Genomic DNA, 144,179 nt, shown 5'->3' with positions numbered 1-144,179 from the left:
AACCATCTTCTTTGTAAACAACTGAATGAGCCTTTCAAAAACATTCAGGAAGCCACATACTGACACATATGGTAAAGCAGTTTAGTAATAATGCCAACTGATGTTGGTTTTATTTTAAGGGATTTTTTTCTGAAGGCCCAGAAAAAGCTTTGTGTACTTGAAACCTCTCAGTTTTTTCCAGCAACAAGTATGATAAAATCTCTGTTTGCCAAGTTTGGCTCTTTAAAAACAAGTGGTGGTTGTGGGCTGTTGAAATGAAGTTTGTTCTGTTCTTCTCCCCCTCTGTGCTACCTGGGTGATCTCTGTATTGAGATCACGTTTCATGTCTATATAGGGACTTCTCAAATCTGAGAAAATTGATGGACAAAATAGTCAGAGGTTGCTGAAATGGCAGGGTTTTCATTCAGCATCACTACAAGTACTGATGGCAGGATGGACTTGCCTCCCACATCTCTGTGTATGTTTCTGTTAAGAGGAAAAAGAGTAAGATAAAGGATTGTCACCATCATCATCCATGGAGAACTGTAATTATATTCTTATTGTGGTACAGTCCCCCATGCAACGCTACAGGCTTGGGGAAGAGTGGCTGGAAAGCTGCCCGGAGGAAAAGGACTTGGGGGTGCTGGTTGACAGCTGGCTGAACATGAGCCGGCAGTGTGCCCAGGTGGCCAAGAAGGCCAACAGCATCCTGGTCTGTATCAGAAATAGTGTGGCCAGCAGGAGTAGGGAGGTGATTGTGCCCCTGTACTCGGCACTGGTGAGGCCGCACCTCGAATCCTGTGTTCAGTTTTGGGCCCCTCACTACAAGAAGGACGTGGAGGTGTTGGAGCGTGTCCAGAGGAGGGCAACGAAGGTGGTGAAGGGCCTGGAGCACAAGTCTTATGAGGAGCGGCTGAGGGAACTGGGGTTGTTTAGTCTGGAGAAGAGGAGGCTGAGGGGAGACCTTTTCGCTCTCTACAAGTACCTGAAAGGTTGTAGTGAGGTGGATGTTGGTCTCTTCTCCCAAGTAACTAGCGATAGGACGAGGGGAAATGGCCTCAAGTTGCACGAAGGGAGGTTTAGATTGGATATTAGGAGAAATTTCTTTACCGAAAGAGCGGTCAGGCCTTGGAACAGGCTGCCCAGGGAAGTGGTTGAGTCACCATCCCTGGAAGTATTTAAAAGACGTGTAGATGTGGCGCACAGGGACATGGTTTAGTGGGCATGGTGGTATTGGGTTGATGGTTGGACTCAATGATCTTAGAGGTCTTTTCCAACCTTAATGATTCTATGATTCTATGATTCTATGATAGAGACAGATTTTCGAAAGTGGGCCTGAGAATAGGTGAAAACATTCGTTGGGCTGTAATACTTCACACTTAAAAATGCACGTCAATATTCTCTGAGTTGTTAAGGACCTCTAATGTTTTGCCAAGTATCTGTAACAAAGAACAGTGGAATTAAGTCCTCCTGGCCCTACCTGACCCTGCTTTCTATAAACTACATTTTCTTCAAAAAATGAAAAGTGACTTGAGTACTAGAAGGACATTTGTATTAGATAAGCCTAAATGTAGTCAAGGCAGTTATCCTTCCTCAATTTATCTTGGGGTACTCCTGTTCCTGTCAACATAACAGTTTCTTCAATCCACTCATCACCCTTTTTTCTCTTGTTTGAAGACAAAACTAAATGAAATTCATCTTAACTAACCCTGGCTGTGTAAAAGTTAGGCATGTAGTCTAAGTCATTCAACAGTGACATAAATGTCTTGTGTGCTTAGATTCTTAGTCAGACATTTAACTTCCAGTCTGATTTTAGTCACTTATGCATAATCAAGGGCTTCTGCCATCATTAAATCCTTAAAAATGTATCTTTTCCTTGACACTCCTATTCTTGAATGCCAGAGGTCAAGGCCCATGAAACCAGTCCTGTCCCTCTACACATATCCATATGCACAAATTGGATCAAGTCTTTACTCTCTAATAGTCCAAGTTCACCTTCAAATTCAAGCTGAGCGTGAAAAAAAACCAAGGCTTTGCTTCAAAATCCCGATGCTGAATATTGTCCTGTTCGTGGACAGGATGGAAGATGATGCAGGAAGGAGTCTGACTTTGGCAGGGATGGTCCCATCCTCTGCAATTCTCATCCCAGATTTCCCCCTGACAATAGTGGGGACTATACTCCCAGAGCATTTGGATCACTGTTTTTCCCTAGTTATGCAGTCCCTAGATGGATGCTGGGTGTATAAATCAGTGCCTGTTTGAACATCAGCTTGAGAGCACATTCTGCACTTTCCTGTACGATGTGCAATTCAGACAAAATCTCCTCAGCAACTGAGTGGGATAAGTGGCAAACAGAGAAAGTCTTGGAGGACATTTCACAGGAGAGAGCTCTTTGCTGGAAATTAGAAAGCTGGGGCACAAGTCCATATCAGCTTTTCTCTTTTTATTCTTGCTTACTCAGAACAGTTGTATAAATGTTGAGGGAAACAAAAACATCAGTGTGAGAGTTTCCATAGACTCCATTGGACTCAAGATTTTCAAGTAAACACATATTGCAAAAGTCAGACTTAGAGAGATTATCACTAGTCTGGATGTGTTCATTTTCCTCCAAGGACACCAATCTCTTTCAAGAATCCTAGTTGTTCCTACTCAGAAGCCATTAAAAATTATATATTGTATTATATTGAGAATTCATCTAATTTAAATATGAACATTTTGTAAACATCAGTGTTATATTATGTTCCATTCATTCATTTGATTCTCTAGTACATTAGAGGGGGGAAATATACATGCATTGCATTTTGGAGATTTTATTTTAAGGGCCGCTTTAATGAATTCTTAATTACATTATTCAAAAGATCCATTATTCAGCATTCATCTCACTTCTAAATGAAAGTCTTTACCTGACATGTGAATGAAATGAGTCTAAATGCTTTGCGTGCCACCTAGGGATTCGTAATAGACTTCTTGCTGAATGGCAGCAATGGGTTTTCTTTCTGTTTTAAATATTTGTGGATTGTTTGTAGAGATGGACAGGTATGAAATACTCAGCTGTCCCAAGCATCAGTGTACCTCTAGGTGTGCACAGTCTCATCTGAAGCCACAGTGCTTCAGACAGGTGAAAGAGATAAAGGCTAGAGAGAAAAACATTCATAATATTTCAAAGGTTTTCATATATATTGATTCTACAGTACTCACCAATTTTATTTTGGGTGGAAAAAGCTTGTAGCCCCTTGTTAAAGATTTTCTCTTTTTTGTGGTTCACCATGAAAAAAGGTAGTGAACACTGTAAGAGGAATTGAAATCTGTTTTTCAAAAAGGGTAACTTGATACTTTTTCTCATTCCCCATTCATTTCAATAGGACTAATATCTGGTATTAAATTTGGAAAAGAGCTTAAGAGCTCAAAATACTATAGTGCATTTCAACAGTGTAGTCAGCAACTTGAAATGAGTACACGCGTCGCTGATCAGGACTGTACTGTACTGTCATTACATACATAGGGCCAAATTCCTCCATGACTCAGTCCACTCCTGATCCTGGTCAGCAGCTGGATCATACGCGAGGGCTACTTGCTCCAGATCGAGTCTATATTACAGAGCACTGCCCATCTCCTAGAAGAACTGAGGTGGTTTAAGAGGATAAAGTTCTATGTCTGTATTTAAACCCCTGGGAACATCTTTCTTTAAAAACACATTTATTGGTTTCAGTGAGAGTTTTGCCTACATAAGGACTGCAGAATTTTCATCACAGAAATTACCTGAAAAACATCCTAATTACCTGAAAAATATCCTGTTACTCTTTTGTCAGGAAATTTTAAATATAACATTAATACTAAGGAAGTGTGCACACTGTATGCCTGTAATTGATTATTTGCCTACCTGTTCATTCTAGATATAAAAATATTTCTTTTGGAAAGAACATTATTTAGAGTGTTGAAGTTATCACTGACTAGATACCACAGTATAATCTCAATTCCTTGTGAAAGGATTGAAATATTCATCTCTCATAGATTAAGACTGTTTCATTTGCACTAAAAAGATGACAAACTTTCTCGTTTCAGATTAACATGCCATAGGTAAATTATTATATACATTCTGTTCTTAGCTATCTATGATTTATAGAACCATTTTTGCAAAAGAATGCATATTAAAAGACTTTTGAGTGCTTTTATACTCCTTAGATCAATTTTTTAAAGTACATTTTTTAAACTACATTTTGTTGTTTTTCATACATATAGATGGAGCTTTGCTAGTGTCGAGGCATTGGTGGATATATCATGACCTTTCCCCCTACCTGATTATGAAGATAACTGTGAAATTTAATATGCTGCTTTAATTCCAGACCATTATTTAGTGCTCAGCACTGGAAGGTGCTGAGCACGTCTCATGAAGTGCCCAGCGTTACCAATTCCCGCTGGCTGTCTTGCTTAGCACCGTGCAGGATTGCGTTAATAATACAAAACCCACAGCACTTGTGTGATGCAGTCAGGCATTGGTTAACGAAGCAGCTGCAATACCAAGCAGGCTGAACCACCTACTGATAAAAAAGCAACATTTTAGAATGCCTAAGAAATCTCAGATGAAAAACCACATTATCCACTCTTCTGATGGGCAAAATGTATGAGTGCTGCTCACAGGGACTCCCATTCACCCAGCCTAAAACTCCCCTCTCTAGGAGTGATTGAAGTGTACCCTTGAGGACTCACATCACATTGTGCATCCTGTACAGAAGAGATCCTTCAGCACGGACCGACAACAGACCCAGCCTTCGTAGCTGATTTCTCAATACATAAAGTGCTGGTTTTGTCCTGGTTAAACTGAAAAACACATAAATAAACATGTGGAAAATAATGAAATGGAACAAATATATCCAGTGGCACCTGTGATGCACTAAGGTATATGTATTAAGTCACCACTTCCAGATTTGTTCACCCAGCCAATTTGATTTGTCTTTTTTGTTGTTTCCCCACCCTGCCCCATTTACTCAGCTAGCAACTCAGTTCTGTAGGTTTATTTCTGTGCACATCATTAAGGAAAATGAAATCTCAAATTCTCTTTAAAGGTTCTGGAAGGAGACACATCTAATTATCAAAACATTTAAAATATGAGCAACCTGTCCAGGGTGAAATGTATTCCCCAAAATGCAGGCGCCAAGGAACATACTAAGTTTCAATGCACAACAGGTACACTGGAAAATGAAAAGGTGTCAGTCCTGCAAAGCGTCAGACCAGGCAAAAATCTCCCTAATCTCACTGAATTGTGTCCTCTCTTAGTCCAATGGAAATCAACCAGGGCTATTGCCTACCCATAATACTTAGACTGCAGCCTATTGCATCTCACAATCTTTAATGTATTTATTTCAGCAATGCTTCAGGAAACTATGGGAAACTTGGGAGCAGTGAAAGATTAAGGGGCAAAATCCACAAAAGCACCTTAGGTAGGGAGACAAAGAAGCCAAAAATGCAAGATTCATAGAGCCAGTGAGAGAACAAGCAAAACAGAGCATGACTTCATGAATGGGATTAAATCCAGTTGGTGGCCGGTCACAAGTGGTGTTCCCCAGGCTCAGTATTGGGGCCAGTGCTGTTTAATATCTTTATCAATGATCTGGATGAGGGGATTGAGTGCTCCCTCAGTAAGTTTGCTGACGACACCAAGTTGGGCGGGAGTGTTGATCTGTTCGAGGGTAGGAAGGCTCTGCAGAGGGACCTGGACAGGCTGGATCGATGGGCTGAGGCCAACTGTATGAGATTCAACAAGGCCAAATGCCGCATCCTGCTCTTGGGTCACAACAACCCCAGGCAACGCTACAGGCTTGGGGAAGAGTGGCTGGAAAGCTGCCTGTCAGAAAAGGACCTGGGGGTGCTGGTTGACAGCCAGCTGAACATGAGCCGGCAGTGTGCCCAGGTGGCCAAGAAGGCCAACAGCATCCTGGCTTGTATCAGAAATAGCGTGGCCAGCAGGAGTAGGGAGGTGATTGTGCCCCTGTACTCGGCACTGGTGAGGCCGCACCTCGAATCCTGTGTTCAGTTTTGGGCCCCTCACTACAAGAAGGACGTGGAGGTGTTGGAGCGTGTCCAGAGGAGGGCAACGAAGGTGGTGAAGGGCCTGGAGCACAAGTCTTATGAGGAGTGGCTGAGGGAACAGGGGTTGTTTAGTCTGGAGAAGAGGAGGCTGAGGGGAGACCTTTTCGCTCTCTACAAGTACCTGAAAGGAGTGTCGGTCTCTTCTCCCAAGTAACAAGGAATAGGACAAGAGGAAATGGCCTCAAGTTGCACGAAGGGAGGTTTAGATTGGATATTAGGAAAAATTTCTTCACTGAAAGGGTTGTCAAGCCTTGGAACAGGCTGCCCAGGGAACTGGTTGAGTTGCCATCCCTGGTGGTATTTAAAAGTCGTGTAGATGTGGTGCTTAGGAACATGGTTTAGTGGTGGACTTGGCAGTGCTAGGTTAACGGTTGGACTCGATGATTTCAAAGGTCTTTTCCAACCTAAACAATTTTATGATTCTATGACAATATGAATCACTAAGTCTAATTGCAAGACAATATTTAATATAAATACTTGGAAACATCTTTTATGCAATTACTATCAAAGCTGTTTCAAATATCTAGCTCTGATCACGTTTTTGGAGCCATGGCACAGTCCAAAACAACTTTTTCTAAGCAGGAACATGAAAACTTTTTTCACCTTCCCAGTCTACAAATTGTATAGAAGCTAAAGCGTAGCTTTGAGTGCTTAAAGAAATGCAAGGATGAGTTTCTAATGACATTATGTTCTTTTTAAATTTTATTTGAATTACTGTGTGATCATAGTTCTCAGTCAAATATCTATTAGCTTTTCACTAGCACACGTCAATAAGATAGTCAGTGCCCTGAAAGCTTATGTGTACAAAGCAAACAAAAAAGCAAGATCTTTCCATTCTTTTTGATGGCTAAGACAGGAAAGTTGGTGATATATTCCATCAAATATTTTTAATAGTCTCATTTTTAAAAACACAGTTCCCATTTTTCAGAACTGTTTTTCCTTATTTAATGTATGTGAGATTAAGAAAACTGCTGATGTTGATGAAGCAGGATGCAGTTGTGTCTAAAACATTCCAAGAGAAAATGTTTCCTGTTTTCAGACATTTCTAAAAGTCATCATAGCAGATTTGACTCTTTTCCCACCACTTCAACTTTCCATTTGAGAAATTAAGTCCATTTGTATTATATCTTGCCGGGTAGATAGAAGATACGGGTGGTCCTTCTATCAATCAAAATTGTAATTACCTTTCCCCATTGTCTCTGATATTTTATTCAAAAAGTATTATGACTCCTAGGCATTGCATTAATACAATGATGGTTATTTTTATTGTTAATAATAATATTAATGGGATTTTTGATACAGTGTATGCAATCCTATATGGCCTTTTCTTCATTTCTTCATTCCCTCTCTGGTTTTTTAGAGTTTTTTTAAAAATTATTTTAGGGGTAGTTCATGGGCTAATGCTAATGCTAATATAGGCTATGTAAAACTCACAATAAATTGTCAGCCATTCTTTAAGAATTCACAGCACATGTGTTACCGTGACTTCTTTGCAGAAGATTTGAAGTACAATCATATAATGCAGAAGTAATTCTTTATTAACTGGGCTCTCTGACTGCACTAATAATGGTAAACGTGAGCAAAAAGAACTTAAGAAGAACCACTTGATATGATAAAGGATAGTTCTTTTACTATTATGATGTATAATTTCCTGTCTTCCCCTGTAAAAAGAAGAAATTTATAGCCATTTCCTGCATGTACCTTTTTCATTTTAGTTTGACAATCCTCAGCTTTTTTACTTCAGCAGTACCTTTGTCACTGGAACTGAGCATTTGAAACTTCTTTCTAATTTGATAAAATATACATGTGGCATTAGCATGCTAGAGGTAAAAGGTACTAACATCAAAGTCTGCACAGCTCACATTAGAATGATCTTAAATGGGCATTATATATTTATTTAGCAGGGAAAGAAGGAAGTCTCTTAGAAGCAGTTTAAAGAATCTTAATTTTACTAAATGTTTCAGTAAAGAATTTTAATTAATCTTCTTACTGCTAACTTCACTTCAGTAAAGCAATTTAAAAACAACTGTCATTTATTTAGCAGTTTGGATGCGGTTACAAAACAGGTGCATTGTTGCGCTGCAACCCTTAAGGAGTTAAAGGATGTACGTGCATACGATATCTTTAAACTTTCAACTTAGAATTATTGATGGATGTAAAGCTACTCACTCAAAATCATCTAACCTTCTTAACTGGTTAAAAGAGTATAATCCTCTTAGTTATTAGGAGACCTTTGAAGTGAAACAGTGAAACTCACTCTTTCTGCCTGTTTTGAAAATTCTCATTGACTGTAGACTAAATCACAGGGAAGTTTCGGCTGCAGCACTTTGTCTGCAGTGAGCTGTGGATTACTTAGTTGAACTTTGCTCCAGTCAAGACTTTGTAGTGCTTATAAATCTTGAATCCATCTAAGTTCACCTTAAATTAGCCTTGCAAAAACAATCTCTAAACTTCAGCTGTCTGCTTGGTTGCTTCTGGCTAGGTGCCATGCAGAAGCTGAGACGCTGATTAATTGTCTTCATTTCTTAAAAATACCTCACATTTTATTAAAAATAAAATATCATGGAATACACACTTTTGCTTTTCACTTCATAAAACAACAGTGTCGGCTGGTTCTATGCAGACCATTGGCAGATACATTGCATTTTAAAAATTAAATGGAAGAGAAACTTGAAAGCTTTACACGTCCTGAAAGCCTTATTGCACAATAATGCCACTGCTGCATGAACAACCTGGGACAGGGCCAAACAAGCATGCCAAGATACAACAGATTTTTCAATTTTCCAGCAAATAGAAACAAATTCTGGTTTCAGAAGGTGTACTTGACAAACACGTCTCAATGTGTTTCTGATTTGTGGTAAGAATGTTTTTACTGCTGGTGCCCTGTACTTTTGAGACATTTATTTCCTAAAAGAAAGATTCCTTTCTATAAACCTCAACTGTCTGTTTTTCAAAGCAATTTAAAATCAAACACACAAATAAAATTTTTAACATATGGAAACCTTCATATAGAGACTTACGTATTCCAAGTTAAAATTGTTTTATAAACTGTAATGCTTTGCAGATGAAAACACCAAGAAGATGACTGTTTTTAGCAGTAATGCTTTTTGACAGCGTTAAACCTTGTTTTAGTAATTGACATCAAAATGTTTGGTGGTTTTAAAATGGACCATTAATAAAAATGGCATGTTTTAAGTTTTAAAAATTTTACTTAATACTGTGAAGTTGTATAGAATTACAAATATGATATAGTATTTTTTAAAAGAAAATAATCTTTTACGTCTCTATGTTAAAATCAGTGCAGATGCATCTTTAAAGTATTATGTTAGCTCTTTGTTGTAATAAGTATCCTAGGGTTTGGAGCTTGAGTTTGGGGTTTTTTGTTTCTGTATCACATACATTTTTTCTTTTCTTTATCAGGTATTACTTATCTTCTCCACTGGCTGACTTTTCTCATCAGCTTTTACCTCCTTTGTTTCCTACAGAGTCAAACCTGAAGATTGATGTACATAAAGTAGAGAAATTTATTATTTAAACATTAGCAGACTATTAGCTTGCACACTAAATACTTTTAAGATGTGTACATTGAGAGCTCTAAAGTATTTTTGGAATAGTAAATATTCATTTAGAGGAATGTTGCAGTCTTAAAAAACTGTTCTTAAAGAGTGGATCTTTTAAACTTTTTCTGGTTTAAAGAGGTTGTAGAGCGTTTAATTCCTCCACTTTAAATATAGACAATATTTCTGCAGGAAATTTGGCTTCCTGATCTACTATAGTTCATTAAATTTCGAGGCAAGTTTTGGTATCACATTTTGTATAGACAAGAACTGAAAGAATTAATATTTTGATGCACTAGTGCTGAATAAACAGTGGGCATTAGTGTTTTTCACTAATGTCTTGTTTACAAAGGAGTTAAGTGAATGCTTACTTTTAAGAACATGTTTAAATCTCATTGACTCCTGCTCTGAGAGTCCTGTATATGTTTTCAAGATCTCTACTGCAATGAGTCATTAATTAATTTGCATCTTCCTACAGGCTAACTATGTCTATATGGACAATTAGTCACTTTTAGAAGCCAAAGGAAATAATGAAAATGAACTGATGACATGATGAGCCCATTTACATGGAAGATAGAAGTTGATTTCATCCCCGTGCTCATACGTTACGATGGGGAGAGTGTGCATTCCCTGTGCAACAGCTACCTTAAGCACCAACAGTATGAACGAAAGAAAAGACGGTAAAGAACAACAAAAGCAAATCCCCGACATACGGCAAATAGAGAGCACCAACTGGCTCTTTTTTGGAGGAATTCCAGTGACAATTTTTTATTGCTGCCAGAGTAATGGTACTGCTCAGTCACTGACCATGAGAAAAAACAGAAGCAGAAATGCAGGAAGCAAACAGAGGTGCCAAGTGACTGATCTGCCTCAGTAGGTAAACAGGCAAAAGGAAAGTTTCGAAAGGAAACCATTTAGAGCAGAGGCATGATCAGAGAGCCACCGAGGCTGTGGTTACACATGCGGCAGCAGGGCGGCTTAAGCCTACTTAGACTTGGTTCCTGCTGTCCACCACTCGTTCACTCCCTCCTCCCCTTCCCCGTGCTGGCACCACTGTTTGTACAGCTGCATGGAGAACAGAGTCAGGGACCTGGTCCCAGTGAAAAATGACCCACCAGAAATGGATCGGTTCCCTTTCTGATTTACTTCAGAGCCCCACAACTGGTTGTGCTGGCATAGCAGAGGTTATGACGTGGGAATGAGACTGTGCAGCTGAGGAGAGGAGAAGCTGTTGAAGGAGGCCCTGTCAGCGACACAGGGGGGTCACATCCTGGGGCTCAGAAGGGTGTGCATGACCGTATCTCCAGCACACTGCTCTCTCTCCCTGATAGCGCTGTCTTTGCTACTGGAAGTCTTATTCTTTTTGAGATTAGGACACCTAAACCATCATTCAGTGCCTACAGGTTTCTAGGTTGCCATCATAATCAACAGAGATGTAGGACTTCTTTCTAGTGCCATCTGAAACTGCCTAAGGTAACCTGCCTGGCCTCCACCAGCCAGATCCAGAAGGGTGTAGATCCACCATGTCACATACACCAGCCCTCTCTGGATGTCTCAGGCACCCAAAGGATCCTCAAATAGCACTAGACATCTCTGTTTATGCAATTGAATTAAGGTCCCAAGGTGGCACCAAATTACCTAAATAGAGCTATTTAATGTAGATATCTACAGGTGGAAACTCCCATGAGTCAATAGCACCATTTAATTGCCTAAATATAGGGATCAGCTGCTTTTTGAGGTGTCTTGAGACATTCTTATGCCGCTGGCAAATTCTCCACAGGACCTGGGGAATACCTGTGCCATTTTGAACAGTGGAGGTCAGACAGGAAGTCCTAGGACATCTCAGATGGCATGAGGCCCAAGTCAGTTGGACTCCACTCCCTTTGTCTCTGTTTAATTTTTTGTTGGTAGTAGGTTGGGATCAGTTTGCAGTTACTCCTCCCCCAAATACTGTCAGTTCTTTCAGCATCTCCCTATGGTTACTGCAGATGATCAACCATACAACAGGCATTGTACGGGCTGGCTTATGGGATTTGATTAGATGGCTTCCTCCTGTTCCAACAGTGCATGAGTTTTAATAACCTTCCTCAGTTTTTTATGTGTTTCATCGAAAGAGCACTGAAAAATTCCCATCAGACTTGCTGAACTTTAAGGCATGAGAAAGAAAATGGATATAATGTGTTTCATCAGGTTTCTTACCATTACATTTAGACCATTGTCGCTTTTTTATAATCTGAAAGAGCCCTTAGAGAAGAAAGCAGCATATACCAAGGAGCTGATTTGTCTGATAGTAAAAACAAAATAAAACAAAAAAACACAGTAGTTTTGTCACCTATCTGACTATATTTAGTCACCTTCTCATTACTTTAACAAATAGTTTCATAAACCCATGGATCATGATCTCCTTGTAATGACACCTCTGCTACCAAAAATAACTGCAAAAAAAGGTAATCACATCATGAACCACCGATGTGCCTTTCTGAGGACCCACTTTCTTATACTATGGACTATAAGAAAACCAGCTGCACAATCCTTTTGAAAAGACATGGGAACACTTCCTATAGGTGTCTAATTTAGGTGTCTCAAACATGTTTAACTAGTGACTGTAAAGGGAGTCAGCATTTTCGATGACTACATAATGTCTATTCTGACTCATTTTTTGTTTTACTGAATTTATAAACCACAGTCATCTCTAAAACTAAATTAAATATCCATAGTACACAAGCTAAGCATTGGTCCTAGTATACCGAGCTTTCATCCCACCTAGTTTTCACTCCTCACTCCTTGCAATTAACCTGAATATGGGATTTATTGAAGGATCCAAATTTTACCCTTTTATCTCAAGAAATAATTCTCCCACCACCACCAATGCACACAGAGGAAACAATATGCAGCAGAAAAACAGGAAAATGGATATAATGTAAGATGAAGAATATCAGCTATGGGTAATCAGGGCAAATGAAGATGTTTTCTGCTACAATTCAGGCTGCTTTTAATGAGGGTTTTCTGAAATAGCTCATTCAAAGATCAGCATGGACAAAGCTACTGTAGCTTTCAGCTACTTGCAGGTTGTTCACAGGCACACTGTGTCTTTTCAACCTTTAGTAACAAAATTCAAGTGATCTAAAACTGATTAGTTTAATTCTGCATTTAAATGTAATTTTATTTTATTTGTTTTTATCATTTCTAAAGCACTCTAAGAGGTCCTAAAGAAAAGCGTTGCACAATTGTAAGTGCTGGAGTGATTGACAGCGTATTTTACAACTGGCACTTATTATTCCTTTTATTAAGAATAAAGTGGCTTTTAGACTAAAAACAATAGGGTGAAAAGGGGTCTTTTATGCACTCATTATAAGTAGAAAATTGGAAGGAAAAAGTTGTAATAAAAACTAAATGATTTTGGCACGATGTATGTTTCTTGCATTATATGTTAAGTTGAAATCACTGGACATACAATAGCCCTCTAGATATGGAAGAAAAAATGGAAAGTGTAGATTAAAATTGCCTAAGTAATACATGTAATAACCATCTTTTCTTATATTTATTATGAGTAGAAAGAAGTCTTTATGCAGCAAAAAGGAATAACATTGTTATATTTTCCCTTTGAATTTAAATTCGGGGGAAGTGACAGAGGGCTTGAAGCAGATTGTCTATTACATGCCCTGTTCTAAGATGACTGGTGATTGTTCCCCAAGTTGCTGTAAGGTTTTCTCTTCTGTTTTATTCAGAACAATCCTCTTTTCCCTAAAAATCAGTGTGTGCTAAATGCCTGTGCGGCTTCGGTCATTTTTGTAAATGGGATCCAGATTCACAGAGACAATTTCAAAATTTCATAGCATTACCCAAGACAGCAGGCCCCAGAATGTCCTAGGTAAAACCTGCCCTGGGTGGTGGTGCTTTAATTCTGGATCACACTGTATATTAATAAAAGCAACTGGATTTTTGTTAAGCTCCTGAGCACAACAATAAAGTCACAATCCCTAGACTGCAACTGGCTTATTTACAGCCCTCTACTTTCTCCATAAGAGAGAGTTTCACTGGGGCTTTGTGGCTCTGTGTCAGGTGCAGAATTTCTGTTTAGCTCTTTCTAAAGCCACTGTCCCTGCAACGCTGGAGGGTACTTCACGTTCCAAGTCACAGAGTCCTACGGTCCCTGATTCTGGAGCAATTTGACCAATTCAAGCACTGTCAGGCGCTTTCAAATCAAAAGAGCCAAGCATGGATACACACCCTGGTGAGAACTTAGGCCCTTCTCCTAAGTTGTATGCTGAGGTATGCAGCTCTCACTGAAATCAATGGGCGTCTCAGTGGTTTATGTGTGTGAAGTGAGTATACATATCATGCAAAGGTGAAAAAGGAGCTTTGGTGTTTGATCAAGAGGCGCTGAACATAAGCCAGCTTAAAATAATTCTCCATTTTATCTTGGAAAAGTTATTTGTGATGCCAAAAAAATCATATTAATTAGCCAGACCTCAAAGAGGTCCGACACCAAAGTTGTTCAGACCCAGAGGGCTAAATTTGCTAACTATTCCTTGGCGTTGTGCTGTGTTTAAGGCATAGCATTATGTAAGGCCTTACGGTGCAGAGCTCCTCATGGTGGATCTGGACTCTGCTTTCTCAGCAGCTGATCGGTTTCACCCTCCAACAAAATTCAGGGAGTGATGAGGGAAAGGCTACTAACATATTAAGCATAACCAACAGTAGAGAACTGAGATCAGTGCCCAGCATGATTTACTCTACCTGACCTTGGCAAACTGTTGAATGTGTCCAAGGACCCTATTTTTAGTGAAATAGGGATGATGATTCTTCCACTCTACACTCTGTCCTGTTTTGTCTTTTTAAAGCATAACCTCATGAAAACATAGATCTTGTGGCACATATGCACAATGACCAAGCAAAAAAGACCCAGCATTGTTGTAATATAAATAGTATATCTTGTAAATAGGAAAAGTTCTTAATCAAAAAAAAAAAGATCTTAATCAAAGATCAAAATTCAGTTCTTGTCACCAATTAAGTTTAATATAATAATACAAATTTTCTGAAAATTCAAATGTGCAAATGTTGTACTTAAAGAGAGCAGACTTCTCTTGCATAGTCACATTGGAACCAGAACTGACAAGCTGCCTTATTAAGTGTATATTTGTATATACTTAAAAATCCATACTATGCTACAGAGGTAGACCTCATGGGAGAATAGGAACTTGCATAGTACATAGTTATTGTGCAGTGCTAACCTGACCTAGAAGAAGAATTAGGAGAAAGGAATAACCCAAGTGGATATTCAAAAGCCTATGACGGTTCTGATACTTTAATTAAAAGCATTGGGCAGTATTTTCAAAAGCATCTAAATAATGAGTTGTTTAAGTGCTGTTTTTATAATTTTGGAAATTATGGGCTACTGAAATATTTAGATACTTAAATACCTTTAAAAACCTGGCCTCTCAAAAATGTTATGTCTTAATATAAATGACATCTTACCACACAATTAACTTTAGTTTTTCATGCCAGCAGGACAGCTTAGCAAATGAAAAAGTGAGTGTTAAGTGAAGAAGCAAAGTATTTCTAATATTTAACATGGATCTTGTAAAATATCTCCTCCAAGAACAGTGGAATGGTCTGAAAGGGGAAAAATTACCGGGGGATGAAAAAGGCGCAGGGAGGGAGTAGATTTCACTGTAAATTCTAGGTCTTAAAGCACAGTGAAAAAGGCATTCTCCGAACTTCTTTTGAAATAGTCTGGGTTTTTTTTTAATATTTTGAATTGGGAATATAAGAAGAACTACATTAAACCTCAACTATACTCTCTGCGAAGGAGGAAAGAAGAGAAAGGAAAAAGAGAGCAAAAGAAAGAGCCAGAGAGAAGGAGAGAAAGTGAGAAAGGGAGGGAGGAAAGAGAGGAAGAAAGAGAGAAAGAGTGAAAGAACAAAAGAGTGAGAAGAAAAACAGAGAAAGAAAGGAAGGAAGAAAGAAAGAAAGAGAAGGAAAGAATCAACAGAAGTTAAAAAGTCAAGCCAATCCATCTATCTATCTATCAGGAGTGTCAGGACTCCTAATTCATAGGAAGAAAGAATGGATGATTACTGCGTATATAAGCCCTCTAAGCTTGAAAGAGTAACATTTATATTTGTCTCTTCCAGGAACCTTAATTACCTGAACTGAAACACTCTAAAATTTATCTTGACTGTATGAATCTGAGATGCCTTTCGTCTTCTGACAACAGATCAACAAGCACAGCATATTCATTCAAAAGAATAACAGTAAAAAAAGCCCTCATGATAAAATTTTTTGTTTAAATACTCCAGGGCACTTTTGTTGGACAAGTTGCGTAGGGAAGAAATTACTCTAAAAATAAATAGTACAGAAAGCAAATTATTTTCCCCAAGAGTTTGTCCTTCTTATTCTTCACATCAACAGCTTCATTGTTCTAGACTGACCTTAGTAATATAAATTTCCCTTCTTTGGGTAAGATGTCGTGTCTTAGCAGCATACGCCAGATAGTCCGTATTTCAAAGGCTGTGAATAGCCCAGTAATATCTGCCATATTATTCTCTTCTATCAGTATATTGCATTTATTTCCTAGGTGTTGGCAGACCAAGAGGTTGACACTGTCATTGGCTGAGTTTTCATATCACTTCTCACCACCACTTCAGTTACTTTTGACAATATGTTTCATGATTTAGTCCTAGGTAAATATGAGAGAATGAGAAATGTGCTGAAGAGATAAAGGGCATTCCCTCAATGTAATATGCCACAATAAATATAAATTATTAATAACAACTATATAATTTTAATTTTAAAAAATCTCTTTGTAAGGAAGTTCAGTTTGCCTGCAACATAATGAAACCATCTAAATTATAATAAAAACATTACAAATTCTAAACACTCTCTTAAAATTTGAACAAGTAAAACAAATTGACATTTGATTCTCAAAAGCCTTTGGATAAAGTATCTCATAAGAGTCAGTTAAGAAACTTGATAACAACAAGGTTAGAAATACAGTACTGCCATGGATTAAAAACTGCTTTCAAAATGGGAAGGCAAGAGTAGGAATAAATTTTGAATTCTTAGTGGAATGAGGCTATTCATTAGTGGCACTTCAAACATCAGAACTAGAACCAGCATTGTTCAATACAGCGGTGAATAACCTAGAGGACAAGGTGAATGCTGAGACAACGTCTTGCCTATCACTGTTACCATCTTTTTTTACACAGCAAAACTTTACTTTTTTATTCTGGAAGCCCCATTTCTTCTCTTTTCTCCTCTGCTAATTCTTTCTTTCGTGGGCAGGGGTTACCAGTTACCATTAGTTGTACATCACAACTGGGCTAGCCCTTATCGAGGCCTTTTGGCACAATTCCAATATGCAGTGTTAATAAGCAGTATTAACTCTAGGCCATTAACAAATGCAACTCAGTACCCATCTGAAAGAACAACTTGCAGTACTTGGTAGGAGTAAATCTTCAGATTATTGATAAAAATATGACAGAACCAACTAGTGAAAAGCACAGAGTAGGAAAATATTAAGATACCATTTACAAATTAGTGGTGAAATATATATGACTTATAAAATTACTCTAAGTACTGTGTCAGGTCTAATTTTTTGTGTCAAAAGAGAAAACAGCTACAGTAGAAAAAGATTGCATTAAGGACAATGAAAAAAGAGTCTTAGGTTCGGGGAGGAAAATTTCACCAAACAGATATTCCCTCCTTCCCTGTGAGCTACTGTGAAAGGGCAGTAAAGTTTTAGTAATTAGCCAGATGGAGATTTTCCTAGGTCAGAGTAGACCCAACTATGTTAAAGTTTCTGTGTTCCAGCCAATAGGGAATATTAGAACAACATCTTTGGAAATGGTAATAGAAGAGCTGACTCTGTATTCCGGGTGCACACGAGCAGAACCCAGTAATTCTTCTTATTAGCATGTGTATCTTAACAATACATCTTCACACACTGCTATGACACATTAGGTCTTCCCGAAAGTAAGGAGAAAGGCTTCTAATGGATAAAGCTCGTCAATGTGTCTTGGCATTGTCATATATAACAAAAGCTATTCCTAGATGTCAGCACAGGACTCTAGGAAAAAAAAAAACAACTTGCCCAACTTTGGACATTCCAAAATTCAGATACATCAAATAATAGAAAATATTCACAAATCTTATAACTGAATTTTCTCCCGTTGAACCTGGTCGCAATTTCCAACAGTTTCCTCTCAACAGGATTTTATAGGAAATGTAGTTGGTTTTGAGTTGCTTATGTAGGTGCATGGAATTGAAAACCTTCATTGTTTCATTCATTACGGAGCTTTATGGAAAGGCTCTTTCTATATCTGAGTGTTAACCTGGGCATTCTTAAACTGGGCTGTGCACCCAACAAAGAACTTCACTTACAATAGACAGTGTATCTTCCTTTCTGTGTATTGTGCCACTCACTCCAAATTTCTTATCACCACCAGACTCATACGGCTTTCTTTTACTTGTATGATTTTCTATAAAATTGTTGTATCGTGCTAGCAGGAAGTGTCCATCAGTTTATCTTTGTGTCCACTTTTGTATGAAAAACAGGGCGTTCTGAAGTGAGTATGGTACTGCCATTAGTTGCTGGAGATGTGGTTTGCGTTCAGCTGTGACCAATGAGGGACTTAGAGAGGACTGTATATGTGATGGATGTTTAACAATTAAGAATCTTAAGTTGAATGTGGAGGAGCTGGGAAGAGAAGCAGAAGTCCTTAAGAGGATAAATGAGTGTAAGAGGTTTATCAATGAAACATGGTTAGTTTTTAATGCAGAAAATGAAAAGCAGCAAGGAGGTCAACAGGAGCGAGCTGAGAACAGCCTATAGAGAGGAAGAAGAGGAAGCGGAAAAAGAGATGTGAGATATATAAAGAGACAGAGTTAAAGTGAATGACAAGCAAAAGGAAATGTGCAGCATGAACAAGACTCTTGTGGTAAACCTTGGCTGGCAGAGCACATCAAATCGCAGAACGGTGTGTGGACAACAATGATGGCAGTGAGGAAGAACAGCCCAGCAAATGGAGACACATTGGAAAACACACTGTTTTACATGCACTTTTTCTTATCCTGACTTTTCTGCCAGCCATACAGTTACAGTTAACTGTGACAGAACAGATGCATATATGTAGAATATGTTGAAAGAGAGTATCATGTCTGTTGGTAAGCATCAGTGGCATAAAAGAGGAAAGATTCTTGATTTGCATGATAACCCTGAGACATTCATAATGTCAAGTGTAGGGTGACAAACTAATCATGATTTTGGGGGGAGTGAGAAATTTTGTCAATGTAGCTAGGCTGAGTGTGTGCAACCTGTGGGTAACAGATAATTTGCAGCTAATAAAGAAACTAGATTACTTATTACAGGAAAATAGAAGATGGGACTGCATATAGGAAAGCAGTAATTATTTAAGAGTGTGGTTGATGTAGAAATAGTAACAATATCATTCTACTGTAAAGAGCTGAGTTTCCTGAAAACAGCTTTGTTTTAGTGAATCTCTCCTATTTTTAAGTGAAACAATTCATTTGGGAAATGTTGAGGACTACACAGGGAATTGTTTTGCAAAGCTTTTCACTCTTCTCTGGGGAATTCTCTGGGAGAGTCACCACAACGCTTTCTTCACAGGATTGTATAAAGGAGCCTACAGACCCTGGCCCGGATTCTACTACAGGGCACAGCACCCGTCCTTTTGACTTAGGTAGTTTCTGTACAGGTATATCTAGACAAGGTACGGTTTATTTAGTGGCAAATATCCTCAATGGTTTTATATGACAAATACCTTTCCACGTTCCTGGAGATAAGCTGATTTGCTGTAGCATAAAATCTGGTTTGTTAGATGGTAGGAATGCAAGAACACAACCCTGCAGCTAATAAAAAAGCATCCCATATTTGGGAGTGGCACAAGACATGAATGCCAATACTATTGCTTGTTCAGGCCATTATCTAAAACAATATCTCAGTGAGCCAGTTGAACTGTTAGGACAACAGCAACATACGCAGTTCTACACTGTTAGCTGGTTATTTGTACTGAAATATTTTCCAGGCACCTGAGGAGGACATTTAAAGATCAGTTTTCTTTATCTCCCATAAATATGAAAATAATAAAGAGCTTATGAATGCATAAAATGTTTGAGTGCAGTCCTCTAAGACCATCCAGCCTCTTCAGTGCTCTAAAGATATCTGGATTAATGAAGGGCTTTGAAAAATGAGTATTTTATTTTATATTTTAGAAAATGGTGATTAGCAGAGGTGTTTTAAAAAGCTTTAAACAATTTTAACTTAGGAAAAAAGTGTGAATGAGCATTTTAAAATATACCTCCTACTTTGGGACAGCATTATAGCATGTGTGGTTAGTTAAAGCGAGATCCTTATATTTATATTCAACAAATAAGAAATATGTAAGTGTGCCACTGTGCTATCTAAAAGATTCAGCCTCTGTCACAGGAGACATGTACTCAGCACAGTAAAATAAGGATGGCTGCAAGCAAGTCTAAGCCTCACAGATAAAGAGAGAGAAAAAATGTGCTTACTGGAAAAGGTCTTGCTCTCGCTTACCGAGAGAAAGGAGTTTGAGTTTGTACAGTGACTAAAGCCAGGTTTGAGCACAACTATTTGTCTCTATACCTAAGGTGAAATGCACTGGACAACCAGGATGGCGTACAGACAGTGCCAAGCTCTGGAAGTGTACTCTTTCTGTGGTTTTGTAATTTGGGCGGTTTTTTTCTTTTTTTTTTTTTTTTCCTCTAGAACTACATTTGGGAGTCTGTAACCCCTAGAAGGGTTGGAATGACATATGGGCCCTTAGTGTCATGTGCAATTGAATCATAACTTTTTTGTTGTCTGATTTGGCCCTTCCTTTTCCTTGCTATAACATCTTTATAGCAGCAAAATTTTCATTTTACCTATTATACATACGAAATAATTTTTAATAATTTTTCATTCCATTATGTAGCTGAAATTAAAAATATAGCAAATTGAATTGGAATTTAAATAGTGATGCTAGAGGATTTTCCATCTAAATCAAGAGAATCAGAATTATTCTTATTTAAGAATAATTTTTACTTTTCAGACCCTTACCTTGAGTAATTTATACAGTGCTGGCCACTATATCTTTGTAAAGGTTTAATTGCTCTTCAGGGGAGCAGTGTAGAGCAATTATACAAATGATACCAGATATCAACGATTTAAGTTATGAGGAAAGACTGAGAAAGTTGAGCGTATTCTCAGTGGAAAAGAAAAGACTTCATGTAACCCAATTGAAGTTTTAAAAATTATGAAGAGGACTGATAAAATTGATCCAAGCAAGCTCTTTACACTTGCAAGACCACAGAAGCTAGAAGACATGATCTAAAAATTAGAAAGTTGGGAACAAGAAAAGAAATGCTAAGGCAAAACTATTTTACACAGAAGGATTAGAAGTGTATGGAATAAATTACTATAGAGGGCCCCTGAAGCAAGAAGCATCATTGAATTCAAGAGGGAATAAGATGAATTTCTAAACAAAAGGAGCAGATAGAGGGGTGGCAGAGAAAATAGTCAAATGGAAATAAGGGAGACAATAAGGAACAGGCAAGAAGAGCATGAGAGCCTTTTCCTCTTATTTCTTTGGTTCTTCTTGCTGGTACTGCTCTTTGGATATTGATTTACTATTACTATTACTATAATGCAGCAGCCCCCCCGTAGCACAGGTCAGTCAGTCTTTTTTTCAGAGATGATAACCAACATTTAATAGCAAGTTTACGTAATTAAGAGGTTCCTGGATTTTGGCCCACAGTCATTTTTGATCAAATCTTGAAAATGAACCAGTTAATGATCCTAGCCTAGTTAGTCATATTGGACAACTATATATGAAGGAAACCCCTGCCAAAGAGACATGGTGGTACAAAGCAACCAGAAGGTCTTTTCCCTCCCACAATTCCAGCTACTGTTGACAAGTGCAAGTTTTTGGAATACCCAGCACCCTGGGATATCCGTCTGCTTAGGAGCTGTAGTCTTCAGAGCTGGCTTTTACTAATAGGCACAGGGGATGTAGTTACATGAAGATTTTCTCTAGTGAGAAAGCCAATTTATGAAGTTCCAACTTCCAGCCACAGCTACTCATTCCAGTTCCCACACCATAATTTACTGTATTCCCAAGAAGCAGCACCAGAAATTTGAGGTGATTTTACAGATTCTGACTATATATGTTGTTTTAATTTTCCTATGACTGTGCAAACCAATAAGGAACAGCAAAGACTCTGAAGCTGTGCCTACTCAGTAAGACAAGATCCCATTGATTTACTTTCAGACAGGTGTAATCAGAATGACAGCTTTAATTACAAAGGCATGAATGGCTGAAAAGCCCACACACACCTGAGAAAGCTTCTTGGGTTTCATTGTTGACTGCTACCTATGTCCACTTTTGAAAACCTAATCATTTCTCAACAATATTCAATGTTTAAAACCTAATTATTGCTCAGGTGCTCCATTCTCTTCTAGTCCCCCCCCACACCTGTTGTAGTTTGTATATATCAGGCACATGTTACCATGTCAAAAAACAGCATATGGAAAATAATACATTGAAATCCTAGTCCTTGCCTAATTAATTGCCTTATAGCTTTCAGAAATGCACCAAAAATAACAAAAAGCTTGGTATATATGGTAAATAGTAATAATACCATCCGTTTTGTTTTCTTGGAAAGTGGGGGACATTTGAAAGGATTACGCAGTTTCTTTCAACTTAAAGCTTGATTTTTCTTTCTTGAAGAAAATATTTTTTTGTCTCCACATTTTAAACATTAATTTCCAAGGTATCAACAGCTAATTATTGAGCAGTTACTTTAATGTTTCAGATAGGGAATAAGTAGCCTGGGGGAGAACAGATCATGCTTTTAAAGTAAGTCTAGCTACAGTAAAGGATTATTACTAGAAAACATCCACTGCATATAGTCACTGCTATTTCTTTCTCTGTTCAAAGATGGAAGCAGAGTGGCAAAATTTGATCTCGTTTAAAAAAAAAACCCCAAATCTAGGTGTTACCTAATAACCCTATGTCCATAGTTGGGGCTCTGAAAGATGGGCTCTGGAAGACAGAAGGATTTACTGCTATCTGCTGTGTGCCCCACCTCATGCTGGGCACAGTGGAAAGGGAAATTCATTTGCCCTTTACTACCTATTTTACACTTCAGAGTCTTTCTGTGACCCCACCTTCACTGGTCTTTGGTGAAACCCTGGTCTATGAGCTGGACAACTGGAAGTAGCACAGTTTAGCCTCCTCAGGGAAGACCCTCAAAGCTCATCAGTCTCATCCCTAATGCCAGAGTTCCTCAGCCTTGTCTGCTGCAACTTCTCCAGGGCCAGGAGTACCAGAGTGGATTGCAAGTAAAGAAGAAAACTGAAATGATATCTCAAAGTAAAATTAACACCTTCATGTGGTTATATCTTTGGTGACATCCTTTGGGAACTCCCTCTCACAACAGTAAGCAGACGAGAAGGTCCTGAGCGTAATATGTGCCTGTTGCAAAGCTGTTAAATGAGAAGTAACACGCACTTAAGCTCTGTCCAACAACAATCCTATCTGATTGTTTCCATATGAGAAAAGATATGTCAAGTGAAGAGACAGCAATCCTCACTAGGAACTGGAATAATTTTTCACAACCCTTGTAATGGACAGCTCATGTCCTGTGTCCTCTCCGTGGCTCTGTCAGAAAGAGAAAACAGCATGGAACAGGGCCCAGCCTCAGTTCCAACTGAGGCAAAATCTCTGTTCAGTGCTCTGGTTATTCTAAGCAGAAATCTGTCCAAATTTGGCCAGGAATTTTTAGGTCAGTGCTGGAGCCTGCTTTTTCCTCCTGCTAGAGTTCATGACATGCTGATATCTGAAGGGTTATAGCTTGTAGGGCTGGTGAAGACTGTCTTCATTGGAACAGATTTTGCAGAGGAGTACAGGAGGGTAGCAGGACCTCTGTAACCCTCCTGTGATCCTCAGGCAGCAGAAGCAGCCTCCAAGCGGTCACCAAACTAAGCACAGGTAAGACCAGGAACAAAGGTCTTATACTTGACATCAGGAAACAGGCTAAGACCGCTTTCCTAGCTTCTCCTCAGCCCAACCTGCCCAGAGTTGGGTAGATTCACAGATCTTGCCCTAAAATTTGAATAGAAATACTTTTTTTTAGGTTTTCTTTTCCTATTTTTTCACATCCATTCCCTCTCCCCTTATAATCGCTTATTATATTGTAGATCTCCCCAGATCAACATAATTTAACCAGCAGAGTACAATTCTAGTCTTAAGAGTCGACATAGTGATACATGTTGGTCTATTTCTCTTTAATTACCTGAGAAAGAGGAAAATAATGATACTATAGATATAAAAGATGTTGAATTTTTGGGAGTGGTGGTTCTCCAACCTATTGTTAAGCAGCACATACAAGTGTTTTGTGTATGCTGAGATTAATTTTCAATACGCAGTTTCCCTTGGGATATTTATATTCTTCCAATCAGCATAGAACTGTCCATCAAAAGTAACTTTATAAATATATATATACCCACACACTACACACACACAGTCACTGCCACAAACTTTTTGGGGTTGCTTCTTTAAAGAGCGGGAAATCTGAGTAACAATTTCTCTGCACAATGACCTGTTCAGGTAGGTGGGTGTTCATTTCAACAGACTATTGAAACAAAAGTACTTGTTGGCTTATTTCTTTTTTTTTCTTTTTCCCTTCCATTTTTGCAAACAGTTAAATTAAAAATTCTCTTGTCTGAGAGGTAGAAATTATTTATGCAAAGGGGGAAAAATTGTTTCGTAAGAGATGCTTTGTAGTCCATCCTGTTTTGGTTTTCTTACTCAAACCATTTACTTCTAATTAGATAAGAGAACAAAAAAAAAAATTCCAAAGGGGAAAATACATTTTTTTTCCACAAATTGCTTCCATCATTTCTGAACTCTGCTAAGCATTTTTAATAGATATGTGCCCTTAGCTCATCTTTTGCATGCTAACAATTTAATCTGAATACCAATATAGACACAAAATAAACGATTGTTTCCTGCCAGAGGTATCTGCAGAAGAAATCTTGGAGTAAAACATTGTCTTTGCAGCTCATTGTGTCTCTAATTAGACTGGAAGGAGGCAGAAGCTTGCTGGTGTCAGTCTGTGTTTAGTATGCCCTGGAGCTTCAAGCTCCTGTGGGTATCAAAGTGCACTAATTAAATGAGGGGTCCACAATACCGCACTAAACATCAGAGTGAGAGAAAGAGTCCAGTGTCCTCAGTGCCTTTGAGAATCCATGGCCCACGCTAATTACCCATTGTTGAATTGACTTCCCATTCTACAAGGAATGAATGGTGCCTCTCTCCCCCCCTTCCCCCGGCCTCCTCCCCCCCTTAGATTTTACCATCTTTGCTTTGGCCGCCTAATTAATCTTATGGAAATCTCCCGAAGCCAGATTCCAGCAAGGTTGCCCCGATGTTTATAATTTGATTTGTGATGATAAAAGTGAAGACACCCGGTGATGGAACAGTGTCATTTTCAACACTCTTGAGAATCGAAGAGGCTATCAATCTTTCCCACGTGCATGGCAAACTGATATCCTAGAAAATTAACTTCAATTAATAACAGAAATCCCCAGACGCTCAGGGAAGTAGAGATGCTTTGAAAGAGAACCTTCAAAGATGTCTCTGGATTGTCTTTTATATGCAGACTCTTCTTTTTATATAGAAGAGATTCTCAATAAGGGAATGTGTGGCAATGGGGGGAGTTCCCCCTCTCCCCTTTTAATCCGAGCAAGATGAGGCAACATTTTATATTTAGTTTAGGAAGAAGTTAACCAAAGGTTTGTAGGTTAAATCTGTTTTTATTTCCTCCCCGTAGATAGTCCTACTTAACGGATTATGCTGCGCATTTCACTGAGGAAAAGAAATTTAAAATAAACCCATGTTTTTTACCATAACGCTGCCCTCCCCAAAATGCTGGAAAGTTAAGGGTTGGGCTGCTTGTCATTGCCAGCCTTCTTTGCCTTGACAAGATTTGTGATCTAAAGCTGAATGTTCTATCAGGAAAAAAAGACTTGTTAAGATTTTACATGTTCTAATAACTGCAATGACACAGGTACTAAAGACTCCTGTAAAAGCAAGTCTCGTTCCTGTGAAACCTTGCAACACATGAATTTTACTCTACAAAAAATCTGTCATGTGTATGTTTGTGAGTGGCATTTCTGTGTTGCTATTGTATAGTAGTAGGGTAGCTGGTTAGACAACACAACTTCAGTTTAATACTAGCAGAATAGAAACAGATGTAACATTTCACCACTTGTGATATTGAGAAATTCCTTGTTGAGCAAACAAACAAAATTTAAAAGATCACCCAGTAATAATTTCTGGGTTGGGTTGGGTTGGGTTTTTTTTTTACATGATATACCATAGACAACAAATTCAAAATTATGATTAACAGTTAATTTGAGAGGATCTATAAACAAAACATACTACCTGGTATCTTACTTAAAGTTTAGCTTCCAAGTAATTTTCAAGGTAGCTTGAAACGAAGCAAAGTTACAGTCTTAGCTTAGCAGCAAGAATGGGTTAAGTTTATTGCATTTCAGGTTCTTGTTATAATCGCTGTCACGTGAATGAATTCATGTTGTGCCATTTCTTGCTCTCATTACAACCTTTGTTACGAGAATGAGGTATTAGGATTTTAATGCCTCATATATTCTGTGAATTATGTTAGTGTGCTGTACTACTTTGACCTTTTAAGTATTCTGTAATTTGATTGGCTGGTAATTCTAGTCCTTTTCTTGTTGACAGCCTCAATAACCTTTCAGACAAGGGTGGAATGGCAATCCAATCAAAATACAGAATATTTAAGAGTTCAAAATACATAGTATAAGGGATGGCTATAGCTCATTGGGGGAAAACAAAATTTTAATTCTTCTATTGCTTAAAGATTGGGACATAAATAGAAAACAGAAGAAATAATGCATTCCAAAGATAAAGCTTAGGATAACAAATGAAAGTGACAGGATTTTTTTTTTAAAACTTACTTTGTGATAACTTGTGATATTCTCTTGGCTAACTCTACTTGATAGATACACGATTATAATTTTTTACCATCTTTTTAAATATTACCATATCATATGAAATTTTATTAAATGAAAGTTTGATTTTATGTCTTGAGTATCTAGATCTATTTTTAAACAATTTTATCAAATTGTGAATACTATAAATAAGTATACACTAAGAGGCAGCACCTGAACACTTTTGTGAGGATTATTAGTAGTAACAGTAATCCATGTATCATATGCTGGATGTACAAAGTACCATGAAAACATAAAAAAGTAGATGTCTTATTATTTGGTACTATCATCTTCACATCCACATTTAATGATTGGAGAAGGATGTCTATTTTTCAGAAACTGACATTCGGGTTTGGTTATTTGAACAATACATTTTGTCTAAAAATAACCCTCAGTGACAAACAATATTAATTAGAATGAATACACACGTACTATATTTTCCACTATATGTAGAATAAAAAGCAAACTAATTTTGCAGAACCTAGTAAACTTTAAACTAACTCGGTTCTTTTCTCAAAATGAATTCTTCCTCTGAAATCTCTGCTTATTAAAAATAATGGTTTCTTAAAATTTTCTGTAATCATATTTTTCCTTTTTTTTCCTTTTTTTTTTCTTTTTTTTATCTTTTGTAGAATTCTATATGGAGAACCCATGCAAACAGCAGAAAACCTTCAGGAAGGTTTCTCATTTAATATCCTTTGAAATCTCAGGAAAACCCCTCTTAAGGATGCTGTGCCAAACCCAACTTGAAATAATTTGGGGCTGAATTGCTGTAACTATACCTATAGGTAGGTATACTTTACCCTTTTTTGTTTTATTATTTCAAGTACAAGTTTTCTCTGGTTAGAGGTTGTAGCTGGCCTATAGTTTTGTCTATGGACTCCATATGAGGGTTGAAGTGGCATACAATCTTAAGGCCATTTCAAGGAATTCTTTCTTTTTCAGTGAAGGAAATGAAAGAATGGATTCTTCCTTTTTCATGAGACCACTCACTAGGTATATTCAGAGGAGGAAGAATCCTTTCAGGATTCCTACTTGAATGGGTTATGAATTTCCAGCCAGCTGAATTTTTAGACTCTTCTACTTGGCAAAGAAGAACCTAGGTCAGATCCACAGGCCATAGGTTAAAAATTTTAGGAATCTTGAAGGGGATACCATTGATTCCTACAGCATACTTGTATGAACAGAAAGACTGCACATGTATACCACTTTTAGCATATCCCCTTAATACGATGTGGCAGATTTCACACAGCATAATATGAAGCTAATCAGCATACAGAATAAGACACACACACAAGCTGTTTGACAAAGTTTCGTCCCTAATTTTGCTGAGTTGTTGGGAAGCCTATGTATCATGAGCAGAAATGTCAGTAATAGAAAGTAGATTACAGTAATGTACCATATTCTCAGTCTGTAAATGCTGATGGCTTCTAACAGCCTCTGGAATTTAAAAACCCTGGTCAATATTTTTATGGCATGCTGGTGTGCCTGAGAGGTGGCAGAGAAATCCTATTCTCTCTATTACCACATGATGCAAACATGAGGCCCAAAGTATACTTGGGTCTAGAGTGAGCCTGGAAACCATCTGTAAATGACCAAGTGAAAAGTGTTTTGTGTTTTTCAATTGAAGATGCAATTACTTGAGTGTAATGGTTTCCTGCATAAGTTTATACATCTCTCCCACTGATGTAGGTGTGTCTTTGGTAAGACTTACCACAGTTGCAACCATGCAGGTGTCTACTGCTGTTTAAATGCCCTGAAACATTCAAGGCTGGTAAAAGTCACACTAGAGTTTTTCTCTAGATCACTAGATCAGCAGTTGCTGATGAGAAACAGCTTAACTCCACATTGCTTATAATGATGTGAGACACCCTCTGTTTAGTCAACTGAATTTTAACCCCAGGGTGGGATTCAGTGGGATTCATCTTCCGGATGAAGATACTGAGATTGTGGTCTTCATAGAAATATGATCTTATGTGAGCTTTGTAGATGTCTGCTATTGCAGTCAATGGATTCAAGAGAATGGTTCAGCTCCACAAATGCAGGTTGCAGGGTGGGTAGAGTGTCTAATAGGCTTCACTGATTGTTTTGGCTAGGAACTCAATTCAGGTGCCAAAAAGTAGGTATCACTTACTATTTCAGATACTTAATTTGGGACTGACATTGATAATAGTTTTATATTTGCACCTAGGATCAGGTTTGCGAGAATAGAAGGAGTAATGGAGAGGAGTTTCCACCAGTTTTTCTTATCATCATTGCTTTCCTGTAGTGACTATGCTTTGACTTTCTTTTCTTGAAGAATTAGGTTGTTGCTTACCAGTATACAAATCTCCACACATGTTTATTCTAATCTGAATATGTTCACATTATTACCTAATTTAATATAGAAATTTTAAAGAGAATTCTAAGAAGATGGATGTCTTCCATCACAAAAGACGTGATTTTGTGAAGATACCAACATCTTCAATGACTATATTTTTTAGTATTGTTGGAAGTGGTTCTTTCTTCTAATCTAAAACCTGAATTTTCATGTCTAAATGCAGTGGTTTCACCATTTTGCCCGCAGTAGGTCACCTCCACTGGAATTAAGGCTGTTTAACACACTGAAAATTGAATAAAAAGGAAGAATGTGTTGTAGTAAAAGGCTTTATATCCAATAAGATAATCACTCTGCTTCATGTGCTCCTTCTTAAAGTGCTTGTTCCTGTCCTTTGGAGGTGACCTGCAAGTAGCCTAGCAATAATATTTTAAATTTCATGCTTTGCTCACTTAATAACACATTCAATTTACCTATTTTTCAGTTCTGGTATGTGATAATGCAAATCAATTCCATTAAAGTTGAGGGAGCCTGGCGAGCAAGTCTGGATCAATCTTTCTTCTCAAAGCTGTGACTGTTGAAAGACAGACTTAGAGTGAAGCCAAGCAGTTTAGAAGTTAGTGAAGGCAAGGGCCTCAGAATAGAGAAAGTGGCTAACAAGGCCAGGTGATTCAAATCTGTTTCCTCTAACAGAACTGTTGGCTTCATTCCTTTCTCATTTAAATTAGGAACCAGTCCACTAGAGTCATTAAAGTTATACCAATAAAAAAAAGAAATCAAAATCAGATTTGACCTTTTAATTGGCTTCAAATTGGGCCCTAAATTACAAAATTTATTGGTCCAGGGAAATGATCACCTGTCTTTGCACTGACCCATCTGAAGGATAAGTAATACCTCATTACAGTCCCCATGAGGAAAGAAAACAAAACCAAATACATTCCACATTTAATAGGCATCGGGACCCCAGTTCTACTCTTAGTTTTAGATAATAATATGGAGGTCAGAGGAGATTCAAATGAAAGATGAAGTTCCTAGACATATGAACAAGTTACCAAAAGGTAACAAATTCCTGCATATCCATTAACCTATGGCAGCTACGAAAGTTCAGGCCACTGACTCATTCATGCATCATTACTGCCTTCAAGTCACTTTCTGAAGGTCTGATTTGCTAGCATGTGCGTCATTCGCAACTGTGCGGAGGAACACAAGCAGGATCCAAAATGTGAAGAGTCAGGAAAAGCTGGTTCAGTGAGCTTGTGTGCTTTCTCAAGGTATTTTCCTTAATGTACAGAAAGCACTTTTGTATTTTAAAAGGAGACATATTCAGAGAAGATAAACAGCAGCTCAGTACATAACACATCCTTCCCTGCCTTTCAGCAGGGAGTGGAAAACCTGGGACTATGATATTGGGAACACTTGCCCCAGCCTCTTCCATTGCTCTCCTCTGAAGAAGACTATCCCTGCACACAGGAACTTCTCTTATGGGAACAGCTGTGTTTCACCATATCGTGGGACTATGGACGACTCAAAACCACTCGGTGAGATTTTTCGGCTGTCCCTGCATTCAGGATGCAGGAGGAAAGTGGCTTATCAAAAGTTAACAGCTAAACCTCAGTAAAGGTGGTTAAATTTCTCTTCCATCTACCCACTCATAAAAGCGCAAAAGTGCCACAATGTCAGAAGTCACACACCATTTTAAAAATAATGGAGTACGTGAGTCATGACAGCTGTGACAGACATTTTCACTTGCACTGATGAAGAATTAAAAAACTGAAAATGTGGGGTTTTGAGTGTTTAATTCACATCCAATTTTTTTTTCTGCTTTTCAGACTATTTAATGCTCTAGCAAAAGCATCGCTCAGAGAGTGTTCAAACTGGAGTACACAGCATCAACAGATGCCCCAAAAATAACTGCATTCTTGACAGGATCCATAAAGAAATTCTCAGAATTAATGCCTGTGGCAGGAGAAATAAACAGAATTTTGTCAAAGAAACAATCAGTCATTTTGGTTAGAAGTTCTGATGCCAATCCTTGAAGTATCACTTTCAAGAAGAATATTCCAAAATCAAAGATCACAGCAGCTACAAGTTCAAGTGCTTCTCATGGTCTCAAGGCATATTCATTCCTGCTCTCATCTCAGTATCTATGACCCTCAAGCTCCAGTGCATACAGACAAATAAAATTGTTTTCAGAATCAGATAATTCAGTAACCTCATTTTGATTGATCATTACTTTTGTAGACTCCTGTATTTGAAACAGCTTGACATTTTTTATTGCTGACCTGATTTCTACTTCTCCATTGCAGACCCAAATGAATCATATTGAAGGGAAGTGTTCACTTTTTCTTCTTTCAGGAAAATATCTCATCTGATTGCAGCTGTAAATCAGATCAGATCTGGCAAAACTAAATCAGTTCACAAGACCATTTTCCCTGTTAAGATTAAAAAAAAAGAAAAAAAAATCAAATTAACTAATCCGTACTATAAGGTCATCTCTAAGATTTGTTGGATACTATACAGAGACTATAGAGGGATCATGCTGGGCCGGCTGTATATTGCACCTTACATTCAGAACGCCAAGATAATAGGGTTAAAACAATCTGCTTTATGCTGATTCAGGCTGGACTTTAGAAAGTGATGAACTAGCACTTTTATCGTCAAGCAATTCTTGATAAGACCTTTATTGCATAAGCAAACAAAGCAGTTAAAAAGTCTCAGAAGAGCAGTAGCCGTACATGCTGGCAGGAAGAACAATGATACGTGTTTTATTCCCTTCCTTATGTAGAGTACTAAAAAGTTCCACTTTTGTGGAAAATCTGATGTTTTAATTGGGGTAGAATAAAATACTTAACAAAAGACAGTGACTTTGCTTCAAGATATTCTGCAGACGCAAAAGGGCAAATAAGGATTTTCTTCTATCAAAAACAGTTTCACTGCAACAACTATTCTTTGGATTTTTTTTCCATTGTGGCCACGTTATAAGTTCAACCGGTTTGCTGTACTATCTCACAGTAGGTCCTTGTGACCCAGCAACTTTTCAAGTATTATCCTCCAGGTGAATATCTGTTTCATATTATCTTTGTCTCATAATATATTATTTTGCATTTTTCTGCTTTGATTCTCACCTATGTGAACTTATTTTCGCTGCATATTACCAACATCTGCGGCCCCCGTATTATTTTTCTATCCTCATAGTTACTTGCAACATCTCTTAATTTTGTATAACTTCCAAATGTGAAATCTTGTTAATGTCTTTTAGAAGAATAAAAGAATTAAACAGAATTAAATAGCCTGTATCTAAAATAAAGCTCAAATGACTCCATACTTATGCTAATGAGATTGAAGAACAGAATGAAACCTCCTGAGTCCCAAATCCAACATATAGGAGGTGACAGGTCCAGAACATGCAAAGCAAATTCAGAACCAGGAGCATTTTGACTTAAGCAATGAACTTGGAATATCCACCATTACTACTTCTTCAACACATCCCGGTGAAACACAGTCATTTCACTGCCCAAGCATCAACCAGCAAAGATTTTTACCTCCTGCCCAGCCAAGCTGAAAGAGCAGTGAGGCTTCCAAAGACAAGTGGGCAACTTCAGAGAGCTGGTTGTGCACAGATGCAGCGGTCAGCTTCCATCCATGTCCTAAACAAAGCAGCCCACAACTGAAGAAAGAACTAAACATGTGACTGGTTTTGAGCTTAGTTACATTAATAGCACATTATCACACTAGTAATTGTCGGCATATGCTTTTCAGAAAACAAGGTTATTACAAATGGCTTTACAAAGAATTGAAAAGAGAAAGAAGGATGTTTCATTCTGAGACTGTACATTGATTGCAAAATATTCAGCCAATAATCAGTCTTTATATACTCTGGTTGTTTTATTAACATACTGTGATAATAAATATCTTTAGCTCAACTTGATACAAATATGTCTTTCCCTTTGGAAACAAAAAATAACAAAGCAAATGAAAACTATCCCACAGAAGCACGGTAACATTTGAACATCAATTTGACAGGTACTATAATTTCCCTAGTAAGGGGAACTGACTATCATACAGGAGTATACTGCTAGAACACTATAAGAATTCTTCACAGAAGTAATCTCAAAAAAGAAAAGTTTTAGTATAAGTCAGAGAAAATATTAGAACATGAACTCAGGCTGATGAATTTCACTGATGCTCCAAAACCATGACCTTGACTTATTTCCATTTAACAAACATCTATTATCACTAAACCAGTAACAAGTAGAACTGAAATCAGTATGAGACAGGAGAGTTATCTCTGTAACAGATTTACTCTAAGCAGTGCTATGTCATCCACATACATTTGTATGCGAGTGACAAGAATCGAAGCATGTTCAGTTCTAATCTATGCCTTCCTTACTATTTTATGTCTAGGGAAAAGATGACAGAGGTGTGCACTACAGTCTTTCCAGTCCCTCTGTAATAGAAACCATGAATGCGAAAGATGACACACATTTTATTAATCTTCTTTCAACACCTTCTTTTATAATGTATTCAGAGCTTTGCTTTTCCTTATTTAAATAGGAAAAAAATGGTTTGGACAGTGAAGAAAAGGGAGGGAGAAAGCTGTTCATTCTTTACACAGAGATTTTTTCTTTTTGCTGTGCCTGATAGTGTTACTAAAAGAGAAACTCATAGAAAGGCACAAGCATTTGCTTCTTCTGTGGCGTATCTCACTACTGAGGAATATGCCTTTGACTTAGTTAATCATCCTCAGAATACTCACAACAGATGACTATTGAGATTTTTACAATATTATATATATACATGCATCCCATTTATTATTACCAGAAATTTGAACCTCATGGTAAACCTTGTGTTTGAACCTGCCATAGAAGGGGGCACACAATAACTCCATAGGCTTTGCTATTCTAACCCTTAAGAGCCAGGCAGAAAATGACAGGATCTCTCTATGAAGAGTCTCTTGCTGCAGAAGGCAGCAGCCCATTTTTTGGCAAGGCAGTTCCCTGTGAACACTGGTGATCTTCTTTGCATGCTGGTCCTCTCCATCCTAAGACAAAATTCAAAGAGAAATGCCCATCCTGATAGTCACAGACTCCTCCAGGTATGTGGCAATAGTTATCTGAGAAATTCTGCTTTTCCCTTCGGAAATAAAGCTCTCATCTTACAGAGGCTTGCAAGCCCAGGAAACTGAGCTCTTAAGGGATCATGAAAGTTCCTGTGAACTCATTCACAATAATCATGGAAATAAAGATTTTTTTTAGAACAAAGTGCACATACTTTTTAAATTCAGCTGTCCTTAATGAACCCATTATTTTACACAAGTATGCATCCATACCTGAATAATGCACAGAGACACACACACACAAACTTATCAACAGCTTCAAGACTGAGAAAAAAAGCTGACAGAAACCAGGGGTCTTTACCTCTTTTTAAATAACAAAAAGGGATGCTCCAAGGCATATGAGCCTCGGAGACGTGTAGATGAGGTGCTTAGGGACATGGCTGAGTGGGCATGGTAGTGTTGGGTTGACAGTTGGACTCGCTCCAAGATCTTAGAGGTCTTTTCCAACCTTAATGATTCTATGATTCTATGATTCTATAGGTGCCTAGACAGACCAATAGAAGTTTTACAGAATCTAGGAGAGAGACTTGTTGTCTAGTTAGATAATATCCCTGGTGCTTTCTTTTCTTCTTGCAAGATTGGGACAAAAACACCATTTAAAACAACACCAAACTTTGCTGGGTACAGAATATGATAGCAGTTGCAGCTGATCATGCTTCTAGCTGCTTTTAAAAATATAGGTCTTGGAAAGAAAAGGGAAATGTTGGCTCAGATGAGAAGAAACAGATTGGGGTTTCCCCTGTAAATTGTCTTTCTGAAACTGGCTAAACGTTGCTGAGGATTGAAAGCTTTTAAAAATTTAATTTTTCACATGGCTTGTGGGAATGAGTTACCATTCCCAACCACATTTCTTTATAAAGTAGGCACACAGTAAAATTAATACGATGCAAATTAAATCTGGCAACATTTGGATTACATTTTAAGGGAAACAAAAAGTGAATGGGCACAGAGATCAGCTTCTAGTGTCTCAAGTCCTTGTAAATTAAGACTAAAACATATTTTTGGAAGATTATTTGGGAAGTGTGCTCTTCTGCATGAACTTCACCTAAGATTAAGAGTCACTGCTGAGCACCTTTCAAGGTCCCTAACCATAAAGATGAAGGGGAATATCCCTTTAAGCCACTGAAACACTGTTGAAAGGGAAAAGCATACAACATCTTTGTAGTTGCAATTGTTTTTTGCTTCTGTCATTCATAATGATATGGATTTTTAGACAGACAATCCCAGAAGAGAATCTGCTGAATCTATTCCGTTTTTTCCCAGTAGTTCAGAAAAAGAGCAAAACTATTGTGAAATGTTTTCTTTTTCTTTCCCTCCCTCCCTCCCTCTTTCTCTTCCACCTTCCTTCCCTTCTTTCATCCCTTGCTCCCTTCCTCTCTCCCTTCTTTCCTTCTTTCCTTCTTCACTTCAAATGTACAGAAAGATCTTGTGACCCTGAGATGAAAGACAGTAGGACTCAAGGGAAAATCCTGGCTCCACTTTAAAAGGCACGTTTACATCATTCTGGAGCACTTTGCTCTAGCACCACTTGCATTTCCAAATAAAAGGAGAGTTGGTAGCTCTGAAATGCAGTTTAAAAATACTCCTCTGCATTTGCAAGCATCAGGAAGGACCGGAAGGTAAAGCTGATCGCATATCCTCTAGAAATATGCAATATATGTTTATACTTTTCTTTTTTCTTCTGCACTTTTATTTTAGGACATGAAAGCCAGAGAAGAACTTCCCTGGGGCACCAGGTGTTGAGACAGCTTCTGACTGCACTGTCACTCAGCCACAATGTCTTCCCCAGTAGAAACACCATGCCAAACTTCTTGCAGACAGTTTCCAGATCCTTGACTGGGTAGAGAGAAAAAGAAGGCTTTGCATCCTTTCAGATCAACATTGGGTTTATAAGACTTTTGCTAAAGTAATCGTTTCCCTGGAATAAGAATAAGCCATTACAGAGACATATCCCAATAGAATCATGGAGTTTTTTGGGCCACAAATCATAAGACTTGTATCATATCACATGCATCTAATAACTCACTGTTTAGAAGCAGAACAGAGCAGGACTAATTACCTTATAATACTTAACATAAATGTTATTCCACTACATCAAAGGTGAATTCATACAGCAGTTAAGTATACAAATCACTTCTAATAAAGTGGTAATTTTTCTGTGCTATATAAATGTAATCATATTAAACTCAAATCAGTGAAATGCTAATTCACTTTTTAATGAGCTCCTTTCCAATTTCTGATTTTTTAAGCAACTTTCAACCGAGTTGGTTAAATACAGTTATTAAGATGAAAAGAGTGTTTTTTAATTAACTCAGACAAAATATTCCATTGTATATATGAGACTTCTAAGGCAGTGTGAGGTAAGCTCAGAATTCAGGTTTTACTCTGTTTCATCTCCTTGTGAGCTCTGAACTTTGAACACAGCAACCTGAGGTGTGGAGGAGAGGTATCATATCCCCCTCTCTGAAACTTGTGTTTCTGAGGAAAGCTCTTAGTTTTCCTTTTGAACATGACTGCAGTATTATTGACCAGGACATGTTCTTCATTCTGATCCATGAGAAAACATAATGATTGCAACCCTTAAGCCTGGTTATCCCATAAAATCTAAATAGGTCATTATGAGCTTTTGCATTGACTCTGACATTGTACAAAAGGACAGGAAATTATTTTTGAGGCCTCTTTAAGGCCTGTGTCCTAATTCAGAGATACACTGAATAAAATTGATTTCCCCAAAGCTTAGGAAAAATAACTTATACCCTACTCACCTCCGCCTGTTTGCTGTCTGCAAACCTGACTGAAAGCTGGCCAGAATCAGTGGGAATCTTGAAGCTGATTTCAGTGGAATATGCAATCAGGGTCCTTGAATATGATATGACCATTATCAATCTAGTAATGAAAAAACATGGTCATTAATTCCCATTCCATAGACACAAAAATGCCTTTTCTCATATGCCATTTAGATCAGGTCTCAGAAGGATATTTACTCTTGATTTGCTCTAGCATAATTGAGCTCTGGACCTGGTCCACTATAGAAATTGCATTGCGCAAGAGAGCAGTAGCTCTTTCTTTGATGTTGGCAGGTTACTGCTGTTGCCAACCATCAGAGGGTTCATTAGAGAGAATAAAATTGGGGTATCAGAGAGAGCTGACACTGTGCAGTGTCTTACTATCTTTTACCTAGCACAAGTCAGCTGAAGAATTATTCAAAATAAAATGTAATACATTAGAGCGAAAACTTATTTTTCCATGCACCTGATTTTCTCATGACATTTGTATATTAATATTTAGAATCACTGATTCAATTAAGCTATAACTTTTATTCATATTTTGCAGCTATTGGACCTGAATTTGAAGTCCTCCCCAGTTACCAGTTAGAGAGTTTTAATGATTGGGAGTTTGAATGAAGGTCATTATATCATATCCCACGTTACATGCAGGCAATAAAATTCCTTTCCTGCTTTGATTTTAATTGAATACAATCTTTCAAGTGAAACACGATCTCAGAAAGACTTGCTTTGTCTAGATAGTAAAGTAACCGTGGCCTATTATTTGTCAATTTTATTGTTATTAAATGCTTCTTTGTTACAGAAACCCAACATTGTTTCATTTTCATGCTCTCCAGAAACAGGTCAAAATGTTTTGGAAAATCTTCAAAACTTGGAACAGCTTGCCTGCAAGATGAGAGTCAGGATTCATGATTTCTTTACACAGCAACTTAACTTTGCAAGCCAGGAAACCTCAGTATTTTCACTGAGTCTCAGCTTCCCTCCCTCCTTCAATCCTCATAAAACACTTTGGTTTAAAAACTACCTTTCAGTCCAAAATGTTAGCATTCATTTGTTTTAGATTCCCGCCTAATTCTGAACAGATGGATATCTCACCATACCGGTGGCATAATGACACCACTATTTGTAGAAATCCTAACAATTGTGATGAGAAGCTCTTCAGAAATGGCTCTTCCTGCTGCCGCAGCCAGTTCGCCCCTAGCATCTGTCCCCCAGAAGCACCCTGGCTGAGTGTTTGGGTGGCACTCTTGAGCAGGCAAGCAGGTGGGATAACGTGCTCCCAGAGCATCTGCAAAGTATTTGTCAATCAGATCTTTTGTTACCTAATACTTTTAGCTAAACCTCAAGGATTGACAGCTCTGAACCTAAGCCTACAACTTAGGTAATTCCACGTCCACTTGATGAATAATGATGCAGAGCTCCTTGTTTATTTGCTTATTCTGAAATCAGATCTTGTTTATTCTGTGCCCCTTTCTAGTCCTGATATATAGCTAATTGTTGGCAGATGTGGCAAGTATCTAGGGCCAAGATATATTTGTTTGCACAGTCTGATTTTTGAGTCTTAACCAGTATCAGGCAATTGCAGCTGGTTTTTATCAAGACTCTGTACACTGTAGACAGTCCACCTGGCAAAACAAGATTTGCCCATGTGACCTTCATATAAAAGCTTTAAATACAGGAGTTCTACTCAAACAATATTTAAAAATTCTGAAAATGCCTAATTAAATTAACAAATTGAAGTGAAATGCTAATCAGTGTTTATACATGTAAAAATTGCCCTATGGTTCATATACAATAGCATGACAGTCTTATTTGTTAATTTTGATTTAAAATCTGAACCATATAATAAGGGTGCTAATTCTCTGGGACAATCTTTCCTTTTTGCAAGCTAGCTAGCATCTACATTTAATCATCTTGCTTGAAACAAAGCAGAAAGCTAGTATTTGACTAACGTTTGGAAGCAAAGCAAAAACAACGGCAGCAGAAGCAAAAAACAGCATGAATCCAGTTTAGCTGACTAATATCAACACTTCGTTCTTTTCTGACGAGGATCTCACTCCTTCAATATGCCCAGATGCCAAATTCTTCTTTGTAAGTTGTTTTTATGACCTTCTTCAATTTTTAAAAACAAATAAAGGATTAACATTGGAGCTAACTTGTTTACTTTAAGCTATAAATTCTCTGAGCCACAGTAGTACTTGTGTTTTCAGCTTCTCATGCTTTTCTATCAGTGGGTGAATGTAGTTGACTTGTTTCATCCATCCAAAAATATTTTAGGGGAGTAACACTGTGGAAGATTGTTTATTTGGAGTGGTAGTGAATAATCTGCAAACTCTGTGGCTACATGGTAGTCTTCCCTAACAAAGTAGAAAACCTGTATTCATTTGTTTTCTCTATTTACTCTGTCACTGTCAAAAGCAAATCTGAGAAGAGATACAGGCTGTTTAGGATTATGTCAGCTCACAGAGTGGAAATCCTTCAAGCTAATATGACTGAAAACTATGCAATTTCTCCTGATTTTAATAACACCTCTAATTTCACTGATTATTGCCAAATTCCCAAATTAATTAAAATACCACAGGCAGGGTCCAAAATCACAGGAGCAAATAAAAGTGTGTAATTAATAAAATATTTTCTTTTTTATCTTGTACCTTTCGCTCAGAAAACAGTCAATATTTCTAATTTCACTCTGGAAAGCTTTTCCCTTCCCTTCCCTTCCCTTCCCTTCCCTTCCCTTCCCTTCCCTTCCCTTCCTTTCCCTTCCCTTCCCTTCCCTTCCCTTCCCTTCCCTTCCCTTCCCTTCCCTTCCCTTCCCCTTTTCTATTAGGATGGGAAAAAAATTGAATACTCATGCTAAAATCAGAAAACAGATATTTTGCCAGTATATTCCATACATTTCACAACACCGCAATGTGAAAGAAATGCTATGGAAATTTCACAGGGTGGAGATCAGGTAGAAAAGTAATGAAAAACAGGCTAACAATTTAGACTCTTTTTCAGTTCATCACTCTTCACTGATTACAATACCTGCATTATTTTTCCTCAACATTAAAGCACCACATAAAGATTGTGTTACTTTAGACTTGAGTAACTTCCTACAGATACCACTAGGTAGGTCTGGAGTGCATCAGGAAATTGTGATTTTGGGGGATAAGCTAAGTCCCTGTAGATTAGAACTCACATTACTGCCACGAAAGAAGGAAGAATTACCTTCTGAGTCTAGTAGCATAGCCTAACACATGGGTGTTTGCCATCTGCATAGCAGAAAGGACAACCAAGACAGTCGAAAGGCCACAGTCCCAAAACACTACAGAATTTGCCTTTGGGATGTTTCCATCAGATCATTCCCCAGGTAAAGGAGGTCTCTTCTTCCTCTCACCTTTGCTACAGAGCAAGCAGCAGGTTTTCCCAGTGACCACCCAGAGCCAGCTGGCAGCATGGACCTGTCTGCAAAGATAGGGGATCCTCCATCGTGGCTCAGGGACATCTGCAGCTCCTCCGCTTGGCAAACCCATTTCCTCTGCCTCTGGGTTGCTCTGCGCTTCAGCAGAGCCGCTCTGCACAACGTATACTTTGTCCTTCATGCCCCTTTCCCTTGTAGAACACCTCGTCCTCCCTGAAACTGCAGTACGTGCTGCTGAGCTGTGGACTGAATCTTTCTTCTATTGCACATTTACAGCAAAAAAGCTGATCTGCCATGATCTGCCAATCCACCTCGGTGTCAAGTCCAGAGTAAGGGGAGAAATATTCTGAAATATGTGCTTTCAAGGAAGCATGTTTGTGAATACAATTCCAATATGATATACTTTTTGAATTTGGTGTACTTTTTGAATATGATATACTTTACTCCTAATTTCATACGTCTGAGGAAAAGGGGAGAAGTGAGCTTCTCCTGGAGGCCTGAACACATTTGGGATGTTTATGTGCGTAAGCTGTTCACACCTAGGTGGCTTAGTATGTCTGCCCAGGAGTACTTATTATAAGATGATACACTAGTTTCTGTTTCTAAACCTTTGAGTGTAACACCACAGCATGTATCTTCACTTTTAATGGATATGCCCCATAGGTTTCAGCATGGTTTAGAGAATTTCCTCCTTCTCTGTGACTGAAAAATGAACTTGGTTCACTCTTTTGCTAGAAAAAATAATACAGGACCTCAGTAATTAAGTGTCTGACCTAGTAAATTCCTTTTTCTTTCGTGTTTTATCCACAGTCCATGAAAAATTGATGCTCTCTCAGGTAACATGCTTCTTTTTATCTACATGCAACACATTGATCCCCTTCTAATTTGGAGTTAGCTTGTTCATTCCACTATCATTCCCGAGGTAACAAATGATATTTTCATGGGCATGGTTAGTAATCAATATACACAAGCTACTGTCATTGATCTGAGTAAGACCCTTGATCTAGAAAATCACCAATTATAGCTATTTAAAACAGATTCAGCTGGATTAGGTGGAACCCAGAGAAAAACATTGTCTGGGCATTTTGCATAATGATGTTAAAACTAAGGTGAAATCATTTAATTAGATGGTATTTACAGAGTGAACTTTAGGCTTTTACCATCTTTAAAAAAGAGATCTCTGAAGAGTATGATATGTTTCTTGAATTTTAGTTATATATGTACAATTATTGTAGCCAGATACAGAAACCTACATAGAATGCAGTCTAAATTTGTTACTAACAATTTTAATTTTTACTTAATACAAATAATTTAATTTAAATGTCGATATAATTTGGTATATTACAATCTCCTATACTGGGAAGTGTGAGCTTTTGTTTCGAGCTTGAGCCTCCCACACCATGCTGCGTTCTGTGTATTCCAGCTGCAGCTATCCTGCAAACACACGAGTTCCTTAGACCTGCACAGCTTAGGAAAATAGGACTAGACAACATGTACTTCCATAACCCTATACAGCAACACAAGTGATGATAAATCAGCTGCAAGTATTTAACCATATAATTCACACTCACTTTAAAGACCCTTTGCCCTGCCAAAGATGTTTAAAGGGGCTTTAATATAGCAGTGAATCAAGCCCGGTGACCAGCTGTAGCTTGGTATTTCCAAGCTTTTATCAGTTTTAACCACAGCTTTCATGTTATTTTTAGAAACTGGCTGGAATCAGAACTCTAGCCTGAAGTTGTCTGGGTTTGCAGTGACTGATTTTGGCTCCATTTTCATCATGGTTGCAACTAAATAAATGCCTCTGATTCTGCTCAGGCATACATCCTATCTTTCTTATCTCCGGTGTGCTGCACACATTTTGTACCCACGGACTTGGTTCCAGGAAGGTTAATAGTCCCCATTTCATTCACCATTTACAGAAGCCACTTTCTCCTGTTCAGCCAATAAATGGCTGCAAGTTTGGATGACTCCTCTGTGATCTGTATAGAGTTATACAGCTGGAACATCCACACACAGTATGCCTTACATGTGTTTCAGTACAAAAGAAAGGTGCTTTTAGATTTCAGGGATATAAAAGGACCACACAAAACACACAGCCCCTTGCAAGACAAAGAAGGATCTTTCTGCAAAGAGAGAGAGGGAAGTTGCAGGGGAACAGGCAAGTGGTTTTGCAGACTTAACCACAGGAAAGGAAATGTTTTCTTTTCTCAGCATTGCAACAAAAATTCCTACACAAAGCCCAGCAACGGGGGCTTTTTGCAAGTAGGGGAATTTACATATTCTCTCCCTTGAACATTGTAGTAATTCATTACTAGGGAGTGGCCACTGCTGACCATGAGAGTCGTGGTCTGACTGTGAAGCATGACCAAGGGAACAAGGAGGGTGCAAGAGTCTGAGAACTACTGTTCCCATGAGGCACTCGAAATATGAAGCAGATTGATATTGCCCAAAACAAACATTTGTTTCCGGCTGACAAACTAGAAACAGTATTTCAGATCAAAAATGTCAAAATACTTCAGTCAAAAAGCTGATAATTTAGGCAAATCTCTTTCTGTTGAAATTTTTTTTATATGTTCATTTGAAAGGTTTTTTTTTGAAAGAAAGCAAGTAAAAATAGCAGAAATTATTCTAGATCCTCTGTGTCTTTCAACTATCTTAGATTCTCTAATAACAGATGTTACCTCTGCCATTTACTTTGCCTTTCTTATAGTCTTAAACTATTACAGATATAACAGTCCAACAGAGAAAGTTAAACTCAACTTCTTGACTTAGGCACAGGCACAAAATCTAAACTGGGCTGAGCAAGGCCTACAAGTTTCCATCCCAAAGCACACTATGGGGGCTGAGAGGAAAACAAGATGTATACTTGGACTGTTTGTGGAAACGACATGCACATCATGGACATGATGCTCAATGTTTATGCAGGGCAAAAAGTCTTCCTAGGAAAATCTGCTTGAATGTTATCCCACATATTTTTACTAATTTAGTCTCATCATATCTGAATGAATTAAATGTAACCACCAATTAATTCAAAACTCATGAGTTAACCTACCTCTAGAGATTTTCTGCAGCATGTCAGACTTAATTGTTTAGGGACGTTGCTACCCAAACAGCCCAGTCTCCAAGATGTTGACTTTCGCTATCTTCATTTTGAAGCTGTTGATGGGTGCACTTGTTCTATAAAAATCACCATTATGTGTTTGATCTGCCTATATTACTAGTGAGTTTACTAACATTTCATGTTGTTTCATTGCCACCAATGCACTTCCATTAGCAGTGGGCAGGAGGTGTGAGTGGGCAGCTGGCGGATTGGCCTCCCTCTCTAGCAGGGCTGGATCATGCTGAGGCTATAGCACCAAGCTGAAATACGCTAATGCTCCCAATTGCTGGTTAGGTTGGTTGGGGTTTCACTGGTGTGAGGGGGTAATTAAAAGACATTTTAGAAGGCAATTTTAACAAAAATGCTTGTTCACAAAAGGCTTTGGCCTTTGGCTCTGAAGCAGGGTATTAGCATTACAGATCAAGATCTCCAAAGTTTTACTACATTGCAGTCTGCTTAGGCAGAAGATCTAATCTCTGAGTTTCCTTGACCTTGTGATCTTTTACCTCAAGAGAAAGTCTGTGTTCCATTTTAGAAATGTAAACATTATTAGTGCATATATGAAAGACCACCTCTGCTCTACAATGAAAGATAAATAAATCCAGAAGAAAAGACCAAGGCCTAGGCTGAACCAGCTGCATGTGGTGTGAGCAACCAAGTTACCAGAAAGAAAAAAAAATTGTCTTTATTGAGTTATATGAAAAGAATGGAGAGAGTTAAACTAAAAACATTGAATAGTTCAAAAATGTTTTATAAACTTTAACGTAGATACTGCTTTCAAAAACCTCAACTGCTGACTTCACATGTACTAATTCTACAGTTTTTATACATATATATATATATATATATACATAAAAAATCCTGTGTTTGGCCTGTCCTATATTAATAACTTTACTGATACTTCTCACTACTGCATTGCCCACCAATACATTACCACTAATGTAGGTGGGAAGTACATACCTGTGTATGTGCATCTATTTAGCTATCTAGCTGTCTGTTTACTGTAATGTAAATCTAATGTTTGATCTATTTTTCTAATAGTTTTTATTTCTTTACTCCTAAATGCATAACAGTATAAAAATTCTGCTCAACCGCCCCCCAAAAAAAGAAGAAAAAAACACAAACAAAAAAATTTCTTAAATGAGAATATCTGATCTCCCAAACAAGGGGAAACCACAGTCTCTCAGAGGAGCTGCACCGTCAGGGGACAGGGTCCTCACAGCGGCCACTCACAAAGAGCAGCTCCCCCCAGGACCCTACAGCTGGAAGGAGATGTTCAAGGAGAAAAACAAAGGTGTCTCATCGCCCTTCACTTCCATGCAGGCAGCACGGTTCCATCTGTGCAGTGCAGATGTGTCAGCACTGCGTTGCTGCTTTCTTCTCATCCACATGTATCTCCCATCCCCAGAGGTCTGAAGGAGTTGACGTGAGGCGGTGAAATGGGCCCTTGGCTGGAGAACCTGTTGTGCTCACCGTGCCCCTTCCCATCACGGCGAGGAGCCCTCACTGTGCGCAGCACTGCAGCTCTTACGCTGGGGGTGCCTAAGTCATCGCTCAGCTCAGTTCTGCTGGCCAGACGGGCTAGTCTGGATTTAAGCCGGAAAGAAAGCAGTGATAGAAGTACCCATGATTTTTCACGTGTAACAACTCTTCCTAAGGATTTTTTAATCCTCGTTTTTCTGATACTCATCTCCAGTTGCATTGTACTTACAATACTCATTGACTTGAGTAATGCTGTAATGACTCCCAGCCATTAAGTTAATAAATACCTGCATTTTTATATGATACTTATCACCATAACTGCATAGTAACTGTATCCCAAATCATACTCTATTCCACCAGTTTGGCCAAATATCTCAGGCTAGATTCACGGCACCAGTTTGTAATGGATTTACAAGATCCTTTTTTCAGTTATGCTGGGAAGCACTAGGAAACCTGCAAAATACTGTAAATACTAAGGACACACTGAGGCACCTAAAGTGACTGACCCATTGCAGATAATATATATAGTGTACAGACCTTACTCATTGCCGCTTAATACATTTCTGAATGTATCATTCTGATGTTACCTCAATTTCTGTAAGAATTGTTTAGGTTCAAGTAGCATTTGTATATTTAATTATGTCACATATCCTTGGTGCTTTTAGATTCAAAACTAATTAGACAACATATTTCACCAGGGTATCTTTCCTCCACCATACAAAGCTCTGCTAATAAAAGGCATCAGCTTGGGAACCTGAGAATGGAAAAATTGTTTTGGATTGAGTTTCTAACTTTTTTCACTGGAGAAATGTTAGCAAATTGCCAACTGAAGTATGGATTTGAAGAATAGGAAAACCGACACAGTGGCCATCCTAGCTTATTTATTAGTTTCATTTCTGTTGTGGAGGAGAAAAAGATAGCAATGCTGCTGTGTAAATGCAAAAGATATTGCCAGCCAGGTAAAGACAGTGCATTTCTGTTTCCAAAAAGGTTAATTCCATGAAATGTTTTACTCTTCCAAGTATTCTCTGGTCACTGGCAAGAACCAGAAATGTTGCGTCTCTTGCATGTCATATTAATGAAGCCAAAAGCTTTGTGTATAGAGCAGTGTGTGCTCTGAAATAGTTTGAAAGCTTAGCCCTGATACCCTGTGGTGCCAATTGAAACTGGGGGGAGGAAAGGCAGGCCGCTCTGCAGTTTTAAAACCTGGAAATGTTTTCCGGAAGTAATGTATGGAATAAACTCCTTACTTACAATAAATGACTGTAATACTGCAGGAGTTTTCACTGATAGAGGAAAGTGTGTAAGACACCCTGACATAAAAAATAAATCAGCTTTACCTTCAATTATTAAGTGCTAAAAGTAACATTCTCGGATAGAAAAGGGTGGGCTTCCTGCTTTTTAATGATAAATATGTATGAAAAAGAGAAGTGTCACCATGGAAACCAAAATCTTGCCATAGTTTTTCATACAGGCAAATGTTATAATGGAAACTTGTGTTCATTGCAAAAACAAACAGCTTGAGACCGAGTCAAAGGTAGTATTACAGCATTGTCAACTTCGTCAGCTTGAGCCCCTTTGCAGTTCATTTTCTTTTATCCAAGTCTTCCTGTGTTTCCCATCTGGATTACACTGTCATACTTCAACCTGCTGTCTAAGGTGAAAAGTTTAATATTTTTCCAGTTCAATAAAGGAAAAACTTTAATAAAGATGAAAGGAAGATAAGTACCCAGAAATGCTTCTCTTCACCTGTATTTAATCATAATGACAAAAACTACTTAAATCAATTTTAAATATTAAACAAACAACAAAAAAAGGAAATTAAATTAAAGCACTAATCCTACAGGCACAGTTCTTCATGAGTTTAAACTCATGAATAACTTTACTGTTGTGACTAGTGCCTTTGTAATCAAGGAGGTGTTTGTGTCAGTGTTCATTAGCAAACTGGGGACTCGAAAGTATGAGTATAGAAAATACAGAGAAGAAAAAAACATAATATACCAAGAAGGAGAAAATATGAGCAAATGGGGCTGCTAACATACAAAAAACGCATCCCAAAATGCTGGCAAGGATTCTGACCCCCTGTTTGCTACATTTGTTCGGTAAACAGAGATGATAAACATGTGCTAATTTGGAAACGGTGCACTGGAACAGATGTCTTTTAGCATGTCTCATTTGCCAAAACTATATGCCAATTTACCAAAACACTTTACCACAGCTGGGCAGTGCAATGTTGCTAGATCTCACTTTCTTGGAGCCAAATCAAGAACCCATTGCCCACAGGCAAGAAACACTATGCTCCCAAGGAGTCCCTTAGGTTTTAATAGGACTCATTGTGTGAATGAATAACCACAGAGGAATGTGAGCAAGAGGCTCAAAATCTGGCTGCTGAATTGCCTCTCTGCAAGCCAAGTGGACAGCCTTGGTAAGTAAGGGCCACTGCTGTCCGTGGCATCATTCCCTACCCTGCGAACCCCCATGCTATGGGGTTCTCCAAATATCTTCATGATATCTTGGCTGACTTTCTATTATCAACTGTTCTATTTCTTCTATACAGCATAGGAGTTCTTTGAATTATTATGGGCTATTATTTAAATGCATATTTAAATTCTTGTAGACACGAGATTTTTTAACCCCAATAGACTACAACTGCTCCATTAAATCTGTTTCAGCATTTCATGTCTATTTGGCTGCTGCATATACAGAACAATCTGCGAGCAGTTATGAAATTTATCATTTTTAAAATTAGGTTGTGAGTGTATGTGTGTATGAATGACCAGTTAGAAAAAATATTAGTTATCTGGCATTTTCAAAATAGCCCTCAACACTTCTCTGCCTTTTAAAGACTAATGACCTGCAAAATTTAATTTAAAAATATTTTTTTAAGTTTCATAAGCTAAAAAAGACACCTAATATCCCACCATTCCTATATCTTTCATTTGTGTGACATAATAACAGCTGAAACAATTTGCTTCCATTTTTTTCTTAAGATCAGCTGCATTTGAGCTAAGATCTTATAGTTTCATCCCAGAGAAAACTTCAGCCTTGGACCTACACAATATGGCCAACCTTAATTTTTTGTGCTGGTCGTCCCATTGCAGCTAGCAGGGCTACTGAAACAGAGAAAGTCACAGTACTGCATTTACAGCCACGCTTAATTTCACTACCAGGACTACTCTCAGCAGTCAAGTTAAGCATATGTGTATGTGTTTTTCCAGGACCTGGGTCTAAGTCTTTTTTACAGGACTGGACTCCTAATGGTTTCATCGTAAAAATCTGAATCAAGGAGTTATAAATGAAAAATATGACATAAATGTACCTGGAGTGGCACAAATAGCATCATCATAGTAATCACACTAGAGACTTTCAGGGAGCAAAATAATATAAAATAATTCAAATCTTTCTACTGAGGAAAGAAAAAAAAGAGTTAATTGAATAAAGTACTTCAGAGGATTGTAGCCCACTTATGTTTTCATTTAAATACACATTAAGATTTTTCTAAAAAGGCCAAAGACAGTTTTTGTAACACCACATATGGATGTCGGCAGCATATGTAAAATGGAGAGAGAACAGTTCATTCTTGTTAGGTTTAGTGCCATATTTTTCTAGGTAAGATCAGCTGTAATAGTGGTATTTCATTGTGATTTTGAACCATTAATTTGCTCAATAAAAAGTGCTGGATTTTTAATAAATGGAAACCTCAGAATACATGCATGTTCATGGTCAAGTGCCAAGCATGATTTAAAGAAGGCTATTGTAAGTCTACTTTTATTGTTCTTCATAGACCACCAAGATCAAATAGTGTGTGGCCTACAAAGCGATTAGGCATTTACAAAGGATTCTCTGCTGGAATAGCATGCTCAGAAACAAAAGAAAATCCAATTTGTAAACAGCAAATACTCAAGGCAGGAATCTGTGCTATAATTCTGTGCTCTTTATAGTCCGTAAAAATAGATGAAGATTTATTATATGAAAATGAGAGTGGTTATTGAAATTTTCTTCAGGTCACATAACAGTGGAAATTGTGTACTCGATCATATTACTTTGTATAGTGATGAATGCCTGGTCCTTGTGCCAGCTGATGACAGTGGGAAAGTTTCATCTCCCTTCCTCGCACTTCTTTCCAAACTCCAACACCAGGCAAACCAATCCGAAGCCCAAATGCCGCTTTCCTCCGGTTGACCTGCATGCTGCTTCTCCTAAGCTGAAAAATACATGTGGCTTTAAATTATTTGTTTATATTCCTCTGAATTTAACAGAAAGTAAAAATTTAACAGACAGAATTATAGGTGGTATAAATCTGTACAGCTTCACTGACTGTTCTGATTTATATCAACTGGGGATTTGGCCCACACTTATTGCATCGTCAAGAAAAACATTCTCTGTTTGCTTGATTACCAAAATCAAAGCATTTTTCCCTATTTAACAACAAACTTCCCTTCCCTTCCCTTCCCTTCCCTTCCCTTCCCTTCCCTTCCCTTCCCTTCCCTTCCCTCCCCTCCCCTCCCCTCCCCTCCCCTCCCCTCCCCTCCCCTTCTCTCCCCTTCCCTTCCCTTCCCTTCCCTTCCCTTCCCTTCCCTTCCCTTCCCTTCCCTTCCCTTCCCTTCCCTTCCCTTCCCTTCCCTTCCCTTCCCTTCCCTTCCCTTCCCTTCCCTTCCCTTCCCTTCCCTTCCCTTCCCTTCCCTTCCCTTCCCTTCCCTCTCCTCTCCTCTCCTCTCCTCTCCTCTCCTCTCCTCTCCTCTCCTCTCCTCTCCTCTCCCCTCCTCTCCCCTCCTCTCCTCTCCCCTCCTCTCCCCTCCCCTCCCCTCCTCTCCCCTCCTCTCCCCTCCCCTCCCCTCCCCTCCCCTCCCCTCCCCTCCTCTCCCCTCTTCTCCCCTCCTCTCCCCTCCTCTCCCCTCCTCTCCTCTCCTCTCCTCTCCTCTCCTCTCCTCTCCTCTCCTCTCCTCTCCTCTCCTCTCCTCTCCTCTCCTCTCCTCTCCTCTCCTCTCCTCTCCTCTCCTCTCCTCTCCTCTCCTCTCCTCTCTCTTGCTGAAAATTTCCAGAAACACAAAATGCAACTTGTAAATAATTTTTGGCTTGGCAAGCTCTCCTCTGCACTAACGGTTTACATATTGTTCTGATTAGGCAAGCTAAACATGGTACTAAATATGCAGACGTGTTTCAACTCATGGTGACAGCTTGTGTATGATTTACAGCACTGGCTGCTAAAGGCAATTGTTCTGGTTCAATATTCCTATTTATTTATGCCAGCATTTTGCTGTAAACAAAGCCATTTATGTATCAGATGGCTACTGACAAAGAGTTTTTTGAAAGCTCAGTCCCAACAAATGCGCAGACATATATCCACACTTTAAATAAGTATGCTGGTATACTTTATACTTACTTGTGTGGAAATCAAGCTTAAGAGAGATGTTTCTATGGTAATTCAGAGGTTGTTTTTGTCTGATTCTCTTTCCTCATAAACAGAAATTTAATGCCAACCCAACAGACTGGTAATATCCCAAACACGAAAACAATGCAAGTGTGATGGCTAAGGAGTCTCCATAGAACAATTCATCCAGGGAAAGAAGCCATCTCCAAATATTTCCTTTAAGTCAGAATTAATATTATCATGAGAATTTTGTTTCCTTAGGCTCATAGTGGATCTCAGCTATAATATTATTCTCTTACTACCTATGCAGAGCTATACATAAACTGACTGATGGTTGATATGTCCTGGTGAAGTAGGGTTACAGACAAAGTTCAAAAGCCTTATAATCTGCTGCAGAATATGTAACTAGGTGACCAGAAGGCAATATTTTGGTTTGCATAGGCAGAATGGGGAACTTCCATTAACAATGAATAGCAATGAAAAATCTACCTTAGCGAGAAAATTTGTGATACCTTCAGCAAATGGGATGAAAATAGACTCTCTCTCTCTCTCTCAAACTCTCCATGGGTATTGGATCCTGGACCTTTGGTGGTTACACATGAACTATTACACCTAGCGTTTCCCAGGCAAAGGAGTTACTATACACATAGGCTTTTCCCTTTTCTAAGCTGGCAATTGTAAAGCTTAACCCATATTTCAATAAGAAAGTCACTGATGGATACTTGACCTGATCCTGCCAAACCAGCGGCCAGACCAGTCCGTAGAGTCCGTACAGCAGTGGGTAGGCTACCAGCTTGGATCAGAAAGCACCAAGCTCTACCAAAGAGCAGCATGCACAAACTGAAGCCTCTGGAATTAATTTCTCTGCATCAAAATATAAGGATGTTTTTCCCTAGCCAATATTATTCTCTTTTGAGCTTTTTAATTTGCAAACTTCTCTCTCCTCTTTTATTTTACAAGATGAAAACCTGTCTCCAGAGCACACATATTCTCCACAGCATCTTGGGAGGTGTTCTTGCTCCTACTCTGGGTAAAATGACCTTCTTGTGGTGCATGGTGGCCTTCTCCTCAGAGGCTGTCCTTGGCCACTGGATTTTCTGACAATTGCGACCTTTCCCAGAAATCTCCATCAAAGCCATTGTGGTGTCTAACATGCAGAGAAACATCTTCCCGAAAAAGTAACATAGGATAACAATTTGGCTAGCACTGCTGCTAAAGAACATCACCTATAAACCTCCAACGCTGACCATGTATTTTTTGTCCTACATGAATGTAAAAAAAAAACCCAACCAAAAAAAGACCCTGCAAATCACAGGAGTAGGCTAATTGAAAGCTGTAGCTACTACTGACACCAGGTGAGGGGTCTGCAGAACAAGGACACTTCCAGAGATAATACAATCCTTTCTCATTTTCCTAATTTATAGTAATAGCCAAGCCAGAGTCCAGGAAAAGATGAACTAAAAATATTGGGGTCATGGGTCTATTTAATGCAGCAGTTAGCAGCCATGGATTTACGGGAGAAACTAAGGGGCACATACTCTGGGTCGTGAGCTGAAGAAAATGCTGCTGTCTCTGTATCACCATTACAGCTGTACCCAGCTCCGGCTGAGGATGTGGCAGCCCTTCCCCATCACTTACTGGGCTGGGATGTTTCCCCAAACAGGCGAGGCAAGGGCTCTCAGCCTTAGCTGTCACTTTGCAGTCCCTACTCCAAAGCAGTACTGGGGCTGCTCTGCCCCAGGAGATGGGTAGGAGTTACACAGCTTATTGGACAGACACTTGTACTTAATGCATTTCTTACCCCTGACGCATGCCAAAAGCAGCATAGCCCAGTGGATACACTGCGAATCGGGAAAACTGGGTTCTGCCTATGACCACTCTGTCTCTCTGGATTCATTCCCTCTCCCTTTAGTACAAATGAATAATGAATCTGGTCTTTCTTTCCCCTTCTGTAAGCCCTAGCAGTAATGACAGCCCTCAGGCTACAACGATCCGTGTGGAACTACTTTAAAGGATAGAGAAATTAACTGCATTGAACGTCTACCAGGACTTTGAAACAAAAATGGCCTCCTCATGCAGAAGGAGAGCATGAAGAAGGTTTCTTACCCCCACCTTCCTCCTACATAATGGAAAGACATTTGCAGCCAGTGGGCTCAGAGGACTGTGCAGCCTTCTCAGCCTCCCAGGATTTACACTAGTCAGGGACAGAGGGACTTCCCTCTCCACACTGAGGCAAGAAGATGCTCACTGCTTGCAGGAAAGCTCTGAGTTTAGTGATCTTGCTCTCCTACAGGCTACTGGTTTTACCCTCAGCATTGTCCTCTCTGACTTCAAAACCATACCTTTTTCTTTCCATGAACAACAGAATTTAAACACACAAGTTGGCGGCTGCACTATTGCCATTCCCCTCTGCAGAGGTGAAACAACAGTGTCTCATCAGGTGCCAGCAGCTTCGTTAAAGTAGGCCAATAGTCTCACAATAACTATCAGCCTACCTTAGCATAGTCAGGGTGTCTGTCTCTGAGTAAGCCATGTAGTAGGAGTATCACGGTCCAAAGTTTGGTCTATTAAATATTTAAACACCATAATTATACTAAAAATTACGACTGCATGATTTTCTACTACCTAGCACCTGCATAGCTTTATGTGCTTAGGCAAACTGAGTGCCAGGAGGCAAAATTGGGAAGGTAGCATTCTACACCCACTCTGGAAAGGTGGCAACAGTGAGAGAGACGGAAAATCAGGCCCTTTAAACTCTTTAGGAGAAAGATATTTTTGTTACAGAACAAGTAATTTGGAATCATAAAAGGAATACCGAGAATGTCTTTGCTTTTTAAGATACTGAGTGTGATCTCACAGGACTGTAAATAAGCAGTAACTCCACTGAGCTTTCCAGCTGCACTACAGTGAAAGTAGTGTAAGTGAAATCAGAGTCTGGACATATACTATCGTTTTAACAATCCCAATAAGATATTGTGGGGAGTATGTATTCGCGTTGTAACTCCACTTCACAGTTTGTTAGTAGGAAATAGACTTCAGCTTGAATTCTTTCAGCACAGCCTGAATGGTGTGATTATTGCCCCATATTATTCCCTTACAGTGCCTTCTTGCTCAGTTCACAGCAATTTTTGCTACAGTATCTTTTTCTGTAACTTTCTGGCTTTTTTTCATCTCCTAATTTTGGCCAGGTTGTATCACCCTACTGCTACGAATTCAAACCCCTTTGTTTCCCCCCACTGTTGCACAGTGCTTACCTCTCTGTTTAACAGGGGAATCGCCTCCCTTATTCTGACTTCCTTCAGCATGATACTGGCATTGATTTGCTGCAGTATGTTCTTCTTTACCTCCTACATGCAACTCCCCTTGCTAAGAAGATGCTCTCCACCTTTCTTCCACCGTCGTTCTTGGAAACTGGAAAATTCTTTCTATCCCATGGATATTTGTATAGCCTTCTAGCTGATATCAATGTGCTTTGCTGTACTTTCTTCGCACATGGTTTGCCTTGTTTATGGGGATGGGATTCTGTTTGCATTTCGTTCAATTTTCTTCATGTCCTTTGCTTTTATTAGTCAGAAGAACATAACTTTACGTAAGTTGGATGATGTTGTGTTTCATCTGTGTCGCAAGCATAAGGGAAGCAACATCCTACAAGAATTTAAAACACTAAGAACATGGTAACAAAGAATTTTGATTTTTTTTTCATAATAAGGTTACAAAAAAAGATGATGACTACCACAGTTAATATCCCATATTTTATTAAAATAAAAATGCATGACAAAATGGAAGTAGTTATACACTAGAACTTTACTGACAACTCATATGGGAAAATGTCTTTTTTTTTTTTTTTTCAAAAGAAATAGAAATGAATGTAAAAGGGTTCACATTTGCAATTATGGGATCTAAGTATATGCCAGATCCTAGGTGTCCTCAGGAGAGTTTGAAGTATCATGCTGTCTGTCTCTCAATAGTAAGGCACTTTTTACCATAGCGTATTGTTTTATCTGGTCAAGTTTTCAACCTTTTGGAAGCCAAGGTGAAAGCTCAAACTTCCCTGCTAAAGTATATCCATCGCGTATTAAAATATCCAGGATGATTCATTCAGTCAACCCAACATCTACTCATCAGCAGGAGAACAACCTAAGGAGGCATTATATCTTTCTCTAGCACACCACTTAAAGTGAGGCATTCCAATCTAAAAGGCAGAATTGTTCCTTTGAGTAAAATAATTAACGAGCGCAGGAGCGGGAAAGCTGTAACCAGAGAGACCTCTAGTGGCGGAGCGCCGCCCCCTGCCCGGCCGCGCACGCATTGTCCGCGCCCCGCGCCCCGCCGCGCACCGCACCGCCCCGCGCCGCCCCGCGCCCGCACCGCCCCGCGCTCCGCCGCGCTCCGCCTCGCCTCGCGCCCCGCCCTGCCCCGCCGCGCCCGGCCCTCGCCCCTGGGCAGAGGGCGGGCGGCAGGGCAGGGGCCGCGGAGGAAGGGGGTGCGCTTCTCCGCAGGGACATGCTCGCCGGCACCTTGCTCCTGCCAGGGGATGGTTCGGCTAAACGGGCAAAAACGCCTTTCGCTCAGTCTCGGGCTTTAATTTACCCTGTTATGCGGCAGGGCGCTGGGGGACGTGTTATTAAAAATTAAAATCTTGCTAAAACTCCCCGGTGACTTTTTTTTTTTAAATATAAAATATTTCAAGGTACAGAAAATTGGTTTTGTTTTACTGCGACCGTTTGTTGAGCCCTCTTTTACTTACTTAGTGAGTAATTTGGAAAAACACAGGATTCAGTGATGCAATTTATGTTCTTAGTCACTAACAAGAGCCTAACCTCCACTGTCACACCTTAATAATTTGGTACATTAATGTCCTCTTACTTTACTTGTTTGTGGGAAGGATCTTGTTTAGGGTTTTTTGTTTCTATTTCATCTTAGCAGCCCAAACGGCAACTTTGTGTCTCAAGTCATTTGCAGCTATAACCGCTATTTAAAGCCTCATCTCACAGAGTCGTCTTTCTTCCTGGATGTAATGTTTCTGCAAGTGGTCCCGCTGGTGTCACGGCTGTTAGCACAGAGTCGTGTCCATGGGACAGCTCAACCATCGTGCCCAATGCAAAGAGTTTGCACAATTAGGCCCAAAGTGCGTGAAATCTAGCAAAAAAAAAATAATAATCAGGGCTATTTTTTATTTTAATAAGCAGATTCAAAATATGCAGGGGCAGAGAGAGGGGAGACATGCAGTGTGTATTAAGTGCAGGTTATCAAAAAGAAACTGTCTCTGGATTATGTACAGTTTCACTTGACTGAAGCTTCATGGAAGATTAAGCTTCTTTTGTTCTCTGTGCTGTTTCACATAGATCAGTTGATGATGTGCAGAATAATTTTAAGCACATATTAAACAGCGGTTAATCTAAGATAAGGAGATGAGCAAATATGAATAGTGAATAGTGTTTTTAGTGTTAATGCTAATTAGAGATGGAGCAAAGAGTTCATCAGAAATTTAAACTCTTTGTGCAGGATTCTCAAAAATGTACGTATAAAGAGAAGGCCTGTTTACTATCGCAGTGTTTACCAGCCAGTCTCCTGTGTGGTACACATAATTTATAAAGGAATCAATCACCCCTCTCTGATTTATGGAGAATAATAGCACTGGGGTGACTGACTTCTGGAACTGCTGCAGACATGGGAAATAAAATAGGCAGAAAGTGTTAAAATCCAGGACATTGTGTCAAAGAGTTGCGAGTATTAAGCTAGTTGGGTAGCATTTTTAACAGGAGAGGGAGGTGGAGTTGTGGGGTTCTGCAACATGTAAAAATAACACATTGTGTTCTCCTTAAATTATGGCATTTCCAAAATATTACACTTCAGACTTTTGCTGGCCCCACAGGAGACCTTTTCAGTGCCTTTTCTCTTGTAAAGATTTAATTGATCTCTTTTGAGGCTAGGAGAGATCTAATATTTTGCAGATCTATTTTTATTTTCAGCTTTTGCCTTAATCCCCTTCATACACCTTTAATTTTTTCATTTGAATTAATTAAGCGCTCCTCAGATATATGAAGATGATGAGATTTCTCGACCCCATTCATCACACAGGTTATTCACAGTTCTTTCAGGAATTTTACCAACAGTTCTCAGCAATTTGCTGAGGAAACCTCTTTGTTACTTGTGTGTAAGTATTTCAGCAACCCCATGAAATGGACAACGGGCACTTCGGAATTTGCAGTGAGAGCATTTACCTTTTCCAATAGACTCTAATAGCACAAAATTTGTTCATAAAGCTTGGTTTTCTAGGTGACAAGAGGACATCACTGGAGAAAGGAATAAGTACATAGTAGTTTAAGTAAGAAATGACTGCTGAAAAAGGGAGGAAAAGCTTGATTCCTTCTTTCTGAATTTATCTTTTTTTTCTTTTTTCTTTTTTTTTACTTCTTGTTTTCTTTTTCTTTTTGGAAGACAAAAGACAAGTTGACAGTACAGGTTATATGCTGTATTATCTCCTGTCAGCCACCTGCTTTTGTGCTCCGATTACATTTACTCTTACATGGTGCATCCTCTTTTTTCCTTCCTCATCCTTCAGACATTTATTGCATGAAAACAAGCCTTATCAATAAGTTCCTTGAATATATTGCTGATGGCAGAAGAACTATAGGGTCTACTTTAGTGAATAACTTCATCATCTTTGCCTCTTCATCTCTGATCGGATAGGTGTCTGGGCTACTTTTCCCCTGTAGGTGGACTCCTCTCTAAACATTATTTAGACTATTGCTGGAGGTGGTCTGCTGCAGAAATGTATTTGGCACTGCGATCTTTGTGCATAAAATATGTGCTGATCTTTTCAATATGAAAAGATTCATTGCTAGTCCTGCAAAAAGGTAAAAAAAATGAAGAAGTGTACCGTATTAGGAACGAGTAGGAAGAAAATGGTTAACCAAATGTAATTTACCAATCATTCCTATAAAGACAGACACATGGTTTCAATTTTCTTATTGAAATTGAATTATTGGTTTAGAACAGGTTGGCAGAGTAAAACCATTTCATATGTAGCCATCCAATACTCCTTCCCTTTCCTTTTAATCTCCTGAATATATCTGGCAAGTTCAGAGATTGTTTTCTGGAGGCAAGGGATCCCAAATTACAGAATCTTCTCACTGTGATATTTCTTCTCACTTTTTATTTTTTTTTTCTGATAATACACACCGATAGGACTTTGTAAACTTCAAATGTCAGAGAAGTCTTTTCCCTACTTTTTGAGTATACTTTTCTTAAACATCTGTACAGGCAAACAAACTCTGTCCCTATATCCCTCACAGGAGAGGAATATGTTTAGGAGTATACTTTTTGTTGGGAATTAGGTTAACCACATACACCATCATTACTTGAATTATCAGGGAGAACACCTAGGAAATATTTTTATCCTTTTTATCACTATTACAATCCACCAGACACAAATATGCCGCTGTAAATGTGAAAGAATATCTCAGTAATCATTGAATTTATGTCAGTCTTATTGGGCACCTAAATTTCTCTTTAAACATCTGGGCAACATTTTGTGGCATTCACAGACCACTGCTCATCTGTCCTCAGGTCTGTATGTGCACCATGCTTGCACCATAGATAGTGAGTCGTTTGCTTGCAAGGTATCTGTAGCTGCTCTGTTTCTGAGGCTATTGCTGTGCACCTTCACTACAGCTCCTTCAGAGCTTGACTCAAGTGAATCTGTTTTTTCCTTGTACTGGAGTCCACCATCAAAGGGCTCCGTTATGGAACTTGAAGGATGACAACCAAAGACGGAGTTGTGGTTGCGTCTCACATTGCTGTAGCTGCTTTCCAAACGAGGTTATGTCTACATACACAGTTTCTTTTCATGAACATACACAAAACTACCAAAGTGCTGGAGATCCTCAGTCACTCAGAGCATCAGATCCTGTCAAAACCCATCTAGCAACCTCCATGTATTCCCCCTCCTCCACTTAACCCACCAGTGCCAATTTGGCATACATCTTTAGTGCACATCTAAGCTGCACCAGGTACACTCAGACAAGATGACCGTATGCAGTAATTCAAAGAGCAGTGCTCTGGGGATTCTTATGGGATATCTGAACCCTAATGCCACTTGATCTGAAAGAGGAGCCTGATCTGAGGTCTTTTGTTGTCAAAGAAGCTAGGCTGCTCCTACCACTAGATTATTATCTACAGTTGAGTTTTTTTAATAATCTCTCCTGATTGAAACAATTTTGTGTCCTATTAAAAAAAAACAAAACCAAAACCAAAACCAAACCAAAATGAAAATTAAAAACCCAAAGTCAATGAGAAGAGATCAATCCCTTATTCAAAGTGCTCATCAGTGACACGGATGGAAAAAGTGCTAAGCCTGACATTAGACAAGGCAAAGCAAGTATTTCATAGCCAGCTCTCTTACCCTTAGGTGATTGCCTGAGCCACTCTTTTGCTGAGGAGGGCTTAGTGGTTAAATTTTTTTCTGAATTTTCATCTAAATGCCACTAAAGCCTCATGCCAAGGAAAAATTAAGGACTGCGAGAAGAACATAATAAAGTGCATCACTCAGGCACACAGAAAAAGGTAGAAGTTCTGCCCTTTTTCTGGGAGGTTCCTCTGGTGTTGGTCAGTTGGTCCCCGGTTCCCTGCCCTGAGATGCTTAATTCCCCCTCATCTTGTTATGGTGAGTTTGAGCTGGAGGCCCTGCGCACCTCGTTGCGAAGCCCTGTTGCAAACTTATCACTGCACAGGAGTGCAGTGAGCACCACAGCTCTATTCCCTTACCTTGTTGACTTACCATGACAAATGACATCATGGAGCTGGTGTCTGAGCTCCAGAATACAAAAATAGACTTTTTAATGAAAATAAATAAAATAGAGCTGGGAGGAAAATAAGATTATGGCTCACAAACATTAGATCAAAGTCTGAAGAGCTATTTTTTTCAGATGGGTTTCTTTATTAACGCCATTCCTTAATATCTGCATGAGTAGATTTTTGTTCATAAACCAGGAAGTGACTTTCACTAATTCAATCTGAGAGCAGGAACACCACCATCTTGGCAAACAATCATTGCCATGAAAGAAATGCTGTGCAGGTGAGGTAAAATTTGTGTGAACAATTGGCTGAAATATGTTTTGATAATCCATATAAAACTTGGGAATTACAAATACTTCTGCAGAAACCAGGACTATGAAATAATTCCCAAATGAACAAAAGCTGGGAACACATTTGTGACCAATTAAGCTATGTGATTGGTTCTAATAGATATTATCATTTTCCCAGGCAGCTTTAAAAGTATGAAATGATGAACAAAATGACCGTTTCAAAATAACATACTTCCTTAGCATGATGGATAACATTTATTATTTATTTCGTCAAATACTTCATTAACTCAATGAATGCTTCCAAGTTCCAAAAATAACATTTCCCAGGGTTAAAGTCTTTTAGGCAAAGGATCTGAGAACAAAAGTGAGAGCAGGTACATTGAAAGTAGGAGAGTAAATCAAAGAAGAGAGGGGTGGTGAATACAAGCCTTAACACAGGATGCTCTCCCACAGCAGGTCCTGCAGCTTCTATGAGCCATTGCCGTCACCTTAACGCTTTATCTGCCAGGCATTTCCTGCAGGGATTTCTGAGTGCGAGGGTGCAGATATGCCTTGTGGTGGGCTTCTCTTAATTTTTTTTTAGTATTAGAAAGTATTTTTTGCCTTAGCTAGAAGATTGTATTTCCAGGGAACCCTGTCAATATCTGTTATTTCTTTTGATTTCTATACACTTTTGGAAATATTGAAGAATTCATAGATTGCTTATACAGGTCTATTTAAAAATTCATATTTTTTTCTAAATTATAAAGCATCCCCTGGAGTAGCAGAAAAAAAAATTATTTGTAAATACAAATTATAGTGCATATTTTCAGTGAAACTTAGAAACCTTGATCATATATACTTTCAAAAGCTTGAAGAGGATATTTTCCTTAAATGTGGAAGCAGTATTTTTTATTTTAACCAAAAGTATTTTCTGTAGCACTTTCTAAATTTAGATACACTTTATAATCCATTTGATCTGTGATGAGCGTAAGTCTAAGCAAAAGTTGATCTCATAAACACTTCTGTTTGGTTCATAAACAGTCCTGTTCGTGAAGAGGATGATGCAGACAAATAAAATGCTGTATTTGAAGCATGAGCAATTCAAAATCTGCCTTTCAGATCGACCCACAGAAACAAAGTTCTGCTCTGAGACCCTTAGAGGGAAAATGACCACTTGTCATATTACAATTATGAGTATTTCTTATTTTCCGGCCATTACTGAGAATGTTTTAAGATACTCATGAACTGTTTTGGTGGATACTTATTGATGCATTTTAAGTCTTTTGTTAGCTATAGTCTTTAGTCAGTTTGGTACATCAAGAACTAATCTCCAAGTCTGTCAGTCCCATTTTGCATTACAAATCATTTGTAGTTTTATAACTGTCATTTCCAAGGACATCTGGAAAAGATGGATTTATGAAAGGTTATCGTGCATTCTAAGGAGGCCGGGAATTAGCATGACTTTGTAAAGCTTCTTGTAAATTGAGCAGCAGCCATCACTGGCAATAAGCTGTTTTCTGCTCTAGTCAAGTATCTTTATTTAAATATTAAGGAAGAGGTATGACCTTTGGCCTCAAAGATCACTATGATACAGCAATAGCACAATCTATTAGCTGTCAATGAAGTATTATGGCCCTGGCTCTCTCAAGACACCTATTTGTGGCCAGTGTTATAATAACCCTTCCATTAGGCATCCCCAAGGCAAATAACCTTGGCTTTAACAGAGTCAGTTTAAAATTCCTTGGAGTAACATTAAGAGACTATCTGGTTTGTGTCAGTTTAGGATCAACTACCAGCGTTAGTCCCCTTCTGTAAATTGTAAGTAGCTGTGGATTTATTAGAATTATTTTATACATGCCCACAGGTAAATATTAAATACAAAGGATGTGAAAACTCATATTGCTTTCTACTTCCTACATGGAATAGATATAGATTAATGGACACCTGACAGGTCTGAGCATTTTAAACCAGGATATATTTTCTACCGAATATATTTAATTTCTTTTGTTGATGAAAATTACACAGTGCCACTAGAATTAAATTGCACCAAAAAAAAAGAAAAGAAAGAAAGAAAATAAAACAGTAAACACGATAAAAAGTAGTCTAGATAACATTCCTATGAGTTGGTATGTTGTCCTATATAAATAGTTAGGTACAGCTACAATAAGATTAGGGGACTGTATAAAAAGTCGAGACATTTTCACATTCGGTGTCTTATTTGTCTCCACTGCATTTCCTGCTCTTCAGGTATCAGTATATTTAACACTCAAAGTTAAGTCCAAGACCAAGTATTTTTAAACTTGTGGGATGTTCAGAACAAGTCTTTTTTCAGGTCTCCTCTGTTGTTTAGACAAAATAAATCTGATTATGCTCCCCTAATACCAGCTGAACTGCTTTGAAAACTGCAAGAGTTTCCCTACATACATAAAACCAGCTAAGTTTGGTTTTTGCACCTTCTGCAAGAGAACAGCTCTAAAGCTACCTTTCTTCAGAGGTAATAATCAAGGTCAAACTCCATTTAAATACATTGAAAAATCAGAGGTATCTGCAAGTATTAAATATAAACTACTAAAAATCCTATTAATGTTTCAAATATTTTGGCCAGTATACTGGTCATAGTGTTTCTTCTGAATCCAGCTTTAATGTGTAATACAAATGGCTTTTGTTGCTGAAACGCAGCAAACAATTGAATTGAATGTTGTGAAATCGGAAGAAGTTTAGCTGGTTCTGCAAGTACAGCTTCTATACAACTTTATTTTCTGTTGATTTTTAGCAGTAGTGGATCATTCCTTAGGCAGGAATAAAAGCATTTGTGTGATGGGAAACTACACGAGCAGTCCCCAGCAAGGTTCAGTGCCTCCAAGCCACCTCCCTGTCCCCAGAAGGGCTTTGATGGAGCCAAGGCAGCGATGGATCCCCTCCAGCCACTGCCCCCAGGACTCCTCTGCTCAAGGAAGGTTTACATATTGCTGAGGAAAAAAAGCACCTGAATTAAAATAAATCAGTGCTAAATTGGCCAGTTCTCTCTGCTTAGTTTTGAAGAGTCCCCTTTCCACTTCTACACCACCTGCAGTTCTCGACCTCCTTAGAAGGTTTTATAGGAGGAAGATGAATAAAGAGAAAAAAAGCTGCGGAGGCAATAGTCTACCATGCTGTGATCCACCTCCTAATGGGTGCATTGGGATTTATCCGCTTGCCTAACGAAGGCAGAAGAGACAACTTCTACCTGGGTCACGACTGGAAATATTCAAAGCTCTGGTGCAGATTCATGCTACAGTCAAGAGTATTTGGCTTCTGTACAAATGCCATCACTACCTTGGGCATCGTGGGCTTCAGGACCAATCTTTTCAGCCAGGGAACTCTGCTCTCCCCCAGCAGGTCCTGGTGTGGCAGCCAGCCCCTGACAAGAGAAGGAAGCTCCTGAGTCAGACTGGATGATGCCAAAGCTTTGCAGCAGCTATTTAGCCCTGATGTTCTCAGAATTAGAAGCCGTGGGTCCAAAAAGTACAGCAGAGTGAAAGATGGCCTCACCTTTCTTATGACCCTGACAAGCTTATTTCAAACCAGTGCTAGGAAACTCCACATGGTTTCAAAGCAAACAATTAGGTTGAGGATTACAGCAGTTGTTTTCAAGTGTTCAGTTCTCACATATTGCACACTGTGAAGGCAATATTCGCTGTCAATAAAGGGCACTTGACTTTTGGTTCATTTTCCCTTTAGCACTCCTCTTACAGTGATATTGGATACAAAGACATTTTGTTTCATAGGGCAATACACGGCAGAATCTAGGATGTAATTTAAGGGGCTCTATTGATATCATAAATTACAAGAAGTCTGCTGAAGCAGTTTATGAATGGCAGTAAAAACCTGAAACTGAATTACATCATTAGAATCATGCACCACATACATGTATTATTATTTATAATACAGATCTAAGTATCCCTATATTTTATAGATGAGGAAGACACCATAGGACCTTGTGCTAAACAGGAATAGGACTTCCACAGCCTCTTGCTAGCAGATGTGCTCCAGTAATGGAATAGAAAAGCATTGTTTATGAAGTTACTTCATAAAGAAGGAAAGAAACCCAGGTCTCTAAGCCTGGGAAAGTGCGATATCACTGCAATGCTTGCTAAAATATCAGTTCCTTGTGCCACTCTCTGATAACATCTTTGCTCCACATACCAGAATTGAACTTGAGGAAAACACTGAGGATCTTAATTATTTCAGTACACAGAATCTGTGTCCATATTTCAGAGTACATATATAAATCTGATTTGGGCAATAGCTGTCAATCAGATCACTGTCTTTGTGCTTCTAAATTCTCTGGCTGCTACCATGGTCTAGCACAAGCACTTTAAAAATACAGTTACACAAAGAGAGAAAAAATAATAAGAAAGCTGTAGTCTCACAGAAACAGTCTGTGAACAGTCCCAAATTGCTTGCTTTCAGTTCGCTTAAGAATTTAGTTCCCCAAAACAAAGTAATGCACGGTCCGTATTGAGACTCCAGACATCTGCTTCAGAAAATGGGCTTTGAAGGGGAAAGACCAAATAAGCACATTTTTGCAAATATTTTCATGTGAAATGTACTTAATTCTCTGCCTTGCTACATTGGCAAAATAGGACGTGAGCTGATAGCTGCAGTAATAAACATATTTTTATTGGCCTATCAAAAAGATAATTTTGTAAGCTCAAGCATAAAAACTCTTATTTAGAAGAAAGTCCCCAGTAAAGCCAACAGGCCCTTGATGTAAATTCTGCTCCCACCAGCAAGGTTATCAAGAGCAAGCCATGTGCACCTCCTGGTAACACTGAAAGCGCCTAGAGCCAACAACCATCCAGTTTGGGATTTCAGGGGCCTAAGGAAACCAAACATCTATTTATTAATGGATTTCAATAACGCTGAGCATCAAGACTAAGTTAGTTCCTCTGAAATGGCAAAGCTTAAAGGGCAAATAAGTTTATTCTATTCCCACGCTTGGTAATATCCGGGATATGTAGATCAGGATATGTAGAAAACCATTTCTGGCCTTTTAAATAATCATATAATTACTTGTCACCAACATTGGCATTGTTTCACAGCTACCAACCTGTTAAACCGCTGACTGATCTGCCAGGTTCAGCTGAGGCTGCAGCTGGTGTCTGACAAGCAGGAGGAGCTGATGCTCCTCACACTTGCCTCAGCCTCTGGAGGAGGAAGAACAGTAAGGACGGGAGGGAAGAATATTTGTGTTTTATCCTCCGGAATTTGACACAGTTTGAAAAGGGAGAGAATGATGAGATAGCGGTTGGTGAGGAGAGGTACTCGTAACTTACCCCACTGGAAGCTGCCCAGTACTCCCCTGCCTGCTTTTCAGGCTGACATTTGCCCTTGAGCAGAGATCTTCCTTCGGGTGCACCACATCCCATTTGTAATATTTGGGATTCTTTTATTTTCCATGCTCTTTAACCTCAGTTGTCTCAGGCTTTGCTTTCACTTGCCCAAAGGATGCTCTACCCACTGCAAAAGAGCAAGTCAAATTTAGTGTAATTTAGAGTGTAAATTCCCAAGTGGAGACAACGCCCCTTGAGTGTTTATTGCAGAAGTTGGTTCTCTGGTCCATGCTTACAGTTGACCATGCTTACTTTACTTTGAAGTAAGACTAAATTTGTGTCGTTTGTTTTTATAGCAACCTGGCTGTATATATTAGTTGTTCTGCAGTAGAAACGGTTTTCCGGTGAAAATGATGGAATGGTATTTCTGCAATGACTTTGGGTATTCACTTTACTTTTCTAATGGGTCTGTAGCAATGCAGGATTTTTTCTCGGTGAGGTTCCTCCCCCTAATAATGAGGAAAGGTGCCCATGCCACAGATCAACTAATTGATAAAAAGACATGATATTAAGAATTTTTAATGTTATCATCTTATGTTTTAAAAAAACACATTTCCTTTAACTCAGCCTACTCCTGGGAGAGTATGGAAAATACTTAGCTAACAGATTTTTTCCAAATTCTGTGTATTAAACTTAAATAATTTGGAATCATTTGGTAACTGAAGGCAAGTCCATTACAAGTAAATACAATGTACAAATGCATGTTTATGTAAAATGCTTTAAAAAACCCCCAAAACTCCTGTTAACCACCATTCACAAAATTAATGTTCTCACAGGGTTTGTAGCGGGGAGAGCTCTTGGCCTGCGCCAGGCTTTGGCTACCCTCTTGTTCAAACCCAGCTCAGGCTCAGTGGGAGGAAGCCTGGGAGGTCTGCAGAGGAGCTCAAGCACATTGCCAAATCCTTGCCTGCTATCGTGGGCAACCAGGTTGCGTAACCTCAGTTTTGTACATAGGGATTTTGAACCTGTTAGGTGTTAGTAGGGTTGCATGATGACCCCGCTCTGGATTTGAGGCAGGACGATTAGGAGACCTGTGCCAGCTCCGAGGAAGAAACCCAGGTGGAAAGTGAGGCTGGGGAGAGATGTCCCTCCCTGGAGAGGTGGGAGGACCAGGGTCACCACCAGAGGCTTTGTTTGTTTCACTCTGCTGGCGGTGGGACTGGTTGCAGAAAGGAGCGATTGCCATCACTGCTGTCTGCATTGCACAGATACGCACTCCTGCGACATCCATCAAGGGGTGACTTAGGGTGCATAAATGTTATGTGCTTGAACTCCAGAGGCCTAAAAAAAAAAAAAAGTAAATTTCTAATCCAAGGAGTAAGTTTTTAAAATGCAAAAGCACTTTACGGGAGCCATTACTTTTTGAATGGTTCCTCTTTTGCAAACACAACATCTGTCTAGGAATGTTTGTGTTTTGATTCCAGAAAATTAATAGATATAGTATCACTTGAATCAAGACACTTCACAGAAAACACTGTTTATTGCCTCCTTTCCAGTATTAATGTATCTGCTAGTTGCAGCACTCTGTGATGTAGCTTTCTGGATAACCTAGCACCAAAAAAATTATTTTTTTAATAAGTGAAAATTAACATCTTAAGTCCCAGCTAGAAATCGAAGGGAAAAAGATCTTAAGTCTAGGGTCTAGGTGCTGATGCAAGGATTGCTAGGTTTTCCAAGGAAGTAAGATGATCAGGATAACTGGTCATCCAAATCTTTTGAGATCTACCCTGCTATACCCTGATACACTACTGTAAAATAGGAGAGTAAGAATAAGAGTCTTGAAATTTTCTGAGGAAACTACATGGCAGTTAGGGATGCCAACATACTGAAGTGCATGAATTAAATGAATATATTAGCCACGATCTTAGCACTAAGTACATATACTTAGGTACAGGGATCTTATTAGGGAGAAAAATGCAGTTTGGAAAGTAACTGAGATGGTATATCTCAATGACATTTGAAAAAAAATACTGGTTATTTCTTATGATTTGGGGCATTTCCCCTTCTTATACAAAGTGTTGTCTATCAAACTCATAAGTGTATGAATCTCTTTGACTATACTATTGTTCAGTCTGCCAGTTCATAACTCAGCCTCTTATTCCATTATAATGCTTGAATGATTCACATGCAATGTTTCCAATCCACTTTCCCTATCTTGTGAAACTTTTTAACGAAATGTTAGCATTTGCAGGCACCAGATGTTTTGACATAAGGAGAAGCAATATGTAAATTTTAATCCATGCTAGGAACAATAGCCTGGAGGCACCTTTTTCTTATTACATGAATCATATACTTAACCACAATGTGGTGGATTATATCAAAATCATCACCACCCTGAATATAGAACACTTGTCTTGTGGTTGCCAATTAATGAAACTGATATATATTTAACTTGATGGGTACCAGTGATTTAACCAATAAGCCTTAGCATACTTCACTGCTGCAGCCTCTTTTATAATTAGACTTTTGGTCTGATTGTTATCACAACTTCATACATTTTCCACTAGTCTCCCATTGGTTGTCAGTACAAATGATGCTGACATTAAATCTGCTTGTATGTCAATTGCAAATATCACTACTTCTAATCAAGCAGCATATCACATAGTGCTTTTCTAATCTCTGAAATAGCTTTTGATTTTGTTTTCTGATGCTGTTTATTTAATCCTTGAGCGTCTGAGTCTGCAACAGGCTGAGCACTGCCTTTCTTCAAAGTGAACTGAGAGCTCTCAGTCCCTCACAAAGGAGCTGAGTACCTTCTATGACCAAATCCTAAGTGCATAATAAATATGTAAAAAAGCAAAGCTTCTTTCCATGGCTAATCACTGAACTTTAAATAATATTGATAATAATATTCTGTTTTAATACTGACAGGGGTGTCTTAATAATCTGATGAAATAAAGAGCCTGGAGAACATCTTTATTACAAATAGAATGTTTATCTGATGTACACAAACAATGAGCACTATTTTACATTAAACAATGAACTATTACAAAACTATAGCTAAAATATATATTACTACTCACCAACTTCTGCATCATTTCAGGCACAGAAAGCACCAAATATCTTCTAAAGAAAACAGCACTTCTGATATTAGAAATTCCAAATGCAATCTGAATCCTTACTTAATTCATTAAGTAAGAGTATCTTTTAGTGTCAAATGCTACCTAATTATCAGCTTTAAAAAAATGTTTTACATCTTAAAATACAATATTCTGTTTATCCTAGATTGTCTGGGGAACATCTAGTACATTAAAAGGTTTTTGTAGAGCTTCTTAGTGATTTAACTGATATCATCATGCCTGCTAGCAATTTTGCAACATTCTGAAAACACTTTCCATAAATCAAAGCCTTAGCAGCAGGAATAAGCAGATGGCAGGAGACCATATTAAAGAATGTATCAATTATTTTTATTAATGGGAGGCTACTGGATCATGATGTATCATAATGGACTAAATGTTTAGCAGTTGTGAAGTGTTTTGTCTGTTAGGTATCTCAGATGTTCTTAGTGGATGTTATTATATTGTCTTGTGATGGCATTCTTAGAGGGACTGCATAGTGAAGTTTCACAAGGGACATATAAAGAGATGTTTTAATTTCAGTCCTTTAATTGTATTCATATAATAAACATAAAATACCAGCATGTATAAAACGTAATTTTAAAAAGATTGCATGTACAGTGCGTAATAAAGTACATTCTGTCTGCATACATTGACTTAGAAAACAAGATACTATACGGTTAACAATGAAAAATAGCAATTATTATAAAAATATTCTACAGTCTCATAATAGTAATGTAAATGCCTTTACTTATCTAAGAGACTTAACATAATTTTAAATTACAATAATTTTACATCCTCCATTCATATATACAGCCCTATTAAAGTCAAAAGGTATTATAATAACAATGTTCTTATTAAGATTAAATGACTGAATTATATTTAGTTATTTGACTATATAAAGCAACTGTGTTCCTGTTTGTTAAAACTGTTTGCACTTACTGTAGCTTTTCACACTATCCACGCTATGCGCAACAAAATAATTTAGGTTTCTGTTCTTAGTATAGTATCTATATCCATTTCATGAATTAAACAGTATGTTAATATTTCAACTCCCTTTCCTTTTGTGTAATTATCAGTCCGCTGTTTTGTGTATTCTGTAGGAACATGTCCACCAGCTTTGAACAGCTGCTACTGAAAACAAACAAGAACTCCTCACTTAATACATCTTGACAAAAAAAACCAGTTCCCCTCACCCCCTGCCCTCCTTGAGGTCAAACTCTGTAAGTCTTTAAATTCTTTTCTAGGCCCAGAGCCACAGACATATTATGCATCTCTTTCATGAGATTTCATTAAACAGATCGCTGTAGGAAATAGCTAAAATGTGTATTTTGTTTGCACCATATTTTAGTCCAATAAAACTCACATAGACAGCAAAGAAATTCTGCCTGAGGAAGGACGTCAGGATTTGTCCTTGTAGTCATGAAATCCCTTTCCTCTGTGCAAGCCAGCAGGACCACGCTCTGCTCTGCTCCAATAGTCCTCTCAGCTTCACAGCAGCCTCACCAAAGCTGGGGTGGGAGAGGGAGTGCCTACTCCAGAAAGCCTGGGATATGGTTACCAGCACACACATCTCCTAAATGCCTTCAGTACCACCTACTTACCCCCAGAATGTCCCAGATTACTGTTTCTTGCACCCTGTATCACCACTTAATTTAAAGGGTGATGTTGTAATACAGGTTATAGTTATTAGCTAAAATACTAAATATGATGACTTCCTACTAGAAAAACGTAGCAGCAGAGAAACAACATTGCCGTAATACACACCTACAGGTATGGATACATTTAGTGTTTTGGGCAAGGGGGATGGGGATTTTGTGTGAATGAAGAGAGCTTGAATATTTTTAATGATAGATGCAATACGGTATATTGCAAAAGAAGCATTCACTATCTTCTGTTAAGTTTCTCATGCAGGAAGAGAAAAAAAAAATCTGGTGCTTCAGACTGAAGCAATTGTCAGAAGAATGAAAATCAACTTTAAAAAATTTAATGGATGCACTATAATGTTTTTTTAGAACAGTGCTTATAAAAGTGATGAAATTCAGGATGTTATTTAAAGTCAATATAGTTCAGAAGTATGGTCTAACTCCCATGTAAAAGTTCAATGGGAAAATCATGTAATACATTCATATTTAATTTCTTTTTCTCCATTATGAGCAATCCACACTGGTGTATTTAAAACTAATGTAGTAGAAACTGCAGTACAAGGACAAATGGCATTTGGTATCAACCAAGTATCCCCTCCTTTCATCAGCTGACATGGACAATACGCATCCTACACTAGACATAATGTGGGCATAAATGTTACTTTTAATTCATCATATTTTGTATTCAAATGTCAATATTAGCTAGTCTTTGGCAAAACTATGACAAAGTGGTTCCTCTTCTAATGAGCTTCATTTATAGAAGCACTCCAATTAAAATGCTGATCAGTTCTATGTTCAATTACCTTTGCTTAATACCCATTTGTCTTTCCATTCCTTTCTTCCATGCTAAAAAAAAAAAAAGAAAATGACTAGAAGACTGTTTGTTGTTGTTATTATTTTTAACCATACAGTGGAAGCATATCTTAGCCTCTTCCAAGGGTCAGGTTGTGCTGGGCTGTCTGGGACCCCACACATATGCAACAAGAAGATCACTTCTGCTCTGTTCAGCTTACATCCAAGTAGTTTGCACAAATCCTTGAGTTTCCTAAAAACATATATATTCTTGTGAAATTGGATACTCCATCATCTTTCATAGCCATCTGGATGCAATGTATTATCCCACTGCTAACTTTCCAATTAAGAAACTATCGTGACACTATCTGGGTCGGTCAGGAATGGGCTACAGCCCTGGAGAAACACAAACCTCACAAGGACTGTCAGGAGGACCCAGGTACCAATAACAGAAGAGGCAATAGGAAGAAACAGTTGCTCAGTTCTTGGATAATATGTTTAAATACATTTAAAACTTCAATGCGAACAACAATCCATTTTAATCTCTTCTTATTATTTCCAGTCCTGTGACACTTCTGGAGCGTGATGCAGGCTCAGTAACAGCAAAATTAATACACACTTTTGAAACATATTTTGAATTGTTAGAGAACTCCCTAATGTGATCTTTTGGCTCTGGTTGAGGAAAAGCTATGAAGAACCTGGGCCAGCTTATTTTCCCATGTATTAATATTACAATTAGAATGATTGCATTTAATGTCCTCCAAGAACATACATCACTCGCCAGAATTTCACTATGTATAAATATGATATGCCTTCTACCTGCCCTCTAACTGCCAAGCCTTTACTGAGTCATCAAAACAAGTTTTCTGAGCGTCCCCTCCTAGCAAGCGAGTTATGAGAAGCAGTGCATCACATCAACACTTCTGAATATCCCCTTCAGTTTGAAAAGTTTTCCTTTTCAGCTTTTCTGTAGTGAATCCAAAGCCAAATTTGAAATTAAATTCTTTTTGTTTCAAGTGTATGCAATGGGAATCTCGTGATTTCCCTTTGTTTCCAAATGGATCAAAGGCATGAGTATGGATAAAGAAGAGTCCCTTTGGAAAAACCTTACTGTGCTGCCAAAGGACACTGAAAGCATTGTCCAGAAGCACAGTGTCGTGTCTCTGAATTCTGATCTCTTCCACACAAAAAAGAACACAGTTTGAATATTCTTGGAATAAGCAGCTGACATAGCACTGTTACCAGTAGTGCTTGTTTTAATTTGTGCTATTTGTAACACAGAGTATCTTTGTTGAGTCTTGCACATCCGTACAGTCTTTCTACTGAAATGTCATATCTTTTTCTGTCTGAGTTTGTTTGAGTCTCTGTCATTATGTTAGTTTCCATTTTTCTTCTGTATCACTAAAACATATATTAAAAGTCTGTTCTTTTTCTACAAATGAAATTTTAAAAAAATGGAATTCCATGAAAAGCTTAATGGATTTTCTCCTTTAAAGAGAAGCCTACACAGTTTAAGTTTTATGCTCACTTCAGTTGTGCAAAAGCATTACCATCTGTTTTTTAAAATTTTAAAACCTGTAACTTCTCTATAGTTTCCAGCTTAAATAGTTCCCTGTTGCTTCGTGTTTTGTAGAATTTTTAGTTTTATAAAAAAGAGAAATTAAAAAATTACTAAAACTCATGTTATAGCAGAGAATAGTGAATGCAGATTGAAGAGAGAGTTTGAATACACTTTTGTAACATGGATATTCCTTTTATGGTAACCATTTTAATAGTGCTGTAAAAAGTCGTGAAACGATAGTAAAAGCATCCCAGTGAAGAAAGATTTGTGCAAATGTCAGCTGTGAACAGAGAGTGTGAATTTGAGGCAAAGTGATATGAGTTCACGTCCATCTCATTTTCCTGTGAAGTAAGGGCTGATTTAAACCCTTGTCATGTAATAACTCATCTTCACAGTGGCTCTCCTTATTCGTATTTCAAATAAGCACAAACACTATGCTTACGTTCAACTCAGTCTTTTAGCAAGTGGTTTAGAGAAGTATGAGGCCCTTCCTGCTTTTATAAATCATCTCCATCATCTGTGCTAAAGCTGCTTCTCCTGCTGCTCTCTTTCGATGCGGCTGGGGACGTGGAGGACAAGAGCGGGTCTGTTCCAAATGGCGACACCGTGTCGTCCAGTAAAATTTCCTCTAGTCGTTGCTCTTCTTTTAAAGCTGCGCTGAAGGACAAATCCGTGAAGTGTGAAAGTGGATCAGAAAAGGCTGTAGATCCATCGCAAATGTCAGAATTTGGTCCATGTGCCAGAGGCATTTGTTGAGAGTACTCTACAGAGTTCTCCTCTGGATAAGACTGTTGCTTGATGACCTGTGCAGCTAAATCGACAGCGCTGAGTGAAGACATGACTGGAAGGCCGTGTGCACGTGCCTGGATCTCTAGCTCCTAATATTTTGAACAAAAACAATTAGATAATGACTTTAAAAGACAAAACAGTGTCTTCAGTACTATTGCAATAAGTATACGGATCATACGTGCAAATTAATTATATCTTTTGTCCAGTTGTGAGACTGCATTTTAAAATATGAAATTGTTAATCTGTGAAAATTTGCCACTCGAGTGTTTTTATTTCCTCTCCTGTCGTTAAGCGACTGTCCTATAGCAACATGAGGTAGGACAGCCTCTCTAAAATCATTGTGTATTGAACCCAATAAAGGTGAGAGAAAAACGTCGCAACTTTCTAGTTCGTTATCCACTGCTATCCAGAGAAACAGAAGATACTTTACTTGACGATGCTTATGATATACAGATATATGTGTAAATCACCATATATAAGACAATTGTTTTTATGTCTGTCTGTCTGTCTATCTAACTCATCTTCATATGTATCTATATTAAAATCTTTCATTTCAAGCCATGCAGGGCCATATTCTGCTCCTTCATGTCACAAGCAGATATAACAGGGCACACTATACCCAAGGAAGTGTAACGTGTGAAATGGTTACAAAGGGAAAATGAAAATACCGAAGGGAATTTTGTGTCCAGTATTGATTTTTGGCTGCAGGGATATACTTTTTTGCTTCCTTTTTTGTCTTTCTCTTTCTCTAATACATACATAAGGAAACTGTTTGTACAAATACTTTATTAACTTTCCATGTATTCCTTTATGTAAGGTCTATTTATCAAAGGAATTTCCTAGAAATCTAAAAAATACTCCCTCCCCAATATACATAGCAATAAATAGAGAAAGCCAATTTATTTTTAATAAATGTTATTTGGGGAAAAATTATATAGATTAATAAAATTTGATGAGAGATAAGTACTGAGAAAGCTTTGTAGTTCGTGGTGACACTCTTATACAAACCTGAATTCGGAGCAGAAGTCTTCTGTTAGCATGCTCTAATTTCTTCTGCCTGTGTTCTAATTCTCTGGCTCTCTGTTGTTCTTTTTGTAGCCACTTGATGTACTCCACTGATGCTTTTAAAATAGTTCCTTTGTTCCAGCGCATATCACTGCAGAATGTAGAGATAACCTTTTCACAATTGTGCATGTCAGCAGAATTCATAAGAACTTACAAAATCTTTTACATTAATATGAAATAATGATTTACATGACTATTATTCACTCTTAGATATTATTGCTTCTGAATGGAAATTTTAATAGAATAGTTAAGAAGCCCTTATATAGTAAAATTAATCCCAGAATGAAAATAAGTGTCAAAAGAAAGTAATAAAGTGACTTTTTGTGGGAGAGCTAAATGCAATATCATGATTCTACCATTACAGTTTTTATATTTTTAGTGAAAATTGCTTTTATTATTAACTCTAAGATTAAAATCTATGTGCAGTATTTCTGCATTAATGAACTAGGAAATATACATTACTGAGGACTTAAGCCTAAATTTTTAAAGATCATTTTGAATATACTACTCCTTTTACCTGACTTACTAATGAGGTTGCTTTTATGCTTGTTGAGAAAAAAATGGTCTGTGCTGAATGCCACTCCTCATTGATGATAGACCAGACAAATCACACTTTGGTAACCATAATGGCCATGGAATGATAAAAATCCCATTCAAAAGTCTTGAAACAATATAAACCAAGTTAAAATCCACAGCTACATGCAGACCTCAACTCAAAATAAGAGCCTTGCAAAAAAATAAGATTTGATCTGTCCATCATTCAGGAAATCATGGTTTAACTTCCAGTTTACAAGCAGTCTTACTAACAACAATACATTTGTTCAAACGCATCTAATCAAGGACTTTCATGTACCTCTTTATCAACTTTCCATGTATTCTTTTATGTAAGGTCTTGGATGCCTTGGAACAAGAACAAAATTTCTTGAAAATGTTTAATTTCTAGTAAAGTTCAGTATTTTATGATATAGGATGGGCCCGCTGCATTAAATATACAGACAAAAGGGTTTATCCAAACTGTCCACTGCACTGAAAGGTGGCTTAGACTGAGCAAAAGATTGGCAGAGGTTCTGGTCCTATAAAGCAACCTTTAGAGAAGGAAAAAGCTGTTTAAACCGGTAAGAATCTGAGGTTGGGAGTGATGAGTGACAAGTGTCCATCTTAGTGCATTTTATTTTAGCACCTATTCCAAATACACATATTTATATGCTGGCATTTATAGAGTCAAAAAGAAATATAAATTACACTCCAGTCAATCATCACTTTCCATTATTCCTCAGTTGCTTTAGTTAACGAGACTTGCTCCTACACACATGCTCACCTGTGGTGAGTAAAACTGTGATCTGGAGTGGATTTATTGCAGAAGTGTCTGTGCTTTACATTCAGCCTCTCAGAGTAAATACCTAAGGAACCTTGCACCCTTACCCCACGGCCAACCAGCCTTAAAGACTTCCACTAAGGCTGTTGTCTTTCTACTGAATGTATAGGGCAAAAGCTAGGCAGGTACAGGATTTGGGGACCCAGACCACCTGGCCTTTCCCTGTACTAGGGATAAAGCCTTATGGGGCTGATAGCTTTAAAGATGCTCAGAAGAATATGCAAAATTATTTGTGATAAAGCATCACAAATAGTTTTTAATGTAGTGTTTTAATCTAGTGTTTAATCATATCCTAGAATTTAGATCATTTGCTAGAGATTTGGGAGAACCAGCTTTTTGATCGAAGGGGGCTCGAATTCACATCTCCGTCCTCTCCGGGCAGCTCACAAACCACGGGGTCCCAACACAACAGGACCTCCCCTCGTCTCAGTGATGTGGGCTAGGAATGCACAGCTTTTGGGATTAGAAGGCGAGGAGGTCAGAGAGAAAATAATTCTTGTCTCAGACCCTGCTGTCTACAAAGCCAAAACATCAGAGGCTGCTCACTGAAGTGCTTGTGTATTCTCATTTAGACCATTCCTGGTCAAAAAAACTAAAGCAGAGGTGGGAATGGGAGCCAAGAGCAGAACCTGCCTCCCTCATGACAGCTGAATCATCTCTTGGCAGTCCCTCTGCCTCCTCCTTCCTCTCCCTGTACTCCTTGCCCAGGTGGGAGGATGGAACACTTCCCTGCCAGCAGTCCTGCCACGGACTCCCTCCTAGGAGAGGACTTTCTCCTCACATGTGGGATACCTATGTTCAAACTGCAAAGGTTAAGGAAGTTTTTAGTACACATGATGCTTACTTTCTGGACAAATCTTTGACTGCCATCACCACATTGTAATCTTTTTTTCTTCAGACCTCTTTGGAAAGTTAGGTAAAATACCGAGAGGTCCCTATTTACGCTTGAATTGTGGTGGAGTTTGAAAGGCAGTGAGATGCCAGTCTGTCTACACCAGAGCACTCCTGAATAAATAGGAGCAGCTAAAGTTAGGAGGACAACAACATTTCAAACTGGGAATCTCCACTGCCATCTTAGATATGAGCTATATATAGCTCAGAATTACAGTAGGTTTTTGTTTAATTTCAAGTGAAAATGACTGATTTAGGACATTTTCATGGCAACTTTGAAAAGCGCTACAGTAATAAGAAAACCTATAGCATAAACTCTGGAGAAACACAATTTGCCTAAGCAAGGAGGGTTAGCTCCTCCTAGTGTGTAATTAAGACAAAACTGATGGTCTGAACATAAAATGTAGCACTATGAAATTAGAAATTAATCCATAGCTGACAAAATGGAAATAATTAAGACATATAACAGCAGGAGGAAAATATGCATATATCACATATTTGGCAAACATTTCATTGTGACTTCACAAACAATTTCATGGCAGTTATAAAATGTTATGAATTCAAAATCAAATTCAGACAAAACTATTTTTGGTTTTTTTTTTCTGATTGACATATGAATAAGCCATATATTCATGACTGTATTTGGAATCTTTTTGTGATGAAATTCATTCATGTTACACATAATTGACAACCTTTGTGATATTGCTTACTTATAGTTCATGTTCATAGTTCATAGATATTTCTTGTTGTAATATTTACAAATTTGAGAAGCAAAACTATCATGGAGTTCTAGAATGAAAATGCTGTGGTTACTATTATCATTTAAGAGACACTGTTATTTTATGTGCATGTGTCTCTGTGTGTGCGTGTATCCCAAATATCTTCTACATCTCTACTCACATATACACATATTGGTTGGTGTCTTATTAAATGAGGAATATTGAAGTTAAATCTTCCAATCTCTGAAGGCAACACAGCAAAGCATCAGCTGGCAACCTTAGAAGTCAACGTCTTTCACTCCGTGTCTCTCTATAGCAGGAGCAAAAGAAAATACTGAAGATGTCTGTGCTGGTTCTGCATCGCAGACACTCTCCATCCACTTTAACCCAGAGCACCATGCAGCAGTCACAGGACAGTGCTATGGAGAAACAGAGGCTCTTTGCAGATGTGCAGGGTTGGAAGAGTAGCAATATAACTAGTGAGGATGAAGGCAAATGGGGGGAATGGCATGGGGAGGTGCCTGCATAGCAATAGTCTGCAATGCATCTAGCTCTGCTTAGCAGGCAGGCAAGCAGATTCATCTATGATGGGAAGAATAAAACATCTCAGCATTTGAACCTGGATTAAATCCAAGCCCAGCAAGCGCATTAGAAGAATTCAAAAATTCTCTGATCAGTTATTGGTTTTCTGTTATTTCTCTGAAAATGCTGAATTCTAAATTGGGTGCAAATAAAGTTATCTGAAAAATGATAAAAGTAGCACTAGGAAATTGTGGTTTTTGCTTTTTAGAGATTTATATACTATCCTTGCTCAATATATAATAGAGATAACATTTGAAATGACAAGGCCTACAAACCCATTTGAGAACCTTTGAAAACTGAGCAGCCACTAGCAGCTAGTCATTTTATTGGAAACTGCTTTATGAAAACAGACAAAACAGTTGCATTCATAACTGTTTTGGACCTGTGAGGTTCGATATAAATCAACTACTCTTTGGAGACGGCAGGAATTATTTTTTTCATTTTACTCTTTCACTGTCTCTTAATTCCTTTCTTTTTTTTTTTTCCCTTATTCTTCATTTTTATTGTATGTATGTAAGGCTCCATCCCATAAATACTGAAACACATGCGAAACTCTATACGTGAAACAGGTCAGTTGAGAGCAGTAAGAAGTTTTGCAGGTCTGGTCATCAACAATGACCTCTGCAAAGGAGGATTGTGTCTTTGTCTCTGTGTGTACATGTGGTACCATAATTTGAAATTTTTAGCAAGGCACGCACACGTTATCTAGTTTAATTAACAGAGGTCTACCACACTTAACATGATTTGCATGGAAAAGTAGCAAATGCATAAAAAACACATTGTGTTTAACTAGTTGCTGAACCTTAGCTCCTCCAGCTGAATCTCTCTACAAATCTCTAATACCCAGACCAAAACACGTAGCTCCCACTTAGGAGAGTTTCTCATTTAGGAGAAAAGAAACATAGCAATGAGACTGATCTTCAGCTCATTTCCATTAAGGTAACTTTGTTGAAGTCAAAAGAGCTTCACTGGTTTACACAAGTTGAACTCCTGTAGGAAGGACAAGAGCATCTGATCATCTAAGATTAAAACTAATTAACGAAAACAGAGCTTGGGAGAGGGCGATAGTCACAGAGATTGCCAGCCATAAAGCAGTTACTAATAACAAACACATTTGTGAGGTTGAAACTATGTTTGCAGACCATTTCTTTCCCTATTTCTGAGAAATTAGCTTTAAACTATGCTTGCTCAAAGAAATACTTCGAAGGTCTTTGAACTTGTTTTGATGACCTGCACAATTACAAAGTGTATTCTCCTGAAAGGGGCAGCAGGTTTCCGTTTTATAATAGCATAAGTGTACACAAGCTCTTCCTTTACAAGAAATGTGGCGGTGCTGGCCGTTAGCGGGTCGGTCCACAGACAACAGACAGAAGGTCAGGCACAGGCAGGTGCAGACAGCAGAGAGAGAGTAAGAGCAACCCACTACTTCTGCCCAAATCCTCAGTGGTTCTCTTAACATCCTGGTTCTGTAAAATTACTAGAATTCTTAAGGGACAGGGTTTTTTCCTTAGTATTTCTGGTAATTTTTGTCCCGCTACCGTAAAACTGTTCTCGCATAGGCATTTCTAGACTCTATTACAACGTAAAGTCCTGTTAACCTAAAACTGTGCTCTGAAAGGCTAAACACAAAGAAACCATGAATGGAAAGGTAGATATATTTAAAGGAGCAGGTTATGAGTTTTTCAGCAAAATATGACTGGGTATTTTGGGTCTTTTTTTAATTCTATTTTTAAATTATTCTGTATAACTGTTTTGCATTTCTGAATCATCTACCTGGATATCTAAACATTGAAAATTAAACAAAAGAGTCAAAGTTCTTTGCAACATATGCTTATCTCCATTTTCTAATGCTGATGAAATGAACTTAAAACACCCATTCATTTAAGTAATGTAATCCACACTTTTCATAATTAAATTAAAAAAAAAAAGTGAAAAGAATAGGGGTTTAAGCCAGTCAAAGGAAAGTCCCTGCAGAAGCTTTGCAGGAGCCAAATAAGTTCACTATGTAACTAACAAAACAAAAGTGAAATAAAAACCCCATACACCACTTCTAAGACATATAAATCATAAAAGCTTTCCAAATAGTATCAAAAATGTCCTTTTCTGTTCCTGAGTCTGAACATAATCTTCTTGAAGCAAGCCATCTGGAACAGGCATGCTAACCACAATGGCTTAGTTATAGTAGTATTTGCTCTTCAATGCAAAGGCTGATTTGCTTCACTGTCATTAGTCCAAGCATCAGAAAGGTTTCTCCTTCTACAGCTAAGTTCCCACTATAAGAAGAATCTTCTAAAATCAATATATGAGGTGAAAATGTTATGTGTGATAAATATTACAGGTAAAGTATTGTAAAGAGATGATACATCTCTTTCTTTCAAAGAAGAAGAGGGCAGTAAGGTGTTATGAAGGAAAAAGCAAGAACTGAAAGAGAGGGTAAGGACACTGAGTTATGATTTGGCAACACTTTGACCATGCCAGAAAGAATTAATAATTTTGATCTGCTCAGCCAACAAAACAACATGGTCAAATTAATGTATTTCCACCTACATTAACACGTGGAATATAAAATATTCTACCAAATATATATTTTTAAAAGTGTTCATTTATACTTCTTTGGATTAATTTAACCAAGCTATAGCAAAGTTATGTTATAACCTACTTTTTCAAAAACATCCTCCACCTTTTGATGCCTCTTTTTTCTTAAGAGCAACTTGAAAGCTTTTAAATAGGCCTATTTTCAAAAGGACTACTGATTACCAGCCTTTTGAAGACAGCAGTCCTCAGAACATGAGACACTTAAGTTCACCTCGTGCTTTTGTAAACATAAGCCACTTTGGGACTGTCACACTATTGAACTCAGTCATGGGCTTGCAAACTAAAACAAGAAAAAGCGACATCTTCAGGATCTATACCTGAAACTTTTTCATCAGGCAACAACACCAAAATCTGTAGGTAAAATCCATCATCCACTTACTGGAGCAAAATTATAGGTCCAGATCATTCATTTTAAGAAGATCTTAAGTGATTGCTCTAGGTATTACTGTTTTGAGTAAGTTCATAAACTAAACCTGAATCCAGACCAAAATATGTAACTGAAACACCTCTGTAGGCAATCAAAAACAGCAACTGGAATTTGTACCTCATGCCCATTTTTAATTGCAGTATAACTTGCTTCCATTATTGCTTTATAGCTGCAAACCAACAGTGCCATCCACTGTTTTTCTGAGAAATCTTTCAATTATTTGCCCAAATGGTCTTGAATACTGAAAGATGCACCAGCAAAATAAAACTCTTCTACAAGTCTGTGTTCGCAATGGATCACATTTGGCCAAAACTTTATTTAGGTACTTAAAGCACTTATTTTAACTCAGCTGTAGTACCTAATTCTATATTAATAACAAGAACATGCCCATTTATCTAATCTTGAGTGGATGCTGTAGAAGGAGCTGAGTTCATGAATTCTCTAAAATGAATGCAGTATGTTAACTTTCTCTCTGGTGATTTCACTCCAAGTAGCTTGTTATGCCAACCTTGTACTTATGTAAGTATCACACAGCTTTATATTGTTATAGAAATCCTTAATATAATAAAATGTTTCTTACTCCTAAGGAAAAAAAAAAGGCTGAAATATCAATAGATGTTTTCATTTGAAGTATCATGCAGGTCTGTACTGACATATAAATGATAAAGACAGAATCTGTATAATCAATTTTATGTGAGTCACAATCATACTAGTGCATGGTCTTAAGGCTTCCCTGAGTGACATGAGAAATCTAAGGCTAAGGTTCAACGTTAAATATCACACTGAATTGTTACTGCTAATCCTGCAATAGGCTTTCCTACTGAGGTGGCTTTTTTCATATTGATGACAAATATAAGCTTTAAGGGAATGCAGGTATAGTTTAAGCAATATGCATTTTGTGCTACTGTAAGTATATGCATTAGTATAAAATGCTATTATTATAGCAATTATAGCAATTATTATTTTTATCCTTGCATTTTAGGACTGTTGTTTTCCCTGCACTGAGTGGAGGACTTTTGAAAAATGCTTACTCTACAGAGTCTTAAGCTGATTTTTTTTTTCTTAGGCAAAGGGCAGACAGTGACAACATGCATTTTGTTTTATCCCACTAGAGGGCTCATGGCAAGGGCCGAAAGCATCAGTCCTTCCTTCTCCAGAGACACCACACAAGTGCACCCAGGGACAGAGGGCTGAACTCTCTGTTGTTTGGCTTATCTTCTTTTTTTCTTCTTTTTGGTTTTGTGTGCTTTTTGGGTTTTTTTTCCCCTGATGTGGCAGTCTCTCTTAAACACCCTGGAATTGCTTTCATTTTATTATCTTTCCACATAAGTTTTCCCAACAGACACTAAAAATCTGTCAAAGGTTTGTTACTTTAACAGCTTGATCTGAGCCAGTGACCCAGCATGGAAGATTTTGTATCCCATTACTCAATCCTATAGCCAGTATATGCAACTGTCTTTTTTTCCTGTATTTAAACTATAAACATTATTATAGGAAGGATGGTTGAACTCACGGATCATTAGACTTGGGGATGAGTGTGCCAAGCTCCTTGATTCGGTAATTAATATTATACCTTCTTCTTCTCTCAACTGTTAAAAACAAACAGTTACTATTTTTATGGTGAAATATTCTTGGAGAAATTCAGCATAAACATTTTAATTAGTTAAAAACAAGACAGTCAATGTACAGAAAATTTCTTCTTCAAATAGAAGTCCCAACATGATCTCTTACCTGTCTCTGACTTACTCTCAGGTCAAACTCCATGATTAGTACCATCTCTTACCCTACCTGTAGATTTTTTCCCCATTTACAGTTAGACTCTCTTACAGTTAGAGAGAATGAAAAAGTCACATATTGTCTAAATATGAGCTAATGCTTCTTTTTTTTCTGATGTTTATGTATCCTTTCTCCACCCTGCTCCCACACAATGGAGTTTTCAGCTTAGTGGAATTTGCTGATGAGTTCAATGGGGACACAAGACAACTCATCCAGTGTTTCATATTTTGTCACAACTCCTGCTACAGATCATGGTTAACAGCTTCATTATCTCTTATCTACTGTTATCAGCATTGCAAACCACGGAGAGGGCATAACTGCAACCATATCCCTTCACTGAAACTGAGAAAGACTAGGTACCAGAAAGAGTTCATTCCCGGCACATTTGTTTCCTTCGATGATGGACAGCATAAGTGTATTTACAACAACTTTTAAAACACACAGAAAATGAAGAAAAACCTCATTTAAACAATAAAAAAATATTTTATGTATTTAAATTTATGCTTCTTCTAGGACAAACTATGTCTACTACCTTGGTTTACTTGCGGTTTAATTAAAAAGAAAAAAGAGCACTTAAAGTTCAATTTCCTAATTTTGAACATAAGTACAAAAACCTGGTCCTTAGAGCCTCGTAGAGCTAAATTAGAAGTGTGCAGTCAAGGGAAGCCTGGTGGGTCTTCCCAGGCTGACCTCAACCTTCTCACAGTGATATGAACATATCGCTTTCAGTCTCAGCCCCACCACATGAATCACTTTTCATTCCTTACTTCCTCCAATACATAAAGGTATTTTTTCTTCCTGTCTATGTGAGGTTCTTAGGTTTGTGTGGCAGTCAGCTATCTCCTCCCTAGCTGATTCCAGTTCAGGCAACTCCCTAGTTATTTACCCTGGTGAAGTGCTCTGCCTTCAGATGTATTATCTTGTCTTACTCTCTCTAGAAACAGGAATTTCACTCAACAGATTAAAGCATCTCAGGTTTTGTAGTCATGATTCACATATTCAGGAAACAGAGTTATAATCCTCCTGAGTGTACTGTTAAGTGACCCCTTGCATCCCATTGACGTGAATGTGCTGGATCTTGTAGGAGAACACAGTGTACATAAGCACATAGCAACTGAGCAATTTAAAAGATGCATTTCAGTTATGTTGGCAAAATAATGGCAGGGCAAAAATAGTTAAAGAATGTGCATTAACTATACAATCACATAATAGCTGTTGTTTAATTAATATTTACAGTGTGAAAAAGCTCTGCAAGAGACTCATCAAAAAGTAGTCAACTAAACGTTGGCTATAAAACAAGGCAAAGAAAAAATTTGCTTTACAAACGGACACTTACAATATTCTTTTTCTTTCTATTTTTGTAGTTTTTTTCCTGAAAATAAACTCCAAATGATTGTGCTAGTGAATTAGGGGGAAAATTTTGAAGCTCATAAAAGTGTTTCAATAGAACTTTCCTGATTTATGTCTGTTGCAGTTCCAGTGGTATCCTAAGTTATCAATAATATTTCAAGTACTAAATTATACCGAAGTCAAACCAGAAAATTAATTTTAAACTACATGGACAGGATGATCATATAGCAAACAAACATTACACCCTTAATTCTTTGTTTGGAAAAAGAAAAAAAAAAACACAAAACAAAACAAATCAAAAACCAAAACCAAAACCAAAATACATTTAGTAATGGTTTAAACTCTTGCTGTTACAAGAAGAAGAGATTGCATTTTTTAAATCTGAATCCCTTTTCATGGTTTCATTGAGGATCCAGTCTTTCAAAAGGAACATTTTTCTAGTTCCTCCTTGCTATGAGGAGGTACAAGAACATTTCTGTAAAATGTGGACCTTAATTCAACCTGAAACATGAATGTTTGTAAAAATCAGTTTTTGAAAACTGCTTTTTCAGATCACCTCTAAAAAACCTGGTACTCATAAAAGAGTAAATCACACTAATAAAGCCTTTATATGTAATGCATTAATATGTCCAAGCCATCAGATAATAGAGCTACCTCCAGAGAGACTTGGAGCTCTGAAGTATACACCTGGAGTCAAACCAGAAGAGATGTTGCATGTCTGTGTGTTATCATCCTGGCATACAGCCTTCAGCTCAGTTGCCAGTGGTGAGGGACAGTTCTCAGACATGTCTTCTGTGTTCAGGAAGGATGATCTCAGAGCCAAAATAAGCAATGGAGGCAATGGTAAGTTCTGGTATCCCTAATGTACGCGTGTGCCTGTCTTTTCCCTTCTCACAGTTCAGGACAACTCCCACCCACCACTTTTCCTAGTCCAGCAAAAACTCCCCATTCCTGCACAAACAAGATAAGCAGCAGCTGCACTGACACTTCAGAGAAGATGTGATAGCAACAGGCCTAAAAATCTACATGGTCTATCTGTAATCCACAAAAACATACCGACAGAAATAAGGATGCCTTCTGGAAACACTAAGTAGCAGGAAGTGGTCCACAGTGGTTGCTAGCACATTGTACCAGTGGATGTATACTTCCAGTTATGTAATTTCATGCAAGTAAATCCCTCTAAGATTAATGGCATAGCCAGAGAACAAAGATATAAATAAGAGAACAAAGATATAAATAGTGGCTATTAACTAATTACCTATTTAGGTTTAAATTCATAGAATTCATAGACTATTTCAAGTTGGAAGGGACTCATAAGGATCACTGAGTCCAACTTCCAGATTATTTCGGCTAGAAAAAGTGGAAAGCAGAACTGGAAAATGTGATTGCTTTATTCAACACTTTGCAAAAAGAATCCTTCAGGTTTTTTGTTTCAAATTACTCTTCAGAGGGAAAAATTCCCTAATTTTATAGGCAATATTCTTTCAGCAATAAAAACGATTTTTTTTTCTATTCTGGATAAACGAAAATGTTGTTTATTTTTACACATTTAATATTTAGACACCAAACTATGAATTTCACTATGTTCTAAGCCTAAAGTACAGAAGACTATTCCTCTAGAACCGAAATGCCTAACATCTGTACGTAGCTGCACTGTTCTCCATAAAGGAAACAGAAGTGTATCCCAGCCTACAGAGGGTAGGGGGCCTGTGTATCAGAGCAGAGTCAGAACACTGTGAGTCTCACCCAGTCCTGCCCTGATCTCCATTTGTGACATACAATTTCTGCAATTTTAAGTGCTTAACTATCATTTAGAAGTTGTCTGATATCCTCTGTAATTTTTTTTTCCTTCCCATCACCCATAGAGAGATACAGCCTCTGGGTGCTTCAGTAAGGAAGTGTGAAGACTCTGGATTTGCACAGTTGTTTTATTCATCATCTCCTTTCTTGTCTGTTTTGCACTGTAATTCTTAGAGACAACATCAAGTAAAGTGTGCAGGATACATGTACAACTGTAGAATAAAAACATAGTAGCAGGAGATGATATGGAAAGAAATTCATTACAATATGCTAAGTATTTTGAAAGACAAAAGTCAAAGACAGAAATTAATTTCAGGGAAGAAAGCTGTGTGGTTGGCTGTGTTTGCAGACTGAGTTCAATTTGATTACCGTGGTAAGATGCTGATGTAGAAGAGCAGAGACATGGTAGCTAATGTATGTTATTTCTGCATTCCCCATACATTTCATTTAATGAGGTGGAAGATGCACATATACTTACTGAGATTGTGGTTATCCTTTTTTTGTCTCTCCTTTGCCATTGCTCGTGTATCTGCTTCTGACAGAAAGTAACATTTATTAAAACAGCCCTTAAGTTGCAATTCCAGTACTTCTTTCACCTTTTCAAAATGGCCTCTTGTCACAAAGAGCAGCCTTCTAGTCTTTTTACTTCATTACTCTTTTTATGATTAAACAAGACAATAAGCAAATCTATATTCTACCAGCACTAAATTTTTGAGCAAGTCTGGCAGGTTGCTTGAGATTTTTTTATTGCACATTTTTTATTTAAGAACATAGAAATGCTATGGAGAGGTATTTTTCTCCAATTTGCTGTATTTTACATCAGGATAAAGCTTAAAATACACTAATGTGAATATGGATTTGTATATCCCATAATGCAAGAGTTAATCAGATTTGTAGAATATTGAACAAACTCGCTGTTTCCTCTGAGTGACGCTAACAAACTGTACATGGTTGTTAGCATTCTTTGGATTAATTGAATGTAACTTTTAAAGTTGTTAATCCACTAATATAGATTTACCTTGAATAGCCTTATTGTAAGGTTTTAAAGGAACCATTTGTTCTACCCTGGAACAAATTTAATGGATGATAATTTATTTATACCGTTGATCAGGAGCCAACATGTGGAAGAATCCACTATGTTTCCTAAAATAATTAGGTTTATTAGAAGCATGATGTTCATAAAAAACAGCGGGCAAACATGGTTTCTGAATTGCTGAAGAGTAGAACAGAAAGTAAACATTTCTCCTTGGTCTTTGTTCTTGTCCTTAAATGAAACTACAAACTGTGAAATTTTCAGGAATTTAATTATGGACATTTATATCATGGGTAAGATTTATTCAACTTTTAAGAGAAACACCATCACTTCTGAAATTATAAAATATTAAAATCTCAGAGTTCTTTTACCTGTGAGTTCCCTTTTTACTGGTAGATTAGCTGGGCAAGAAGCATTTGTGAGACCCATATTAGCTGGTGCCATTCCCTGGTCACTGTTATATATATCCAAAATGCTGCTAGATAGCTTGAGGGGTAGGAGGAGAAAAGAAGAATAAGACAAAAAAAAAATTAAGTTAAAAACTTAAAAGATTAAAAAAACATAATTCAAAACGTAAACTTCATTGAATATGTCTGGTGTTCTTTAGAAGGAGCTGTGTATATGTGTCTAAAGAGAAAGTTTGCCGTTATGTAGTATTAAGTAAAATTGAAAGTGAAGGGTCAGTCTGCCACCGTTCCATAAGCAGCTTTCTAAGTGCCGTTTGTGTGGGTTTCAGATGCAGAGTGATGGCAGGATATGGCCCCCAGTGCCTGTTTTTTAATTACTTCTATACAGTATTTTCCAATAACAGGATTACCACAACTGCACTTCAAACACAAATTAGGTTGAAAGTAAAAATAACCTTGCTGGTTTTGACCTACTCCCCAGTGATTTTTAACCACATCACTAAACTCTGAACTGGTACTTCATACTGTGCCTGGTTTAGCAGTATAAAGATTCAGTGACCCAGTTAGATGCAATAGTTAAAATTAGAGTGGACAGAATATCAAAGAATATGCTTTAAGGAAAAAAACTGTGCTGTTGTCAGGATAGACCAGATAACCTAATGGTTTTAACATGCATAACATATATGATCATGTATACCATTATCCTTATTACCTTCCAAAATGTAATATAACATTATTTAAATAAACCCATAGAATGCACTTTAAAAGACATTAGATTACTAAAGTATGTTTCTATGGATTCCAGATAATTACCCAAATATTACTTTTACTTGAATAATTTTACATATCTGAAATAACTGTAAAATATGTAGAAGTTTAGTAAAGAACAGTTCTGGCTTTGCTCAGTTTCTATGACCATATATACAACTTTTCAGCATTGATCATTATCTTATATATTTCTGTACGTTCATGTGAAAACAGCTGTACAAAAAGAGTCCAAGTCCAGGTTCACAAAAAACTAAGGCAATAAGAGCCTCTTTTTTTCATTTTATCATGCATACAAAGCTTGTGCAGACAATTTTTTCTTTTTTCAGGGCCAACATACAGGACTCAGACATTGAGTTTGGGTCCACCTGGCCAAGAAACAAAAAGGAGGAAAAAGTGGGTGAAAAAAGTGGGAAAATTGTGAGTAAAACTACTGACTTGAGACAGAAAATCATGAAAGGAAATTGGGAGTTATTTAAGAAAATTGCTTTTCATAGACAACAAAACATGTTTTTACAGATCTGCACCCATGGATCCTGAAACACCCTGGAGTTTTCCAGGCAGGTCACCAAGACACCAAGCGTAGGTCTGCTGGGAACCAGCTTTTTTTAGACTCTGATCATTTCTCTTCTTGTAGAGACTGTGAGCTTCACCACAAGTTATTCTGAATGGATGCACTTTCCCAATGACTTGCTTAGTGTGAAACTTTTCCATGGCAGTGCTTGCTATATTTTTATATTAAATCTGAAATTGTAAATAAGTTTTATTTTTAAATAATAATTTTACTAAATTAGCTAATAACTTTACTAGATAACTCTCAGATAATTATCTGAGAACCTAGTTTGTGTTAAATTCTCCTAGTTGTATAACCCACAATGAAATGAAGCAATCAGGATTCTTTTTGAATACACATAAATAATATGCTCATTTTTAAAGTAATTTGTAGAGGTTTATTACTTAAGAGAACTAACAATTCTTAAATATCATTAGAAATCACAACACCAAGTCAGTTCTGAAAATCTGCTTACATATTTGATCTCTCAACGAAAATACTTTTTTAAAGAATGTTTGGAATTCAGTTGAGTATTACTCAAGAACAAGCTATGTTTAATACGCAGGATTTGAACGCTAAGCGCATTCGCACATTAAGCACCTTTGTTTCATTCCTGAGTGGTAAACTGACAAGTATTACAGAATCCACTGCAGCTTTAACTTTGCATTTTCTTTGTTCCAGGGAGAGTATAACTATATTACAAGACTGAACTCATATTAGCTCTAGACACATATTTAATGACTTCCTACATTCATGTCAATGATTTTCGCTTATTGAAATTATATGAAAACAGAATTTTCATATTTAGTGCTGATATAAAAACCTGAGAGTCAATGTGACTCCTACACTTATTGCAGTGGACTTTGGATAAGGCTGTTATGTGGTTTAGGCTACTGTTTTTGTGAAATCCTAGGAAATAGTAACCACTGAAAATAATATAATCTAATAAATAATCTAACAAATGAGAAATGCATATCTATCATATTTTACATATTTCACACGGCTGTGTATGTGAGTTCAATAACTTGCATGAAACTGGTGGCAATCTTTTTAATTTATAAGCTTATCAATACCATTCATGAAAAAATCAGAATTGTAAACCACAGTTTAACACAAACACGAGATACATCAAGGTATCTCTAATTTTCAAGCAGTAATTCATCTTTATCCTCAAAATATACTTAAATGTCTCTAGTCTATTCACAAAGGTGTGAATTCAAATGACAAGGCCCAAATCCAAGAGAAAAGGTCATGAATGGACAACTTAGCTGGTAGTGAAAAAATAACACCAACACACCTGAAAGTTCAGAAGTGTGTGAGGGTTCAAAAGAGGATGAGTGAACTCAATTTAAAGCCAAAGGTAGGCATTTCAGCTGAATTTGATTTCACAGTTGATGAAGGTACTTCCATCTAACTCAGCTGCCATTGTCTGGCATGATAAGACTTCCTATGCCTCCTTCCAATAGCAGAACTGCTGGGGCAGTGTCATCCCACACAGCCAGGGCTGCAAGTGAGTATCTGTCCACGTTCTATGTCTGGCTGCACTAATGCTTCCATCGAGCAGTGAAAGGCATGAAGTATTTTCCCAAATGTCCCATATCATCTTTGTTTCACACAGATGGTCTTCAACATTTTTCCCTTTATCATTTTGCAATTTTTATCAGTCGTTAGGAAAGCAGAGTCATAACTCCATGTGGAGATGATGAAAATGAAACCCAAACCCAAGTCATTCATCTACTGATGGCTACAATCCTATAACCTTACTAATTAGAATGATTCACATATGCGTTAATCACTAAGAGTGTCAAAACCAGCATTCTGCCACGCCATTACAGAGAAACTTTGATTTAATATTAACTGTCTTAAATTATTCTCCAGAACTAGGACATTAGAGAATAACCCTATTCAACAGCACTGTCACAGAGAGCCTACAAAATTCTCACTCATTTACCTACCTGAAAGCACTAATTTCTGGGCTGCAGAATCTGTCTTTCCAATTGAAACATTCACAGGTGTGACAAGTATGACTATTTTTAATAATCCATAGGTAGGGTACTCTTGGGGAATAGAGAATGGTAGGTTTGACCCTCCTTACATCTGTCATCGTCTCAGTCACTGCACTGAAGTATTGGATAACAGAATAAACAGCTTACTCACCTGGCCATAAAAAGGACTCACAAAAAGGGTTCTTTGCTTCATACCTACAGGCCTTCCAGACTTAAGTTTGCTTCAGCATTTGGTGATTCTGCTCAGTACAGGGTCTGGGTGATTCTGCTCAGTACAAAAGCAGTTGTGACAATCGCGTTATCAACTGCCTCTTTCTTCCTCTGCTTTTAGTAGAAATCTCAAGTACGTTGCAATGGCTACTGCAATGGGTAAATGGCTTCTCTGTGGATAGAGCCACTGGTGATCTCCCTTTGACACCATCTTCATTCTCAGTTAGCCAGCACAGCGTTTTCACACTTACAGTAGGGCAAAGTGGGTACAAAGCACCAATAAATTAGACTACCTTTGACAGTTGCTGTGTTCCTACAGAAATGGTGACACATGGAAAAATCTGCTATGAATTAGTGTGTGAGGAATAACTCTCAGTGTCAGGATTCAGGATCAGGAGAAGAAATAGGAGGTGATTAATCTGACCTGTCTTGGACACTTAGAGTGAACTGAATCACCTCTGTTTCTTCTTATTGACTCCAAAGGAAGCCTGGGGTAATGGTTCCACATGTACCTTCCTTTACAAAACCTCACTGTGCTCCTAATGTGAAAATTTCGAAATAAACTCTTATTTTAAAAATCACATAAGAAAAACAAAGCAAATCAGACTGGATCTTTCTTGACAAATAGTCACATTTCTGATTATGGGGGAGTTTTAAAAATACAAAGTCAAAAATGTATCAAATTATTTTGTTGAAACTCTCTACCTGAATTTGCCCTGCATTGATACCAACCATGGAAAATCCCAAGGAATTTCCTTGCTAATGTTACCGAACACTGAGAACAATCTTAAAATAGAAGTTGACCAATTTTGATACAACATGAGGAAAGATACTTTTTTCACCTTTTAGAAAGGTAGACATCTGGCAAATAACTGATTTTTAAATTACAAAATTAAAATATATATCACAATATATTATAGAAATTGTGTGTCAAAATACATCTAGTTTGGATATGTACTAAAACTCCATATACCATAGTGTAATTTATTTCTTACAATGTCATGTAAGTGGGGAAAGTTTTTGCACTACTGAGGCTTCAAATAGCTTCCAGTTCTACATTACAAGATAAATATATACATTGACATAATCTTACAAAAATCCAATGCAATCTTACTAAAAGTACAAATCATTTGCAATGGCATAATTATATGATATGTGTACAATTATGATCTTACAATTATATAGCACTGTCAAACCTGATGAATCCCAAAGCACTTTGAAACTCCAGTTGATTACACTGCGTCAAAAGCATGTTCTTGCTTTCGGTTTAGAGATTTGGAAACACAGACATTTGGGTATGAAAATTCATAAGTCCCAGGAAATAATCTATTTATCCTGCAGGTGTCATGAGCTATATTGGTTCACACCTGTGTTGTTCTGAAAAGTCCTGGTAAGTCACATAATTTCCAACCTTTCCATTCATGATACACATATTTATGCATGCGTGTCTGAGAATTTAGATGCAAGTGGCTCGTAAGGGTTCATCCTACACATAGTAAAAATAGCAGTATATAATTAGCCATTTTTCCTGCTTCTAAAATGCAGCCAGCTTTGGACAAAAGATTAACAACCTTTAACACAGCAAATGGTTAAGTGGGAATAACCAGTGACAATGTGGTACAGGAAAAGAATAATACCATATCTAATTAAAACTGCAAGGAGAATTAAAGAAAGCAGACTGTAATTAACAAAGTTAGCATTTGGCAAGGACACTGGGGTTAACATTCTTCCTTTTGTATAAAGTGTCATGGGATCTTCAATGCCTGTGTGCAAAGACTGGAACATGAGAATTTCCATTCACAGGGCTCAGTCCTGAAAGATGCTCAACTTTGAAGCTTAGACCAATTATAAAAGCAAACGTCAGCTGGAGTACCTGAGCGAGTGCCTGGCTGGAGCTCAGCAGCACCTTGCAAGAGCCTGTGACCTCGTGCCTGCTGGCAATGTCCAAGACAAGTACTGAAAATGCCTCACCCAGAGGAGCTTGTTATATTCAATACTTGGGTCTGAACCGCTATGCAGGCAGGATTGTGTGGCAAATATTAAGGGTTTGTTACCCACATGGATGTCTTGCAATGGACAACTGTGATCACAATTTGCAGTCTCTAATACCAAGTCATGCTTTTTTTAATGGAAAACATTAGTAAGACAGGAAAAACAGCACCTCATTAAGGGAAATAATGTGGTATTCCAAACCCCATAACATGGCAGCTATTGGTAAATGCCATGTAATTTCAAGGAAGACTTAAACCAAATAGCATTTCCGTATCTTCCAGGAGAGGAAAGAGAAAGATTCTTAATATGATAATAAAATACATTGATAAGGGTTGTCTGTGCCTGTTCACCTGTAGTCCCTAGACAGCTCTATGTCACGATAGTGTTCACTTACATGATCACATATTATTTTCCATTTTGGCTAATCTTTGCATGATGTGTTTGTATTACAGAAACATTCAAGTCTGTAAGGATCATGGCTGTATCACAGTCAGTGTTGCACAGCTAGCAAATAACAGCCCAACCCTCTTCTGAAGTCAGCTAGATTTTTCTTAATTTAAAAATTCTGCTGAAGGTGGTAATGCCCGGTCTGGACTAGAAAGCATTTCCTGGATATTGGGCTCATTTAACATATCCCATAATCCATTTCATAAACCAATAATGCTCTGTCTAAAGCCAATTAGGTTTTTTATTTTGAGTATGTTTCAAAAGTTGAATGATCGCAAATTATTGTTAAAAAGCTTTATTTTTATCTCCATTCCTAGACAAATCTTATTTTGGTTTTGTGTTCCTTTAACTTATATAGTTCATTGTTTAGCATTCCCGTGTGATTATTGTGAGTCATCATAGCTCCCTTAAGCCTTTGGTTTGCTAAGTTGAACAGGCCATGCTTCTTTAGCCAGACTTCCCGTGCTATGATATGTACTAACAGACCTCTCTCTACCTCTCCTGCTTTGAATTAGTTTTTCCGAAGGGTGGACACCTTTATTTACCTACAGCATTCTAAAAGTTTTGTACCCAGTGAACTCCGCAATGGATATTTCCTTGTGTCTCTTGGAAATCTCTCTCGTGATGGATCCTAAGATCATATTTATCTCCTTTTTGCAGTCCCATCATTTTGACGGCTTATAGTCATCCTCTGAGCAACTAATGTAACCAGATCTTTCTCTGTCATCTCCAGTTAATGAGCTCGCAGCTTACTGCAGACATTCCTGTTATTAGTATTTAAATGAATGACTTTGCACTCAGTACTATTACATTCCTTCCATTTATACTATTCTGTCATCACAGTCATATAATTCTTCCTCTATGATATCCTCATCCTCCTTTGTATTGGCAATACTTTCTACTTTTGCTACCTCAGTAAATTTCATCAGCATAAATGTATTTTTTGTACCAAGGTCACTAATGAAAATATTAAATAAACTGAGGCTCAGGACTGATTCTTGGAGCACTTCATTAAAATCTTCTCTTTTAACAAAATCTTTATCATCTCTTTTGCTTGCCCCTTAACCTGAAAAGAATCCTGTTCAGTTACTTTCTATATAATCTGTATTGCATTTTGCTAATATGCATTCATAAAAGAAAGCTACAGTCAACAAACTCTGGATTTGCAGGACTAGCTAGAAAGACTAATTCCAATAGCAAACAGCTCTCCATACATCCAAAAGGATGTCACTACTCATGGAAGTGATGGAGGTTATGTACATTTTTAAAGAGCAAACACCATACATGTTCTAGTTACCTAAAATGGATAAAGCCTAGGATAGCAAAAGCTTTTCACCAGAGGCATCTGGACTGTCCTGACAGGTCAAAACAGTTAATCAGCTAGTCTGCTTTCCCTTGAGGGACCTGGGAAGAGGCAGCAGGATGGACTGTCCTGTTAGTGGAGGCTTATTTCCAGCTACCATTTCTCCCAGGGTCTTATTTCCTCACAGTCACATTCACAAGCCCAAGTGTATGATCAGAAGGGTCAAGATGCCCCCAGAAAACACAGAGGTCAGGACCAGACTACCTCTACCAGAGGTCTTCATTCTGCCCAGGTCAGAAGAGCCCATGAAAAAAAAGGGCAAGTGGGAAGCAAGCTGCAGGAATAGTCCTGCTAGCAGAAACTTCCTTTGCTACCCCCTTTACCAGGGTTAATAACTGCAGACATGCAACTCACCAAGTGTGTCTACGTGCCTATATTTCCTGCAGTAACAGAAGTATGGCATACATCCAGAGCAGTTGATGTGCAGTACAGACAGTTCTGAGGATCATTGGCTCTATTACATGTGGTCAGATTGCCTGTACTGCACCTACAGACTTGGCAAACTCAAATAACAGGGAAGCATAACACATGCTGCTTTACTTGTCACAAGAAGAAACTATGTAGCTGCCTAGCATGAAAGGTTGAGTACTACATCTGCAAGAGAAAATTTCTTTTGGTGCTTGGTAAAAATTAGTACTTGCTCAGACTGCATCTAGAATAAAGTGTTCACATGTGAAATATTAGTACAGTACCTTATTCCCCCCCCCAATGTATGCCACTTAAATCATGTTATCATGAACCTAATTGATAGCATCACATCAAAGAACAGTTTTGTAAAATGAGGCTACTTCTCCTTCTTAGCCACAAAAAATATGTTAGCATCCATCCATTTCAATGTGGTTCTTGCTTATTCACTTTAATTAAAAAATCAAAGCAGGGATTTTACAAAGTTTTTATACTATTATCCCGTATATGCATCCCAAATGTAGAAATCTAAATTTGGAACTGTGTCCACAGTTCATTTTACATATCAAGTAAAAGTTTGTTCAGTATTTATGTTACTGGGGTACAAAACATAAAAACCACATACTTAATTCCTTGTCATTCCTCTCCTGTTTATTCATGACAGGTAAAGAAAACTCTTTTTCAATCTTTGAAGTTCGCAGATGAACTTCAAAATGTGCACTGAATTTGGCCAAATACTGAGTTGATCAGTAAGTGTATAATAACCCAGTCATTGCAAATCCATTTTCTAAACAGTAATATCCAATATACCAGGTGTTTCCAATTTTTGACAAGGGGAAAACTGGGTTAATTCTTGTCTCTCCAGTGTGTGTTTTAGTAAATTGTGACTTTTCATCTAATTCAAAGGTATTGCAGACAGGATGAATAATCTGTGGGTCAATACAAGTCCTGTACTCAGATGACTGCGGTTCAACCTCTGGCTTTCTTTTGCAATTGCTATGTTGCTTGAAGAAAGTTGAACATAAGCTGTGATATCCTTTTTCTTTGTAAGGATGTGTCAACTGTCAAAAAAGTTGTAGTATACTGGTTTTGGAGTCTAGAACAAGAAGATCCCATTCACAGCTAAATGTTTTAAGTCCTTTTGTAATTGTAATACAAAATACTTGTATTTGAAAATAGATGGCCTTTAATAATAACTAATACCCAAATGTTCCAGTTCCTCTTTTTATTATCTAAAGAGAACAGCAGAAAAGCAAATGCTTCCCTTTTCAGACTTGTTTTCCTTTGAACAAATTGTATCTTCTTCTATATTTATCTTTAACATGGTTCATAATTAAACACTCCTCAACCAGGGACTTAATGTTCAGATACATTGTATTACATATTATATATTATGCATGAAAACAGGTTCATTTTTTATCTTCAAATAATGATCATCAAGCTGGTTCATTATTCATCAGAGAAAAATGAACTCTGTTCATATTCCCAGTTACAGTACATTCCTGCCCTGATCATATACAGAGAAGTCCATTGTCTAGATAAATAGATCAAATATGACCAAGCAAAGGAATTTTCTGGAGAATCAGCCTTTTGCAGGAGAGTTCTTTTCTTTCAGTTATCATCTCTTAATTATATGGTTTTAGCTGTTCTTGGCTTTTCTGGTTACAAAACTAACATAACAAACACAGACCAAAACTGAAGTGATGTTATGATACTGTCATCATCCAACTTGCAGCTGGAAATCAAACTTCACAGGAGTACTGCCCCACTAACTTCCAGGGTCTGAAATCCAAAGATGACAGTTAAATGACAGCTTTGTTAGCTGTTTTATTGAGATTATTTCACTAGTAACACCAGCTAATACACTAATTCCTGGTTCCATCCAACTACTTATATTTCTCTGGCTACCATATGTAAATGCATATACCAAATCATTCAAATTCTTCCTCTAAAAACAATGAACAAACGTCAGCAGAAAAACACAAGAAAAGTGGAAAATTGAGGCTGAGGGACAAGTGAAAACCAGATTTTTTTGCAGGGTTAGAATATGGGGTATTTTCTTTTAAATATAGATGCTAACATCTCTATTATATGTATTTATATTATATATTTTTTATATATATTATATGCTTTATATTACATACTCTTACATTTCACATATCACCTAAGTATCTGAATACATTACAGTAAGGTATTTACTGATTTCTGTGATCTAGTGTGTTCGGATGGCTTAACATGTACCATGCAGGGTTTTGTTTTAGTTGGAATTCCTTCCTGTAGCGGTAGATTTCAGATATATTCACAAGTGTTTGTTCATAGTGTAAATATAATTGCATAGTTAACCACTTCATAAACTACTGTACCCAGATAGTAAAGGTTATAGAAGGCCTTAGTTGATGGAGAAGGAGGTATAAAGAAAAGCAATTGTATCTTTCAGGAGTTTATTTCTCAAAACAGCGTTCAAAAAATCTTTGTGTTTTCCACAAGTTAGCTTTATCTTGCAGTAAGAAGCTTGACTGTGTCTGGAGAACAAAGTAAGTGGCCACTGTTGTAATTTCTGAGTTCACGTCTTTTATTCAGCCTATGTAAATGCCATTGACAGAAATTCATAAAGTTTAGCTCCAGAACCGATCATAACCTATATGTTATAGACCCCAAGGAGCTTAATGTAGCCTTCTCCATTTTCTGTCATCTACTAAGGACTTCAGGTCTTGCATTGCTGTATACAGACAACAACATGAGGCATGCAGCAGAGGCTGCTCATCAGGGCTTTGGGATAAGACAGAATCTGCCTGGTGGCCCCAAACAGCAGGAATTTGCTTGCAGATCTTGTTGCACAGGAGCTTAGAATTAGTGAGGAGTGCATATTAGGAGAATTAGAAACTTGTTTTATCTATCCTTTTCTCTTACCTCTGTTCAATATGTTTTAAGATCTGAGATGAAGACCATGTTTGTAAGAGGTACTTACATACAAACAACTGTATATTCTAGAATAATACTTCCATTTATGTCTATTTACCTTTCCAAAATAGAAAACCAAAGAGGAAAAAAGGAACCTTTCCTTCATTTCATAGTTATGAAAAAATTTACTCCAGTTGCATGAAGCTTGAGTCTTCTGGCTCCCTTAGCCAGAGGGGTCTACCCCCAAAATAGAGAAGGGTTATAAGACATTCTGCTGTTAGAGTGTTAGAGACAGAGCTGAGCTATTTGGGCATTTTGCACAGCTTTTGAGTGCTGCAACTATGTAAAAGAGGACCACAGTTCTTCTCCTGACCCAAAGTATTGTATGTTCTATGCTATGAAGACCTTTTCTACAGCATAAGGTAAATTGCAAACACTCACACCCAACCTATTTGGAGTTCTTAGAGCATGCAAGAGAGCTGTACACTGCCCATTTCAGCCTCAAACTACTATATTGTGTGAAATACTGAAAATAAACCTTCATCTGGCACCTGTATGACATTCAAAACAGTAGTGGCAGTGATAGCAAAAGGCACCTCCAACTGCAGAAAACAGGCCTGAGGAGTTCTCAGCTTGTGCATTTCATTATTAGTCCTCTGGAACTGAAAGACACAATTTCTGTCTCGCACCTTCATACTATTGAAGAAAGACAAAGAAAATATTTGCTCACCAGTTTTATTTTTGAGTCTACTATTTCCTCAATAGTTACCGACTGTTCTTTCTCCTTCATTTTTCTTTTTCGTTAAACTTGGAAATGATACCAGGGAGTGCTAGACAGAAGTTTATATACTTAGGTGAACTTTGATTCTTCCTTGGACTTTAAGACTAATCTAGTGTAGAATGTGATTGACAAAGCATTTTCATTGATGTTATGCAGCCTTTTCAAGTTACCCAACCTAAGCAAATGAGGTTGTTAATGTTTACTCTGACCCTTTCTCTAAAATGGTTTTGAACTTTAGCAGATTTTGTAAACTTATAAAGGTTGCCAAATGACATCAATATGCACTAAATAAAAAATACACAATTATGCAGCAGGGGGCTGCCTAGATCAGCAATAATATATGCACCTCTAATGGAAACCTGGTTTTATTCATGACTGAATAATCACAGCAATTATTGAATAAAATACTTTGAAGGATACCTACTTGAATTTTTTTCTGTATGATTTCTGAGAATGGGACAGACAGCAGTTTTTGTAATCCATCCAGATGGTAACCATCAGTATTTGACAAATAATTAATACAAATACAAATTATTAATGCCATGATGAGAAACTGTGACCTCAAAGACCTTGTAATAGCAGTGAGATTTTGCAGACAGACTGCACTGTGCTTTTATCAATAAATAGTGTCTCCATAAAAGCAAATGCAGAGTTAACAGATTTAATCAGAACTTTATACCAGCTGTAGTTAACAGAATCATAAAAATTAAAGAAGGAAAACATCTATCCTGTCCTGTCCTGATCTAACTGCTAGTCTATGCCTCTACAATGCAAGATTTTTTCAAATGCCAAAGGAGCTGACCAAATACAAGTGAGCCACAGGGCAACGGAAGATTTTCTCCATAAGCTGTTTTCCTGCAAGAGTGACAGAAGTGGAGAAATCCCAATGGAATTGACTTCAAAGTAGACTGGAAGCAGACTGTAGCTCCCAATCTTAGTGAAATAATGCACTGTGAATGTATGAAATGAAGTGATGCAAGTGAAGCAGCGAAGCCGTGCAGGATCCCTCAAGAGGAGACCTATTGCAAGGCAACCCCTTCGCACAGCACCCCCCGCGCTGCTGCCACTCCCCGCGCCCGGCTGGCCCACCAGCTCAGCCCTGGCATCTAACAGTGAGCAAAACCCCTGCCTTTCAGCATGCCTGGGTGCTTTTGCTTCCCCTCTCTATTAGTGATTCCTCTCTCTCCCACTCTTTACACACAGTCAGTTACAGACTTTAATGTCTTTAACTTTAATTTCTTTTAATGATTTCACTAGAGGCCCCTTTATCTTACAGCCAGCCACTTGAGTTCTTGGAGAGGGAGCAAAGCAGATGTGAAAGATGAGAAGAATCTATTTACACCTTCCCTTGTTACAGTGCTGGGCAACATGGAGCTCCTTAGCGTGCAGAGGAAAAGAGTGGCTTGGTTTCAAGAGTTGTATGGAGATGACCCAGCAAATGAACAAACCACGACAGGTAGTTCATTCTTTCTCTCTACCCTTATTCAAAACCAGAAGTACCAGACAAGCCAGATCTGTGCTGTTCTGTTTCTACCTACATCTACACCTACACCCAACCAGGAGATGACTAGCAATGGGATCTGTGGGATCTGCTGCCCCTTAGCTGTTGCTTCTAATCATAACAAATAATGATAGATTGTTATCCAATACAATGTTTTAATGTTATGTAATTATTCTCTGATTATCTAATAATTAAACCAAGTTTCAGTTGAGGTGCAGTACCATTTTATTAAAATGGCACAAACAGCACTATTTTTTTTTTTTAATTCTTCTTTTCCCAGCATATGAATACCACATACATCTAGTCAGATTCAAAGGACTGAAGAAATTTGGTTAGATTCACAGACAGACAACATTCACAACAACAGATTCATTGTTTGTGACAGCTCTAAATCTCTGAGGTCATGTGAACTTCAAAGCACCAATGACACCATAATGATTTCAGTACGCAGTTAGAGCTGGAGCTGTTGAAGAAATTAATGCTGTTTCAAAGGAAAGAACAATTTTGGAAAATATTTTGCAGGGTTTTTTTAAAAATAACTTGTTTTAACAGCTGTTTGTTCCAGCTTTGCCTAGGACTACCAAGGCTATTCTATTCCCTGAGTGAGAATAATTCTTCAGATCACACTTGTGGTGCATTTATCCATATATAATAAAAAAATCTGTGTTTTCTACTGGTTAGAAGCCATTGCTTTCAGGAAACATTCCTTCTGGCGAGCTCATTCAGGGGAATAATTAAATAAAACATTTCTTAAATATTATGAATAAATCAACATAGAAACATTTTTGTTTGGCTCTATTTACTACTGGACATGGTAAAACATCAATGAAAATGTTTTCCGTGGAGAAGCTTTCCATTTTCTCCCAAGCGATCCAAAAGGAACTGCTCCATTTTGTTTAGTCATTCAATACCTACTACTCCAGCAACAGTGAGCCCACCTGATTCAACAGATCACCAGCTGGGCCACTGTGGGGGATTTTTTGAAGTCCAGTTTTATGGTAGTGCTCTGCCCCAAGCACTACTTTGCACTACTCCTTAACTCTCACCACCTGCCATCTAACTGCTACAGAGCCTCTCTCCCTGAGCTTCTTCAAGAACACTTCTGAAAGCTCTTGTTTTCTTCTAGACCAGAACAAAAGACAATCTAGAATCCTTGGAAATGTTCACAAAATTAAATAATTTTCCGGCCTGTCCCACGCAGCACAGTGCAAGAGAAACCTGTGCCCTTGCAGAACATTAATATCCTCTCATTTTATCCTCATTCCAAGCCAGTCAATCTCCTAATGCTTTTGATGTAAGTTTTAGTGGACTGCATGTCAAATAGAGGACATTATCCCAATAGCTGTACAGTGATTATCTGGGCTACAGCAGTTATTTCTGAATGAAAGTACTGGTAAAATGCCAAAAGTTTTCATAGAGAGCATTGTTGTGCTTGCTAAATTACTGCATTTTCTGGAGAGTCCTAGGGCTGTATACACATATTAGCAAAACAAAACAACATTTAGTAACAAGTAGAGGTTCACTAGGTCACACACTTTCAAATCCAACTCTGAAAAGCACAGAGATCCTATTTTTTCTCTCTGCTCTTTTCTGGCTCTCTTCACTGTGACTAGTGCTCTCCGTATCTCCCTTGATACAGCACGTTTATTAAACTTCCCTTTTTCAGATATTAAAAGGAATGTAGACCACAGATTTCTAGAACTTGCCCCAAACTTTTAGGGATGGTGTCATATATCCTTTATATTAACAGACCTGCACATCTACATTTCCTATATTCTGAGCATTTGGAAGTTAATAAACTTTAGATTCATTACAGAATGTTGAATAGACTGAGAGGATTTTGAATATGAATGAAAGTCTGATAAAAATGAAAAATGTTTACTTTTCAAATGTCTGTTACCATATCTGACATACATAACATTATTTAGCTCATACTTGCTCATATATTCTTTGTTTCATTTTTTTAGTGATTCCTATAAGGTCAGGAAGAAATCTGTCCTTCCTAATACAATACTCAGAGAAGAAATGGATTTCTTACAATATAGATAAATATGTTGCTGTCTGTTACTAAAGAATTTCATAAGACTAAATTACTAAGACAAGGAAAACTGGTGTCATCTTCAAGTTTTCTTTATTAAATCCTACCTTCTCCATGGTGAACAAACAATCTTCATCAAGTGATAGTTCATAAGAATAGTTATGATTTGATTTCAGCTATGTTTTCTGGACAAAGATATAACCAAGTTTACAAATACTTTCAGAAGAATCAAGACCTCTTGCATATAGGGAAGACCTAGTCTTATATTTCAGCTCAACCTCAAAAAAAAAATTATAAAAAGTAGGTTTCTACCATCACGGTACTGTTAAGAGCAATGGAAACACAGTTCAGTAGGGAGAACTCCCTACTTTGAGCAATTCTTAAGCTGCCACCCAAAACCAGAGAGTTTTATAGAATTATGAATTTAAGGCCAAACACAATAAAAGCCAGACAATCCACTCTTCAGAAGCTGTAATAATTTTAATGAGATGGAGGGATGTTCTTGTTTTCACTTCTCTGATTTTACTAATACATGACTGTAATTCATTAATTCAGGGTCAGACAGTGAGCCTCTGAGCAATTATTCACATGAGTGGTCTCACAGAATTCAATGTCCTCATTTAATGTGCCATTAAAATGGTACATGGGTGCATCTAACTAAAGCAAACATTAATTCACTGCAACACACAACAGGTAGCACTGCAAAGTCTCTAATCTCAGCCACTATCTATTGAGAAAAATGAGAAAAGAAAATGGCTTCATGAATTTGGCTTGTTCAAGAAAATACTTTGCTGAAAAAAAAACCAAGCCTTATACCAGATTCAGAAAACCAGGAGACTCAGTTTTTTTCAGAATTTTAGAGAGACTACTTTGCACAGTTTGGACAAGTTCAAGACAATGCCAAGAAGGGAAAAATCTAAGATGCAATCCTAAAAATACTTAAGCATTACACTGGAGAAGTGTAAGGAGGAAGCAAACACCGAATCAGCCAGGCACATGGGCAACGCAGTCTCACTTGTGATCATCTCACTTACTCTGTGTTGATGGCAGCCACCATAGGCAGGCACCTTGTGCAAAGGTACATAAGAAGTAATATGAATCTCTGTTTAAGTACAGCGCAACCCCAGTTCCTCTTCTTAGGGGGATTTGATGTTCTCTCATTCCTGATCATGTCTCCTAGTCCAACACTGTTGTAATATATAGTTTTTAACTCAGATAAATGAAATGTCATTACGTTTAATGTGATGATGAAAAACTGGATCTAAAGAACATATTTTCTACCTGCCTCTCTATCTTTCTCTTTTGCACAGCTTATGACTAAAATTTTGCAGGCAGGTTTAGGATGTTGCCTGAAAGATGCCATAAAACCCTGAGTCACAAGCTAAATGCCTGGAACCACTTCCATCTGCCCATTTCCTTCCTATATTTTTGGGGTACACATTGCCAAAAGAAAAGATAGAAGAGGCAGGGACACTGCTTGATTGCTTCCACACCGGCGCAGTTCGCATGCCTTGATGAAGGCAGGCTTCATTTTGCCATAGTACTGCACAGAGTGATTTGGAAATACACACTATTCCCTGGCTTACCCAGCAGCCTGGTGATTTCCTCAGCACAAACAAAAATCTAAATACAATTACCTGACCCAAAGGCATTGCAGGATTCTCAAATCTTTGCAAGTGAGATACCAGCCAGGCCTAAAAGTCACTGCATATTTCCTTGCTCGTCAAGAATAGGGTATTCAATATATTTTAGAGAGATATGTCCTTCATGGCTGAAGATGAAGGCTAATGAGGCTGGAATTAGCATAGATTAACATCATCCAGTTTTAAAAGGTGTTGAGGGAGTGTGAGTCTAATCCAAAATCCAGGATTCATGCCTCTCGTCACCATCCCATGGTACCACACCTGAAAGGATCCTCCCCTGCCTCATGTTAATTTGAGCCAAAATATTAATTAATTTCCCAGGGAACATTTCTTTGCTATGTTCTATACGGAGATATGTATAAATCAGACTGACTGTATTAGTTCTGTGGCTGGCATGCAAATGCCAGGTATTCATGGAACTATTAATTGCCATTAACACTGGACTGTGTAGTGGGTAACACAGAGGTGTAGAGATCTTATCTCCTAATGTATTTTTGTAGCCAGTGATGTTCTGTAGTCAGAAAAAGGTGTTCCTCCAGTGGGTGGTTAAGAGCAAGCATCTGACTCTGTATTCTGAAATTAACTTTGTAGACTGTCAAAGCCTGTGAAAATCCTTCTGCCTTCACCAGAGTGAAGTTTCCTTTTATCAGTACCCATTTTAGGGCCCTGAGGACAAAATCTGTGGAAGAAGGTTCCCAAGATAAATCAGGGTTGAGAGAACAAAGTGTGTTGCATTGCAGTTATTGATAGGTGTTATTTTCACAAATAATAATGCTCTATGCATTGTTGTGTCCAGAAAAGGTCCATTCTTCCTCTTTAAATGTGTAACTTATACGGAAATGTAAGTTGCCTTTGTTAATCCTCTGTCATTTGTTTACAAAAAGACATTATAAAATTGTAACAGTTTGTTACAATTATTCCCATAAAGCATTTCATCTGAAAAGTGACATTTCTCATGTTTGTTCTTGAGATTATTCAACTAAGTGCATGCCTTTATGAAAGTCAAGAAATAGAGCCCACCCTTGCTTCAGCAAGTCCTAAGACACTGGAGAAACTACTGTACTATAGAAACTATTACATGGGGAAGCTTTGACTTTTTTAGATGCGGTAGAAGGATCTTTAAGCAAGACTTTAAAAGGCCTTTTAGGGTCTAGAGACTCCTTATATCCATAGTCCTCCATGGGAATTAGTACCTCCAACAGGTTATGCACCAGACCTGGTGCTGGGCCACAACCCCAAATGCTATTCAGACCAGTTAAAACAGCTGTGTCCCACCACATCAGAACCCTTTCCTGTAATATTTCTTGACAAAAAGACAAGCAACTGAAGAGAAAGGAGAATAATCCACTGATAGTACTGTTTTAGCCTCTGAAGTGTGACCTGTGCTTGAATCATTCAATGCAATTCTCTGTTATAAACAGCAAGGTGAAATTCCACAAAATACTTACAGTTCTTTGCATTAGTAGAGGAGTTTCAGAACAACCTATCCCTTCATCATTAAAACTCGATTCCATATTGATTATGTCTTCAATCACCTCTTCCATCTGATAAAATAATATTTTAAGACCAATCATTACAAATAACAATGGAAACAATGTTACTCGGAAAATATAGAGGAAATAATGTTGAGTATTTACTACACAATAAAACTGAATTTCAGAAGTTTATATCTTAAAATTCAAATAATTCAGGCACTTTTACACAATATTCACACTTTTTACTTCTTGTGAAAACAGTTTTTGTGGTTTAGCAAGTTACTTCTTTCCTCCCAAACACCAGCCCATTCCCCTTTTTTAACCCCTTATTGCAACACCAAGATCAGATGACAGGAGTGCATTGCTAAGTTGTAACTGTGATCTGTCACCTTCAACAAATGTGTCGTACCCACAGTGTATTGTTGCATTGGTGCAGGAAGGCTGAAAGGAACCTGTGGTTCTGCAAGAGCGTGAGTCACTCAAGATCTGGTGTTACACACCACTCTCAAGATTCAGCAGGCAGAGGTTTGTGTTGTGTTTGGCAGTACTCTGGATACTTCTCCAGCCAGCCGTCTGGTCCCACTTTTGTTCTAATCTGAATCAAAAGCTACTGAAGCAGATGGAATAGCTGATTAATTACTTGGGGAGAAACAATGAATACTTTGCAGCCATGTAGACACATATAGATTTGGACAAGGTACAGCATGAGTTTTCAATTATGATTTTGGTCTGGTTCCATTCACAAAATAACTTTGGGAAAGATCCCGTGATGAACCTGTCACTGTTAACTCCACCGTCTGCAGGAGCGGTTGACTCGTGCTCTGAGGCTTCTCAAGCAGCTCTTGGGAGCTGTCTGAAGAGCTGTAGCTGAAGGAAATGTAGAGGGTCCTATGCAATGAAAGAAAGTATCACACAGGCCAGGGACCTTTCAACATAGACGTTTAGGCCACGTGGCCCAGCACAGCTCATAGGTGTGCTCCTCTCCCTCTCCAAAAACCAGACACGTGCTGTCCGAGGAGTTGTGCCCAGATTTATTTAGGAAAGTGCTGTCTGGGCCAAAAGGATGCCAGGAAATGTCAGCAATTAGACAATACGAACGAATACAGTTCAGTGCACCAACCTGTGTGTTGGCTCTGTATTATTTCCTAATACACCTACAGCCTACACCGAACCACAGGGCACATCTGCAGCTAGGAAATTACACTGTGCCAATCATCTCCCTGAAGCTCTGGGATGGGATTATTCAAATTATTGGACTGATGCCTACAAGGACTTTGGCCTGTGCCAACTATCACTCTCCCAGTCATCACCAGGCACAGTTCAGGACAGTGGTTTATTTTTTTCAATTTCCTCACGCTTAGCTGCATAACGTCCAAACGCTCAAATGGGTCACAGTACATTTGTAAGATTCCTCTGCTCTGTTAAAGCCCAAGATATGACACAGCATCTCCATCTCTTATTTCTGTAGGAATTCCCCTTTTATCTAATAAGCACTCTCTCTTGAAATCTATTGAAGTATTAAAGGCCATAATGATCTACATCTCACACTGGCTGAGAATCTGACATTGTATAATAGCTGTACCTCTATTAAAATCGATGGTGGCACTAAAGTTAGCATATCTACACCAATTTACCCAAGATAACCCATATATAAAAATATCAGCTATCTGAAAAATTAATGAGCGATTCTTTCAGTTACATCTTTAAGGTAATCAGTATTTAACTTTGTTATGCAGGTAGGATAATACTTTTAGACAGAAATAACTCTCATCTGAAAAAAAAATGTTTTGCATTGCAAAACATATTCAAAAAACGTACAGCAATATATGACACACAGATAAAAAGATGCAACAGTACATTTTAACTGGCAGTAATTTAGAAGCCTGATCATGTAATAAGCCATTCACAGGCATTCAAGGGAATCACCCACGTAATCCAAAAGGATTCAGAGAGCAAGTGCTGCAACCAAAGGCCCCCGAAAGTAAAGAAAGCCATCTCTTGCCCGCTGCCAATACAATGTGGGTCCTGTAACGTTTTTGTAGCAGCACACAAAGCCCATTTCCCCATTCCTTTTGCCAACCCAGCCCTACCGCATTTTCGTGTTCTCCTCCAAGGGCCAGCAGCTTGGTAACGGGGCTTTCTGGTGTGCCAATATCGCTGACAGGAGGCATGTGTCCGTTTCTTAAAATGGAGGTCACTCCCACGGGCTGGATTGTGTGGGAGTGGGACAGGGAGAGCGTCTGGCTGGACAGCTTGGTATCGAGGGTCAGGTACTGCTTCACCTGGTGCCTCTGGCTTTGCTGTATGTGGTATCTAGACTGATTTTCCAAGTGTGTTTGTACCTGGGAAGGAATGAAAAGAATTGCTAAAATTTCAAGTTACTGGTACCAGTATTTGCCCATATGTTCACTTAAAAACTTCAGAACAATAGATTCAGCTTAGTAATACTTGGATGGAATTATTATTAACCTTAAAGCCTTTTTTTCAGTTTTGCACCCTTGCACATTTCTTATTTGTGAAAATATTCCCCTAACACAGCTGAATAAACCTTCTGAATAATTATCAAAGAAAAATAGAATTAGAAAAGATAAACACGATCCTGAGAAAAGACCAGAAGTATGCTACACATTTTTCTCTTCTCATTTAAGAATGATCTCTTTTGAAATCACTGATCATTACAATCAAATTTACAAGCATATATGTATTCTAAAATTAATATCACAGTGTGTTTACTGTTTTGTACTTGAAAGAATAAATAAATATATAAAGAAAAACATAATCCAACCAACTTCAAGTAATATCAACAGCAGCAGACATTCACTCATACCTAAATCTACATTTGGCTCACCTTGTAATAAGTACAGTCAGTTAAATGAGGCATTGCTGCACTTTTGCAAAAAAAAAAGACCAAAATAAAGAGTCCAAGCTATAGTCCCGGATGACTGTTCACTGTCCTCAAACGGCGCAGTCTTCTTGAAGTGCCTCTTGAGGACAGATCACTTTTTGAGTTTGTAGGACTTTATAAACTGAGTGGTCATGCCAAAATGGCTAATCTAGTAAGACTTTGGGCCATCCTTTGATTACAGAGATTGACAGTTGCTACTTCAAACAGCTTCCATTTCAGGTCAATGTCACATTCCTGCAATTTAACTACCAGAGGAGCACTGCATACACAAACCTTACTGTCATTTCAGCCCTGTGGCTTTCTCTTCTTCCTATGGCATGACTGGTCACAAATTTCTTGTAATAAATTTTTCTCAAGTGGCCTCTGTGTAAGCATGATTAATATTTGTTAAATAATAGCAAGACTTGCTTTGCAGCCCTTTTTTCTCAAAAAAAAATTCAGTCATTTAAACAAACTTCTTTTTAATTCCCCTAACATACATAAGCAGAGATAAATAGGCCATAAAAGGGGTTTGCATTTAAATTAGCTATATTTTTGTACAATATTGCAGTACCTACTTTATTTTTAATCATGTTATGGTGGCATGTCTGGAATTATTTTAATTATGTTTCTTTAAAGTAATTTTCTAGTCATATAAAAAAGATTAAGCCATGCAGTAATGAATATAATATTAATTATTTTGATGTAAGCCTTAAAGTTATTAAATAATATTCCTTTAAAATATTGATATAAAATCTTAAATACACTGTTTAGATTTTCCCCTGCTTTATGATAGGAAAGTATGCATCCCATGTAAGGTTTTAAAAATTACATGTGTATTTGGGATTTACTTAAATCATGATATTACTTGCCTTAACTGAGATCTTTGTGTTACTTTTAGAAAGTGTATAACGTACTGTTAATTTAGGCTCTGATTTATCATGTGTAAGGATACATATAAAACCATCCAAAATCATTCAGATACTTATGCATCTATTTACTCTTTCAGCTTCAGCAAGACTTAAGCTCATATTGAAAGTTAGGCAGTCAAGCAGTTTCTTAAATTAGAATCCAAACGTGGAATCTACTGCATGCCAGTTTAACGAATGTATCGATCTTGGGCAAAATGCAACGTGCTGAGGGGAAGAAAATATGTCCCGTTGTATGGCCAGAGCAGGGATTTGCTCCGCACCCTTGTTTTCTGCTGTGTTTCAGAAGCACCCACAGATACTTTGTACTTGTGCTGGACTCTAGGGTCACTGAACGAATCCACGCAAAATGACCACTACCCAGACCCTTGCACTGCCTAAACTGATGAAAATCTCTTTCCAGCAATGCAGAGCACTGCAATCAACAGCTTTGAAGGCACAACTTCTTTGCACGGCATAAATGTGAGTGGGATCAATGCATAGGCTACAAGTGCATTTACTGCATTTCAGCCCAGCTACCTTGTTCTCTTAAATGAAGCTGATGATCACTCTGTAATGAGCAATGAATTGTTGTCTTAGAAATTCTACAGGCCTACCTGGTGCATGAAATCCAGAATATCCAATATTTTCAAATTAAATGGGAAACATAAGAAATTTGCAGTGTCCAAAGTTTATACTACCTTGTTTTAAAGTTTGTTTTTAATAAGGAGTTTTAATAAGGAAGTGGGTTCTGCCACAAGAAGATTGCTGAAAAGTCAATGGCTTGCTTTTTGCTTTCTCTGGACTGCAGATTGCTAGTGGCAGACTGAAACGTCTGTGCAGCCCAATTTCCTAGTGAACCACCACAGGGCAGTAGAAGCATCCTTATTTCACCCAATAATCCCAGTATAGTATCCTCTAGCCGTGTCGGGAGATTAATTTTCTAATTCCTCATCTTTTGAGGAGTTCCCATAATCGGTGAGAGCATTTTATCAGAGATTGGGAAATTTTAAGGTGAAGGTATCTGAAACTCTCCAGTCTAGGAGTCCTCCCATATAGGAAATCATTAAAGTGTCTTTGGACCAAGGACCTGCAATATTGATGCTGACACACCTTTTACTGCCACAACAGTCTGAATATAGGGTTACCTTCTTTTTTTTCCTCTCTCTGTGTCAACGAATATTTAATCATTTGTTTAAAGCAGAACAGCTTTAAAGGAAGACACTGAGATGGTTTTCAGGGTAGAGCATCCAAGAAGCTGGTGGCTCTGTGGAATCTGGCTTCTCATCTCTGACACAAATTAAGCAGTGTGATTTGATAAAGCATATCTAGCTCTCAGCACACCATTTTCTATTAAATGTCTCTCTGCCTTCCTATTTTTTTTGTGAAATGGATGACCTTGCTCGTTGATATGCCTGATTTCTGGCAATCCATAGCAGAAATAGGATCTGAAGATCCAGATCCTGACTCAGACAAGCCTCAGACACAGCCCAGGACACAGTGTTTTCCTACTGGCACGCCTGCTCTAGCTCTCCGTATAGTCAGGGACCTGACTCTTCCTGTCAAGTGCTCCTGAGGTTAAATAGGCTCTTTTGATTGTTGTGTGTGCAAGGTAATGAATTTGTGCAGATGAAGTGCTGGTTCTCCTCCCAGGCATTCCCTTGCAGTGGCTGTGGCCATGTATTTTAAATGTTAATTATTTCAGATTATTTGAGGAGTGAAGAACAGCATAAAGTTCAACAGTAAATAGATTATCCACTCCCTCTTAGGCACTTTTTCTGCTTTTGTCTATTATCTGGCTTTCCTAATCATGGTGAAATTAAAGCCTATTCAGAACCAAAAACATCAAGTATGCAGGGAGCCAAAAGCATCCAACCCAAACTCAAATATTTTAATTCTACCAGAACAAAGCTAGAACAGAAATGAACAATTTGAGATGGATTTTGTAGTCCAGAAAAGATCCCAATGTACATGTAACCGGCTGTACCTATTTCTATTTTATATCTCACTGACAAGCCAGTTCTCAGAACAAGAACAGAACAGCTTTTCAGAATTACAGATGCATATTCAAACTTCTTCAATTGCTCTTTCTAAATTGAGCACACATCATCATGTTGTAAAACTGCGGTAGAGTTGTAACATCTTTTCCCACGCTGACACTAATTTTACTTTCATTTCTAATATATTGCACAATGGCAAACTAACTTCCGTAGTTTATTTACATAAACTATTTTATTTCCACATTTGCTGATGAGATTTTTTTCCTACTAGTGAAAGAATAGCTGGCATGCCAAAAGTAAGAAAGAGGACATATTTAGGAGACATAAAGGAGGCATGAACAATGTTGGTAGAAAAGGACCTGAGGGTGCTGGTTAACAGCCGGCTGAACATGAGCCGGCAGTGTGTCAGGGCAGCCCAGAAGGCCAACGGCATCCTGGCCTGTATCAGAAATAGTGTGGCCAGCAGGAGCAGGGAGGTGATCGTGCCCCTGTACTCGGCACTGGTGAGGCCACACCTCGAATACTGTGTTCAGTTTTGGGTCCTCACTACAAGAAGGACACTGAGGTGCTGGAGTGTGTCCAGAGGAGGGCAACGAAGGTGGTGAAGGGTCTGGAGGACAAGTCTCATGAGGAGCAGCTGAGGGAACTGGGACTGTTTAGTCTGCAGAAGAGGAGGCTGAGGTGAGACCTCATTGCTCTCTACAACTATGTGAAAGGAGGTTGTAGTGAGGTGGGTGTTGGTCTCTTCTCCCAAGTAACTAGCGATAGGACGAGAGGAAATGGCCTCAAGTTGCGCCAAGGGAGGTTTAGATTGGACATTAGGAGAAATTTCTTTACTGAAAGAGTGGTCAGGCCTTGGAACAGGCTGGCCAGGGAAGTGGTTGAGTCACCAACCCTGGAAGTATTTAAAAGACGTGTAGATGGAACGTTTAGGGACGTGGTGTAGTGGGCATGGTGGTGTTGGGCTGATGGTTGGACTCGATGATCTTAGAGGTCTTTTCCAACCTTAATGATTCTATGATTCTATGATTCTATGTCAATGATATTCCAGTAAGTAGCAGTGCTACATCTCGTATTGGTATTTCATGAAGGGCAAGCAGGTGATACCTGTACTCCCAGGCTGCTTAGCCCAACATCAGTCCTGGGAGAAGTAATAGGAAAACTGAAAAGAGACTCAATTAATAAATTATTAAAAGATAAGAATATAATTAATGGTAGTCAACATAGTTCTGTGCAAAATAAGCCTTGTCAAACAAATCTACTTCTGTTCTTTGATGAGATTTCAAGTTAGGTTGCCAAAGGTAACGATGTAGTATAATACACTTCAACTTTTGTGTGCCTTTCGACTTAGTATCATTTAATATTCCAATTAAAAATATAGCATTATACAATATCAATAAAGTGTGTTTTAACTGGATTAAGAATTGGCTAACGAACATGCATAAGAAAGTAATCAGCAAAGGCTCAGCATCAGAAAGAGGGGCTCTTCAGTCTTGTACTACTCAACATTTCCATCAGTGATTTGGGATTAATGAAAAATAAAATCGACTAAAAAGAATAAATATTTTTTAGAGTAGTGATACCATTGAAAGAAAATGTGTTCCCAGTCAGCCAAATACACATCTGCATATGCTGGAGGAAGAAATACAGGATGCAACAATGGAGAAAACTGAATGGTGAAACGAGTCTGTAAAGAATTTGGGGTGGTAACAAACCAGCAGCTCAGCAGGAGTGTCCAGGTAATGCTATAGCAAGAAAGGGAAATCGGCATAAAGGAAGTAGTGAATAGGAACCTGGCTTTACTCTGTTTTTATTTATGGCTCAGGAGAGATCAATAATGGTATCCTAAAAATATTTGTACCCTAAACATTTTTAAAATACTGTTGAAAAAATTGAAAGGATGCAGAAAAGAACTATGGAAGTAATTGAAGACCGAGAAAAGGGTGTTTCAATTAAAGTTTAAAGAAACTCAGCTATGTCCTTGTTGTCAAATTGAAATTTGTGAAATTTGTGGGAGATGCTGAATGTGACAGGGTCTTTCAGACAGCACAGAAAGCATGGCAAGAGCCTCTGGCCACAAACTGATGTTAGGCAAGCTCATATAGGAAATTATGTGAATAAATAGTTAAATACTCAAAAGGAAATGGTCTAACTTCTAATTATGTTTTCTTCAAACTAAGGGTCGATGACTTTCTGGAAGAGATGCATTAGCCAAATCCAAGATACACTTTTTTCAAACACATTCTTGGACTCAAAGCTGAGTATTAGGATAATAACTGAATGGAATACAAAAGCCTGTGATTTTAGAGGAATTAGAATGAATGGTCTAATAGCCCATTCTGTGTTTAAATTTTATGGATTTTTGGATCTAAGAATTGGCTATTATAAGAGCAACTTTTTCTTTGACAAAAATTCAGTCTGAATTTAATAAAAGTTTAAATCTCTGCTACAAAATAATATGCTTAAATATGTCCAGTATACTGGGCAGAACTCAGTAGACTTCATTACAGTTTGCCATTTATGCTTGATTTTAATTTGTTCCAGTTTTTTTAATAGCTTTTGAAGTAAAATTTCTCACCCTGATGGGATCGCATCATTTATCATTGGTCCTGAACACAACACCTCTCTGAAACTGTTTGAGTTATGGGGCTTCATGTTCTTTTCAGCCACTGTACCAGAAAATAAGCATCTAATTATGAACTTTTTAATTATTAAAATGTTCTGTAAGTACCCAAAAAGTCTAATTCCATTTTAAGATAAGAAACACAGTCACAACACAGACTATTTTAGCTCTATTTCTGAGGACTTTCAAATGGATTTTAAGGGTTAGGGAAAAAAGCATTTTTAGTGATGAAATAATCCTTTTTAACTTCTATTACAAATGAACATCAGTTGTTTGTTTGTCCTGCTCTTTCTATTAAACTTTTTAAGAAAAGCTTATTTATGAAATTATTTCATAATAAAATGAAAATTCAATTTAACTTAGCAATTATACACTTCTGTTGTATCTTAAAGACTATCACCAAATAATGTAGTTGTTCACTTTAATGTTTAGTTTATAAAAGCGTGTGTGATTATGTCAATTAATTACTTAAGCTAAACACAGTAATTAATTTTTAAATGTGAATATTTTTCTTATTGGAACTTTGATCTGACTAGATGAGACCTTCTCCATTAATATGCATGAAGACAGAATACAAAGCAAAAGACATCCAGTCTGGCAACTCACAGTTGTGTTTAGTTGATGCCTTAGAGTAGCTTTCAAGTTAAGAAAAAATTCTCATGTGACTCTAATGCACTATTTTTCATCTTACTTAACCTTTGACATCATATTCATCAGGAACTTGTGAATGTTCTTTCAAGGGTGAAGAGACTGAAGAAGAAATATTTTAAAGTTCTTTGACAAAGGCCATGTCTTCAACAGTGACTACTGCTTCTGTATTTTGGTATCTCAATGTCTAAAAATAGCTGATAATTGTAAATGTGCGGTAGGAGGGGAGCCAATGGGAAATTCTCCGTCATGCTGCCAACCATTATGAAAACCAAGAGCAACGTAGAAGCAAAAGAACTTCAGAATAGACCTTGCAGAAACCAGTGCTGGATAAGGAAATTTTCTCTGCACAGCATAAGCAGCAGAACAGCATTTTTCTCAGGGAGAGGAAGACAGCAAAGCTCTCAGGGCTGTGGCTATTAGAGGCTAAATCTTACAGCTAGCCATCTCCTGTCAAATCCCCGTGCAGTCGCAGGGATTTTGATAACATTTCCCCATTGTGGTATTCTCTAGCACTCACTGAGCACTGATGGAGCTCAATCCTTTCAGGTATTCCTCTGTGCTAACCTCCTTGTGCAATCAGAAATGAGTTGGGGGAAGCCAACTACCTGCACTGAGCAGCTACAGAGACATTATCAAAGCAAACACTTCCATTTGCACCAGTATACCTGAGACACTCTTGGCTTCTTAATTGAACTCCTGCAGTTAAGACACACACAGCTCTGATGGCTCCTTATCCATCACCAGCTTGACTTCTGAAGAAAGGATCCCTAAGGTCTTAAGGCCAGCTTGTCATGTTTTAAAATAACAATGAGTCTCGATGAGTTTGTGGTCTCCACTGGCAGAAAAGACTCAAGTTTTTAACATTGCACTATAAAAACAGTCTATAAAGTTAAGCAAAGCAAACTATGGGAAGTATTTTTACAAAACTATCTCTTTGATTTAAGTTAGAATTTATGCTGAAAATCTAAACTGTGAATAAAAGCAACCACTACAGTTAATAGGCCACACAAGCATAACAATGGACCACAATCAAATTATGAAACCCCGGCTAATATCCTTACTTTGACTCTGCGCAGTGACCCTGTCCATGCTCTCATTGATTCCTGAGATCTGCGAATATAATAAATCTTTACTGTTCCAGTTCTTCTTTATTGTTGGTGTTATTAAAGGACAGCGAATGTGACTCTCACATTGAAAGAATGGAAAGAAACTTTCGGTATGGCTAGCTATGTTTAAACAGCTAGGTCCTGATACCTTTACTTAACTACTTCTCTCTATCTCCAGAAGTCATTCAAATTAGTTCAGTGAATAAGATGCTATTAAATGGAGAAGAGGGTATCACACACGTATTCAAGGAAAATCAGTTTTGAATACAGAAAGTACAATCATCTAAGTTTTAGTTAAAAATCGTCTGCTAATGAACTTCTACCAGTGCAGTTTGTTCAGCCCTTGTAGAAGAAACAAATTAGCAGTATTGAAAGTTCTGTGTTTGTCAACTGCAACAACTAACACAGATCCATAAAAATTACAGTTATAGCAGCATGGGAAATCCATCATTAGAATGATGTATTACATTCAGACATTCAAGATTTTCTGACAAATATCGTATGTCAAAAAGAAATTTAGTCCAAAATACAGGATTCATATAACACAGGCTGATACAGGGATCAGGAATAATGAAAGTGCTTGTAGACATGAAATTTCATAATTTAATGTCAGCATTTTTAACAATTTAACTTCAGATGAAAGTACTCAGAAAAGACAAATGATGACTGTATTATGAAGATCCATATAGTCTATTTTGTTATCGACAGGTAAAATCTGGAATATAGGTCTAACATTGGAGAGAACGAGTAGGTATATGTGTACTACCTTTACGCGTAGATGAGAAAGTCAGGTGGCTGAACTTCAAAATGAATGAACCAAAAGAAGAAAGATCACTGGTGTGATGGCTATTTTAGTAAATTCCTGAATAGTTTCAAAAGACTTTGATTTGTTCTTTGATTTCTAATTGTTTTCATGTGACAACTACCGTTTTCTCACTTGTATCTCACTTTAAAGATGAAGACAACTCAGAGAGAAGTGAGCCTTAAAACGTATGAAGAAGGAGCATGAAGTAATAAGTTTCTTATTGTGGGTTACATATTTTTCCTGGCTCCCCAGGTGAGTAGACACTATATCATTTGAGATGCAATGATGGCGGTAATATCCTTGCTGTTCAGTTACAGACAGCAAAACAATCCTAGAAGCTAGATCTGAAAAGTGTATTTTCCTGGTATGTAAGGATGTGGACATCAAATATAACGTGGAAAAAAGTACTGATGGTAAAATTTTAAGAGGAGAAAATAGTACTTTGGCATTTGAGTATACTGACATTTCTGAGGGAGGGGTATGACTTTTTGTCCTTACTTCTTCATTCCATTGAACAAGTAGTGTTTGCACACAAATAATAACATTTATAATGCACTTTCCAATAACTTTATGATGTTTTGGCAGCACAAGCTAAAGAAGAAAAAAACAAAACCTCAACACAGTAACCTTGCCTCTGGTGTGCTATTTTTCTTCAAAAATAGAGTAAGTGTAAAAGGTTTAGTGATTTTGAATAAAACCAGTGGGTTTGCCTGTTTCTAATATGAAAGATTCATGACTGTATGCCAAGACGACTACATCAACCTCCCAAAAAAAGTGAAACCCATTGGTTGAAAAGCATGATCAGTTTGTTAAAAGTGGTAACAATTTCACCACCAGATGACAGCACTGCTTATTACTAACCCTTTTTGTGTGATTCAGTCCTCCCTCATTTTGAAAACAAACTGCACTGAGGTATGCACTCCCCAGCACATGAACTGCAAGGATGGAGGAAACAAAGCCGGTGGCATAAGGTAGTTTGGTGAGGTAGTCACATCAGGGAGGCTAATCTGTTGGACAAGTTATTTTCAGTCTGTGAAGGGTTATAGCTTCTGAAAAGACACAGACAAAACCAGCTTCAGCCTGACAAATGTGCTTTCTATTGCTTTCCTCAGTCTCAGAATGATAAAGAGGGCAAGGGGGGAAGCTTTCAAAGTAGGCATCTTAGGTTCAGCTTCACAACACGATTTTTGTGAAATCGAGGCAGCGACATCATTTTGAGCCAGCTTAGGATCCGGCCACAAAGTGTGCTTTCATACAAGGCGAGCAGATAGATTGGGTTAGCTGACAGCAGTAGGTGACATTTCCGTCAAAAACAGGAACGGCACATCAAGGATAGCTATATGAGAAAAAAGTAACAAAAAAAATTTCATATCAGTTGTTAAGAGCATTTTTTTAAATCCACTTGGTCCATTTTGTGTTCAAATGTGTTTTATGGCTATAAGTGGCAATGAACCTGACCATGTTCATGCTTCAGGATGCGGTTGGCATGCTGTTCATGGGGTTAGCAAACATTACCTTCAGTACTTGAACACCAGCTACAAATCAGTATATTCTTTCAGCAATACACTTCCACTTATGTTCTGAGAGTAGTAACAGTGGATTTACAGTGCAGTAATTATGTGGCCCTTGAAATATTTTAATAATTTCATAGGATTTATGTTTGCCACTATTGATATAAATAAGCGTTAAATAAAGAGCCTAGCTGTTAGTGAAAAACCACTTAATATTACCAGAAATTATAATGAATATAAATTTTTACTTAAAATTGTATAATTTATTTTGAGGAATCTTTTCTGAACTATAGTTTTGCATGTTTGAGTCTGAAAAGATACTTTTCAGCCTAACCCCGATGAATATCTGCTAAAGAGGAGAAGGAAAGCCGAGAATTCATTCAGAGAACACTTACAGAGTGCAAAGCTCCAAACCCTTATGTTTTGCTGTACTCTGCAGTTGACTGGAAATCTCACAAAAATAGCATAATTGGTACTTTCAGTACTGAACTGAGCAAGCACTCTTGCCGTTTGACGTGTATTTAAACTAATCTTAGTTCACAACATGTTCCATTCAGCAGTAACTCAATTAGCCAACAAAAAAAAGAGAAGATATTAATACCATTTCTAATTTACAACAGATCAAAATTCAGTTCCTTTTATAATTACGTAAATTCTGAAATCAGCCTTTAAAAACCTTTAGAGTAAGAACTGCTGTAAAAACACAATAAATAGAATCAAAAGGCAGCCTAGCAGAAACAAGTACCTGTCCTTCAGTGTTAGAGTTGTACTTTACAGCAATTCCATTTCAATTCAGGTACAACAAACATTTGTGCACTTAATAGACACTACAGAATAGGTGCTGGAGGAGTGATATTAGGGTAAACTCAAAATATTCCACAGTTTTCAGCCAATATCCACTAAATAAAAACATGTTAATTAACAAAAGATGATTGATTTTACTGGGATTAATCAAGAGAAACTCCCACTTAGTTTAAATGAGAGTTCTGTGTGAATATGGAATTAAAGATTACTACTGGTAAGTCATTATTAAGAGTATTAACTATAAGCTGTATTGTACAGTACAAGTCTTTCAAATGCAACGGTCCTAATGTGGAAAGGAATGTACACGTTAAAAATAAGTTAAGTTAGAATTGCCTAGAAAAATTATTATCATAGCTATGTATCTGTGTGAAACCCTTCTGTGCCCATAATTAATTTTTTTTAGTTGAAAGTAAGAATATTTAATAATGATAACAGTATTTTAAAGAGTCTTCAGTATATTGCAACAGAACTTTCAGCAGGAAAACATGTCACAGTGTTTGTACTGCAAAAAAGTGTGTGCTGTGAATGTTAACACTAAGATTTAGTGAGTGAGTTTATTAGTATTAACAAATTTATTTAATTATCAAGTGAGTTAATTAGCATTTATCAGCATAATCAGCAGGCCATGTTATGGAAAGAAGGTAAACAGTAGTCTCTTTGGTCTGCCTTAAGAAGATGGCAGATAAAACTGTGATTCTGTCACACAAAGCAAGAACCGATTAGCCTGATTTTCATCACACAGGTGAAGTGCAGCAACATTGGTGTGCCAACACAGTCACCTACTGGCAGTGGCTGGATTTCTATCAGTTTTATCACCTCTACAAAACAGCATCGCCCCAGAGCCCAGGTACCAGAACACAACAGGGCAAACAAGAAAAGACTAGTGCAAATCTGGCCATAAATAACGTACGTCTCTGTTTGTGTATATCCAGTTTGTTCGAGGGAGAGAAAGGAGAAGTGGTTCGTAAGGGTATTTCCTTAACTCTGGCTGGAATTTCAGTTAAAGAAAAAGAAATGATACAGCACTTTTAAGGAAAGAAACTTCCTATCTGCATCTTAAATGCATTGTTAACTGAAGAATAGATGTTGAAAGAAATCAATAGCATAATAGTATGGCCATGTTAGCAGTTTCCTTCCTACCGTTTTGTCAGTCTGTCATCACTGTTGCCGTTCAAAAAGCCATAAAGCCTAAACACAGAGGCAGAACTCTTCCTATTACAGTCTTTTATTGTTATAATCTAGAATGCGTTAATTACCTTCAACATAACACTATGGTTATTCTCAACCCAGTTCACAGTCCCAGTTTATTCAGCACGGTTTCAAAGTAGTTTAACAACACAATTTACTGAGATTTACTTGGGTTTATCACCTTTTCGTTAGCTGTATGCAGAGTATAAATGTAGGAAGGTTACATTTCGGTAACACCCTTATTTTTCTCAGTCAAGTCCAGATTTTATCCTTACATTGGTGGCCCTCAGGACCATCCCACTGAATTAATGGATGCATAAATGCTTGCCAGAGTGGGGAAGGCTTTCTTACAGAAAAGTGACAGAAAGGACAGCAAAGGTAAATGTGGCCTCAGACTGTAGCTGTGCTGGTCTCTGAGCTGTTTGTTTGCCTTATCCCTCCTTCTTTGACCACAGCAGCATGAGTGCACAGCTCGCTGTTACAGTCAGGATGGGCAAGAGTATCCGTCCCTAAAGATTATGAAATCCCGCTACCTGAAGTGCAGAATTCCTGCTGTCTCTCCCCACAGCTGGATCTCCCGCAGAAGGATTTAGCTTGTCACATTAATCTGTGAGTCTCCAGCTCAGATAAATTTAACCCATATTTTCAATTCCTGAAGCAAGATTTTCATGTCCACTACTCAAGTTTCGTTTTCACTTCCAAATGTACACTTTACATTATTGTAGATTTTCTCTCTTCAAAAAAATTTATAGTGCAGTTGGTTTGAAATTTACATTTCACAAGGTAAGTGAAAAGGTCCTTTTCAATTATATCACCAACGCACTTTTCTCCTGCATGAAGGTCTCCGTAAACCTTGAATGAGAAACTAAGCATAGCAGTATCAATGGAGAATATTCAAGTCACCTGAGATTTGCAGATGGCATTATCCTCCTATTTGCTGGAAAGCTTTGAGGCAATGTTCAGAGCAGTGGGAAGAACAGGAAATGCTGACTCAGGATGAATAGGCACAAAACAAGAACTTCGTTTAATACAATTATGAAAGAGGAAAACACTATGACTAAGAAAAATTAGAAAAGTTAGACCAACTGGCTAAATTAGGCTGATAATGTAAGTAGAAAAAATTAGAGCTCAATAAAAAGCTGTCAGAATACTAAGCAATGGAAAGAACATTAAGTTCAGTTTCTACTTAGAAGGTATTTTGGGTATCCCTGTATTCCTAACCAGAACACTTAAAAGCAAAAATAAAGCCCTTCACCAAGAAAACAGGTAGAATAAAACTGTCAAGGAAAAGAGAGATGAGTCTGTCATCATAATGAAAACTAAACAAACTCAAAAGAAAAAAAGGAAAAAAAAGATAAGGCAATTACACAAGCTGGAAAGTAGAAAAAACAATAACAACCAGAGAATGCTGGAAAATAATAATAAGAAGAAATGTAGACCCTATTCCAGTTTTCTAGTGAATAGTTTACTTAGGTGCCAAGTCTAAAACTGGCCCTGGCAGTAAGCAGCATGAAGCAGTGCTACCATAATAAAGATAAAGGATTGGCATTCCCAGTTTGGCAAAATAAAATGTCCTGGGTGGTTACATAGAAGAAGTGTTTAACTATCAAACAAAACAAAGAAACAGAACATGTCCAACGTAAAAACAAGCTTGAATGCCGAAAATCCTGATTAGCTAACTTTCTGTATTTGCACATAACAAAGGGTCCTGATGTTACACCTGAAGCTGAAGAGACCACAAGAGTACATCAGCCAGAAAGTCCTTTGCCCATGTGGGCTGGGGATCATACAAAAGACTACCAGCAAAACAAGAAGCAGTGATACTCCCAGCAGGGTTTTTGATCATCTTATGGATGCAAAGTAGATCTGGTTGTTTTATTGCTAGGGTTTTCTTCAAGATAGCAAATTTTGGACCAGACAGTGAACAGGCAGGCAAATAACTTAGAGCTTTAACTGCTTCATTAAAGCAAATGCCAGTCTATCCTCCCTCATAGACAAGAAGGCAGTATCAGCAGTACAGTTTCACTGTTTAGAGGATGTACACAGAAACTTACTTGAAATAGATTTTATGTCAAAGTGTGCAAGGTGTGTGTCCACTGTGCAAAAACCACCATGGATGGGAGGGGAAAGGTGGAAAAGTAGCCCTGGGCAACAGCTAATTTGGTTACTAACCATACTTCAAATACTGAGAAGAGAGGGACCTGGAATATTTTTTGGCTGAGGATAAGAAGGTGAAAACAGAGGATTACAGCAAGAAGTGGCCGGCACAGCAGTAGGAAATAGAAGTCTACATGTGAGCCTTTGAATATAGAGATCATTCACACTCTGATCAATGAGCTAAATTCCAGATTCTGTTTTACAGCTGTACAGTAAAATCAATCAGTATTAAAATAGAGTATATAGAATATTGCAGATTAGAAAAAAAAGGGATCTTTTGGAGTTGTGACCTTCTCTACTAGTGATCAATGGAAGTTGAAGGCCATGTCTCCATCCTCCTGAGTCTGAACTCAGTAGCTTTAACAACACAGTGAAGACAGAAGGTGGACACAAAAGCAGTAGTTGATTTGAGGTAGGGTGAAAAAATAAATGTATTTAATAAATATTAATTCTCAAGAATCACTTGGTTCCTTCCATTTATCTGTTCCTCTAGAACTTTTTATGGTTGCATAGTTTTTGATTCCACAGTTAAATAGTTTTTATTTAACCTACTTATTTCCAATTCCCAAATTTCCCCTTAGGTAAGTAGGAGCTTACTTTGTCTCTACTTACTTCCATCTCATTGGGGGGGTGGTGAAAGTGGGGGGATTGTTTGGTTTTGTTTAATCACTGCTTATTGTTACAAGAATGTCTTTATCCTTGCTAATACATTTCTAGGCCCTGATCCTGCAACTACCTACACTTTTCCCATTTTATCCTACAAAGGGCTTTCACTGATTTCAGGGAAATACATGGACAATTGCTTGTAGGACTGAAGCTTTAAGCAGTAATTGTCAAGAGCATCCTGCATTAGTGAGCTATGAAAAAAATCCTTAAGAAGCGTACCACGCTTCAGTTGTGCAACAAAGTCATATTTTATGCCTATTTAGGTTACTGAGAATTGATCATAAAATTTTGACTAGCCAAAAGATATGTATGTCTTGGAAGAAGTAAGATGACAAGCTGGCATTTGTTGGCTTAAGTTAACATTCTTTAATCACCAGACCATGTTGCGGCTCCACTACACTAGGTTCTTCCTGAATGCAGCAAAACAGTCATGCCATTCATAGGAAAATCACTCTTTCCACAACATTTGCCAGTAATTTAAATTACAGTGGATTGGCACTCAGGAGTTCTGTGTATTCAGTCCCTGCCCTTGCTACATTTTCCCTATACAGCCTTGAGCAAAACATTTAATGTATTTTCCTTGATAAGTGTGAATAATAATATTTATTTATCACTATTATTATATCTTTTTTATTTTGGAAAATCTTTGGAGCAAGGATTATTTCAGTCCCATTGGGACAATAGCACCACCTCTTCACTGGGACCTTTAGTTGAAACATCTCTACTACTACTACTACTACTACTAATCCCTTACTTATTCCCAGTAAAAAAAGAGACTACGCAATTTTATTTTTCAAGATAAGACACATGGCTTTGAAGCTAAATATAAAAATTCAGTCTTTTCTCTTTTATGATAACCAATTAATCCCTGTTAGTAGACTGATAGTTTATGGACCAGACTAGATATGCAAGTATTTTCTTACTAATAAAAGATTTTTTCTTCCAGAGTTCCTATAACAACTTATTAGAAAATGAATTGTTGCATCACAAGAAAATTCACTGGGATTAAAACCTAGTTCTGTTATACGTGTGTGTGTGTGTGTGTATTTTTTTTTTTTTTTAAAAGCCTAGTCTCAGCCGTAGTGTCATACTGAGAATTTAGAAGTAAGCCTGCACCTCATAGCAGCAAGACAACATACAGAGAGGCATGGGAACAATTAATTTCCATAATAAGAAATCTGGCCATTTAGTTCATGAGAAGAGTACATGTAAGAAAAGGTTCTGGATCTAGTTCTTGTAAAGCCTACCTTGCTTTTTTTTTTTAACTAGTGAAATATGTTTGCTCAAATATGTTTACAATGTAAACACCCATGCAGGGTATTTTTTCATCTATAAGGGCTTGACAAGAGTATATAAAAGTCTGGATATACCTTCTGGTTTTGTTCTTTTATTGATAGAACCTGATGTTTCTATCCTTAACAAGAAATGTCTTGCCTGCTCATGTTTATGCAAAACAGATTTTTTGGAAGAGAAGAAAAAAAAAGAGGTACTGTAACATCAGAAGGAAACATCAAAGGACTAGTGGCAACATCTTAAGGCTTTTATCAAAGTAGTGAGGGAATGCATTAAAGCAACAATATATGTAGCTTACAAATGATAAGACTATCAAATTCAACAGTATGTCTGATGAACATAGAGGACACATTTTTACATGCATTCTTTGTTTCAAAAGAAAGACTCGAACAGTGGTTTTGCTTTCAAAACTATGAGAGAAATATTAAAAAAAATTAGACCCAGGTCTTTAGGTTGTGTCAATCAATGCAGCTGCAATGGAGTCAAAGGCAGCCAAGCCCACTTATACCTGATGACAAGTTACACTTTTATATTTTTTAAAGTCAGTGCCTTCAACACACACACAAAAAATATTTTGGGTTTTTTATTCCTCTCCACTTTTGTACCTATATGAGAGTTGAGGAACAGAGTACTGCGATATGGTCTAATGAATAAGAAGTGTAGATAGTTCTAGTAGCTGAGAACAAGTCTGTTATGAAATGGTGGAGCATGTCCACAAAATATTTTTCTGTCAACCCTGCTTCCCAAAAGTATTTCAAGAATCTGTAAGTTGGCTTCACTTATTAGGAAAACGTTATTCGTTGTTTCCTATTTAACCCTGAAACTTGCATTTAAAAAGCTTTGTTTATACAAGTAGCAGAACCACCACCAAACGAAAAACTCCAGAACTAAATGAATTATACATAGTCTCACCTCGACCCCAACCCCAACCCCTGTGTGGTGCACAGCTGCCTGTTCTATTCAAATTTACGGCTTTTGCAGCCTGCCATAGGAAAAAATACAGATTATGAATCTACCCCGGGAAGACACGGCTCCTCTCCCAGCCCCTGCAGTAGTAGTCAGTTACGAGTCCCAGCTAACCCCAGACCCAGACACCGTGACTTGTGGGCCCAGCAAGTCCACCAACTGCTCTTAATATTTCACTAATGCTCACTGCCATTAATATGCAAAAAGGCTTCATACGTTGAGGGATAATAACCATTCACCAGTTTTACAACTAAAATAACTGAGAGTTCAGATAAAGCTAGTTCAGATAAAGCTGGGATTAAAACCTAGTTCTGTTATACATGTGTGTGTGTGTGTGTGTATTTTATTTTTTTTTTTTTAAAAACCTAGTCTCAGCCACAGTGTCATACTGAGAATTTAGAAGTAAGCCTGCACCTCATAGCAGTAAGACAACATACAGAGAGGCATGGGAACAATTAATTTCCATAACAAGAAGTCTGGCCATTTAGTTCATGAGAAGAGTACATGTAAGAAAATGTTCTGGATCTAGTTCTTGCAAATTATTCCTGCTGGATTATTATTACAGCAGTTATGTTTTCTGGAACCATTGAACCCTGGTCAATAAGGAAGAGATAACAAATGTTCAGCATCAGTATACTCCCTCTGCATGTCTGCTTCACCCTCCAGTGATGTGCCATGAGTGTGTTGCTCTGTGTGGGGTGATGTGGGGATGCTAAGCAGCTGCTTGCTATTGATTTGCAGCTCTTACAACATGTTCTGTGGATCTGCAGGCTGTAAGTTCACAGGCAGCTGCTAATCTATGTGAAGGTGAAAAGCAATGGATAAAAATTAGCATAGGGACTTGGAAATAATGGACAGAATCACAAACCTCAGCTGCTGGAGTTTTATTGCAAAGCACAGCATTTAGAAAAAAAATCTGATGATTAGTCTTTCTTTACTCTGTCATTTTTATTTGTTTTTGAATATGGATACTCTTTTTCAGTACAGAATGTGACAGAGTTAGGGTATATTTGAGGCTGGCAGCAATGCCTGTATGGCCAAAGAGCAGAAGACTCTTTTGGGGCAGGAGGCCAAAATTCAGAAAGTAGTTATTATTCTTGAAAGCTCTCTGAAGCTCATGGGAAAACCAGTACATTTGCTTATATGCATCAGGTCCCCAGACTGATTAATGCTCATTACAGCAGAGATTTATGCATTGTTGTTTCTAACAGCTCTTCCATGAACCCAATACAAGATGATTTTTGCACATCCTAACTCTCTCATCACAAGCTCTCCACCCATTTATACTACTTCAATACGTCATCAGGCGAAAGCTATCCATTAAACCTTATTATTATTTATTTATTGCATTATAGCAGCACAGAGAAGCGGTGGTAGAGCACAAGTAAGGAATGAAATGGGGTTCCAGCCCATCGTCACCACTTATATCTACCTCCTGCCATCTTGGCAGCCCAGCACCTGCAACCCACTTGATCCATGCAGCTGCACTGCATGGACACTCAGTAGCCATGTCGCTCCTAAGAGCCTGTGATATACCAGAAACCCCTCATGCTATACATTTCGCGAACATAGAACAAAATTTCAGGCTCTGCCCCACGTCACAGGTTGCTCAGGAGGCACAATCAGCCAATAGTTATAACCACCATCTTTACAATGTGGCAGATTTCCTGCTTTTTGAACATGACTGGAAATTTTTGAGCTCCCAGTAGTGCAACTCTGATTTTGAAATAAACTCTGAAAGTCTTGTTTCTGTAATACTGGTAAAAATCCAATATATAAAAGCCCTTTTGTTAAAACTGAGGAAGTCAAAAGGGGTGAGAAATTTGACAAACATCCATTTCTGTCTATCTATTGGAGCGCTTGATTAGGATCTCACAGATGTATGAAAGAAGTAATAATAAATACAGCTCTGAACTAACAAGAAAGAGAGCAGGAACGAGAGACTGGGAATACACTTTCAGTGCCTATTAATTGCCTTGCTGTATGGTCCTCCATGCTTGTGGGAAGTCATGTTTTAGAAACATTCATGGAGATATCCAGCAGAGAGCATGATACTCTTTTCAGTAGGCTTTTCATATACCTGCAACAGCGAATGAAATAATGTCAACTTTTTATGAATATTCAGAGTGCTTTTAATGAAAAAAAAAAGAAGGCATTGTAATAGCCAGCCATTATGTAGGCTGGCACCAACTGTTCAACTTTTCTAACAGAAAAAAATAGTTGTGTGTGAATTGTATTGCTAATGAAAGTGGGACAGATGCAGGAAGAAGGCAGGCAGACACCGCAAACACTTGCATCCCACCTCGGGCTCCACCTGGAACACCAGTTATTCAATTACCAGGGGTTACCTCTACAATCCACACAACCTTATGCAGCATTTGCACAAAAGGACTACGTGGCTAAGGACTAGTTAATATACGCAGCCAATTTTTCAAAACTATAGTGCTTTTGTAGACATGTATCTTTCAATGTAGGAATTCTGAAACAATAACACTCAATAAGATCAAGACCAAAAAAAATGTTGTCCATTTATGGGCTAGTTTAGATCCAAAACGTTATGTAAAGTTTTACATTCCTGCAACAAGTATATCAACAGGGATACGGTTTCTAAATGTATCTAAGAGGTATGGTAAACATACAAAGGCACAGTGACTCTTATAGTGTGGCTCCTATTCTTCTAGAGAAAGCAGAGCGGATGAGCTGCTGTTTATGAAAAAGGCTGTCTCCGGCAGTCTCGCTTGCCCTGCAAAGGGTGGTTTTCATTTTCAGATGAGGGAATTATGAATTCAGATACATAAAGGGGTGTAGATATCATACAGCTGAGCAAGCAGTGCCTAACTTGAAGTCATCTGCTACTCCTTTCCTCCTCCTCCCTCCCTTCCAAATGAGAGCTCTTTCCCTAAGCATAGAGCAAAGGCAGACAGACAGACATCTAGAGCACTCAGAAGATGATTTTTTTTTTCTAATTGGATCATACACGCTTATCAGAATTCCTCCTCATGACTGAGTGAAATTGCAATGACATAATTATGTAATATACTATTCATACAAAAAAAAAAAAATCCAATAAACAATTGTCTATAAAGCAAAGTGTCTATTGGTCTGTTGGTGGGTTTGTCTCTTATTCTGAGCTTTTCCACAAATATTCTTCTTGTACAGGCCCTCTTTTCAGATCCAGCTCTACCATGGCATTGGTAACAGATCTCCCAACGGGAAAAGACCAAGCTGTAGGACAAGTCAACACAGCTGGCCTTTACTCAACCATAAAAGAGAAAATCTCCTTCCCATCTTTCTGTTCAGTAAAGAATGAGTAACTGAAATGATAACCTTAAATGGTAATTTATAGACAGTATATATATAATATACAAATACATATCTATGTATTTCTCTCTGTTTCTCATACATGCCTTCCTACAGATGGGCAAACACAAAGAGTGCTTTCAAAGCAGAAAAAAAGACTTGCGGTTTATCTCAAAACTCTCCATGCACTTGAGTTTCTCATCTTATTATATTAATTAATCTTATTGGATTCAACATGTATTTTTTATATCCTGAAATGAAAAAATGAGGTCTATTATGATTACTGATATTTCTAAATTGGCTTTCCCCTCAGACTGACACAAAAGTCTGCCGCCTTTGTGTGCTTCAAATTATGAGCTTGGTTCCCCGCTTACTCTCACCACTTTCCCATCAATAGGACTCTGTGGACAACAAATGCACTCCCAGAGTGGGGCAGGAGGAGTCAGCCCTACTAATCAGTCCATGATCACAACTAAGAAAGCTGCAAAACACAGCTTTAACGAGCATAAGACATATCTAAATAAACCACACCCAAATACCTGAAGTAAGTACATAGAGCCACTAACTCCTCATGCAGTCAAAACTTTGAGGTGGGTCAAACACTATTTAAATTCCTACCCAGTGAAAAAAAGATGCAAAATCTTCAAGGGCTACTTCAACAACCCTAATGAACAGACTGAACAGACCACAATGGGAATGAGATTTTCTTCTCCATTGTGGAGTTTCACAGGATGCAAGCACACTGTTAGTCTTCAGCATGCGTTATACATGGGGCAGGACACTGGCTGACACATGGAAATAGTAATCCTGACATCACTTCATGGAATCATAGAAACAGAATCATAGAATGGTTTGGGTTGGAAGGGATCTTTAAAGGCCAGCTAGTCCAAATCCCCTGCCATGGGCCGGGACATCTTCAACTAGATCAGGTTGCTCAGAGCCCCGTCCAACCTGACCTTGAATGTTTCCAGGATGGGACATCTACCACCTCTCTGGGCAACCTGTTCCAGTGTCTCACCACCCTCATCATAAAAAATTTCTTCCTTATAGCTAATCTGAATCTACTCTCTTTTAGTTTAAAACCATTCCCCCTTGTCCTGTCGCTACAGGCCCTACTAAAAAGTCCCCATCTTTCTTATAAGCCCCCTTTAAGTTGAAAAGTTGAAAGGCCTCAATAAGGTCTCCCAGAGCCTTCTCTTCTCTAGGTTAAACAACCCCAACTCTCTCAGCCTTTCTTCATAGGAGAGGCGTTCCATCCCCCTGATCATTTTTGTGGCCCTCCTCTGGACCCGCTCCAACAGGTCCATGTCTTTCTTGTGCTGAGGGTTCCAGAGCTGGACGCAGTACTCCAGGTGGGGTCTCACCAGCGCAGAGTAGAGGGGCAGAATCACCTCCCTCGACCTGCTGGCCACGCTTCTTTTGATGCAGCCCAGGATAGAGTTGGTCTTCTGGGCTGCGAGCGCACATTGCCAGCTCATGTCCAGCTTTTCATCCGCTTCTGAAGTTGCGGATCAATGCACTTCACACATGTGATGGATCAAAATATTCAAACTCATGTCCTTTGAGAGTTATGTTTCACTTTTTCTTTAGGACATTCAGTGCAAATGAACTGATTCTTACAAGTATGGAAAATCCCCACCATGGGGGATGGTAGCTATATGGGCTACAAAATACCGTAGATAGTGGCCACTCTCAGGAACACTTCTATCTAGGTTTCTAAATGTGATCTTAGAGGGGGAAGTCTGGACATCAGACAATCTTAGCTCAGGCATTAAAGACCGTGTGCAGACATGGCACATGAAGCTGGCATTAAATACATGCTTCTGCTATCCTAGACATCTGTTCATGCATCTGGGGACTAAGTGTGCTTTGAATGTTTTAGTCAAAATTAAATTAATTAACATGCTAACTCTCATAGATTTAAGTGACCTGTAACATGAATTGCATGATAGTATTCATTAGATTTTGTTTTGGTTTAATCCTGCTAAACCTGAAAATATGCACACTTTAAAAAAAAACAACAAAACATAACATTGACATTCAAGTCAGAAAACAAAGGCTGTTATAGGAGAACATAGTTAGGATCAGTCTCTGAATCTCTTTTGTAGTGGATGCAGACACAAGTGTTTTAAGGAACTGTGAGTCAGCAGAAAGAGGAGTTGGGTGTTGATCTTTACAAAGAGAAACATGACTGTTAGATGCAGACTGATGAGAATTCCTTTGGATACAACGTACAGTGACTACCCAGCTTTGTTGAGCTCTTGTGCATACTCTCATTCCCACTGTTAGTTTTTATGAAGATTGCAATAGTTCGGCAATTTATTAGTTCTTATCATGTTATATTATTCTGGTCTTTATAGGAGTAGTTGAAATATCACTTCCACCAATTGTAATTATATTTTCTAGAGGAATTAGTGTAATTTAAAGAGCAGTGTGTTTGTCATGTCCCATCATCAAATCAAGAAAGCTCTATTCCATGCCCCATTTGGATCACTCCTTTTTAAAAACTTAATTTTTGTGGAAGACAGTAAAAACAGATTCCTAAATATACCCTAAGCACTGTTGTAAATCTGTGTTTTAATCCTGTCTCATGAATTACATATATATATATATATACACATCTCTAATCAGAGTTTGGTTTGGTCACTTAACCTTGAGTTCCTATGGTTTTTGGACAAATCAGGCTCATTTTAGGCAGCTTAAACTAACGCAACAATGAGAAAAAGTAGTCCAACTTATCTACCTGTCTCAAACAGTGTCCATTTTCAGGTATTTAGGAAAAAGAAGGGAAGTTATGTGATCATGAGAACAGCTGTACAGACAATCCAAATAATGATGAGATTCACTGAGCTGAAAGTTAGTGACTGGCAACTTCCAGCTGAAAGTTAGTGATGATGAAATAGGAAGTTCTGAATAGGAGCTCTCTGAAGATGTTTTACTTTAATGTTCCATAACATTCAGTTATGAATATTCTTCACTTGCACAAAGTCCGCACATCTCTAGTGATGAATTCCACAGGCATATAAAGTTATGTTCAAAAATCTTAAATGACAACATTTATATGATATTTTTAATTTCCTTGACAGTTTTCCTTGCACCTGTTTGATGAAAAGGAGCAAAAAAGCAATGCTACTCCCAGACTTTCAGTAGCTGCTGAATATGTATGTCTTCGAAGCTATCTTATTTAATTTCATTTAATAAAGTTGTTGACATTTTCCAAATATGAATCGTGATTGTCCTCATTGTCACACGCTCTTGGCACAGTTCCCTAATGTACAAATGTAACATAACTTCTCCTCAGCTAAAATTTAAAATAAAATCTAATTGCAATGGTATGAATTCAGAAATAGCAATGTGAAGAAAAATAATGAAGTCAATAGACTTAACATGAAAGAAGATCTTTAAAATGAAAGTCCTGTGAAAAAATTCGACAGAAAAATCTTTGTGCATAAAAATAGTCACCTTTAAACAATATTCAAACAAACAGAAAATAAATTGTTTCAATTATTTTCTGACATAAATAATTATGGTAATTCCAAAAATTGAATTTGCAAGAATTAAGTTTTATCATTATGTATGAGGTTACATTATTAAATGTAACAGGAAATCTACAGTTTGGATCTAACTCTGTAGAAAGGCTTTTTATCATTTAAATATGATTTGAAGGAGGGGGAGGCTCTCCTGCATGTTACTGTGTTCTATTTCATCTTTAATTTAACCCTTTGAGCATTTTGCATAATGAACAGGCATCACATGCATCAAACTAAAAGATAAAGTTGATTAATTCAGTTTGGTTAAAAAGTAGGAATATTTCAACTTGCTATCACATTAGTAACTATAAAGATAAACTAAAATTTCTGTTGCTGTTTATAATTGGTTGGACATCTTTTTTCAAGGACTTCACTATAAAGCACGAGAAGCTGCAGACCTGATCAAACACTTGTAGGCACTAAGGTAACACAGACACTCCCGTTACCTGTGGGAGCCACAGGCACTTCCAGAACGATTTACTCCGCAGGGGAGACAGACAGTATTTAGATTCTGTCTTTTCTCAGGGATTCTTTTAAGAAAGAGTAACTTACTTTCCAGCTGCTGAACAGCTCATGGTGCTCTGAGCAGCAACCCCAACATCATCCACTCTGAGAGGGAGCAGAAAACACCCCAGAGGCATTTGGCACACATGTGGCAGAGTCAATCCAAGTTGGCTGTGGTTCCCCAAATAGACTGGGAAACAGCTCCTCTTACTGTGGTACCAGCCTCACATCTATCACTACCCACCTCAAGACACCCCTCCCTGAGTGGGGTCTCAAGCACCCAGATACCAGCAGCAGGAATTATGTTACCCCAAAGGTCCTGCAACATTTATGGAAACAGAACTTGAAAATTTCCCACGCTGCATTTGGTTTTGTTTTATCATCATTAGGTATATTCCTGCCAATTATATGGTTTTGGAGTTATCTCACATGAGTAAGGTAAATGACCATCCTTATCTTTGTATGCTGGTCACATTGGCTGAGATCACGACTTGCTATAACTCGTTTCATTAAATCCTGAGATATAGTAGCTGAGTATCTGGATCCCTTTAATTAAAGTTTATATGGCATCATAATTTATACAACAAAAATTTGAGCTGTCTTTACTAAAGTTCTGCAAGAAAGATAGCCTAACATTAGCAATTAAAACTGAACAGAGGCCACCCTTAGTTTGAGTTGACAGTGGACTCTAAGAAAAAGTAGTCTGAGTCATGCCATTATTGCTCAAAGTCATTACATTTCACTGTCCTATTTTTAGACTTTTTTTTTAAATAGATGTCAAGCCCAGAGACTGAAGATTGAGGAAAGTTAACATGAAAAAGAACACAGAAGTTCTTCATAAGAAGACTCATTTTAGAACACGGATGCAAAATTTACTTGATTCACAAGTTAAATTTTGTTTAAGTAAACATCTGGAATGCTGATGGTTTTAAATTTTACAAACATCTTTCTTTTTATTTCATTCTACAAATCATTCCTAATTCTCATCTTTTGAGTTTGCCATCTCATCCATGTTTCTGTTGGGTGGTGAATTGCCTCATTTTGAAACTATTTTCATTTTGTTTCTGTTTTCCCTCCTTTTTTTCCCAGTGTGGAACACATCTAATGTTGAAGACTGTTAATATAGTCCACTGACATTCACATACCATCTCTGATGCATATAAAGCAATTGCATTTCTGCAAAAAACAAAACTAGAACAATATTTCATGGTTATCAGGCATATTAATTACATTTAGCCAATGGAAATTAAGAAAAGAAAAAGTGCAAAGTGATCTGAAAGTTATTTCCACATTTCCAACCCATAAGCCACGTGCTATCGATTGTGAATTTCCACCTACTGCACTGTCATCATCATTTATATAATAATCAGAAAAAATAAAGTTTCCTTTGTTTATTTGGCCATTTTCAAATCAGTACAAGTGAGAGCAGCTGCAGTAAAGTCCGTTGCTGAACTGGTTTGCGGTAGAAATGTGTTTGTCTCACTGCATCCACCGAACAGGCTCTGAAACTGGCTGCAAAACAGGTTGAACTTTTTTTTGAGGGTCTGATTATCTTGCAAAACTTTCAGCACTTCCTTTTCTCCAGTGTGAGAAGTCTCCTCTCATCCTTCCTTCTCCCCTTCCCCACCCTCAGGCTTTCAACTATTGCTTAAGAGCTCTGACTTAAAAAGGAAGCTCGGAGAAACATGGCAAAATTAATAATGTGCACTAGATTAAAATGGATCCAAGTTATATGGTGACGAACTTTGTCTCAGGACAGCAAGGGTGTATTCCCATGCAATGACTGAGGGGCTGGGTCACTTTGGCCAATCCCTGCCACCTCTCTGTGCCATCCTTCTGCTGCCCTTTTGCCTGCCTTCCTTAGATAAATGATAAATTCTTCAAGGCAAGACCTATTTCTTGCCATGCATTTTTACCTGATGGGATTCATCTTGCCCAAGTTTACACACTTCAAATTAGACATCTCTACCTGAGATGATCCTCTCACTGGAGAGAAATCTCCAGGAGGCGATTTGTTTGACCAGCCGTAGACAGCTAACTGAGGACTGCGCAGAGGTCTCCTGCATTCTCTCTTCTACTCCTTTTGTTATGAAGGCAACCTGGCATTAGTAACTCAGGCTAAGACATCCAACTTCTGGATGGACATAAGAGCAGATGAAGTCTCTCTAATACAGCCTCTGTATTAACCTCTCTAATATGAGGACATTAGGCACCTAGTACAATCCTAAGTAAAGTTTTATCTGAATTTGGTTGGATTTGCTTTAGTTGAGCAGATTTACTTTTCATTTCAAAGTCACAATTTTTTAAACATCCAGAAAGGGGAAAATGATTTGGTGCTGCAATATCTCGTTTCATCCCCTAAAGCCTTTGCAGGACATCCACCCACGGAGGGAGGTGAAGAGGGGGATTCCACTTATGCAAAGGCAGGCAGCTGGATTGAACACCCTCTGAAGAAGGAAGGCTTTGAAACATCATGCAAAACTGAGGAAAACGACAAGTATTTCCTACAACATGTGTAGCCTGAGACTTGAAAAGCAGCTTCCCCTTAGCCTACACTTAATTTTTTCCTGAAAGAAACATCAAACCAACAGGTTCTGAACACACCTATATAGCCTCTGCCAAGATGAAAAGTTAATAGATCCCAACAGGTATGGCTGCTTGATCAGCAAGGCTATTTTGCACTTGGCCATGCCTGGTTTCGCAAGCGTTCCTTTACTGAACCGTGATATAATTATCGCTTGCAGGAAAGAGTTTGTTCAGTTCCCAGCCTTGTACCAAAAACAGCCTGCAGCCCTGTGCTGCTTCCCCTGCTTTCACGACTCAGCAGAATCTGCCCCATTGGAACAAGGCCAGTTACAGGCAGATGCGACCACAACATTGCCTAGGCCAGATTACCTATCATCTAGATGGGCAACATACTGGTACAGTCCCAAGAAGCCTCCAAAAGTAACAGAACGACTGTGAAACAAATCCTGGGCCTCTACCTACTTGCTCACCGCTTATTGCTTCAAGCTGGCTTTGCAGCACTCCAGTGACACAACCCTCCTATGCCTTTGTGCAAAAGGATCCTCACAGACATGTTCTCTTTCTCTTTTGGTACAGGGAGAACAACTGCTAGGGAAAATTTGCAGTCTTTTGCACTGGCTGTACAACTCTCTAAAGGTGAAGCAACTTAGAGTGATGGATTAAAACACAACACGCTATGGCAAAGCACAGCTCAAGGGCAATCTTGCCTTTTACTGACCTGGTTTAGAAAGTTCTAATTTGCACCTCCATTTTCTTAAATACATTTGCATTTGCAATTGTGTACACCCTCACGCCTGCATTCATCCAACACAACCAGTTACCCTGGAGCAGAGTACGTAAGTGCGTCTCTAGTAAGCAAGTGTTATTCCCCAAGACTGGTGGTCACATTTGCCTTCTCCCACTCAGCAAAGGTGTTGGGCATTCCTGAGGTTGGGGAGCATGCAGTAGGTCAATATGAAAAGAATGGCTTCAAATATAACCTTGTTACCTTTTTTTTTTTTGCTATGTTTCTTCCATACAAATGCATGTCAGTTCCAGAATACAAGTTTCTGATAAAATTAGGGAGTTGTGTCCTGATTATGTCTAAAACAGGTGAGTTGATTGCTCTGTGTTAGATCTTGCTTCTCCACAATGACAACTGGCTTAGCCCAGATGTCAAACTTTTATAATGACCCAGATAAGATGAGCTAACTAGAAGCAGCTTTACAATATGACTTGGGATAAATAAGTATGGATTTTTTAAATTTACCTTAATTTAAAATTAGGCATCTAAATTAGTACTCAGCGCTGTCAGTTGCCATGGTAGTACCAGAATATATTTGTGTATAGCTCTCCAAAAGTCAGTTGCTCCCCTCAGCATTGCAGCGAGCATATTGACTTTGATGTGAAATTACACATTCAAGATATTCTTGTGAGAACCACAAAAGTGACTCAGGAATGCCAGTCCCCACTGATCTTATTGTAGACCATGCTCTTAAATCACTTTCAGGCTTTGAAAATTCATCTACATTTTGGACATCCAAATTTGAGAGATTTGTTCATGACCATGGAGGCAAAAAGACCAAGTATGATTAAATTCTTTAGATACCAAATAGTAATTATAGGTTTGGGAGACAGAGGGACGTTATTGGTTTTTTCCTTAGATCAGTGGGGTTTATTTTCCTTTCCCTTGGGGACAAATTGTCTATATTTAGAATCAAGGTTTTATGGTGGAGGGTTTAATTGTGAATGAATATAACTTGTCTATACATCCATATACATGGACTTAACATCTGTACATACATGATTGTTAAAGTCCCCATAGTTCTAAAAATTATTTCGTAATTAAATATAAAATGGATGAGGGGAAGGGGTAAACTGCACGATGCAAAAGTGTGGTGTAATGTAAATATTATTTGAATACAGTCTTGCTCTGAATTTGTCAGCAAAACTTCCACTGAACTCAACAGAAGCTTTGTGTAAATAAACAGTGAAGAGCATGTACTGTTTTATATAGTACAACAAATTTAATTTCATAAAACAGGGAAATTAAGTCTTCTTGTCTCCTCAGAAAGCAGTTTATTAAGTTAATGGTCTAACTTAAACCCAGTTAGCTATGGTGCAACGCTACGGCTATAGAAGTACAATAGTTTAATTGTAATGCAGTCCAAATCCAGATGGCATTGAAAATATCTTTTTAACCAACCAGTTCCTGCCACAAAAATACACTGCAAGTTCAATGGCAGCTAAAATACGAGCATTAAAATCGATTATTAGTGACTATACAATTAAGCCCTGTTGTGCAATTGCTGCTCTCGCACACCCCCGCCGGGAAGCAGGATGCTGCCCACCAGGCTGGGATGGGCGCTTGGGCTCTCCCCAGGGCTGCCACCACCGCTGCGAGGCCCTGCACCCTCTCCTGCAGTCCCTGAACCCAGGTTAGACCCTGCCAGCTGGTTGTCCCCGCTACCGAGAAGCAGAATGATCCCTGGAGACAGGTTCTTGCCTGTCCCCATACTCACCCTAGCTCCTTAGGCACACCGCGGATGGCAGACGTGGCCGGAGGTCAGTAATGCCGAGGGAAGCAAGCAGCCGGGGGTTTCACAGATCCTGCTTCCCTTCCCATCAAGGGTGGGGACAAGGTTCGCCTCTTAAGGAACTGCTAGAAATTTGGTTCTATATCTGACTTTCGATGGCTGTTAAAGACAATTGCTCACAGCAAAGTTTGCATAACACCACCTTCCTCTCACAAACAAAACATGTTTTTTGAAAGTGAGGTGGAAATTTTAGCTATTACTTTAACAGCTTCAAAATTATCAGAAATATACGAGAAAACCTGCCCCAAAAGCTATAGCATAATAATATTCTGTGTACCGAGACAAAATTAATACGAGATGAGATGACTCTTTCATCACAGCAGGGAGACTTGAGGAAAAAAGCCCTGAATATGGATCAAGGTTTTGGGTATTTAAAAGGGCAACTCAGGTGTATGTGGTGTTGAAGACTGTTTATCTTGGATTGAGATTAACAAGTTCTGTAATCAGGATAGGTTCTTGTAATGCAATGATTTCTTCCAAATTATGAATAACTTGAAATCACGCTAAGTCCCCTAAGCCTTTTTTTTTTCCTTAGAGTAGTGCCTATATGCTAAAGCCTTGAGGGAGGCAATTTTGTCTTTCTTAAGCCCAGTTTTTATAACTGCTTTAAATGCTATGGGCATGTTTGAATCTTCACATTCAAATACTTCCAAAGGTGGGAGTTACATCTCCGAGTCCTGTTCAGGAAACACCCATTTCCTCTCCCACTGTATTATTCTCTGTGTAAAGTTAGAGTAAAGGATTCATCTAACCCTTCATGAAAGGCAAGAATTGGGATACACGAGCAATGACAGATGAGCTACCACTAGCATGGTATTTTCCTGTTTTAATTATTCTTTACTCGAAAGATGCTAAAGTACTTTGAAAGGTCTCACACTCACAATCAAGTTTTTGGTGCATTGCACAAAACGAAAAGCAAGGGGGCTGAGTTTCAAACAGCAGCTCACAATTTTTAGTAACAATACTGAAAGAAGTTAATAGTGCCTCTGATCTCACAAAGCAAGAAAGAGGTCCAATATGCCAAAAAGTTATACAGGGACAAAACCATCAGACAGAGATAAAACACTTGGATATTGTCCACCTCGCACACTGAAACAGAGCTGCTTTCTCTTAAAGCTGCTGAAGATGCCATCGCGATTCTCACAGCATTGCAAAACTTAAAAAAATATCATGGGACCTGCACTTGCCTCCACCTGAGCTCTGCTCTAGACAGGGATAGCCTAGCTCCCCACAGGACACTTGAAAAGCTGAGATGGGTTCAAAGCTCCACAAACGAGACAACGCTCACAGAAGTATTTTTTTTCATGAGAAAACCTGGTTGGACCTCCAGCCAGAGAAAATTGTGGCAAGTGATATAAAAACCATCATGGAGGAGATCAGGGTGGCAAAGGGGACAGGAATGGAAGGCCTGGCCTTAGGGGAGAGAGGAGAGATGGACTAGTCACTCTCTTCTTGGGTGGCCAATGACACGTTGGCAGATACGATATCTGATACATTCTCCTCAGTGTTCCCTGTTGTGGCTTCCACCTGACTGATTTCCATGAAAAATGGCTGATCAGGACTCTGTTCAGCATCCCTGTGCCCTCCAGCATCCTGCAACCCTTTTCCCTGAGATCCAGAGGTGATTCTTTATTCTTTTATTTAAGGAATGCACTTTGCGAGAAAGTACAACCATTATTGTTAACAGAGGTCAGCTGCCTTCCCTCACCAAGCTATGAACATTTCCTTTTGTCACTGTTAGAGAAATAATTAAATTAAAATGTCATTATTGTGATATTTCCCTGCTACATAAACCTTCCACCTAAGAATCTCAAAAGGCTTTGTCCTGGTAAATATCTTTGAGAGACTTGGTAATATAGTTGGTATATGACACAGTTTAGGAATAAAACTCAGAAACACAGATTGCAGTCCCTGAGTCTAATTACTGCCATCCTATGCTTTTCCCTTTCTGGCACCTAAAAATTTGAAAAAAATATGATTTTCTCTCCCAGACCCATTTAGCCCATATTTTACTAATAGTCCCAGTAAGGCACTGTGCAGTGGATAACAGACCAAATGAAACCACACCAAATGAAGATAAAAAGATCACGTCTAAGAAGATTCTGGATTTTGCTAAATTTACAGCCTTTGAGATAGTCAAGCACATAAAATCAGCTAAATGAAGACCCTACTTTAGAAAGCATCTGGGTTTTAGTCAAAGACACCTAAGAGTATGCTGAAATGCCTTTTTTTCAGGGAAGAGTGGCTTGAATGGAAGCTCAGCACTTCCCTGACCACAGGCCACCGTGGATCCAGCCACTGGGTCCCTTCCTACGGGAACACTAGGCAGAGAGACCTCTTTTCAAAGGAGGTCAGTCTTTGAAACAGGAACTAACCTTCAGCAACCAAGACTCTCCTCTCCTTTGCAGTGTTTGTGCACTTTCTATTAGAAAGAAACGTAACAGGGTATATTCTAATTCTCATCTGCTAAACGTCCTTAAAAGCCTGGGGTTGTTCCTGTTCTCACTAAAAGACAGGAACTGAGCGCGTTTGAGAGACAGGGCTGTCCCTCGGCTCTTCTTCTTCTGCCTTTCCCATATATGGTTAGTTCTGCTATCAAACTTAATCCATTTTCAGTGTATAAGAATAATTTTGATCATCAGGGGTAGAAAGTATGAACTCCTTGTGTGTTTCTGAGAAACATTCTGTGGGATAACAAGGGTCCAAGCAACTGTCCAGGCACATTTAGCTTGCTGCCGTTTCTCTGGAGAGGAGAAGGAGCAGATGTCAGGGCCAGGGGTGCAGCTGCTTGCGGGAGAGGGAAAGCAGGGAATAGCCTTCTACCATTGTCACCTCCAGAAGAGAGGAAAAAATCAGGGGGTACCTGTTGGAAAAGGTGCCCTGAAGGGGGTCCAGATCCCACATCCCAGCCTGGGATCCAGACTTGTATCCAGCTGCTACAGTCAGAACTACTACTCTAAATAAAGATAGGCTTTCTTTCCTAGTCACATAAAGGGGAGCTGTTTAGGTAAGCCCCACATCATAAATGCATTGTGATACCCAAAGTGAGAAAAGCGCTTTTCCCTGCAGGAGCAGTTGCTCTTTTATGGAGGTTGATAGGTGAAAGAATGGAAAAGTTTTATATTTCATTTAAAATTGAGCCACAGAGCTTTCTAAATCAATATTGGTGCCCTCAAATCTCAGACCAAGAAATACCTGTCAAAGGAAGAGAATGACTGTTCTCATCATTCTAGCCATCAAAGTTATTTTGATCAAGTCTGTGTGTATTTTTAATAACGATTTTCCTTCTCCCCCAAAGTCTTGTTATTCACTTGAAGGTAAAATTATACAAAAAGAGGAGCAACTTTCTGAAAAAGTGTGAGAACCTCTGGGATGAGATCAACCAGCATTTTGTCAACTCAGGATCTTGAATTCTATGTGTGACAGAAGGCACTGTGAGTATGGCTCTTCACAATACAAATAGTTTTTAAATATTTATTTTAACAACATGTAACAGTGGCAAGAATAAAATAAATCGCAGTTTACTGTTTGTTTGCCATCTTTAACATTAATTATTGTGAAGATGATATATTTATGGCATCCATGTCCCAATGTGAACGGATGGAAAAGACTTCCTCGGTGCTATGAAAAGCCTCCATAAGAACTAAAATTTGAACTTAAAAGAACAACAATCCTGAAATTGTCTCAAAGTGTTTCATATATTGTCTAAGTCATGCTGAGATTTACACAAGAAACCTCTACCAAAACCAGCTGGAACCAGGGAGAGAGGAAAGCAAACATTCTGACTAACAGCTTTGTCACACTAGGCTTATAGCACTGTTCCCAGTGCTAAGCAATGTCCTACTAGAAATATTTAAGATTTTAAAAAAATTCTAAGAAGTGTTACTCAGAATTTATCAAAAACAACTATTCAATTTAGAATATGTGCTAATAAAGCTTTTCCAAAACCCGAATAGTTTTGTCCATGACACGGACAAAGTTATGGATAAGGCATATATTCTTTATTATTAACTTTATTATTATTCAAGATTCTATTTTATGATTTCACAATTACAAAATACAGTCCTCTTGAAATGAAATTCTGCATAATTTTTGTTCAAGCTATTTCAAAAAGCAGTGATATAATGGAGATCAGAATCTGACCTGTAACACTTAGGCAGCCAATAGTTGCACCAGCAGCTACCTCCTAACAAACTTGTCAGAGGTAATGGGAAGTTTTTAGATTGTTGTCCATAAGAATATGGAGCACAACTTGGTGTTTAAAATATTTAGGGCATTTTGCTATGAAACCAAATTCAAAATAACATCTCTTAACTTAAAAGAAAAATAATTTTACATCCATTTGTGCTCATAAGCATGCTTCTGAAATTTAAACTACTTCTCAAGTTTCTCAAATACTAAACGAAAAGGGCAATTTTTAACCATAGTGCCATAGAGTTTTTAACTGTAAATGTAATTGTATTTAATGGGATGGTAATAAAATAACAAACAACATATGCTATAGCCTGTAAATAGGGAGAAACAATCACGGTAAAATGAAACAGCAGAGCAAAAATACACATCATTCACTCATTGAAGATGACTGTTCTAATATTCTGCTGCTTCTTGTATTCTTTATGAAAAGCTATTCTAATTAATTAAATACCTCCTCATCAGCTAAATCAACATCTTACGACAGCATTTACGCTAGAAACAAAACAGAACAGTGGAGGTTCCATTTCTGATTTTGGCAAAAAAACCCCTCAAACCCCCAAGTAAAATTTTGCGGATCAGGAAGATATTTTTACGGATTAAAAATAATTAATTTTCCTTTTACTGCAGTGCCACCAAAACAGGGGGGGGGAAAGCCTCTAAACTGTCTCCATTAGTATGCAAATAGTGTCATGTACATGTGACACATGATGTCAAGAATGCTATTTCATTTCTTACAGCTGAAGGAACAGAATATAGATGCTGCTGCTATAATAGGGTTTGAAGTGGAGTTATACATACCTGCCCATACCAACTGTATTCCAGCATTGTAACCTCAGTGAACACCAAGTCTTAGAAAACTCAGAGCAAATTCGTGAATACCAACCGTTTCATGTAAGACAAAGCCTATGACTATGCTGCTACTTTCCCTTTCAAGGGAGTGTCCTACAGTCTACAACTTTTTACTTAGCCACCAGCACTGCTACAATCATAGCTTTGTTGAAGTGTTGTGCTCTTGCAGCTAAAACCTGTTGATAATGAACCTGAACCCATTATTTTGAGTCAATGAATTGAAAGAAATAGGGCAAAGAATGAAAGCCACAGGGCCAATTACCAGCATTCTTTGATGTATTACTTGCTAGCACCCACCAAATCACTTTGTGTCTTTGTCTTGATCCCCTCTGTTATTCATTAATTATTCTGGAAGGGTTAGAGTTCAGATAGCTAATTGCACAGACAGTCTTACTTGGTGGGGATTCTCCCTACACTGACACTTTCCCCAACTGTGCCCAGCCACCTTGTATTATGCCAATTAATCCAATTCTTGGCATTTTTGTACAGTCCTCCAGGTTCTTTTAAAGCTTTGCCTAAAATGTTTTCACTCAGCCTTGTACAACAGAGGCTGAAGAAGATTTGTGAACTGGATAGATAATGTTTTACAATTGTCTTCGTTCTTTGTGGAGGTCACTGGCCTTAGTGACCCTGTTTTCCTCCTCACATGCTTGTCTCTTTATTTACAAGCGTAATGTCTAGTACTTTCATTGCATATGTAGAAATGAGAATCATTTTACAATATTTCATTTTTCCTCTCCCTGCCCCTCCCCACACTTCATTTTTGTCAGAAAGGATCTTTGTTGAATTGAGAGGTAGATATCGCTTTATATCTTAAGAGACAATTTCTAGGAATAGTCCTGTAGCTAACAAAAGGAAAATATCACATTTCTTTGTTGATGTTAGTGCTAGGAGTACTTCCATGTCCAAAATTTCATAACAAAAAAGGAATAAATTGTAATCATGAGAATACAAAAAAGGGAAATAAAAACTTTCTGTTCTGTGAGGTCAAAGCCCAGGCTCCTGTTCACAAACTCAGTAACTGTGGGCTTCCAATTCCAGAAAATGCACACTTAAGACTCTCTTCATTTTCACCCAAAATGGGAAAGACGCTGCCTGCTTCCTGGGTTTGGCCACTAATTCCATGTTTGTTATTCTGTTGCCACAGTTACCCACATTCCTGCTCCTACAGCCCTAGAAAATTAAGAATTTGGGACAATAGTTTGGGGGCACAAATCAGAAGGGGCACAATTAGGACCAAGCCTTTTCACAGTTAGGTATAACCCTACTTTTTAAGTAGTTCCACTGCAGGCAATGTCAATAATTTTAGGTCCTCATAGTCATTACCATGTGTCTGGGAACTGTGAAATCAATGTCTCTACCTGAAAAGCTGGAAGCTAAAGAAAAGGGGTAAAACTGGGTCCTCAGAGAGCACTCTGAGATTCAGTATGCACAGACAAGAGGTCCTTTAAGAAAGTTGTCACTGAAAAAAACAGAAAACAGCAGCCACAGAGAACATGCTTTAAGTATTTTAAACCATAATTTTAGGTACCTAAGTAATTATCTGACTATGTAATTATTGTTTTTCAGAGATACCAGTTAGTTTATAACGTACTCCAGACAGTAGAGTGCTTAATAAAATTTTACCCAAGGAATGCCATCCTCGAATTACACCAAACAGATATTACAAGGAGTTAAATGTGAATACTGAAGTCCAAGGTAGGGAAAAAAAAAGATTTTGTAATAAATCTGTTTAAAAACATTAGCAGTGTTTTAGCACTTCAGGTGATCTGACTGCTAATCTCCATTTGCAGATAACAGAAATCCAATATCCTTCAGCAACTAGGTCAAAAGAACAGTTCAATAATTACAGGAGTCTTATATAAGAATCTGTAAAACACCCAGGAGCATAGGGTAGTTGAGGAAGATTAAAGAAAGAAAGTTTGTTTATAGATTTCATTTTTCTGCCACAAGAATCTAAATAAGATTAAGATGGTGCTTCTTTCCCTATGCAAAGTCCAAATAGAAAGTTATTAATCACAGTTCTGTGAAACGAGTTATACTTTGCATATATATTCAGAACCACTCAAGCTCCATCTTCAGGTGAATGGTGTGCGAAATATTTCTGTTAATCTAAACAAAATACTATCTCCTACCTCACTTAGACTGACCTGTTGACTGGACCAATGCAAAACTCATCATCCATTAATTCATACTTATTAAGCGTTCAACTTCAAACTTGGTTTCATAAGCTACGTTAGCATCAAAACTAAAAAACAGAGAGTTCTGTGAAGTAATTTATTTTTACATGGTTTTGTCCATGCATAAAATATGGATCTCTCACACTCCATGTCTTGACTTTTTCCTCATTAAATAGACCAAACATAAGGTTTCTATTTCATTAATATGTAATTCAGGTAGACCAGATATCAAGTCATTTCTCTTCAAAGGATAGTAATTTTTTAATATCTGAAAATGAAGATAGTTTATAGAAATAGGAGAATGTTAT

At 38.0% G+C, this 144,179-nt stretch overlaps 1 protein-coding gene across 2 annotated transcripts; it reads right to left on the bottom strand.

Annotated features, from left to right (window-relative positions):
* Nucleotides 1-71,965: 71,965 nt before the first annotated feature.
* On the bottom strand, nucleotides 71,966-136,735 carry TFEC (transcription factor EC). Of its 2 annotated transcripts, none has more exons than XM_075147355.1 (8): nucleotides 136,574-136,735; nucleotides 106,741-106,992; nucleotides 104,624-104,719; nucleotides 86,535-86,649; nucleotides 85,609-85,665; nucleotides 81,718-81,793; nucleotides 73,559-73,706; nucleotides 71,966-72,639 (listed from the first exon to the last, which is right to left on the bottom strand). In XM_075147355.1, the coding sequence occupies exons 2-8, from the start codon at nucleotides 106,819-106,821 to the stop codon at nucleotides 72,259-72,261; spliced, it is 954 nt and encodes a 317-aa protein (XP_075003456.1). In that variant the 5' UTR covers nucleotides 106,822-106,992; nucleotides 136,574-136,735; the 3' UTR covers nucleotides 71,966-72,258. The 2 variants fall into 2 exon arrangements, with proteins under 2 accessions (XP_075003456.1, XP_075003466.1); XM_075147365.1 differs by having other exon boundaries at nucleotides 85,609-85,662.
* Nucleotides 136,736-144,179: the final 7,444 nt, after the last annotated feature.

The sequence above is a fragment of the Calonectris borealis genome, chromosome 1 (genome assembly GCF_964195595.1).
Source record: "Calonectris borealis chromosome 1, bCalBor7.hap1.2, whole genome shotgun sequence".
Classification (NCBI taxonomy): domain Eukaryota; kingdom Metazoa; phylum Chordata; class Aves; order Procellariiformes; family Procellariidae; genus Calonectris; species Calonectris borealis.
The sequence above is the reverse complement of the archived record's forward strand: the minus strand, read 5'-3'. Positions and strand labels throughout refer to the sequence as shown.

Excerpts from the sequence above, each read along its gene's own strand:
- TFEC (XM_075147355.1), bottom strand. The coding sequence starts at position 106,821 with ATGCCTCCTGTCAGCGATATTGGCACACCAGAAAGCCCCGTTACCAAG. Across the intron at positions 81,794-85,608 it reads AAAGGATAACCACAATCTCA|TTGAGAGAAGAAGAAGGTAT; the intron begins GTAAGTATATGT and ends TGTTTTTAACAG. Across the intron at positions 72,640-73,558 it reads GACTTCTGCTCCGAATTCAG|GAGCTAGAGATCCAGGCACG; the intron begins GTTTGTATAAGA and ends TCAAAATATTAG.